Source organism: Sphaerodactylus townsendi, linkage group LG08 (genome assembly GCF_021028975.2).
Source record: "Sphaerodactylus townsendi isolate TG3544 linkage group LG08, MPM_Stown_v2.3, whole genome shotgun sequence".
In the NCBI taxonomy this organism is placed as follows: domain Eukaryota; kingdom Metazoa; phylum Chordata; class Lepidosauria; order Squamata; family Sphaerodactylidae; genus Sphaerodactylus; species Sphaerodactylus townsendi.
Window position 1 is genome coordinate 60,925,124 of NC_059432.1, and position 102,174 is coordinate 61,027,297.

The window sequence follows — 102,174 nt, forward strand, 5'->3', positions numbered from 1 at the left end:
CAGGTTTGAATCTCCACTCTGCCGTGGAAGCTTGCTGAGTGATCTTGGTGCTCTCTAAGCTATCTAATACACCCAGTGGTGGGATCCAAAAATTTTAGTAACAGGTTCCCATGGTGGTGGGATTCAAACTGTGGCGTAGCGCCAATGGGGCTGGGTGGGGCACGACGGGGGTGTGGGCGGGCATTCCTGGGTGGGGCATTCCTGGGCGGGGCTGTGGCAAGGACGCAGCCGCTGCGCTGGTCCTTAGGTGGAAAACAAATGCACGCAGGCACAGGCTGCCACGCACACCGGTGCACCTCCTGCTAGACTGCTTCAAGTTCTGCGCACTACTGCTGAGAGGAAGGGCGTAACTAAGGCAAAAATCACGTGGCAAAATCACCAATTAGTAACCCCCTCTCGGCACACACAAATAATTAGTAACCTACTCTCGCGAACCTGGGAGAACCTGCTGGATCCCACCTCTGAATACACCTCATGTGATTGTTGTGGGGATAAAATTGAGAAGAGAATGATGTAAGCTTCTTTGGGAGTATGATCCATTCTACTTCCCCAGAGGGATACACATTGATGTTTAAAACCACATTTGTGTATATTTCACAAAATTCATTTGGTAAAGGAAAACAATAAGTTAATATTGATATTTCTCAAAGTAGATTGATATATTGACAGGGCTAGCGACTGGCCAGAAATAGCTCATTCTGACTTAGTTGCATATACTTTTGCTGTAACTGCCCAACATTTGACTTGGTTGCCAAAATGGTTTAACTAACTAACTTTGTGAGTATTATTTATTTATTTAGGATATTTCTATACTGTCTCTTCAGACTCCTGCTTGAGGTGACTTACAAGTAAAACATTGCAATATTAAAAATATGCTACTAAAAACAGGCTTTTGGACAACATAAACCATCCATAAAACAGAGGCAGACCATTATAAAGCTGATAAGATAAAAGGTATACTTAAAAGCCTGGATGAAAAGATCTGTTTTGGCCCGGTACCTAAAAGAAAATAGAGCACGAGCCTGGCAAGCCTCACAGTGGAGGGCGTTTCAGAGGCAATGCGCCACTACAGAAAATTGCATCTCGAGTCACCACCTGCCTTGCCTCTGAAGGCAGGGGTACCGAGATAGGGGCTTGAGAAGCAGATCTTAACTGACAGGCTGCGTAGTATTGGACAATACAGTCCTTCAGGTACTTTGGCCCCAGACTGCTTAGGGACTTAAAGGTAGTAGCCATCACTATGAACTGTGTTTGGAAAAGACAGGTAGCCAGTGTACCTGTTCAAGATTACCTCTGCAAGCTGAAGCAGGAAAATTGTTGGGCAGCTGGGCAGGCAATACACTAACAAAATCCACATTCTGTCCTGGATCCTCAGTGTCAGGTATATACTCTTAAAATCAGAGTCCTGGCTAACAGGTTTTTTTTAACTTAGTGTACATATTTAAATCATTGGGTGCTAAGCCCCTCCAATTGAATACATTACTGCATATGACGGGGCAGGGTTTTTGCGTATGGTTTCTCCCATAGCTCTTCCCCACAGACTCTGTTGAGCCAAAGGTGTTAAGAGGGATGGTGGCAGCAGCTGTTGGGCTTGCTCACACCCACATTCCTGAGTGTCTCCTGACTTGCTATATGCTCCACCTCCTGTTCATACATATACACCACAATTTTGAGATGAAAAACTGGAAACCTGTGCTGTCTAAGATTTTTTTGCCTGGTATAGGAAAAATAAAACATTCCATGGATGTTATAACAGGTAATCACACTATCACATGTAGCTTAGCCTAGCATGAGGCTAAGCATGGGTCTGGGTCTGGTCATACGGGTGACGTGCGACAGCTCAGCCGAGAGGATGCCCCGTCCCGAGCTTCGTTCTATTGCGGGGCTCTGCCGGGCAGACGCTCCTGGCCAGAGATGTTCCCCTTCGGCCCAGTTCAAAAGGGGCAGTCGCCTCTTGTCGCTGTTGCAGTTCCCAAGGGAAAGACGTAGCTCCCTAGCTCCCTTCCCCTTCCCTTCCAGAACCATACCCATGCGCCAAACCGCCACTCATCAGGGCTATGACAAAATAAGCATGCATTAACATAACAAATTTAGGAGAGGTGGGTGGGCAAATCGTAAGCCGACAAGCACATGGCCCAGGACAAAGGAGGGCAAGCCGCTTTAAAGTCTAGTTCGCCCCTCCTTTCTTCCGGTGACGCTAGCCCTTCTCTAGCATGGCTCCTTCTCCCCTTCCGCCCCTCCCTTAATGGGGGGGCATCACTGGCATCACTCCTCCCCACTCTAGCAGCAACCGTGCCTCGTGGTGATTTCACAGGCATCTTTACTGGAAGGAATTATCCTATGGACACCACTGGTCTTGACTCTAATGTAGATAGCATCTGCCAGACAATGTGCTAGAGGTGCAAAGGTCTGGACTTGATGACCCTCATATTTAGTCAGTCTTCAGTTAACATTCCTGTAATGTCAAGATATTGTGGCTTCTTTCTCTGGGAGGGGAATATATTCCATATATAACCTCAAAGGTCCCTTGCAACTCTGTTATCTCTGTGATGGCATGCCTCCATACCGTTAATCTCTGTGAGCTGGTAGGCTAATGCTTTGTTCTCAGCAGTTAAATTTGATTCCTGGAGGCAGATTTTTTTTCTTGCTGTGTCAGATAATTGATAGGGTGGAGTAAGGCAGGAAATTATGACACACCTTTGTCTGGACTTGTTTGAAAAGTTTTTGGGAAAGAAAACATGCGTGTTCTGGGAGGCGGGCATAAAATAGATTAAATAGAAGACAAATTTAGCATTCTCTGGGGATCACTTAGAAACAACATATTACTGAAGGGGTGCTGCACAAAGGATCTTGGAACAAGAACTAGAGTTTAAGGGGAAACCAACCAAAAAGAAGAAATACTCACAGAACTCTTCGGGTATGTAATGCAGGATAAGGGGGATGCAAGAAGAAAACTACTTACTAATATCAGTTGTGCAAATAAATGATAGTCCGAGACAAAGTATGGTCACTGATTTTGAGCTCCAGAACAAAATATCATTCTGTGATTAATACTGGGCCAGTTTGATTTTCCAGAACAGAATAACGTAGGCAGGTGGGGGAAAGTGGCAATACCTATACTCTGAAAAATGCAACAAAGCCAGATAAATATTTTACTTCTGAATGCATGCAGTCTCATTGTCCGGTTATTTTCTTGGAAATAATCTCTAGTATATTTAATTTAGGATATGAGCATAGAATACAAAGGCACCCAGATAATGAGAGTAAATGTCAGGAATAGCTGTCCTGTGTTAGAATCCAGGATAAAATATTGCTAATTGTATTGTCGAAGGCTTTCACGTCCGGAATCACTGGGGTGCTGTGTGGTTTCCGGGCTGCATGGCCGTATTCTAGCAGCATTCTCTCCTGACGTTTCGCCTGCATCTGCGGCTGGCATCTTCAGAGGATCGACTCCGCTGCCGCTTCTTGCTCGTCCACCGCCAGGGCCCAGGAGTCCTCCCCCACGAAGTATGGTGATGGACTCCTGGGCCCTGGCAGTGGACGAGCAAGAAGCAGCAGCGGAGTCGATCCTCTGAAGATGCCAGCCACAGATGCAGGTGAAACGTCAGGAGAGAATGCTGCTAGAACACCGCCATACAGCCCGGAAACCACACAGCAACCACACAGCACCCCATAGTGCTAACTGCATTGCAGACAGAATGAATTACATAAGAGAACAATGAACCATTATTCCAAAAACAGAAATATGGCAAGCAGGCTCTGTGGACAGTGGATATAGGTTCTTCCTCTGTGTAGAATCATGATATTCCTGCAAATTTTGCAACTCTTTTGCAGCAAAGGAATTTCTGGATGACTTTTAAAGACAGAATAGGAGGCAGTATTACTTGTTTCAATCAGAAGACAGTAATTTATCAAGAATTGCTGCCTCTCCCTCTCCTCCCTCCCTCCCCTCCCCTGTATACTGTTAAGAACTAATATCATTTAAAAATTGCTTCATGTAAACACAGCAAGGATTATTTGAAAGTCATCATTAATTCTCAGTGTAGGGTTATTTTGTAAATCAAGTTTCCAGTGGTCTCTGCACCTAACTTTGTTCATGCCTTTACATAAGCTTCTCATTCATCCTTTCCATCTGTGAAATGGTGAAAATAATATTGAAATAGTTGTTGTGGGTTTTCCAGGCTGTGTGGCTGTGGTCTGGTAGATCTTGTTCCTAACATTTCGCCTGCATCTGTGGCTGGCATCTTCAGAGGTGTATCACAGAGGGAAGTCTGTTACAGTGAATCCGGCAGTGAAAGCCTTCAACAATACAATATTTAAATACTTTGATAAACACTGCCAGATAATATTATGTAAGAATACATTTAGAAGAACATTTCTGACAGTTCTAGAAGTAAAGTACAGAACTAACCACCCATAATATGTCAGGGCAAAGGACCCAAGGATTTATAACTGAGTTGGATTGATCTAAGAAGGATATTGTATGTTAAAGATAAGTTTTCTGAGCTGGCCATATGCAGCATAGAGAACATATTCCTTGCCCTAGGGACATCTCTGGCATAACACATCTGGCATGCTCTTGTTCCTTACTTATGGCATGTTTCAGCATGAGCAACGTGGAATAATAGGTAAAGGCTCATTCCGCACACGCAAAATAATGCACTTTCAAGCTGCTTTCACAACTGTTTTTGCCATTCCGCACAGCTTCAAAGAGCCCTGAAAGCAGCTTGAAAGTGCATTATTCTGCGTGTGCGGAATGAGCCTAAGAGAGTTGGTTGTTGAGGATCCTGTGTTCAGAATGGTGGTGTGAAGTTGCAGCCAACGTATGGAAACATAGTATTTTTAAGAGATGTACAGAGATGATTTGCCAATGCCTGCATAGCAACCCTGGACTTCCCTGAAGGTCTTCCATCTAAGTATTAAACAGGGCCATCCCTGCCTAGATTCCAAGATCTGATGAGATCAGGCTAATCTGGGCTATTTGGTCAGGACTTACAAATACACTGCTTCCTCCCAACTCTGGAGATTGTGTCGATTTAGTGTATGTGAACCTTGAAGTTCAGGAACTCAAATGACATTGAAGACTGTATTCCATACCCCTTGGAGTTTTATGCTGTATTCTAACACCTTGCCCAAGTGATGTTTTTGGCAATCCTAACCACATGCAAAACATCAGAAGAAGGAAGCGCCCCAGAAAAAGCTCAGCACCTCTTCTTTAGGGCAGCCCGTGATGATCACGGAAAGCAGCTGCTTCTCTGCCAGCCCACTGGCAGCAATACTTTCTCAGAGCAGCACTTGGGCCAAACAGCCTTTAAGCAAGAGTTGTACCAGCCAGCCTTCCTAGATGGAAAATATGGAGCCGTCTTTTTTAAAGGAGAGAAAAGAATGGAGAATGAACTATTTACTCCTACTCAACAGAACCACCAATCCCTTTCTTGCCAACCTTAAATCTATGTACTGAATAAGAACAGTTCTTTTCAATGCATGAATTTCATCCATTCACAAGGAATACTTTTCATAAATGAATGAATTACTTCCTCAAGGTACCTGCTATCCAGTTTAAGCACCTGGCTATGCATATAATCAAAGTTTATTCATGGTCCAAGACTAGCTCAGGATGAAGCAAGATAAAATATGAACAAGAGCAATTCAGTAAAATAAGGTACACAATAAAAAAAATAATGACCATTTTAGATATCAAATAGAATCAAGTAGGGACCTTCTAATTCCACTTGCAATCAGACCAAATTTTGTAACTTGGTGTAAAATGTCAGGATTTTTATCATAGAGCATCAGTGAAAGATAATAACAATCTATGTCTCCCAGAGTAGTCTGTGACTACTGAAGTGATATAAACATAACTGATCTGGTTGTAATTAACACAGTCAAATATAACATGTTCTATCATTTCTACACTTCCATCTCCACTAGGACATAATGCGTTTTTTAAAAATACCTCCTTTCTGCTAGTGCTGAATGAAGAGCATCACAACGTCACAAGTGAAGGCTCTTCTGTGTTCTGCATAATCTAGTGTCTAAGCCACATTAGATGGAACAAATGTTTCTGAACTGTACATTTATTCTACTGAATTCCTTGACAGCATTGCCACATTGAACTGTACATTTATTCTTCTGAATTCCTTGTCACACAGCATACACAAAGGATAGAAAAACAGCACCAGAGGACGCCCGTGCATTTCTTAATACAATATATAAAAATTCCATACCATGACAGTACACTACTGGTCTTTAGTTTTTGTGCTGTGGATGTTGTTGATGCAACATAAATTGAAAGAGGCCATTTTAAAATGTGGTTCTTTCATGCTGTTCACAGAGGCAAGAAATGAAAGTTCTATTTTTAGCATCTCTTGAGCAAGCACCACAAGAATAGAAGCAGCTTGAGAATGTCACTTTCTCTGGATGGTGAAAAAGTAGTAATCGGTCTTCTGTTGGAGGGAGCTAAGTTGTGTGCACAATTTCTTGCAGCAAATTAAAGGGATCAAAGTCAGAGCACTATAGTACCCTCACCCTTGAAGCTATGGCCTTCCATTGCTGATGACATGTGCTGCAATGTCCGGTCATCATGAGCGAGGAAGGTCTTCCTACACCTCCCTTTGAATTGATTGCTTTGAATTGGCTATTGCAACAAAGTTGTTCTAAACAATCCAGTACAAAAGCAGTTACCCGTGTCTATGCTATGTATTGCGTTCAAACACTTCTGTCTTGAAACTTATTTTACATCACCTACTTATTAATCACTATTTCTATGCAAAGAAAGTAACATATTCCTTGCTTCTCATAGGCATAGGCTCTAAAATAGTTCATTGAGCTGAATAGTCTATTTTTACTTATTAATTCACTTAGGGGAAAACCACTGCTTTCTTAAAAGAACAGTACTGTGTCCTATGCTAGCTATAAATAGGGACACCAAGAATGGATAAAAGTAATTCCAGACTTTAATTCCATTTAATTTTTTCTTAAGTGATTTTTTAAAAAGAAAACATAGGATTTACAGATATTACACCCATTATTAGCACCTGCATCGGAACTTTGCCACCACAGGAACCATTTTTGACCTTGGTAAGAGTCACAGAGGATCACAGTATATTTATATGTGCATCATTCTATACTACTACTTGCATACGAAGCAAGAAGCATTAGGACTAAGCCTGCATGCAACAACCTCTTGCATAGCTTATCTTGTTTAATTTCAGTAACAGTTATTTTCTAGAAAGCCAGTTGCTAGATGTCAAGCAGGCCTGGATATTATGTCCTCTGATCTAAAATATTACCTAAATATTACCTAAAACTGTGGAAAGTTGGAAACTGGCTGTAGTGCCTGGTTGGTAATGGAATTCTGCAGACTTTTTTTGTGGGCATGTTAATTTCCTATTTTCCAGATCTGGAAACAGGCTCTGAAAAGCCTGGATCCTGGTAAGCCCAAAATAAAATCTTGCTGTCAATATAGCATGGAAATAAGGAGCTTTTACACAAGATACTTTGATTTAAATTGGTTCTATGCAAACGAAAAGCCTACATTGACAGCTGATTTTTTGTTTAAAATTTTTCCTACATTAACAGCATTCTTGTGTGACATAAAAAGTAAGTGAAAAGTTTAAATGTGGTTTGGGTATCCCATATGAAATGTCTTAAGAGTTCCCATGTAAAGTGTTTTTATCACTTTAGTCAGCTGAAACAGTGTGTTAGCTATGATAATCCCCAGTATTCCAGATGACTCTAACATAACCTGCCAACAACTGCTTCTCTAACTGCAAGGAATTCTTGCTTAGGTACCAGCTATATGAAGGGATGTCTTGTAGGCTGCAAGGGTAGAGAAGACTGACCATACAGGCACAGTAGCTTAGTTGTGAGAATGATTTTGATTTATGAACTTGGTGATATTGAAAAGGTGCTAAAGTTGACTGTGGTGGGGTAGATAATCCACAATAAGTGCTTGGTGGACTGATTAGTTCATGAAATCCATTTTGAATTAGTGGAACATTCGAAGTAATAATTCTAAAGAGTAACCTCTGAGCATGTGTAATATATTTACCGTCCTTATCACAGGCAGTCACATACCTGCAGTTATTGTATAAGGTTTCTAGGCAACAGAACATAATTATGAGGCAGATTCAAGTCCTATTCTTTCCATTAACCATGCAGTCCTTAGCAGAGTTATGCACGTCTGCATCCATGTGCTTAAAAGAGTGTAACTCTGCTTATTATACCACTGTAATTTGTTTTAAAATGAACACCTGGATTCAACCCTTCAAAACACTTGGCAGGGTTGGCCTTGGTAGGGTGGAGAGAAAGAATCTTCCAGCTCATCATAGCATGTGCAGCCAGGTACCATTTGAAATCCTGAACGCTCACATCAAGCAAATAAAAGGATGTATATAATAAGTTTAAGCAAGACAAGACAGAAGCTGAAATAGCAAGGCTGGGATGCCAAGTCACAGCCAAAATCTTTCCAAAGACAGGGCTGGGTTTGGCTCCAGGGTTTTATTGTTCTGCCCTTCTGGCTGCATCTTTCAAACATCCTCCATCAATGCCAGTGCTTGTTTGGTGTGAATTCTTGTTATGACTCTGCTGGTGATTCATACTTTAAGAAGCTGTGGGTTTGTCAAAGCTTCAGGTATCTTACTCAGAGGAAGAGAGCACAACTATGAGCTAGAGGAGCTTTACATAATTTCAGAGAAGCAACATGGGTAGATTTATTCTGCAAGTCACTTCACAATCATTACCTAGGAAAATATATACATACCATCCCATATGAAAAATAATGAGAGGTCTGGTTTTTGCACAATCATATGGATGTGGCAGCTGTTGTGGGCATCTTTTAGCCAAAAAGTATTATTCCCTGAAAAATTAGTTGAAGTAACAATAGCAGCCCAATCCAGACAGGGGTGTGGGGCTCAGCAGTGGCCGGGGATGGGGCAACAAAGGTGGTGCTGTGCTGCCTCCAAAGTGGTTTCAGGCAGCACAGGAAGGAGAGAAATCCCAAAACCCTCCTGCCACCCAAATAGCTCCATTGGCCAAACAGGCTTATGCCATGATTTCCTTTAGTGTAAGCCTGTGGCCAGAGAGGGGTGGAATCCTTAGCTGAAAGCCTGGTGGAAGCCAATTAAAGTTGGCTCTATCCCCAGAAATGTCTCTAGCTCTCCCCCAGTCATGCCAGGGTCCTCAGGTATGCCAGTGCAACTTTCAAGGAGACAGTCTCTTCTGGACTGAGTACCACAGAGTTGTGTATTGCCTGCCCAGCCCCCTGTTTTCCCCTACTGCTGGTATAGGTGCCACTTATGCTGGCAGGATGGGCAAATTAGTCAGTGGAGGCCCACGCTGTCCAGGTCACACTTTGCCTCCCCCAGTCTCTGGATTGGGCTATAAGTCCAATAGCAAGCACCAAGAACTGCCATTGCAGTTACTGGATAAGCGCAATGAACTCTCTGCACTATTCCACCTCAACAGCTTGCAAAAGATGAGCTTGTCCCCTTTTATTTTTTAAATTTAAAAAGTTTTTAAAATAAATGTTTAAACAAAAAGCCACCACCCAAATAAACAACAACAAAACCTTTAAAAATACAAACATAGAAACAATATAACAAAAAACATAAAGTTGAATCAGATTATTGATAGAGGGCTGAGTATATTCAACACATTCTTCAATTTATGTTACAATTACAGATAAGAGAGGAATTAATTAATGGAATTAATAGTAATTCTTTATATATTTTCCACTTAATTCCTTTTCCCTAATCTGAGAAAGAGTTTATATAGATATTGAATACCTTTCCGATTTGTGTATGAAATAAAATCATGCCACAATTCACAGAAATCTGATATTTTAGCTTTACCATCAACTACTCTAAACTGTGTGTCAATTTTTCTGCCATGGCTATTTGCCACAGTTTGGAATACCAAGAATGTAATCCTAAAAGTTCTGTGATTTTCCAACAATTTGCTATTTCCCTATGGGCTGTCCTGTTTCTAGCTGGACCTACTATTAATCAAACTAGTGTGGGCCTACCTACACATTATACAGGCCTTGTGATGTGTCCTGGTCTGCCACAAGGATTTTCTATCCTACATGTGCTGCAAGTTCCCACTGTGGTTGCCATTCCAGGTTGGGGAATTCCTAGACAGCTGTGGGTGGTTCCTGGGAAGGGACCTCAGCAGAGTGTAATGCCATAGAGTCTACCCCGCAAAGCAGCCATTTTCTCCAAGAGAACTGATCTCTGTAATCTGGAAATCAGATGTAATTCTGGAAGATCTCTAACCCCCTCTGAAGATTGGAAGCCCTAGATCCCATGTGTATATACAGTTGCCAGCTTTTGGGTTGGGTAGTGTTTCTTTTTAAATTGTTTTAATTTTTGAATAGTTTTATATAAATGTTCTATTTTTGTTTATTGTAAGTTTCTCTGGGTGCTTTTTAATTAGAAGGGCAGAGTATACATCTTATAAATGGGAAAATTTGCTTGGCTTTAATGTAAACAATTCATATAAACATCAGAACTGCTTTGGTTTTATGTTATTGAAACAATGCGAAGAGTAAATCATAAAATAGTAGCCCAGCTAAATATTTACTACCAGATGACACTTTTGCTTCATGATTTATGAAACTGTGATTTCTAAACTTTGTAGACTTTCTCTGTGTGTTTCCAAACCCTGGTCTAGAACCTTGATTACAAGGGCTGATATCTTTTAATTTCAAAAATTCTGACTCCTGGGCAGAACATCCCTAAGCCTTTTAAAGGACAAGGAAAGGACCTAAAGAAGCAATGCCTTTGCATATATACTGAGTGCTGAGTTCCAGATTATTTTTCCTATCTCTGCATGCAAGCAAGTGACAACTACTAATGTAGTTACATTCGCCTTCAGAAGGGGAAATTTCTCAAAGATGAGGGGATAGTGTGCAGGAAGCTGAAAGGGAAAATCAAGAGAGTCAAAACTGTCCAAGATGCTTGGAGGTTATTTAAAAACACAGTAATAAAAGCTCAGCTGGAATGTGTTCTGCAGGTTAAGAAAGGCAGCGCCCAGTCCAAAAGAAAGCCACCATGGTTAACAAGGGAGGTTGAGGAAACTATCAGAAAAAAGAAGATGTCTTTTATAAAATGGAAGTCCAGCTTGACTAATGAAGAACACGAGAAGGAACACAAATGGTGGCAAAAGAGAAACAAGTTAGCTGCAAGGGAGGCAAAAAAGGATTATGAGGAACACATGGCTGCTAACATCATGACCAGCAACAAACAGTTCTTCAAGTACATCAAAAGTAGGAAGTGGTAGGCCTGTTAGATGACAAAGGAACAAAAGGTGTGCTAAGGGATGAAAGGGAGATTGCAGAGAAGTTGAATGAATAATGGGGATAATTAGGAAAGGAATTGATAATAAAACTGCAAAGATTGTCATGCCCTTATATAAAGCAGTGGTATGACCACACTTGGAGAACTGTATTCAGTTCTGGTCGCCACATCTCAAAAAAGATATTGAAGAGATAGAAAAAGTGCAGAGAAGGGCAATGAGGATGATTAAGGGACTGGAACACCTTCCTTATGAGGAGAGGCTGCAGCGTTTGAGATTCTTTAGTTTGGAAGAGAGATCTCTGAGTGGGGATATGATTGAAGTCTATAAAATTATGTATGGGGTAGAAAATTTCGACAGAGAGAAATTTTTCTCTCTTTCTCACAATACTAAAACCAGGGGGTATACATTGAAAATGCTGGGGAGAAGAATTAGGACTAATAAAAGGAAACATTTCTTGGTGTTTGGAATATGCTGCCACAGGAAGTGGTGATGGCCACTCATCTGGACAGCTTTACAAGGGGCTTGGACAGATTTGTGGAGGAGAAGTCGATCTATGGCTACCAATCTTGATCCTCCTTGATCTGAGATTGCAAATGCTTTACCATACCAGGTGCTCGGGAGCAGCAGCAGAAGGCCATTGCTTTCACATTCTGCATATGAGTTCCCTAAGGCATCTGGGGGGCCACTGCGAGTAGCAGAGTGCTGGACTAGATGGACTCTGGTCTGATCCAGCAGGTTCTTTCTTATGTTCTTATACGCGTTTTTAATTTTCAGTAAAATATCTTTTTACAGTTGATGAGTTCTCATGAAATCCTATGAAATGTGCCTTCAGAGAATGCAAACAATCTGCAATTTCAAGATATGCTGTTGCTTCGTATTCTACCCTCTTGCTTTTGGCTGACAAGGGAGGAAGAACTATGATCTTTCTAGCCGCTATTGCATAGCAGCAATCGGGGAGTCAGGAATATGCTAACCTTTGTCTTCATCTTCAGGTAGCAATGATATGGATCCTGTAAAGAAAAATAAGCGGGATGGAACAGAAGTCACAGAGAGACGTAAGTGAAGTGCTTTCTTGACATTCCTAGATCTTTAAACTAGTTCCCTTAGCTCACATAAAAATAAATGGTAGCGCATGGTCATTTTCCCCTTTAATGCTCATGTGCTTTAATAGTCTACTGAACATATCCTCTATCCATTACAGAAACTTAAATGTGCTTGTTGCCCCATGTTTTTCATCATGTAGGAACGCCCCATTTTATCACCTACTGAGCTTTTAATAAAACCAGTTTACCACCTGAATGTAATAAAATGAAGAGGAGTGTTGTTTTATCCTGACATTTCTATTGCAAAATCCGTTTCACAGTACCTGTTCAATATGTCCCATGCAAAAGAATTACTGCACCTTATGTCCTTATATGATGAAACCTCGTTGTATTCTTTTTGCAGTTATCACAGAAACAGTTACCACCAGACTGACATCTCTTCCTCCAAGTAAGTGGCAGGTGTTCAGAATTTAGTATGTGTGTTTGTTGCATCCACCTTGTTTTCATCTCTCTTTTTACAAGTGCCTCATGCATCTATATCCCCAGGATCATAGATCCAAGCATGAAATAACATAGTATTTATTTTTTATTGATGAGATTTTTACACCACTCTTCCCTTTCAGGCTTAGAAGTGGTTTGTGATAAAACAATGTAATACAGCATGAATAGATTAAAATGTACAACTGAAAATGTAAATGTAAATTTAAAATAATGTTAGAATTCTGCAAGGCAATTTACCACATCTGTCCTTCCTATAGCATTTAATATTATTACTTAATATATAGTATTTAATATTTAATATTGCTTTTAAATGCTCTTTTCAAATGCAATCTGGTTATTGATAAAGATAATAGACATGTATGTCTAGTCCCATTGCGTGTATACTTCACTTGGCTCATAGAAGTTGATATGGCTCAAAATAATGTGTGGAATGTGATGCTGAAGGGGCAATGTCAGAATGATAAACTGACCTCCATCTTCCAACATTCTTCAAATGTGTAGACCACATGTTACTTCAAACAGTTGGTAGAAGTGGTAGTGTCCTTAGTTTGGGGAAATTTAACCTTCCCCTCGCCAGCTTGAAAGGATCAGATGTTACAATTATGTATGACATTTGTGCCCAGTGTTTCCAACTACCCATCATGACCTGTGATTGGCTGGTTTAATGAGGCTTGATACAGATGCCTTTGTAAATCCTTTGCTCTGAACAGATCTCTATTAAGGATGCTTGGACATCACCTGGTTCAGTTTGCCAGTATCAGTTAGCAGAGGCAGAGTGACAGGAAACTGCACCCATTCGCCCTGTGCCCCTGCTGCAGCACCCCTCACCCCACCCCGCCCCGGAACACCCCCTCCACGGCCCGGCCACACCTCCACCACGGGTCCATCCAGGGCGTCGTGCCCTCCCCCCTTCTTGTTGGCATTATGCCACTGTCAGTTAGGGAGCCAATGTATCTTTAAAAAATAATATAAAAGAATTAACAAAACAAAGAAAAAATGGAATCAAATCATAGTTACAATCAGTTCTGGAGACTGGTCACTTACAAAACTTGTTAATTTTGCCATTGCTGCATAGTCCACTGGGGAGCCAATGTATCAAAAGACTGCTTGGTTGTTCATGCATGTTTGGCATGAACAGGAAACGTCTCACTGCATCCCATCCTTGTAGGGATTCCCTGACAAGGCAACTTCATAATATCCCAGCAGGGATGTTGCAAAATTTTCCCAGGGTACAGGGAAATTCAGCTGAGAATCAGCTTCCAAAGTTATCAAGTTCTCAGAATCTTTTTCTCTATGTAGTAACCCCACACCTCAAATGACAAATTAGCATGGTGGCAACAGGAGCACAGATTCTGAGATGGTGGTGTGTGAAAACTGTACTATGGTAATAATTGGTTGTGGTGGGTTTTCCGGGCTGTGTGGCCGTGGTCTGGTAGATCTTGCTCCTAATGTTTCACCTGCATCTGTGGCTGGCATCTTCAGAGGTGTACCACAGAGACTAGACACAGAGGTATACTAATAATTGTTTTCCACTGCTAGCTAGTAATAGTTGCTTTGGAGAGACTAGGGCTGTTTTCATTGTTGCGTATTAATGTATACAACTGATACTCATTTTCTCATTTTCATTTTTTTAAATCTAAAAACAAAAACAGCAGAGAATCTTCTAACCTTTTAAAAACTGATGAAGCAGCAGTAGCATCCCTGACAATGCTGTGCTATTTCTCTTGAAACATCTTCCAATAATCACATGTGTGTGAGTCCTGGCTAAGTTGTAGGGCCACATTAAAGACCTCTGTGCTCTCAGCTGCAGTGTTTTTTCAGACTTTCCTTATGCATAGTGCTTTATTTTGCATTTGTCTGGCAGAAGGTGGTGGTAGCAGTGGGCACAAAACAACAGCCTACAGTGGAGGAAGCGGAGTGGAAAAGAGGACATACACCCATGGCAGCAGTTACGTCACATCCAGTAAGTGGCCTTTAAACTAACAGCATGTGTGAACATGAATGAAAACATAAATGGGAATGAGTATAATGAAGAGTGAATCATAGATGAGGTAAATGAACAGAACACATGTCACATGGAGTCTCTTACTGGAATATTGACTAGAGAATGCAGATCTCAAGTCGTATTGAGATCCAGTTGCCAAATTTTAGGACTGATTTTTTAATGGTGGGAGTTCATATAATACGTCATTATAGGAAAAATTACCACAAGATTATATCATAATGTGTGCACAGTTAATCAGTTCTCACTGGTGTATCTTAATTTCAGCATCAAAGTAGCAGAGAAGAACTAGATGTATACATGTACACCTTTATATGGTTTGTGGTGGAACTCACTAAAAGCATGTAGGGAAACAACTATCTTTCAATCATTCCCTCTTGGCATTATGAAGATAATAATACCGACTTCCTGTCAGGGCTGTTGTAAGAATTACTGATAGTTAAAAGATGAGAGAAGTTCCAAAATTCATCATTGTGTGTCAATGGGTTATGGCTGCATTTTTGTAGCTGTTAAATTACAGCAGCTGAAGGGGATATTCCCAGGCTGTACACCTTCAGCTCTGCCCCCTGGAATGCCCCTGGAATGCCCCTGGAATGCCCCATTGGTGCCAGTGCAGACTCTTGTGGCAGAGGAACACCGATGCAGAGGCAGCATTTGCACCTGGGCTCTGAGGCTCTGTGTGGCCCCTTGCCACCAGCATTAGTTTCCTCTCGACAGTGTAGATACTACTTACACAGTCTGGACTGGACCGGCATCAGCAGTGGAATTATGCCAGCTTCACAGCCCTCTCCCACTCCATGGTATTTACTTTATTTACAAATATACAGATACCACTCAGGCGGAGGTCCAGGAGCACTCCTACAGGGCCACACATCAGATCCACTACCCCATATTAGATCCTCAGAAAAAGATCTTGTACCCCAGATGCTTCAACCAACTCAAAGCAGAATCTCTCTGATTTACATCGTCTTCAAAAATGATATTCACTCCCTCCCTCCCTCCCTCCCTCCCTCCCTCCCTCTCCATTCATCTGAGTGCTGGGATTACCACTTCCAGTCGGTGATAGCTACTTAGACAGAGGCAACATTACTATGCCTCTTCTCAGGCAGAACAGACTCAGTCTCAATGATGAGAATGCAAGGATCTTACACTATGTTCCACTTCTATCTTACCATTCTTCTGTCACAGAATTCAAAACAACATGAACGGGGCTTCTGTCCAGGCACTGACCATACTACAATGCAACTTAGTTTCAGCAAGCTTGCTGGTTCTCATGGTTTCCAGTCATACTCTGGCACCAATTATAATTAAATAAAGGAATATGGGTGCCCAAGCATAACTTGTATGCATATGCGCACATGTACTATTTTAAACTTTCCTATGATTTGGCCCATGCAGAATGGACCCAACAAAACTATAGAAAACCTTCCAGCTGAATAATTTGATATATGCCAAATGGTCACCTTCTTGTTCCGTAAGGTAGCAGTATCCTGCATTAATGAGCCTAGAATAAAAGAGGTTTTTTTAAAAAAAATCCACCACTTCACTCCAATGAAATTGTCTTATAGAATTTGCATGGTAATCACATATAACTGTATAATATTCACAGTAGTACTAAAAGTGCCAGAGGTGATTCAGCATGGCTGCTCTTATACTTTATGTCCTCATTTGCTGCCTATGCTGAAGGCAGACATGGGGCCATTTCCTGGTTATACAACATCCCTGCAGACAAAGTTTGCTTTGATTGATAAAATCCATACCAAATCCCATTCTTAATGTGGGTGTGCTACTGGCATTGATTCACTATCCCTTACACTAATTTACCTCACAGCTAAGTCCACTCTGGTCAATTTCAAAATTCCGCAATAACTTTAGCAGACTCCAAAATAAGTGACTTCCCTCAAGTTCACAATCCACGCCTGATAACCAGTAAATCAACCAAAATGGAATTCAAAATGGACCGATCTTATGTAGGAGTTTTGAAAAGTAATATCCTACGGAGTTCTCTTGGAAGTACGTTGCAAACTTAATTAGATTTATAAATGAGAACGATGTTTTAGATTTAATATTGATGTCAGCAACATTGTGTGTGTGTCTGTATCAGTGAATTATGACATCCAAATGCTTAAATCTAGACTCATTTTGTTCCACAGCTGGCTCCAGAACAAGAGCAACTTCTTAATTGTTATGTTCCAAAGTCACTTTGAAAGTTGGCCAGAAGTGGTTTCCAATATTTTACTAAAGACTTGCAGAACTTCGTATTGCATTTAGTTCTGTGACAGTTTTAAAGAACAAATACAGCTGCTGAAACTGATTTTTCAAGAGACAGAGTGGTACAAGGAAGATTACAGCCATTCAATGCTATTTTTCCACTGAAAAGTGTAACCCTAATCACATTTACCTAGTAAGGGAAATCTACAGGTAGTTGTATTTGTCCCCAGTAGGGGTAAAAGTGGCACAGGGGTAGCATTTTTTCCACTGGAAAAGAGCAGGGGAGAAAGGGTTAAAAGGCTATCCTATGCTGTTCTCTCCCTCAAAAAAGTCGTCCCAAAACCTGTATGTGGGAAAAAGAAGAAAACTTGTCATTTAAAATAATCACAAACTAAGTGTCATGTAGGATCAGGACCATGAATGGTTACAACAGAGCTGTAAAAAGCTCTGGAGCAATTCAGTAATAGATCTCCATTCAAGTCTCTCCTCTAGCTTAACTATAGAGCAGCAATCCTATTTGCACTTCCTTAGGAGTAAACCAGAGGTGGGATCCAACCAGTTTTCACCACTTCTCTAGAAGTGGTTACTAATTTTTTCTGAGTGCTGAGAAGGCGTTACTAAAGCAACCTCCCTGCCCAATAGGGACTGGGGGTGGCTGTGTGCAGCGGCGCCACTGTTGAATCCCACCACCATCGGAACCTGTTATAAAAAATTTTGGATCCCACCACTGGAGTAAACCCCACTGAAATCAGCAGAGTTAATATGCATTGGGTTGAGCTGCAAATTCATCCCTTCTTGGATATTTTAGGCTTTGTGCACAACTGCAGATATATTTCCATAATGGTACAATCCATTGCACAAGTCTCTCATATATTTGAGGAGCCTTGTTTCATCAGCAGGTGGAAATGCTAGAATGAATGCCTCCTCGTCTTCCTACAAGCAAGCCATCAGTCCTTCCTCTAATCTTCCCAAATCACCTGGATCAACCTTTGAGCGAAAAACTTATACCACCCGCCATGCAACATATGAAGGTATCATAGACTGTGACCAGGAAATATGTGAGGGCCTAGGGATATATTTATTAATGATCTCAAATATTCTAATCTGTTAATTTGCATTTGCCATATACATTAGCTAGACATTACATTCGCTCAGCCATCTGGGACCCATTTATTCCTTCCTGATGTATTCTGTAGTAAAAGGAGAAGAAAATACCACTGTTGTCTATTCATGACCTTTTCACAATGTCAAGACATATAAAGGTTGAGGTTTATTTATTTCTTTTACAGCATTTGTAGTTCCTCTTTTTCTTTCCACACAGCAATAGCAACAGTTATCCCATTTTCAATGAGCTAGTTTCCCCAGCTGTTTCAGATTAATCCACAGATCTTCTGCATACAAACTCCAGGGGATATTTTTAAATCCAAAACAAAACATTTGATGCTGTATATTAGATATTCAGGGCATGATACAAAACACAACATATTGGACTGCCTTGCACCTGCCCAAAACATCGTTGCTGGATCTGTTCCAATCTCTGTCCAGAGCACTGTCAAGAAGATATGCTTAGGAAGTTAAGTTTTCAAGAGGAATTTCATTCCCATGTGGACCTAAAGAAAGGGAAAAACAACCCTCCCTGCAGCCATCATTGATGGTGAAAATGGTGTACCACAGAAGTACACCCTCACAGTGTAGTAGGGCCTGATGAAGTTTCCCAGTAAGTGAATCTATTTTGTGAAAATTGTTATGTGAGATGGCAAGCCAAGTCAGGCACCCATGACTCAACTTGCGTCACTAGTAGTGTCTAATTTGTGTCTAAGACTTTTCCTGCACCATTTTCTTGGTCTGAAATGGCCTTGCAGAGCCATATACACTGCTTGCATCAGAAAAATGGTGAAGGGGAAAGATTTACAGGGTTGTTGTATGTGAAACAGTTTGAACAGTTGAAAGCCTTATGAAAAGGCAAGTATGAAACACTATCTCTGTTTCCACAGGGAGCTCCAGTGCAAATTCATCTCCAGAGTTTCCAAGAAAAGATTTGGGTATGGTTCTCTATTGTTAATGCTGTGAAAGCCAGCTTGAAAATACATGCATATTAATGTCTTATGGTCAGATAGTTTAAAATTTTGTGTTTGAACCAGAGCCGTAGCAAGGGGGAACTGTGCCCAGGGCACAGTTGTGTCCTGTGTCCCTGCCAAACCCCCACCCACCCCTGCCACGCCCCAGGAATGCCCCGCCAAGCCACCGGACCGGCACACATCTGGGGCAAGATGCCCCCTCTGTCCCCACGGCGCTATGCCACTGGTTTGAACAATCACAATATTGTTCAACTGGAATAAATTATGCAAACTAGATAGATGTGCTTAATTGCTATTCTTAGTTTCATTGCAAAATATTTTACAGAAATATATAAAATTTATTTAAGAACTTAAATTTTAGTGTATTTTTTTAGCATTCTAAAACATATTTCAAACAATGGAATTTAACATTACTTTTGGTTTTCACAGGTTCCTCTGCTACCAGAGGGCGAAGCCAAACCCGAGGTAAACTAGATATCTGTATATTTCACCTGCTGGAATTTTAAGAGCCTGTGTGCATGTGCCCAAGGGGGTGAACATTTTGTTCTTTTACATATTCTACTATGCATAGATTAAAATAGCAAAAAACCCAAAACCTTGAACTGATCACACGATCATTATCAAAAGTATTGTTTGCATTAATTTAATCAATGCACACATATCAAGGAATGCAGTCAGTTTGTAAAAAAACAGACATGGGTTGAAAAATGTAATAGATGTCACATGTGCCAAAACTAAGATTAATTTTAGACCAATTTCCAAGTAAAAACCAGAATGAAGTGCAGTGTGAACAGTCAGAATAGAACACTTAACTGGTGTTAAGAGATGAAGGAACATATGAACACAGGGTAGTAAAACAGACTTTTAAAAATAACATTTCTTGTCACCTTGGCAGCATTAGAGAACAATATGTTAAGCAACTGATAGTATTGTGTGCGTGTGCATGCATGCATGTCTATGCTCATATGCATATGCTAGGGCAAGCTACAATATCAGCCAACAGCAATGGAAATTTGGACGTCTGGAGGCTCACGTACAGCACCTTGAGTTACCATTACATCTCCCAGTTCACAATGAACCTTTCCTTTCCTTTTGTCCTGCATAGAGAGTGAAATCCGAGTGAGGCTGCAGAGCGCTTCTCCATCAACCAGGTGTAAGTGTTACAGCTGTTTTCCTGGGTTTAAACAAAGGTTCTCTTGGTTAATAATTCATGAGTCTAAGCAATGACCTCTTCTTTGGACCATTTGCTAGTCTTCTTATTTTTCCATGATGTCATAAAATATTTCCCTAAGGAGTGGGTTGGTAACAGTTTGAAGGATCACAAAAATATATAAGGCTAGGGAAGAGAGAGTTGTCCAGTCCGGATTTTTTTTTTAAAAAAATCCTCTACTACATTTAAAGAGTTAGGTCCTTTGTATACTCATCCGTTGTATCAGGAGCTAAGTGTAGCATAGATGGTTCTCATTTCTTTTATCATCATAACAAACCTGTGAGGTAGGCTAACTAGAGGGAGATTGTCAAACAAAGGTCACCTTGTAAGAGTTTAATGATTGAGTGGGATTTGGACCTAGTCTTGGTTTTATGCTCTAACCACTACATCATGTTATCTTGGAGAACAAGTGGTCCTGGTTGAGCAAGGGAAATATCCTGGTTTGGCCAAGAAATTCATACAGTCCCTAGTCCTAAAGCAGGTTTGTCCCGCAATATTTCCCTCATTACAGGATTTTTAAAAATCGCCAATTTGGTGATTCTTTTCAAAAATCCCACAGTGAATCCACTACCGTGCGAACACCACAGGAGCAGAAACAGTTTATTTTCCCTGCCCAGCCACCTGATCTCCCCACCCTGCCGCCTGCCTCCTTGATCTCCCCACTTGATGTCATGTCAGTTTTCAACTCTGCTGAGCCGCTGACAGTTGCAGCCCACCCTTCCTGAAATGTTCCCCAAAGCACGTTTTCTGCTCATGGTATCAACCAGGTGCCATTTTGCCTGGATTAATCAGTGGAGTCTAAAAATGTCCCCGTTTTCTTTTCTGTACATGTATTGATTGCTCTGAGTGCATGGCTAGGGAGATGTGCACTTTGGGCTGAATTTTAGTGGGCATATCAAGGGGGAGGGAGTCTCTTGATTTCCGCAAAAATATAACGTGAATGGGAATGTGATGTGATGCTGTGCCCCGTTGTTTTTTGCTGCTGCTTGCTGTATTGAGGCCTGCACCGTCCCTATCCAGAACTGGGGAAAGGGGGGGGACTTCATTTTTCCTTGCTGCTGACCAAAAACAACTGCCATTCAGAATGTGGGACACCGGGGATGTTTGCACATGCGTAGGTACGCTTGCGGTGTAAATAAGAAAGACCCAGGCTCGTGCGAAACAAACTGGAGTATTTCCTCCCGATCTTCACTCGATTCCTTCACAGAAATGGGCAGCCATGTGGAGGGAGAAACCGGGATAAAATGGACCTGGATTGTAAGATATCGATTGTAACCCGGTATTATCGTGCTGTGCAGAAACAGCCCTGGAGTTAAAATAGGACTGCCAGAACATAAACCATCCATCAGTTATTTTTAAGATGTAGATCAATAAAGCATTCCATTCCACCACATTTTTCAGAGGTGAAATAATTCATTGGGACTTCAGCTGTGGGTAACATTTGAAAAACAGTGTTTGAACTGATGCTTCAATATCCCTTGTCTCTTTCAGGGACAGAACTGGATGATGTTAAGCGACTTCTTCGGGGAAGTCGTTCAGCAAGTGCCAGCCCAACACGATCCTCATCAAGCACACTCCCTATACCCAAGAAAGCTGTGGTGGAAACCAAAGTGGTTACAGAAAGCTCCCAGTCAGGTACATCATTAATAGACTATGAATTTGAAGGCCCATGAATTACTGAAGTACTCAAAGGATTCTACCATGTCAAACCACAGTACAATGTAGTGAGAGTATCAGAGGCTACAAAAGTAACCCCAAGGGCGAAACTACGTATTATTCTTGGGCCCTTTACCAGATCTCACAGATCTTTAGCCTGCCAACTAAAGTAACTGCTGAGAGGAGGGGACTCTGGGAAGAATAGGATTAATTTCCCCCCTGTTCCATTTCCCTGATTAGACCATTTCCCAGCAGAGAAAAAGTCAGGTCACTTCTGTGACTGTCTTTTCCCCATACAGTCCTTGAAGAAGCCAGGAAGGGAGGAAAATGGTGCATGGGGGAAGATTTAAATACCCCTGATCCACATCACCATTTCCCCATATAGCTTTTTTTCAGTGAAATTATATATTTGGAAAGTTGAATTTGGATTTCCAACATCCCAGATAGCTTTTACTTTTAGACCATATCAGTGCAAAGAAGGTAAAAATTGGTTACAGGATTGCCCAAAGGCCTCACGTGGAGCTAATCATGGCACTTACAATGAACCCTTTTTACACTGGCTTCTTCAGGAATAGGTCTAGGGAAAAAAATATTATTTTCAGTGCCGGTGAACTGTAGCCACTTCATAATTTCACAAAGTTGGCACAACCTTGGGTTATTATCATCAGTCCTCTTCACTGAAGGTGTCTTCCTGGTGTCAGCTTTTCAAATAGTTCTCCTTGCAACATACTCTCCTGCCAGGTTTCTTGAGGCATGCTGATTGACAGATCAGGGAGTGGAATCAGGGTGGGCCCCAGTGGAGGGATCTGCTGTAGCAAAGATAGATAACAACACCTACTTAGTTGGGAAAGAGTCTGGCTGCAGTGGCATCTTGACACAAAATGGCGCCCAGGGCATGAAATGAGTTTTCTGCCCCCCACACTCCCCCCAGCCAGACGGGGTTAGTGGAAAACTCATTTCTTGTCCCTGGCTCCATGTTGTGTCGAAATACCACTGGGCCAATGCAGCCACATCCCCTCAGAACCATTAGAAGGGGGTTCTGGGAAGCCCAAACTGCCCCATTGGAGGGGAGCACCTCCCCTGCCCCTCCCGACAGCAGCTCTGGTGAGGAGATAATCTGCCTTGACACCACTTTCTGGTGCTGCCCCTCCCTTGCTGGAAGAGCCAAGTGGGCACTCAACCCGCCCCTAGCCCCCACTGCCTGAAGGACTCTACCGCAGCCGTGGCTGGCATCAGTGGCCTGGGAGGCACTGTGGGCAGGAGGGCTCAGATCAGGCCAGCGAAAGAGGAGGCCTGCTCAACCCCCACCCGAGCCCAGCTGGGCTGGGCCTGCACCCCCCATCAGTCGAAGCAAATCACTGCGGCTCTCTTCCTGGCGGTGGTGGGCGGCGCAGGAGTTAGGGGTCACCCTTCGGCCCATGCAGCTTTTGCTGGGTAACCTGCTGGAGGCAGTGTGGCGGTAACCCAGTGTCCTCCAGGGGACAGGTAGACTCCTGGGAGTGCTCCAGGGAAGCGGGGCCCTTGGCCCCCTCCCCCTTGCTCAGTTGGTGTGAGGCAGTGGAGGGCCATGTAGATAGCAGGAGCGCAGACTCCGCCTGGGAAACCCCAGTGCACCTCGGAGCATAGCGTAGGGCCTGGCCAAAACTCCAAGGTCGAGGGGGCCACCGGGGGGGAAGGAGGAGGGGTATGGAAGGCAATTTTATGCCCCCACATAGCCAAATCATTGACCCCACTTGTCCCCATGGGCCCTCTACCCTTGCCTGGCTGTATAGAGAGGGTACTAGGTGGATAGCAAGTAACAAGATCAAGCCAAGTGACATATAGCCAGCACCTTTGAGTTGGCATGAAAATATAGTAACTTCTTTATGGTGTAAATCTAAACACCTGTAGTTTCTGTAAGAGTGCCAGAATTATAAGAATGGTTCCAGTTATGTAGGTATCCCCATCAGATCATCTCCCTCCCTATCTGCTGAATGACAACTGGGCAAAAAAAAGTGCTAGAGACTTACTGCTTTAAAAAATTAAAAACTGGGATTCAGAGAACTAGGTGGATTGGTTAAATAAATTGTTATAATACTTCAGTGATCCAGCAACTGCAGGTTTTTTAAAAGCCCCGCAATGGCAGGAGTTGGCAACATTCATGGGGGACTGAGGCAAAGAAAATGGTGCCAATATAGGTGGAACCTTCAAAATCTGAACCTACCGATCCAAAAAGGTCGTATTAAACCAGGATCATGTCAAAATGGGGGGAAAGCTGGAAATATCGACTAAGGGACACTATGTGCATCTTCTTCCCTCTAAAACACCTGTTCAAAGTTTGGATGACAAATCAGACTCTGTGTGGACTGTGGAAACAATCCCTTAAAATATTTTTAGAATACCTGAATTTAATGTTTTTCATTGTGCAATTCATCTGAGATGCTTAGAGTATACCATCTATCAAATGCTATATCAATCTGATTTTTGATCTCCCTTATTGTTTTTCCTCCAGTATCAGGGACATACGATACAGCTATCTTGAATGCTGCCCTCCCACAATATATGTGGTCCTCCACCCTGCCTGCAGGGTCATCTCTTGGTGGTTACCATAACAATATGACCCAGAACTCATCGCTGATCAACACTGCAGCTCATTCTACTGGATCAGGTACCACGCATTGCAGAACCTTGGGCCTTTCCCCACTCTCGAGGATCCCCCCTATGCCGCACGCTGCTCTCAGCGCGCAGCATCCTGGGCGCGCACGGGGTCATCAAAAGACGCCATTTACAAGAGCGGCAGGCATGCCACACGCTGAGGGGGCACAAGAGGGGCAGCACTTCCCCCTGTCGTGGAAAGTGCCCCGGGACCCTGCGCTACTTGAGGAGAGTAGTGCGGGGCTTAAGGTAAGTGGGGAAAGGCCCCTTGTGGATGTTAGACATGATTTGGTGTCATTTTTTTCAGAATCACTTGTAATGATCTGCAAATTTCCCGTATTTCATCTCATAAGCATTTGCATATAATGCAGTTAGTAGTAAAAGTAATTTAAAAATATTAGGATAAGAAATTATATTACTGTATTCTTCACCTTCCCCTGCAGTGTTTGGAGTCCCAAACAATCTGGCTCCCAACTCCCCAACTCTGAATGCAGGCCTCAGCACCTCTTCAACAGGTATGTTTTTTCAATTGTTCCTCTTTATCTTTTCAAGAAGCTTGGGGCATTAGGAAAGCACGCTATAAGATTATTCTTCCTTCTCCAATCCCTTAAATTAGTGGCACCAGACATCAGATATACCAGGAGTAATCTAGTTTGCTTCAGTAGACTTACTCTGTATTTGGGGCTCTTTAAACAGCATTGTTCATGCTAACTGGATGGCTGGACATCTGGGATTAATATGTAGTTCTAGTTAGGTTAGGTTGTAGTTAAGTTAATTAATCTTTGGCTAACTGATAGTGTAGTGAGGTTAGCTATTATATAGGATTAACTTAGCATTAGGAATTTTTTACATATTATTGTTTAGCTGCTAGGTTAAATCCTTAGATAATTGTTAGCTGGGCTTATGGTATGTTTTTCTAGGTAGCGAGGATGTCTTTTGATTGTGCCCACAGGGAGGCCCAGGGTGGGTCAGGGATCCCGGTTGTTTGGGGACGTGGGAGGTATGGCGGTAGGCCCTGGCCAAATAAGAGACAGAGAGGGAGATATGGATTTGCTCGCTCTCTGTCTGACCTAAGGCCTATCCCCAAGGCTGCAGGTTGTGGGCTGTGGGCTAATTACTCTGCTCCTAGGCTGCTGTTGATAAATGCAAGGTCTATTAACAACAAATATGCTACCCTCCATGATTATCTTAGAGGGGAAGCGGCTGACCTTGTGTGTGTCACGGAAACCTGGGTGAGAGAGGGCGAGACAGTCGCCCTCAATAACCTCACACCGGATGGTTCCGTGGCAGTCCAGCAGTCTCGGACACAGGGCCGGGGGGGTGGCGTGGCGATGCTCATCCGAGATACCATCTCTTTCAGGACGTCCCCTGTCCCAGAGATCATGGGTTTGGAGTGTTTGGGCCTTCATTGGGATCACCCAGAGAGGCTGGCTGTCTTGCTAGTGTACCGGTCGCCTAGCGCACCGGCAAGCAGCCTGTCACGGCTCTTGGAGGTCGTCTCTGAGTGGGCGTTGGAGCACCCGCGCTTGATTGTGCTGGGTGACTTCAACGCTCATGTTGATTCGGCCTCCTCTTCAGTAGCTGCGGATCTAGTGTCATCCATGGCGACGCTAGGCCTCTCTTTGATTAACACCGGTGACCCCACCCATCAAGGAGGCCACACTCTGGACCTGATCTTCGCGGCAGGTGTGCATGTGGCCATATCCTCTACTGAAAGAGTGCCATGGTCTGACCACTACGTCCTGAAGGCTCGGCTTGATGCTCCTATGCCCCCCGTCTAGGCGACGGGCATATTTTAGCCCGCCCGCGGAGACTAATGGACCCGGAGCGGTTTCAGGATGCTCTGCGGGATTCCCCACCCACTGGTGGTACTCTCGATGAGCTGGTAGAGAGCTGGGATTCCAGACTATCTGAAGCCATTGAGGCTATCGCCCCAAGGCGCCCTCTCCGTACCCATGCCAACCCAGCTCCCTGGTATACTGAGGAGCTGAGAAGGATGAAGCGGGATCTGAGACGGCTAGAGCGAGGGTGGCGGCGGCTACTTGACGAGGAGTCTCGACACTTGTATAGATCGTTTATGAGGTCTTACGAGAGTGCAGTGAAGGATGTGAAGCGGACATATTTCGCTTCCACTATTGCTACGGCTAGTTCGCGCCCGGCACAATTGTTCAATGTAATTAGGACACTTACGACCTCATCCATAGGTCCTAAAAGAAATGAATTGGCATTAAGCTGTGAGGCATTTGCGGACTACTTCACACACAAAGTTCTGACTCTCCGCCAATCCCTTCCCGCTACAATTGACACAGTAAGTGAACTGGAGGCCCCTTGGCCGTCTTTGGGTCCTTGTTTGGACCACTTCAGCCACTCGACCCGACGGATGTGGACAGGATACTGGATGCTGTACGATCTACCACTTGTCCTTTTGACCCATGCCCTTCCTGGTTGGTGAAAGCTAGCAGGGAGGAGCTACGGAGCCACCTGTTGGATATTGTCAACAACTCCCTTGAGCAAGGAGTTTTCCCAGGTCGACTTAAAGAGGCAGTGGTCCGCCCGCTCCTGAAAAGACCGCTGTTAGATCCTCGGGATCCGGCCAATTACCACCCAGTTTCAAATCTTCCATTTCTGGGTAAGGTAATTGAGCGAGCAGTGGCGGAGCAGCTCCAGCGGTTCCTGGATGATGCAAACGTATTGGATCCCTTCCAGTCCGGCTTCCGCGCTGGTCATGGGACCGAGACGGTGTTGGTTGCTGTCATGGATGAACTCCGGCTTCACTTGGATAGAGGCGGTTCGGCGCTGCTGGTGTTATTAGATCTCACTGCAGCGTTCGATGTGGTAGATCATGACCTCTTGGTCCACCGCCTCGCTGGTATTGGAGTGCAGGGGTCAGCCTTGGGTTGGCTGGCTTCATTTCTCCAAGGCCGGGGACTGCAGGTGGCGTCGGGGGGAGAGAACTCCAGGCACCATCCCATAATTTGTGGGGTGCCGCAGGGGGCGATCCTCTCCCCGATGCTTTTTAACATCTACATGCACCCCCTGGCAGGTTTAGTCCGGAGTTTTGGGCTGCAGTGCCATCAATATGCAGATGACACGCAGCTCATGTTCATGATGGAGGGCCAACTGTCTTCGGCCCCTGATGCTCTCCAGCGTTGTTTAGACGCTGTTGCTGGTTGGTTGAGTGCGAGTCGGCTGAAGTTAAATCCTACAAAGACGGAGGTCCTGTGGCTGGGTCGGGGAGAGTGTCCGGAGCCCTTTGGCCTGCCTATGCTGCATGGTGAGGCACTTCAGCTTGCCCCATCGGCCAAAAGCCTAGGGGTGATCCTGGATCCGGCTTTGTCGCTGAAGGCCCAGGTCACCCGAGTGGCCCAGACGGCTTTTTACCATCTGCGGCAGGCACGGCAACTGGCCCCGTACCTCTCCCGTTCTGACCTAGCAACGGTGATCCATGCAACGGTCACCTCCAGGTTAGACTACTGCAACTCGCTCTACGCGGGCTTGCCTTTGGCCATGATCCGGAAATTAAAACTCATTCAGAATGCAGCAGCCAGGCTGCTTACTGGCAGTTCGAGCAGGGATCATATTACACCGATCCTATACCATCTGCACTGGCTGCCGATTGAGTTCCGGATTATGTTTAAAGTGTTGGTTCTGACCTTCAAAGCCGTTCGTGGTCTTGGACCTGCATACCTGAGGGACCGCCTCTCCCCATATTGCCCCAGCAGGCCCCTCCGCTCCTCGGAGGAGGACCTACTCGTGATCCCTGGCCCCAAAATGATCAGGCTGGCCTCAACGAGGGGCAGGGCTTTTTCAGCCCTAGCCCCTACCTGGTGGAACAGGCTCCCTAGGGAGATCAGGGCCCTGCGGGACTTACAGAGTTTCCGCAGGGCCTGCAAGACAGACCTGTTCCGCCAGGCGTTTGGCCAGCCTGGTTAAAAAACAAAACATCTACCATGTCATCTGGCCTCCCGTGGGCACAAGGGGGGGAGGGGAGTAGTTATACGCCATCCACATTTTAAAATGGGTTCTGTTTTTATATAATTGATATAAATTATGTTTTAATTTAATGATTGTTTTAATCTGTTGTGAACCGCCCTGAGCCCTCAGGGGGAGGGCGGTATACAAAACTAATAATAAATAAAAAAAATAAAATAAAATAAAGTAATATAAACTTGTATCAGATCAATTAAGCCATCTGGTGTAGTGGTTGAGCTAGAATCTGGGAAATGCAGGTTCAGATACCCACTATACCATGGAAACTTGCTGGGTGACCTTGGGCCAGACACACATTCTCAGCCTTGACCCTGGCAAGTTTCTGGATGGAAGATGTGTAAGGAATAATGAGTATGTGACTTGGAGGCAGTCAATGGCAAACCACCTCTGAACATCTCTTGTCTTGAAAATCCTCCAGTGTCACTCTAAGTCATCTGTGACTTGACAGCAAACAAAAAAAAATCGAAGACACATTGAACCAATCAGTTTGCTGGTACTGTATTTCAAAGCTTTTCAATATATGGAAATGGTGCTCCAAAGGGAGACATTGTGACTGTGTTTGTTGTTTTTATAAATGTGAACCTCATCTTAGGATATTTTCTTTTTAGTATTTGGTGTCCAAAACAACCTGGCTCCAAGCACATTTGCTACAACCAATAGTGGAACCACAACCTCATCAGGTCAGTAACTCCTATTATTAACCTATAAGTAGGGGCCTGTGAGAGAAGTGTGTGTGTTTCATCCTTTCTCTCACCTTGCTGGCCACTTGCAGCTAAACTGCCCACTTTCAGGGCTGCAATCCTCCCCCCACCCCACACATTTGCCTGCAGAGCTGGTGGTGAGGAGGTGGCAGTTTTCACTTCTCCCCAGATAGTACACACAGTGTCAAAGAAATATCACCAGGTGGGGAAAGGGAATGGTAAATGGATGTTCACTGTAGGTGCTTTGGTTTTCTTCTCAGTCCAAATGTCCCATCACCAAGTACCTGCAATCTCCATCCATCCTCTTCTTTCTTTCCTTATGATGGGATGGAGGGAGGGGTGGTCATAGCAGCCGTCGCCTTGACAGTGATGAACCATCCAGTGTCCATGGCCACCACTAGCTTTTCCTCGCAGGAGGTGAGGAAGGCAGAAGGAAGGGCAGCTATGGCAGCCGAAACATCACCAATGCTCAGCAAATGCTTTCCCCAGTGCTCACACTGGACATTGCGATTCTGGAGGCAGTGCTTCTCCAGTTTGGGAAATCATTTAACACCCCCCAGTTGTTTTTAAAATGTTTTAATGTTTAAAAAGTTGTTTTTAAAATTGTGATTTTTCTGCTAACTGAGGGTTCCCTTAGTGTTGGAGAATAATGTCCCCTGTGTGAACGTGGCCCCATTTACCAGGTCTATCAATCTGCACTGGGGTCAGGTTCAGAAATAGGTACTAGGGTCTGGCAAAGATTAATTTTTTAAACAAAGAAGTGCACATATAGGTGAGGAGGCCTAATCTCCATCCTTATTTTGTTGCACTCTGGAGTTAAGCTAATTTTTAATATCAGAGGCATGCTGGGAGAAAAATCCTAAAAACTGTAGGAAGGAGGAACAAGAAAAGGATTTTCTTTCCCTAACTGATTTGCTTTTTTGTATAAAAAAGATAGACATCCCCCAATCACCTGCTTTGCACATGAACCAATTGATACATAAAAACATAAAACATCCCAAATGTATCTGGTTTGACCCTGAAAGTCAAGCAGAACTGTGATGCAGAAGATAACCTGTCTGCAGGTTCAACTAAAACTTTGATAGTTAGAATGTGGTTTGTAAAGGGCCAAATCATGAATGACAAACTTGTGCAACTTACTGATGAAAGTCAGTTTTCAAATAATATTAACATTGGCTTATATTTTGCCATGAAGTACCCCCTTTTTCCTTTTTTATGCCAATCAATCAAAACAGTCATTGTCTCCTCAACAATCAGAACATGCTGATATTGAGGTATTATTATAATTATTAATTAGTACTTCTTCCTATGTTCCTTTATTTCCTATTTGGTGCTACCAGTGCTGGGGGAGGCATCCATACAAAACTCTCCATTTGGTTTCTAGTAATTTGAAGAAATGAGCTGAAGAAGTGTTGTCTCTCTTCCCCCCCCCCCCTCCCTTTTAGCAACATACGGAGTAAAGAAAAATACTACTCAGAGCTCTGGTGTGACTAGTACTGGTGTTTCCACCTCATCTACAACAGGTGAGTCTGCCTCTTGTCTCACACACTGTGGAAAATGCTCTCCACATAATCAGTGGGATTTTTTGCATTGGATAGCCATACACAAGTATGTAATTGTCATGTGTATGGGGAGGGGTAGAATAGAATAGAATCTTTATTGGCCAAGTGTGATTGGACACACAAGGAATTTGTCTCCGGTGCATATGCTCTCAGTGTACATAAAAGAAAATACATTTGTCAAGAATCATAAGGTACAGCACTTAATGATTGTCATATAGGTCTAGTAAGCAATCAGGAAACAATCAATAGTAATAAAAACATAAAATGTAAAATCATAAAATAAAATGAAATGTCAGCACAGGGTTTACCACCTGTCACTAGTGATTTTACAGACCCTTACAATCCTTGCAATCTCCTTACAATCTCCTTACAATCTCAGCCAATATTATTCATGGTGTTAACAGCATTTCTGTGCTCGCTGAAAGGAAGCAGGGAATCACATTTTACCACAGACTGTATTTGACTGTAAAATCAGTATGACAGACTTTTTCTTCGAAGTTTTGATCCCATCTGCAATAAAAATACAACTAAAATAATTCTAAACTTCCACCTACAAAATAATTACTGTGTGGGACAGGGCCAGTTTAGCTGAATGCCGGTGGAATAATGACCAAACTGATTATTAACTGTCATAAGTATGACAGACGTTTTACATACTTCTTTATCATGCAGAATATAATTTCATTTTTGTTTTTTCCCAGTTTATCTAAACTTTCCATTAATTGCTTTGTCATTGAACACCTGATATAATAATTTAAACAACTTTAAAAAGAGAATGTTTATGAAAATGATCAGATTAATCAAAGGCCCACTTAATGCATTGTTTCTGTCAGACATTGGCAGTACAATCCTATGCAGCATTAACTCTGCTAAGCCCAATATCTGTAATTATTAACACATTTTTATTTTAAAGATATCCTCTGAGAAAAAAGGATCTCTGGTGATCCTACAGATCTATTTTGCTGGCATGGGTGTGTGTCACAAAACCAAAAGGAGTCTCTTGAGTCTTAGACCTTTCAAAGTCAAACATGTCTCTGGCCCCCTGTTTTGCACCTAGCATGGCCTAACCTAATTAGAACTGCCTTCAGCTGAAGCAGAGTTCTGAGGACCTGAAGATGCTTGCTCATTACAGTTTAACATTTTAGTTGCTGCCTTAGTTGCATTTGAATTTAGGCTAGAAAGGACGTTTCTCTGGTTGGTGACATTGTTGAGCACCAAGAAACCCCACCATTGGCTATGTTGTTAACCGTATTGTCCACTAGATGCAGCTGTTGCTGTTGGAGGTTTTTTTAAAAAAAGGCATTACATGTTCAGATGGTGGGAGACACAATTTGTCTTCTCCAGGATGAAATTTGTAACAATTTCCCTTGAAGTGGATCAGCGTCTGATTTACACCAGGCTAACTGCAAAACCAAATCTAATGTGTTCAATTTCAACTTTGTGCTAGAAAATTTCCACATGGGGAATAAATCAAAACACAGAGATAATTTCCACTTGCTAGTTGACTGAATGATAGACAGAATTCCTTTATAGCTTCAGAGCATTCCCAGTACTAATAGAAATATTTGACAGAGCAGTATTAGTACTGTGACCATTCGTCCCGTTTTCGGCGGGACGTTCACGCTTTTTAACAATTAGTCCCTCGTCCCGAGGGGTTTTAGAAAAGTCCCGATTTTTGAAGGCTGCAGCAACCATTTGTTGTTACATTTTCTTCAGTTCGGGGAACCGGTTGTTAAAGATTAACTTCAACACCTTTGATGACTCTCCCTTAGTTCTGCAAACTGCCGGTTAATGATTAATTTCACCTTCAACTGACCCAGCATGTCTGTTAATGATTAATCCCCCTCCCCCACCATGGGAGGTAGTGTTGAGAGGCTCTGTTTTAAAAAGTATCTCCAAGGAAGTAGCCGCTTGAGGAAGAGCGCCCACCTGCGCCAACCAGCGAGGCGGGCAGGAAGGCAAAAAGCCAGCGGCACGGCCTGGCGAACTGGCGAGGGATGCATACACCCTGCTGCTTACAGGGCGGGCGAAGATGGGTCCGCCATCTCAGCCCTGGCCGGCCACCCGAGAGGCGCCCGCCTCGCCAACCAGCGAAGCGGGCAGGAGGCTAGGGCCAGCCGCACGACCTGGCGAGGCCCAGGCGAGGGATGCATACCCTGCTGCTTACAGGGCGGTAGAAGATGGGTCAGGCGGCTCAGCCTGGCAGAAGCTACCGGGAAAGCGCCCTACGCGCAACCAGCGAGCCGGGCAGGAAATAGACCTCTTGACGCGGCCTGGCCCGGGCCAGGCGAGGGATGCGCCCTGCCTGCTGCTTACAGGGCGGATCTAAGATGGGTCCAGCGGCTCAGCCTGGCCGGCTACCGGAAAAGCGCTTCGCGCCTGGCCAACCAGCGAAAGGCGGGCAGGGAGGCTGGAAGCCCAGGCGAAGAACGCATTCCAGGCCGGCCGCTGGCAGTGGATGCGCCCACCCTGCTGCTTGCATGGTGGACGAAGATGGGTCCAGCGGCCTGGCCGGCCACCGGAATCGTCACCGCATACCAGTGCAGGCGGAGCAGGAGGCTGTGGGCCCAGCTGCACGGCCAGGCCGGCAGCGGGCAGTAGGGATGCGCCCGCCCTGCTGCTCTGTGCAGGCTACGGGCGAAGATGGGGTCCGGCGGCTTTCGATTCCTCGGCCGGCCGCTGGGAAAGCGCCCGCCACCGCAACCAGCGCAAGGCGGGCAGGAGGGCTGGCCTGCAGCACGGCCAGGCCGGCCGCGGGCAAGGGATGCACCCGCCCTGCTGCTTGCAGGGCTGGTTGAACATGGACCCGGCGGCTTCGGCCCGGCAACGGGCCGCTGAAACCACCCGCCAGGGAAACTGCCCTTCGCACCGCCCGGGCAACCGCCATCGCCCCGCAACCAGCCGCAGGCGGGCAGCGAGGCTGGGCCAGCTGCACGGCCAGGCTGGCCGCTGGCAGTGGATGCGCCAGCCTCTGCTACGGTATGCCGGACGTAAGATGGGTCCACGCGGCTCGGCCTGGCCGACCAGCTGGAAAGCGCCTCACCTGGCCAAACTACAGCGAGGCGGGCAGGGAGGAAACCGGCCAGCGGCACGCCAGGCGGCAGCGGGCAAGATCGCCACTTCCCTGCTGTTTGCAGGCCGGGCCAGATCGGCGGCTCGGCCTGGCCAACCGCCAGTTCTCCGCCATCGCCAGCCAATACGGCGGGCGGGAAAAATAATATGGGCCAGCGGCGTAAGGCGACCTCGGGCAAAGGGATAAGCCATACTGCTGTTTGCAGAGTACGGATGAAGAATGAAGTCGTGACTCGGCCTGGCTGACGCCGGGGAAGCCCGCCTGCAGCCAGCGAGGTGGGCAGGAAGAGCCCTTATGCGGCCAGGCCGACGCGAGGGCAAGGGATAGCCCGCCCTGCTGATTTTACAGAGGCGGACGAAGATGGTCGGCTGACCGGCCTGGCGGCCTTGAAGCGCCCGCCCGCTTCGCAACCAGCGAAGGCGGGCAGGGGGGGCTGGAAGCCGATGGCGGCCAAGCTGGCAGCAGCAGACGAGATCGCCCGCCCTGCTGCTGCAGAAGCGGTTGGCGTCGTAATGGGCGGCTCGGCCTGGCCGCCGCAGAAACCGCCAGCCTGCCAACCAGCAAAGAGGCATGGGCAGGAGGCTGGGCCAGCGGCCGCGGCCAGAGCACGGCGCGAAGACGGGATCGCCACGCCCTGCTGCTTACTGGAAGCGGGCCGAAGATGAATACGGCGGCTCGGCCTGGCGGCCGAAACCGCCCGCCTCACAACCAACAGGCGGGCAGGAGGCTGCGAGCCCGCGGCATGATAGCCTGGCCGGCCGCGTGCAAGAGATGCACCAGCCCTGCTGCTTGCAGAGGCCCGGACGAAGTCGGGCTCGGCCTGGCACGGTAGCCGCCAGGAAAGCTTTTCCCACCTTAGTAGGAAAGTGAGAGTGGGTCATGGCAGAAACACCAGGAGATTATTGGAGCTTGTTCCCTCCTGGCTATTAAAAGTAAGTGACTGAGTTTTTGTTAAGCGTTCTGCCCTGATGGCATGGGGATGGAGAGGGCACAGTCGGGTTGCCCATGCCTGGTTTCTGCTGGTAAAACCTTCTGCCTCTGGTACCCATGGGGATGGAGAGGGCACAGTTCTGCCCATGCCACCTGTCATTTCTGCTGGCAAAACTTTCTGCCCTGGTGCCATGGGGATGGGAGGGCAGAGTTTGGCCAGTGCCTGGTTTCTGCTGGCAAAACTTTCTGCCCTGGTGGCATGGGGATGGAGAGGGCACAGTTTGCCCATTCCTGGTTTCTGCTGGCAAAACTTTCTGCACTGGTGCCATGGGGATGGGAGGGCAGAGTTTGGCCAGTGCCTGGTTTCTGCTGGCAAAACTTTCTGCCCTGGTGCCATGGGGATGGGAGGGCACAGTTTGGCCAATGCCTGGTTTCTGCTGGCAAAACTTTCTGCCCTGGTGGCATGGGGACGGAGAGGGCACAGTTTGCCCATGCCCGGTTTCTGCTGGCAAAACTTTCTGCCCTGATGGCATGGGGACGGAGAGGGCACAGTTTGCCCATGCCCGGTTTCTGGTGGCAAAACTTTCTGCCCTGGTGCCATGGGGATGGGAGGGCACAGTTTGGCCAGTGCCTGGTTTCTGCTGGCAAAACTTTCTGCCCTGGTGGCATGGGGACAGAGAGGGCACAGTTTGCCCATGCCCGGTTTCTGCTGGCAAAACTTTCTGCCCTGGTGCCATGGGGATGGGAGGGCAGAGTTTGGCCAGTGCCTGGGTTCTATTGCCAAAACTTTCTATCCTGGTGCCATGGGGAGGGGAGATTTTGCTATAATCTGGCAGAAAAATAAGTGAGGGATCTGTGAATTTGGAACTCCATTTTGTACTGTAGTGGCACCAAAAAGCATAGGATCCCGCTTATTGGGGGGGGGGGGGGTGGGGGGTAGTCTGTGCATATGAACATAATGTGTGATGTGAAGGTGAATTTGGGGTTACCCAGTGCAAAAATCCTGAGAGTCCATGAGGATCTGACTTTGAACCTACCATGAATTGCCATGGAGCAATGGCATGCAGGATTATTATGTTCAGGGACATGTGTCTAGGGTATGAGCTGTGGGATGTTCTGGTGGATTTTGGGGTGACTAAGTGGAAGAATCAAGTGAGGGATCCGTAGTGTTTTTCAAGTAGGTTTTGCACCACTCACGGCACCATGAAGCGTGGACTGTCAATGTGATTGATTGTGTTTATACATGTGGCTAATGACTGGAGTTGTGGGATGTTCTGGTGATTTTTGGGATGATTTTAGTGCAAAAAAATCATGAGGATCCATGATGATGTTTTCAAGCAGGTTTTGTGCCACTGCAGCACCACAGAGCATGGGATGCGTGATTGTTTTGGTGCTTCCTGCAGAATAAGACATGTTCTATAATTTTATGGTGATTTCATTTCATTCCAGTGTAAAAATCATATGAATTCATGATGATCTGTTTAAAATCATCTGCATCTGGTTTTTACCCAGATTTGTGAGTTTGGGCATGTTCTATAATGTGATGGCCACTTTGAGATGACCTGCTGCAAAAAAACTTTTTTTGTCATGGTGGAGGAGGGCGGTTGCCGGGGGGCGGGGACACTTATATTTTGGCCCCAGGCTCAATTTTCCCCCTATGCCACGCCTCTGGCAGTCGCGGCAGCCTCCTCTTTCCTGCGCCAAGTGCACACTGCCTTCTGGGGCACTCCCTGTTTCCCGCCCTGTGCTCTTTCGCCAACACCGGTCAATGGCGTCCCACTTTACCAATGTTAAAATCTGGTCACCTTAGTATTAGGGAAAATATTCCTTCTCGGGATTTGTAACTCTTTCACTCCTGCATAACTTCCTGTTGTAACCCTTTTATCTGCTTCTGCATTACTGATGTTGACATTGGCAATAACTTCTATTATTTCTGATTAAAAGATATCAGACTCTCTACAGTTAATATAGGAGAAAAATTACCACCAAATGTTGAAGTGAATATATTAGACTGAGATGAGTTGTTGGAGGAAAAGGCTAAATGACTTCAGCAGTTCTGATTTGGGATGCCGTCTCCTCACCAGTTTTGGACCAGGTTGCCCTTTCAATCTTCAGTAAAGATCTTGTACCTTTAGCAAGGACAAGAGGCATGAATTCAATAGGTGGGCTTTTCCAAGCATGGAGATACATTGGAAATATTTATGAAAACTGCCATCAACCTTTCAAACTTCTTTTTAGGTGATATGAATCATGCCAGAGAACAGTCCATTTTTATTTTTTTCAATCCAGAATGTTAGGAGTTGTAAAGCACTTTCTGGGAATTAAATGCCAATGTTCAGGTCCCAAATACATAATTCCACTCTACTGAGGTAATAGTGGTGTGTTCATTTGGTACAAGAAGCCTTCCTCCCATATAAGAGGCTCATCTTGAAGCTGAAAAATAATGAGATTTCTTTTTGCCACATATATGACAGGCTGATGCACATCAGCCCCCCATGATCATTTCTCTTGTATTAGCTTCTGCTTTTGGCTTGCCTTCCAGCCACGGGTACGGTTTCCCAGAATGATGACATCCTACGCAAGGACTGTAAATTTGTGCTCCTTGAGAAAGAGAATGTGGTTCCTAAGAAAGAAGTGGAGCTGCTGATCATGTCAAAAGACAGTGGGAAAGTGTTTAGTGCATCCAGCACTGGTCTCAACGGAGGTCTGTTTTCACATTTCACATGCTGTCACAGAACACTCTCTCACATGACCATACTGGTGACTTACGCTCAGTTCACATTACATCACAGTAGTATCAGAACCACTTCCCTTAGCTTAGTCACATGGCATTTCAGGAAGGTTTGAAAGAAGGTAGCATTGGTAGATTCTGCACAGCATAAATATAACATCTTTAGAACGTTATAAAAAGATCCGTTTTGGGATTTTGTGTTCCCCCAGCATGGGAGAACACAAGAGTTGCCAGTCAAAATGGATCTTTCTTCCTGCCTGCTACATTGAACTCTTGTTATTTTCACAGGGGCACTCACCATTTTGTGTGCTGCAACAGATTTCCCCCTCAAAGGTTTCTTCTGCTTGCAGCTTATCCATTTGCAATTTCGCGCTATAAAATGTAGATGAATAAAGTTTATTTAGCTTAGCGATCCTGTGCACATGTTGTTTTTCCTTTTTTGTTTTGAGGGGGCCATCTGTGAAGCTACAGCGACACAACTGGAGAAACTGCAATATGTATATATTTGTGTTGCTGTAGCTTCACAGACGGCCCCCTCTAAACAAAAAGAAAAAACAACAACAACACGTGCATGGGATCTCTATGCTAAACAAACTTTATTCATCTACTTTTTACAGTGAAATAGCAAACGGATGAGCTGCAAGCAGAGGAGACCTCCGGGGGGCGGGGGATCTGTATTGATAATCTAATGCAACACACAAAATGGTGGGCACAAGCAGCAGAAACAAAAGTGAGAGGTTTGGGAGGGTGAAATAAAGTGTTTCTTGCCTGCTTTTGTTTGCTCAGCAGGCTGGAAGCATCCTCAACCTGGGTTGCGGGAGAAAGATTGCTAGTTTAGCGATTTCTGAAAAAAACGTGTTGAGAGAAATAAAATGGGCTGAACTTGATTTGGAGAAGAGAACTGTGTGACATTCTTCTGCAAAACACTATTTATAATGTCCTAAAGACATTATGTTTGTGCTGTGCAGAATACACCATTGTTTACTTTTCATTGTAAGATATCTTACCTGCAGTCTAAAAAGTTCTCCAGGCATCTCATCATCAGTTACAAGAAATACAATAAAACCAATAAAATGAAACTCAGGGGGGTGAGATCCAATGACTCCCTTCCACTTAGTGAAGAGTCTTTCTTTCCCTCCTCCAGATCAAGGCTCCTTAATTAGTTCAAAAGTGTTATTATATCCAATACATTAATTATAAAATGAAAATCAGTAACATTAGAATTCCAATATTAATTTTTTCAGCCAAATAAGAGCAGGAACAGCCGATAAGGAGGACAACAGAAACATAATCCAGAGTTTAAGTATCACTGCATACCTGTGAAAATTTTAAAAAGCCATCACCTGGCACCTAATACACAGATGGGTAAATAGCCATTGAATGTTTGTAGGGAGGAACTTTCACAGATGATGTGCAATTCCTCACTCTAGTAATGATGTTTCCCAGTTGATTCCTTCCTAAGCACATCTTGCCCCCTCTGCCGCATTCCTGCACTAATGTGAGTTGGTGCTATTGTAAATTTGAATGAGCAACTTTTCAATGTTTGGCTATGCTCACTTAGCCTCATTTAGTTTCAGGGCATGGAGATTCCCACCAAAGTATTTATAGAGTCTGTGTGGACACACTGTGGGGATCAAACAAAATATTCTCCTATGCCACTTCTGGTTTACTACCCTGATATGAAGACCCTGATCTGAAACCTCTCATTGAAATATGTTCTCAGGGCTTATTCACCTGATCCTGCTACTTATATCGTTTAATACATTTGCAAGTTCTGATTCACAGTCTGTGAACAACCATTTGTGCCTATCTTTTGTTGTGTGCAAAAACTACCGGACCACGGTTACACAATCTGGAAAACCCACAATAGTCAGTTATCCATCTATGAATTGTGCATTGTAAACGGGTAACATCAGTACTCTTCTCATTGCCTCCCAAAAATACATTCAGCCTGATCAAGTCTCTCAAGATATTGGTAATGGAAAGTGCTGTCAAGTTGCAACTTATGGTGACCCCATGGTCAGGGCCTCCACAGATAAGACTTTGTTAATTTCATGCAAATTACCGAATGAGATATATGTACTGATCAACATGGTAAGTAGTGGCTTAACATTTCTAGTAATGTGATTCTAGAAGACCTAGAATAAGAAAATAAATAAGAGAGACGTTTGTTTTACTGTTCATGGAACTAGGGCAATTTATACAAGCTGAAAATGATGTCTATTTAGTATCAAAAAGTGTTTTTGACTCTACAGGTTATTGTACTGAGGACACCCTGAAGAAAGAAAAGCAGGCTATTTCTTCCTCTTATGCTGGAGATTCCTTCCTCAAATCAGACACAAATGGTAAATCTTTTATTCTCTGCCTGATGTGAAAAATTAGGGGCCTTTCATATGTAACATTTTTTTTATATTGGTAGAAATACATGTATGCATCTGAGTAAGCAATCATTCCCAAGAAGAGTGCATCTGTTTTGTCTGTTCTGCAAACTCTCTGATAACTGTTTCCAAACACACATTCACACAGAGGCTCATTCCGCACATGCAGAATAATGCACTTTCAAACTGCTTTCAGTGCTCTTTGAAGCTGTGCAGAATGGCAAAATCCACTTGCAAACAGTTGTGGAAGTGGTTTGAAAACACATTATTCTGCGTGTGCGGAAGGGGCCAGAGAGAGTCTTTTTCCTCTACACTGAAGGATACCTGTGCAAGAATAGGGCTTTGTCAAGTGCGTACCAGAATGCATTTTAGGGACAAAAAAACCTTCCCACTTGATCCCATCAAACCTTGAAATAACTATATCTTTCTCATGTCTATACTCTGTGTGGCTGCTTTTGCACCATTTTAGGACTTCTTTTCCCCCTCTTGAAGTGTCCTAACCAATCATAGATCAGGTTGTGAATGTGAAGACATCACAGTGCTATGTAGTCTGTCAGATCTGGTTATGTGTTGATATTATTGACAGCAAATAAATCCAATCTAGAGTGAAGGCAGTGCATTTTGTTGAATCACCCTTATTCTAAGTGTGTAATTTGATTTTTGTAATCACTTTGTAACTACCATAACATTTGCAAAAGGAAAAGGCAGTTTTCACCATTGCTAGAAGCAACCCCAATTTTTTAAAGAAAATTTTATTTTTTTTGAAGCAACCCCACTTTCACACTGACTTAGAAAACCTTCACTACATATACATATGTACATGTCTACATGTGCAGTTGTTTTCCTATATTCTGCTGGTCCTATGCAGCAAAAACTCAGCTGTGAAGTGGTACTCCACACAGTGAAAATAGAACATTTTGAGGCAGGAAATAAAATGTTCCCTCTGTGGAGTTCAACATGGGTTTTTCTTCAAATTGTTTTATGTAGTCGACCCACGTGGTCAGCGCAAGAACGAGACGAGACGCGGAGATAACATCTGGTGGAGATCGCCAGCAGCGGGAGCGCGGAGGTCCGTGTTCCTAGCGAGTCTCCCGCGTGCTGGTTCCTGGCACCTTTTATTGTGATCCTATCGGGGGCGTGTAGAAGGGAGGAACGGGGGGAGTTCCGGGAGAGCGGGAGGTCGGGAGATCATCATGTGATGCATGATCTCACCTGGCTACGTGCGGAGAGGAGCGTAAGCGTCTGAGCCTAATCCTCACCTGGGGGCAAGACCATTGTCCCTGCGCCCGGTGACTGAGCCAGACAGTTCATGACCCGTGACTCATAGGGGAATGAGAAGTGGGGGTGCGATGCGACCAGAAGGCCGTAGGAGCGTAGGTGTTCCAGCGCTCGACCACGGTGCTGCTGGGTCAGCGGTGCACTACTACATTTTATTTCCAGCCTGAAAATTTTTTACATGAATCTTCTTCTTTAGTGATTCTTTTCTGGAAATGGTTTTCTGGAAGCAATTCTTTTGTGGAAGTATTTTCACTTGCTGTGTGGATCTCTTTAAAATGTTTCACACGCTGCTCTGTAGTCCCCAGACTTCCTCATTGGTGCCATATTCTGAGCTTGCACCGACTGTCCCATACTGTATTTATGCCCTTTTTTAAATTGGGGTTTGGGACTCATGTCTCTGTAGTTTTGAAGACATGACCAGAGGCGTTCCTCCCATTGGGAAAAGTGGGCAGCTGCCCAGGGCACCACCTTGTGGTGGGCGACAAAATTGCAGGTTCGTTTGTGGGGGATTTTGTATTTTCAGTGTTTTTTCCGTTTTTGGCCTGCAGGGGGTGCAGATTTTAGGTTAGCAGCACCAAAATTTCAGGGATTTTTTGGGAGACTCTCCTGATGATATGACACGGGTTTGGTGAGTTTTGGTTTAGGGAGTTTATGGACTCCCAAAGGGAGTGCCCCCATCCCTCATTGTTTCCAATGGGAGCTAATAGGAGATGGGGGCTACACCTTTGAGGGTCCATAACTTTGGACCCCCTGAACCAAACTTCACCAAACCTGGGTGGTATCATCAGTAGGATCTCACGGAGATACTCTGAAATTTTGGTGCTGCTATATTAATAATTGCACCCCTGACAACTGGCACCCCCTAAATTTCCCCAGATTCTCTTTTTAAATCCACTCCCTTCCTGCCAATGCTTGTTTTCTTTCTTTCTTTTATTCTCTCAATGCCTAATAAAGGTTGTTGTTGTTGTTGTTGTTGTTATTATTATTATTATTATTATTATTATTATTATTATTATTATTATTTAGGTTCCACCGTCGTCGGCGCCCGGAGATGCGGCGCAGGTGTTGGACTTCGTGATTAACGACAGTCTTGGTGATAAGGCGAGGCGCCGGCGGAAGGAGGGTTTGGGCAGCCGGGTCCCCAGTCAGCGCTCATAAGTTACTTGATGGATGAAACGCATTCATAAAAGGGGCTTAAGCCAGACTCATGCGAGGAAGATACCAGGGGCTTTAAGCGAGGAGCAGAGCAGGAGCTTAGCAAACTCCAGAAGCTCTGTTGCCTTGCAGGCAGAAAGATAGAGAGGCGTTAGCAGCGGCAGCAAACTGCTCCCAGATGTTGGTCTGAGTGAAAGCTTCGTCAGAATTGGCGATTGCCATACGGCAGAGGCAGCAAAGCAGGCTGAAACAAAGGATGGTAACGCCGGAGTTGGCGTGATGACTACAAAGAAGGCGGCTGACAAAGTTTTACCGGCGTCACCGGGGAATTGCTTGGCCTTACTGGCGGCGCCCAGCAACTCTTGAAGCTTAGCTGTACTTTGACCAGGTCATCCGGGTCTTTGGACGTCTGGTATTTCGGCGTTCCACGTTGAGGCGGCTGGGCGGGATCCTTCAGAGATGTGTTCCATCTCTGGGATGGGGGTTGGTTTCCTCCGCAAGCGCCATTCCATGGGCTGGCCGATCATAAGCGAGAGTCCCGAATCCATGCGGGAGGCTGTGAGAATAAGGAGTTGAAGCACACCCCTTCCCAGGTTATAGGAGGGCGAGTCCCGCCAGGCTGGAGTTCGTGAGGTGGCGGGAGATAAGGATCAGTTTTTTATTCCGAGTTAGAGTTTAATGTGTGAGGCTATTTGCAGACTGCGTGTAGTTGAAGGTTGCTTTAATCTGAATTCTACTGGGGCCGCCTATCCCTCTTTCTTAAAATTATTATTATTTGACGAGGAGGGCAGATTTAGGCGGACCCTATAGAGAGTAATGGAGTATCTATCTTAATCAATGAGAATGCGAAAGGGGCTTTTAGAGCTCTTTGGGGTTGTGGAGTATAGCGTCAAGGGAACAAGGCATTCAAGGCGGTTGAAGGCAGAGGACTCACACACATATGCAGAGGGAGGTTTTCCTTGTAAAAAGGAAATGTACTACCGTGACCTTGGTAGCCCAACGCCAGAAGGCTGAATGGACACTAAAATTTTTGTGATGAGATTATCTTGGGGAGATACTTGAAACTTTCCCACTCCTTAAAGAGGCGGTTTCGGCCAAAGCGTCTTAGAAGTGATGATAGTGCTATAATACCATATGACCACTGGAAGCTAAACTGGTTTATTAGTGAATTTGGAGGCAGCCTGGCACTGCAGAGCTGGAAGGATGCCAATGTCACCAGCGGTGCCTGCGGAATCAGGGGCCGGGCCCAGATTTTTAATCCGGGGAGGAGCCAGTCAGCCGGTGGCCCTCCGCTCTCTGCTGGTTGAAGATGGAGGGAAAAGAGAGAATTAGATTTCCCTCTTGCGGAAGTTGAAGGCAATTCGGATTGTCGGGATTAGTGATCTGCGTGATGGATTTGCTTATCCATCCCAAGACTAAGATGCGTTTGACCCGGAGCTCATGAGGAATCTACCCAGAGATTAACATGGATGTCCAAGGCGATGGGAAGTACCGTGAAGACTGTAGAAACAGTCTAAGGCTCAATGGACCGTGTGGATGCTCCGTCTGGCAGCGGTTTGTTTCCCCACCCCCCCCCAGATGTGCGGGCAAGCCTACGGTCGTGCTGGTCAGGCCACTCGGCAATGCAGATGACCAGTCACATCAGCGCCCGGTGTCTACCAGGCCAGCCCTTAAACATGCATCCCTCTATAGCAAGCTCAGGTGCGAGTGGGAGCTTTCCGATGGTGTGTTTCCATTTCCTTTGATAATTGGTGCTAGCTCGCCATGTTGGCTGCAGGGCTTATGCGCCTTTATTGGAGTGCGAAACGGGCAGCGCATGGGGGCAGAAGGATCAACTGTGCTTGGCCTTCCGATGGGCAACTCCTGCCGAGGATATTCGGTCCAAAGATCTGGAGGTGGATGGGTCCTAGTGTGATGGAGTGGAATTACTTTCGAGAATGATGAACACTCCCTGCTCAGCTGGAGGAGGCCGCAGGCAGCACCTGTATTATGTCCGGTAGGGATAGGGTGCGCCATATACTGGGTTAGGCTACAAGGACCTCGATAAAGAGCAGAAGGGAATGGGCTGCAAGATTACTTACGCATTGGCGAGATGCCGCGAGTGAAGCTGATTTGAAGTGGGCCTTGGCGTCTGGGTCTGTTCACAATATTTCTCCTCCGTGGTCTGGGCTGGGAGGCAGCCGAGGCGAAGTTTCCCTGGCGAACGTCGCTTCTCCAATGGGAAGCCTCTCTCTGGCATCGTGGGCACGAGATTAGCAGGCGGCCTTCTCTCTTGGGGAGGACCCTCCTCCATGTGAGTACTTCCGGGCTACCTACATTCCTTGAAGTGTCGGGTCTGCGCAGTTAAAGTAATCATCCTGAGAACATCCCTGGCGGTGAAGAGTGGCGAGCAGCGAGGTAGCTTGATGGGCGGAAGATCCGATGTCATAGCAGAAGCCTTAAAGCATGTCGGCCTTACAGTTCAGGTCTTTGCTTGAGCCCGTGATTGCTCTCTCGGCACTCCCGTGAAGTTCTCCTTAAGCGAGGCATGAGGCGTTTGAGCCTCTTAAGCTCCATCTACCTGCCTCTTGAAACTCCTGGAGCCGTGTTCACAAGCTTCAGTAGGGCTCTTGGGGCTTTACCGTATGGCCCGGAGGGCTCTGTGTGAGCTGGCAGCCAGGAGTGGGGACCTTGATAAGCGCCCATGCAAAGCGCCTCATAGGACCATGGGGTGACTCGAGGGCACGAGGACAAATCGGGCCGTTGGGGTTGCTGCAGAGAAAAATGAGCCGTAGAGGCATGGCCCGGTGTAGCGCAGCCCGGAAGCTGCCAAAGAAATTGCTGGCGGAGCATAAACTTTCCCGTCCTGGGGCTGAAAACACGAGGGCATCGCCGGTTACTTCCAGTGCGTCCGGAACCGTTATGGGAGGATTTGATTGTACGGTCAAGTGGGTGCCTCTAGCACTGGGTACTTTCACGCGGGGCTAGTGATTATACGATCCCGCGTAAACTTTCTTGGCGAACTCGGTGAGGATATTATAACTTAAAGAGGCGGTACTTTCGACAACCCGCCCGAACAATGCCATCCTCCCCTCGGTATCTGTGAAATGGGCCGAGGGCACAATCACGGCGAGAATATCGGCATAAGTCTTCCGTCAGGGTTTCTTTCTTTACCCAGATAGAGTAGCTATCACGGCTCTGCGAGGATTCCAGCGCCATGAAGTAACCAGCATTGGCAGGAGATCTCGGTGGCAGGAGAAAATGAAAGTGAACAAGGGGAGAAGCGGCGCTGGTACCAGCGGGAGAATTTGAAATAGTGGGGAGGAGCAAAGAGGCAGAAGGACAGTCCAATTTTAGCCCGGATAGAAAATTCGGGGTTGAAGTTGAAGGTGAAAGATGAAAGGAGGCGGCCTACAGCAGGGAGCCATAGGTCTGCAAGGCTGATAGCGACATAACATTGTCTGCGTCAGTAGCAGTGACATGTTGTGGCGAGCTCTGTCTGCGAAGAAGTAAGCCCGATGTTTTCCCAATCGCATAAGATTCCAATATCCCCTACTGGTTACCATGGACATTGAGCTTCAATCTCCTCAACCAATTTGCGCAGCTCCCTCTCTTTATGGAGACCACTGCGCATTTCGCTAGCGGCTTTGGTTAGTTAACGTGCTAGTCATTGAGAGTGTCTAAGGACGCCGAGTCTCTGGATCGCCCGATCCAGAAGGACGAAGCGATAATCACGAAACGGTTGGTCCCTGAATCGCCCGATCCAGCGGACTTACCGATACCATGACCCCTTTCCCGGCGGCGGTGAGCAGGGTGGAAGGGATTCGAGGATTCAGGTTTGGCACCAGCATGCGAAACCGACCCGCGTGGTCAGCGCAGAAGGGAAGACGAGGCAGCAGTTGAGAATAACATCTATTGGTGGAAGTGCGCCAGCAGCGGGAATGTGAAAGGAGGAGTCCGATGTTCCTAATGAGTCTGTTGCGTACTGTTTCCCTGGCACCTTTATTGTGGTCCTCCGGTGTAGAAGAGGGAGGAGCGAGGGAGTTCGGGCGGGAGAGCCGGGGAAGTCGGAGATCATCATATGATGCATGATCTCACCTGGCGCTAAATCTGGAGGAGGAAGGGCGATAGCGTCTGGAAGCCCTGAAAATCACCTGGGGGCAAGACCATTGTCCCTGCGCCCGGTGACTGAGCCAGACAGTTCATGACAACTCATAGGGGAATGGAGTGGGGAGTGGATCAAACGAGACCAGAAACTTTGGTGCGTAGGTGTTCAGCCTTCATTTTGATTGCTGCTAGTCCAGCGATGCACCACATTTATTTCCAACCTGAAAATTTTTACATGAATCTCTTCTTCTTTTAGTGATTCTTTTTCTGGAAATGGTTTTCTGGAAACAATTCTTTTTTATTGAAGTATTTTCACTTGCTGTGTGGATCTCTTTAAAATGTTTCACACACTGCTCTGCAGTGCAGGGCTTTCCTCATTGGTGCCATATTGAGCTTGCACCGACACATCCCACATGCTGTATTTATGCCCTTTTAGAATTCGGGGTTTGGGACTCATGTCTCGCTAGTTGCGAGAACGCTGACCGAGGCGTTCCTCCCATTGGGAAAAGTGGAGCGCTGCCCACGGGAGAGCACCACCTTGTGGTGGGCGACAAAATTGCAGGTTCGTTTGTGGGGATTTTGTATTTTCAGTGTTTTCCGTTTTGGCCTGCAAGGTGCAGATTTTAGGTTAGCAGCACCAGAAATTTCTGAAGTTTAGGGCTTCTCCTACTGATGATATGACACGGGTTTGTGATGAGTTTTGGGACAGGGAGTTTATATGTGGACTCCCAAAGGGAGTACCCCCATCCCTCATTGTTTCCAATAGGAGCTAATAGGAGTTTGCACGCTTTGCAGGACAGTCCATAACTTTGAACCCTAGACAAAACTTCACCAAGCCTGGAGTGGTAAGATAAGTAGGATCTCACGGAGATACTCTGAAATTTTGGTGCTGCTATATTAATAATTGCACCCCTGACAACTGGCACCCCCTAAATTTCCCCAGATTCTCTTTTTAAATCCACTCCCTTCCTGCCAATGCTTGTTTTCTTTCTTTCTTTTATTCTCTCAATGCCTAATAAAGGTTGTTGTTGTTGTTGTTGTTGTTGTTATTATTATTATTATTATTATTATTATTATTATTATTATTATTATTATTAAATCCACCCCTTTAGCATGGATTTAAAGGGAGAATCTGAGGTCCCCAGTTTTAACATTGAAAGGGATGCTGTTTCAGGGTGTGGGAGAATCCACCCCAAAATAGCATCACTTTCAACGTTGTTTAAATTGGGCACCCCAGATTCTCCCTTTAAGGTGGATTTAAAAGGAGAATCTGGGCTCCCTAGTTTAAACACCATTGAAAATGATGCTGTTTGGGAGTGGATTCCAGCATCACTTGTTTAAACTAGGGAGCCCATATTTTCCTTTTAAATCCACCTTAAAGGGAGAATCTGAGGTTCCAAGTTTAAATAACATTGAAAGTGATGCTGTTCCCCCCAATTGGGAGGACTGGATACAACACCATAAAATGTTTTCATAGCAATAATAAAACATTTTGAAAGCATTTTGAAAATGTTTTCCAAAAATTATTTCTGCTGTGTGGCATGGCCTATTGCTGTGTTCAGATTTGTGAGTTGGGGGATGTTCTATAACAGTGATGGCGAACCTTTTTGAGACTGAGTGCCCAAACTGCAACCCAAAACCCACTTATTTATCGCAAAGTGCCAACACAGCAATTTAACCTGAATACTGAAGTTTTAGTTTAGAAAAAATGGTTGGCTCTGAGGCGTGCGTTGCTCGGGAGTAAGTGGTGGTAGTTGTTGGCTTTGCTTTGAAGCAGCCATGCAACTCTTCGAACTAGTGAATCACGACCCTAGGAGGGTTTACTCAGAAGCAAGCCCCATTGCCAGCAACCGAGCTTACTCCCAGGTAAAGGATCACGCTTTAGTTCTTTGCATGAAAATCAGTGGGGTTTAATAGCGCTTAACAGGGTTACCTATACTGCTTCCCCAAAACTAGGTCTTAGGTTTAATGCTAATTAGCGAGCCCAGCGACCCAGGCCAGGCTAGATGTGTGTGTGTGTGTGTGGGCGATTTTCACCCACATGACAAACTCTGTTTGCACGTGCCCACAGAGAGGGCTCTGAGTGCCACCTCTGGCACCCGTGCCATAGGTTCGCCATCACTGTTCTATAATGTGATGGTGACTTTGAAACGACCTGGTGGAAAAAATCATTGTTTGGTTATGGTGGGAAGGGTGGCCAACCATGGGGGGGATCAAACTCAGGTTTTGCCCATGGCTCCAGTTTGCCTAAGTACGCCTTTGGACATGACCCCTAGAGAATTGCAGCATGAGACTTTGAAGTTTCGTAGCATCAGATCTACAGATCTGTAACCACAAACAGACCCAAAGGGACCACAAAATGATAGCCAGGAATTATTTCTCGGGGGTGAGTGCAGACAATTGACACTATAAAATGTCTTGTCATCTATGCTGACCAGACTTACACATTTGCCCCTTTTTCTTTTGCAACTTCCCAGCCACATTCTACAAGGCTGTGCCTCTCATAAGAGCTCATTGGAGTTTTGAGCATATAACAGGTTTTTAAATTTTCCCTTGCCTTGCTTTACAATGGAAATTGCAAAGCTTTTTCCCTATTCTTGGACCAATGAAACCAGACTGAGGTTATTTTCTCAATGTCCTTATTTGGACTAGGAGCTATTGCATCAGTTGAAAATTCATTTAGAGGCAATGAGTGGCTTTGTGTGGGAATATACAAACTCCTATGTTCTTCTAATTGTTATAACAGGAGGACTACAGTCTGTTTCAACAAAGGACAAAGCCACTTATGCAGGTGAGTACACATTCCTTTAGCAAGGAGGCATACCTTTTTGAGCAAATAAACTTGTTAGGTCTTTTAAAATCTTTTAATGAAAGGTTATTCATAAAAGATAGTGGCCTTTAAGAAAAGTGCCCAGATGCCTGTTTCATATTGGTGCACTAACAGCTAGTGTGCAGAGCTGGGGTACATCCCAAATCTCATTCTTTGTAATAGAATTATTAGTGTATGATATGCACATTATATGCCATCAAGTCATAAACAACTTATGGTGACCCCCCAGCAACAGATTTTCAAGGCAAGTGAGAAGCAGAGGTAGTTTGCCATTAGCTTCTTCTGCAGATCCTTTCTTGATAGTCTCCCATTCAAGTACTGACTCTGCTTAGCTTCTGAGATCTTATGAGATCAGAGTATACCATGCATTATGTTTCTAGACATCAGAAAATGGATAGCAGAAATTCCATATTAGTCTGCTGGAGCATAGAAATACCCTTTTGAAGAGAGGCCAGGGTAGAGTTGGGAAGATCCTCTTTTAAACACTGAAAATACTTAGAAAGATATTGGAAGCCTTAACTATTTGGAACATTAAAAATGAACTTTGTGCGTTGCTGAATAACATAGAGCCTAATCATTCCTGTGTATTTAATACTTTGGACAAAATAGAAACTTAGCATCCATTTTGTCAATAATACTCATGTGCAGAATTCATCATAGTGTTTCTCCTAGGTGTTTTGCAGGGCAATCCAGAAAAGAGTTATGACAATCTAGGCCCACTAACTTCAGTCAGCTTAGACTGGTGTAACTCTGCTTTGGATTGCACTGTAAAACTCTTCTCATACATTTCTTAGTAAACCTTATCAGAATCCTGTATGTTGGATTTGACTTCTTCATCAGACCTATTGGGCAATTAATAGTTGATTGGGGAAGTTGTAGAATTGCAATTTCTAGAAGTTGTTAAAAACCGGATTCCAAATTGCATTATTCAAATGTGATAGGAATACAATTGGACAGATGTTTGATCATTTCTGTTGTGTATTATTTAAAAAAAATAAATTTGTAAACATTTTTCAAGGTTGCATGATCATCTCTCCAGAGCATCTGAGATTTCCACACAGCCCAATACAGCATGCTAGGGATAATAAAAACACCGTCCCTGGGGTGCTGTTCGCACAGCTGTGTTCGTGCCGGCCAAGCGATGCGAAAACACTGCTCTTGAACCTCACTCAACAAGCAAGGTTTTTCAAAAGTGGCATCTTCCACCCGCTGCCGTGGGAATGGGTGGCGTTTTCCCCCCGTCTTCCCCAAACGGCTCTTACCTCCTGTCCCCTTCCATCACGTTGTGGAGGCCAGGGGACAAGCCTTCTGGCCTCCAACCCCAGAGCCGTCACTCTGGCCATGGGGCGTGTCCCCTAGCCTCCACAATGTGATGGAACGGGACAAGAGGTAAGAGCTGTTTGGGGACAACACAGCCTGTGCAAAGGCTGTGCTGCTGGCTGCGCACCATGGGAACAGTCCCAGGGGTGCATCGGCATAAACTATGCTGGTGCACCCCCGTTCATCTGGCTGTGTGGAAATGGCCTTAGTTTTTGTAAATCACATAACTTAACAAATACTTCTGCTGTTCTTATTGGTTTCCACTATAGAAATCCAGCGGGACAATGGGTGTGGAGGGGCAGGTGCTGCTCCAGCCTGGTGCCCTTGTGCCTCCTGTTGCAGCTGGTGGAAGTGGCTCCTTGGCTTGCTTCTGGCCTGGCTCTTTCTACTTGGACTGCTTTTTGGGCTTATTGCCCTAGGTAAGTGGTTACAAATTGTCAAGTGTAGGATAAGCTACAATTTAGAAAGAGTGAGAGATCAAAGCAAATGAAAATAGTGGGATAATGAACACAATCCAATTTTAATCCTCTCTTTTTTTAGTACTTAGGATTTTTCATGACTGGGCAAAAATTTTGGACAACCAGTGCTAGCGTGTTTTTTCCTAGTGAATAATGCTAGAAGTATATCCGCCCCTGAATGAATGAATTATGCAATTTTACTTTAATGTGCTGACCCTCACATTGGTGAGACACACAAGTTACTTGAGTCTGTTGATGTAAACAGCCAACTCTGTAATTTTCTGTTGTACCTTTTCTCTGAAGGTATTTTGCATCCAATAGAATTCAGTTCTGATTTGAACAGTGTGGAGGCACAGTGGGATAAAAGCAATATGTTTAGTCTGAAAATGGAGAGGGTGGATTTGACCAAGGACCATTTAAGCCTTTTTAAAAATCTAAACTTTCAGCGGATGAAGTGAGGAAGCTGAGATCCCGTGTGGAGAGCCTTGAGTCCCGGGCTGGCAATTGGCAGGTTAATTCTGATACTGTGGAAAGTGTGCATGTCAGCAAGGTTGGACATTTTGCCAAGCATTCATCAACTCTGGAAGATATGAATGAAGACCAGCTATGGCTATTAATGAAGAGGAGGCTGGATGCCGAGAGAAATCAAGGTGAAGAACCCTTTAAATTCTGAGAGGCTAGGGAGTGAAAAATGTATTTATCTGGAGCTATGCTGATTCTTGAAACACGCTACTAGATTTTCAGAGAATGTAATGTGTATGGAAAGAGATAGAGGTGGAACAATGTAGGCTTTGAGCTTAGTCCAAACTTAACCTATCTATCTGTTGCACAAAAGGAGGAAGGGGTGAGGGTGTCTCAAAACAAGAGAGATCCAACTGCCACAACCCTTCCCAACAAGAACTGTGTGGAAAAGAAAAATGGAATTTTCACCACATTTTAATATAAACTCTTCTTTCTGAAGAAGGTGTTTGTACAATTCATCCCAACATGGTTTTTCAAAACTTTCTCTTTCTGTATTTGTCAAGGCAATAGATCTGTGCAACTCATTTTAAAAATAACAACTGAGAATGACTGGGGGGGGAAGTTTCTGCCCTCATTACACTGAGGAATATCTGGGAATCCTCTTTCCAATGATTGGTTAATTGGATGTATATGTACCAGATTCAGGGGGGAGTACAAAGTAAAATGGAGGATTCATCTCAAAGAAATAAAAAAGACCACTTTCATCTTCATTTCCTTTCCCCCTCACAGTGCCTTGTGGGTTATGATGTTTTCCCTCATAATTCTTCATTCTTGATTTAGCCACTGCCTCATCTTATACTCTTTATCTTTGCTTTTGCTCGAAGACATCCTCTGCACAATGAGTTTCCTGCAGCCTCCTATTTATTTTTCCATAAATTGTATGGAAAGCAGTGTGAGTGCTAACCACCCTGCTGGCAAAGACCAATACGGCTTCTCTTCTGCAGACTACAAAGCTGTCTGTTTCCCCAAAAATGATTTATTTGAAAAGAATCTTCTTCTTAATACACTGCTGTACTGAGGGACATGATTCTGGAAAAATTAGGAGCAAATGTGGCTATCACACACCTGTGCTAGGATGCCATCTTGATTCATGTATCTTGTTTTTAAACATTATGGATAATGATTGAGAAGTACATGATTTTGTGATTTGGGAAAGTAGCATAAATATGGTACAAATGTATCTGCTTCCAAAACTACTTATTTTCCATTTAATTGCTTTTTTGCTATCATATTGTGCTAGGAATAGCTTTGCCTCATTAGGGAGTTCATGTAGTACAGTGGCTAAGAGAATGAACTGCAGTCCCTGATTCCAATCTCATTAGATAGCAAGCCTCTTTCTCTCTTTCTGACACCACCCACATCACCTGTATGGGCACAATAATACTAGCCTAATTTATAGGGCTGTTGCAAGGATTACAACAAGCTAATCTGTGTGAAGTGCTTGGAATATTGGAAGTGTTATGAAAAGCTTTGTTGTAATCTAAGTAGTATTGTGTTTTTCTTTGCAGGTTATTTCCGAGGCGAGCCTGGACCAAAAGGTACCGGTTAGCCACATCTATGTTTGATGTAGGTCTCTGTTCATGTTCAGCAGAAGGCCATTGCTTTCACATCCTGCATGTGAGATCCCAAAGGCACCTGGTGGGCCACTGCGAGTAGCAGAGTGCTGGACTAGATGGGCTCTGGTCTGATCCAGCAGGCTTGTTCTTATGTTCTTTCTTATGTTCTTAATTACTTTTTGTCAAGGAGCTGAGTTAAATTTTGCAACTACTTCCTTATCAGGCTAAGTCTACATGTTTAAATCAGTTTTGTATTAATAATGTACAATAACTTTCAATTAGGGATCTGTAGTTCTGTGGGGAGTTTCAAAATTAACTTTTTTGGTGGAAATCTGTAAAAGTCAGTACAGTTTCAAAAACAGTTCCAAATAACCTTATATTTCTAAATTAGATGTAATATTTGTTTAAAATTAAGAGAAATCACTAGCAATGGCATAGCTAGGGCGCATGGGAGGCTGGAGTCTCAGGCACCACTTCCTGGGGGGCACAGCAGGGTAGCATCCCTCCTTGCAACTGTACCCTGTCCCAAACTTTGGTGAATTTGGGATGGAGCACAATTGCACGCTGGCAAGCGGGACTCACCCCACCGCCAATCTTCATGTGGAGATCGGGAGTGGGGCCAGATAGGTACTCCCCATCTCCATGTAGAAGTTGGGAGGAGTGGGGCAAACCGGCTCCACTTCCAGGCAAGTGAAGCTTGGGGGGCAGAGACAAGCTAGAGACTCCAGAGCACCCATAGTCAGTCTGAGCCTGGCCTCAGCTATGCTCAAACAGGGCCTTGAAGCCTGTGACCTCCACATGGATATGAGGGTGGGGTGAAACTGGTTTGCCCTGCCACTGATCTCCACCTGGTTATTGGGGGTGGGGCAAGCCCCACTCACTGGAGCAAAGCAGGGGTGGTGGCATTTTACACACCTGATCACTGGGAAATTTTCTCCATGTAAACAACAGAGAGGATTACTATAGATAACAAACTAGTTTGTTTTAGACAGCAATATGGCTCTGCTTCCTGTGAGCACCCTCTACATGAGAGGAATGAGAAGGAAGATAGAATGAGCAAAGGCTCACAAACTTTATTCATGTTTTTACTTTTTGTTCTGCTTTAGGTGATATGGGCATCGAAGGGCCAAAAGGTGAGTTCAGTATCCTCCAGCCCCTGTATCCTGTAACAGTGGATATGAAATAACTTTTTAATAGTTTGTGTGTGTTCAAAACTACTGTAGCTATTAGTATTGTATTGTTGTAATGAACTTTTAGCAATATAACTGATTGTATGAATGTGTGGATGTATGTGTAGAACAAAGATCAACTAATCTGAATGGCAAAATGTCTCATGTTTTTGTTGCTGTGAGGGGAAAAAATCAGCATGGTGACCCCTCCCTGTACAATCTGCCAGATCTAATTTGGGCAGAATGCTAAGAGCTCAGTAATGTACAGTAGTGCATTTGAAGATCTGTATAATATACCAACAGTTCAGGAGCTACATAACTTCCCTCTCCCATCAGATATTGGAAGGTGTGGTAGCAAAAAGTTTAATTTGTAAAATGGCAGTTTATAAACATCAAAAATACAAATGAGAAGATGCAGAAGGTAACTGTGTCCTATATGGCTTTCTTGTGAGACTGTAATCACATACAAGGTTGATATGGACACAACAAAGAGATTCATCATGAGATTCATCACTATCTTCATTTCTTTGTTTCTATAGGAGACCGAGGACTTCCTGGCTCAGCAGGTAGGCAAAGCTCAGAAGTGGTCAACTGGCCAATCTTTGTGGCCTCTCTAAGTATCTGGGACACAATCGGGCCAATGACAATTTTTTTATTGTGCCACTCTCCCCTACCTCAAAAAGTATGTTTGTGCAAAAAACCCACAAATTTGTTACTTGACTTGGCCTTAAGCAAGTGCTGCATCTGTCCTGTTGACATTAGATATAACATACATATAACTCACTTCCAATGGCCCTCTGTCACCAGCATTTTGAAGGAGGGAAAATATGAAGCCAGAGACGCAGCTAGGGAAAAAGGAGCCCAGTGCAAAATCTGAGTTTTGCGGGGGGCGGGCCATGTTTGTGTTTTTTTGTATTTTTAGTGTTTTTTCAGTTTTTGCCCTCAAAGGTGTAGCCCCCATCTCCTATTAGTTCCCATTGGAAACAATGGCGGATGGGGCACCCCCTTTGGGAGTCCATAACTTTGGACCCCCTGAATCAAATCTCACCAAACCTGGGTGATATCATCAGAAGAGTCTCCTAAAGATACTCTGAAATTTTGGTGCTGCTATCCTAAAAACTGCAGGCCAAAAACTGAAAAAACATTTTAAAAAATACAAAAAACACAAACCTGAATTTTTGCGCCCCCCAGGTACATGCCCGGTGCAACACGCACCCCCTGGCCCCCTTATAGCTTTGCCTCTATATGAAGCAGAGAATTAGAACAGTAGATGATGGAGTCTGTCTGCACACGTACTGATGAGCTTTATATTATAGTTTAGGTCTTTTGACTCCTTTCCCTAAAATTGGATCTCATGACTTATTTCTGCTAAGTATTTCTTCAAGGGAGAAAGACTTCCTTCGATGAAGAATGACTTTTTCTATGAGTAATAGTCTTATTATTGGAGGAAGAAACAGAATCTAATCTTGTTTTTCTGCAACAGAACAAGTAGAAGCTTCCTGGGCTGGGTCTGTTTGAAAAATGATGTAGGTAGACATCTCATTCATTTTTTCCAGGCACCATATTCCCAATCAAAATTAGTTGTAAAAGTGCCTGGGAAGCACAGAACTTCAGAACATGACTCTCTCCCCACCCCAGGGATGTCCCTGGGGAAATATAATGTGTAGTTAGGCTCCATAAAACTAAATTATTGATTGGTGCACTGGACTTCTGTTTCACTGAAATGTATGAGATATTTAAAATCTACACAATAACATGTAGAGCTTAAATATTTAAAAAATCAGATATATGGTACTGGAGTTGAAATAATAAAACCATTTTGGTTTGGTTAAATTATTCAAAATCAGATAACAATTTTCATAAACTTGACATTGAATCCAGTCAAGATCCCACTACGACATCGCTGTGCTTTCTTCACTGAAGAGCTGGAGTCTGAAGTATGATTCCATCTATGAAATTTGAAATCCAAATTATTTTTACAAATGTTAAACATTGCTTTAAATTTCATTAAGTGGCCAAGCAGCAGTACATAGGAAACAGCTATTTTCAAAGATGCTGTTTTATCTTAAAAGGTGTTCCAGGTGTGATAGGTCATCCTGGGCCGGAAGGACCTAAAGGACAGAAAGGCAACATAGGTAAGTGGACAGCACAACTATTATAACTACCCTGGGCTCTTCACACAATTCAGATTGTTCATCAGTGTGTGACTTGACTGGGAGAGTAGACCAGTTCGTATGTTAGAATTTGGATCCTCAGCTTCTTATTCTGTACAGGTGACACTGGTATAGAAGGACCCATGGGACAAAGAGGAAGAGAGGGACCTTCAGGTCCTCGTGGAGAACCTGGTCCACCTGGGTTTGGAGAAAAAGGTGACAAAGGTAAAAGATTATTGCAGGACACTTTTCTTAGTCCTTAAGGATTGCAGAATAATTGAAGTCTTTCTTCTGAATAAGATTTTTTTTTAGGTTTCGGGAAGTCTTATGTCAGTGTTTTTCAGTTTAATATATTCAGGGACACTTTCCATTTTATGTTGTCTGCCAAGGAATACTAAATGTCTGCCAAAAACTCTCTGAGCATTTCAAGGGAGTATGGGGCAAATTGTCAGAAACTGCCTGACCTTTTGGAGCTCCTTATTGTTCCACATGCACTGAGAGCTTATTCCAGGTCACATCTGGCTCTCTCATGCATCTAAACATTATCATTATCAGTGGGCAAGCTAATTTTCAAAGAAGTCTTTCCCATCGTTAGCAGTCTTCTGGGAAGGAAACCTTTATACTCGTCCAGGGAATCTCAGGGTTTTCAAAATCATGGTTTGAAAAAAATGCCTTATAGAAGGCAGGAATATAATCACTGTGGTGCAAGTGTTAGGATCTCTTTAGTTTCAACAAATAAAAAAGATGATTGAGATATTGTTGCCACAAAGACAGTAAGAGCCTGTGTCATGTGTCTCTGTCTGACATCATGTTAGAAAGTCTGGAACTTATGGCCAAAAGAGTTGAATTTATTTCCCACTAATGCTTTCCCTGTTACTCTTTAATTATTCATTACAGAAATGAACAGAGTTGGGAATCAAAACTGTATCCTATTCCGAATGCTAATAAATGGGCTTCCAACTCTCAGTCACTCAGATGAGTAATGGGTTAAAGTAAGACAAAAACATCTGGTGGTTTGTTTTGTGGAAGGGAAAACAATGCCTTATCTGTTCATAGAGTTCTGGTTGCTATCAGATATATCCCCTTCACATAGAACTATTCAGTCACTGTTCCACAATGCTTCTAAACTGTAACTTAGCCAAGGCCCAATATCCTTAAGTGGGGTCAGTTGACTGCATCCTGGACTGCATGACCTCCAGTTGGCCTCCATATTAACTAAAAATTTCCAGTGGTTTGATGGCAATGCATCATCATGGCAATGTTTTATGGAATGATAACAGTATTGTAGCTGATATTCAGTGTGCAGGGACATAAACACAAAGCCAGAAGGAAGCAACCTTGAGTAGGTTTTCTAATGGATTGGTCTCATTTGTTCTAGGCTCTGCTGGAGATCCAGGACCTCAAGGTCCAACTGGTCCTGCAGGTCCATTTGGTCCCAAAGGTAAATTTGTAATTTAGCATAAAAAGTAGCATAAGCATAAACTGGGAATGCTGGGCTGGAGGGATGAATAGGGGTTTTCTTTATTTAAAAACGTCCTAGTGTTATAAAGGAAATTGTTGGGCAGCATTCAAAATGAAATTGACTTGTCTCAAGACCAATACATTCTTAGGCCCTTTCCACATGGGCCAAATATGGCGCCCTGGGGACAGCAAAAATGCCGTCCTCAGGGAGCCGTTTGCACAGGGGGCGCAGCTGCTTCGCAGCCGCGCCGCCCGAGCGGAGCGGAGCTGCCGTTTTCCTACCTCGCTTTTCAAGCAAGGTTTATGGAAAACGGTGGCTTGGAGCCGCTGCCGTGCGAACGGCAGCAGCTCCAATGCGCCTTCCCTCCCCCCGTCTCCGGTCCACCTACCTGCTCTGCGGCCCTCCGGCGCATCGCCGAGGCCTGGGGACACGCCTCCTCTGCCCTGCGACTCCGGAGCGATCGCGCAGGGCAGGGGGGCGTGTCCCCTGGCCTCGGCTACGTGCCGGAGGGCCGCAGAGCAGGTAGGTCAACCTGACGATGGCGCAGCGCAGCGCCATCGTCCCGGGAGGTTCTGGGACCACTCATGTGAACGGTCCCAGAGGGGTTGGGTCGGCGTCATGTACGCCGACTCAACCCTTACCGTGGCCATGCGGAAACTGCCTTAGATTGTATGTGGCCTTGAAAATAATAAGGAAACCCTACTGTCTCCTTCATTGAGGCTGAAATTCTAAAAACACTTTCTTGGGAGGACGGCGTTTTTGCTGTCCCCAGGGCGCCATATTTGGCCCATGTGGAAAGGGCCTAAGAATGTATTGGTCTTGAGACAAGTCAATAAAAGGAGGAGCCAATAAAATGGAACTTAGAATTTCACTCTGAATTGTAGAAATGTATGATCAGGTATTACTGTATGGGGAAGTGGTATCCTCCCTTGTGTTATAGTTGGCTTTCTGCTGGTTGAAACCCTTTCAAAATTAATTTTGATCCATCATTTCTTAAATACCTGAAAGTTTTGTGATAGTAATTTTGTGGTGGTGGCAGGGGAGATCATGTTTCAGTGCTAAAACTTTAGTCATGCCTCCCAATACTTGTTTTTCCGTATCCATTTTTTGAGAGGGACAGACAAACAAATTAGGTTGTTATCAAAACTTTGGTTCTGCATTATTTTGAAATCTCAGAGTTGCAAATCTCAGAGGGATATCAGAGAATAATTTCAGCTATAAAAATACTATCTTTCACAGCTTTCTGATTGTGACTGTGTCTGACTAAGAAAATCAGTAGCCCTAACTCTCTTTGTGCCTGACTGTAGTTTTGGTTTTTTTAAATAAAGCAAATGTGCTTACCCTGAACCACTGAGGGTACTGACTCATGGGAAAAAAGACCTCCCCCTAAAAAATTCAATAATTGCTGAGTAGGTCTTCCTAAAATGACCAGAGTGCAAGTTATTTGTTTTATGTAGCTATATGAACCCTAATGTCTGTAGATTCCAAGAATCTTGTTTCAACTTAAAAAAAACCATCATTAACTACAAAATGTGAAGTTATATATAACTTACAAGGATATTTATATAACCTGATGTGTTGGCAGACCCATGATGATGTTTGTTGACTTTTCAACACCATAATTTCTAAACAATGGGAACCTGTTTTTCTCCAGGTATGATAGGTGCACCTGGCCTCCATGGTCCCCCTGGTAAGTATCATGTTCTCAGTAAGTGGTGTAATGTAAAGTACAGCAAACCACTTTTTTGATTTTGGTGTGTTACATTCCCTCGTCAATGGCAACATAATGAATCAGGACAGGGTGATAAAAAATAAAGCATCATCTGATCAGAGTTTCTGTCTTTTGAACGTTGTTCAAGATTTCTTCTGATTTTGCTTTTTCCTTAGGCCCACCTGGGAGTCAAGGATTCAGAGGTGAACTAGGTGCTCCAGGTATTAAAGGTATATCTTTCCAGCACTTCATATAATCCTGTTATTGTTGCTGTTGAAGAAGTTATTGAGTTTTTCTAACATTGAAAGTATAAGTGGGTTGCTGGAGCAATAAACAAAGATTAGGAAATATTTTCCCAAGAATAAAGCAATTATATAAGTAACTATATAGTGAAAGTGACTATTTTAAAACTGGGGTTATACATTTATGGAATGATATAGTTTCTATGTATTTATTTGATTTCAAAAAATCCTATCCTTCTTGAAGGCCAGAGTGACTTATATAGTCGACTCCCATCCTTTCATCCTCACTAAGGTCCTATAAAGCAGGGCAAAAGAGCATGACAAGGCCAAAGTCACCCAGTGAGTTTCATACCAGAGAGGGTATTTGAACCTGAATTTCCCTGACCATAATTTGGTTCTTGCATAAAGCAAAGGGATGTAATTCCCAACTGCAACCTTGAAGTATATTAGAAAAGACCTTATATGAGGTACATGATTTCTCCAGTTTGTGACAAACTCCAGTGCGATAACTGGGTTAGATTAAGCCTGGCCTAGATGTATGGAATTCTCCCTTGGATAAGAAATTTCAATTATATATTTCATTTAGGTGAGAAAGGTGCCATGGGAGCATCTGGGTCCAAAGGTATGTTCGTTAATTAGATATGTTTTCTCAACACTTGACTCAATTGTCATTTGAATATAATATTTTGCTTCCCTCAGTTTGTGTGTGGGTCTTTGTACTGTTATTGAGGATTTTTTTTTGCTCAAGCATTAAAGTTTTTATATATTTTATTTATTTAAAACATTTCTATGTTGTCTGTTCAGCCATTTCAGGGTCTTCAAGGTGACAATAGTTACAACTTAAAATATTAAAATGTCAGAACATTTAAAAGAATTTAAAATTTAAATTTAAAATTCAAATACATATAACATTTTTAAAACAATTAAACACATACAAATATGAACACATAAAAGCATACAATGGAAGGGGGAAGGGCTAATAAGAGTTGATGAGGGATTGCCAAACAAAACAAAAAAGCCATACAGCCCAGAAACCACACAGCACCCCAGTGATTCCGGCCATGAAAACCTTCGACAATCTATAAAACAAAAAAGTATTCACATACTGGCAGAAAACAATGATACAGAGAGATAGATAACTCTCCCCAGAGTTCCAAAGTTTTGGTGGTACAACTGAAAAGATGCTTTCTTAGCAGGGCCACCAAAGATGACCAAAGTGGTGGGGTGGGTTCATGTGGGATCAGGTGGTTCTTCAGGTATGCTGGCCCCATTAAAATGAAAATGTTTTGCATCTTTGTGCTTTCATTTTTAGGTGATCAAGGCGAGAAAGGACCTCGTGGTCTTACAGGTCTGTATATTTTATTTTCTATGCTGCCTTTCCATCCAGATAGGGACCCCAAGGAAGGAAACATCAAACCATTAAATATTTTAACATTAAAAAGAGCATTTATAGTAAAGTATATATAAAATCATTATTTTATTTATTCGACTTTTTATTTGACATTATTTTATTTATTCGACATTAAACAATGCAATGAAACTTGCAAACACCAATACACATAAAACAACTAGAGAAGAAGGCCAGTAACAGTTATGGAGGGAATGCTAAACAAACCAAAACAAATCTTCACCTGCTGGCAGAAGGATGCAATAGAGGGAGACAGACAAATCTTCCTTGGGAGAGCTAAAGTTTTGGTACCATGACCAACAGTGAGTACCCTTTCTTGAGTTGTGGTCTCAGAAGGTGGAGGCTGAAGTAAGACCTCCGAAGATGGGTAGGTTCATATAGGCAGTCCTTCAGATCTGTTGGCCCCAAACTGTATAGGGCTTTATATGTCAGTACTACCATGGATGTTGGGAGCCAATGTAGATGGAACAAGATGGGATTCCTATGACCCATTCCAGTCAACCCTCTGTTTACAGTGTTCTGTACCAGCTGTAGCGTCCAGGTAATCTTCAAGGGGAGCCTTCAAGGTACTGCCAAGGTCTACAGCATATATCTTATATACATATAATTCTGTGCACAACCAAAACTGACGGAGCACATAGTTGGTCAATCAGGTGCATAGATAGGCACATAATTTCACTCTCTTGTTCTTATATATTACACAGGCAGAACTGAATACCTTGTTGAAAGCAACTCTTCTTGTTCATTTGCAGGTGAACCTGGTTCCAGAGGGCCCGCTGGACCTATGGGTGAACCTGGAGCTAAAGGATCAGCAGGTGAGTGCTGGTATAACAGAATGACATTGTATAAAATATTTGCAACATACCATGCAACTCCTAGGGCCCCGGAGCACAATTCTCTGAATAAAGGACAGTCTGGCAGAGTAAAATTTACAGTTCAATCCACAGCGGAGATAGACAGGGATGGCGCTCTTGAGCATCGCTCTGCCTTCTCCACAGGGCTTTTCCAAGGCATGGGTAGCCCAAAAAAGTTGAAAAAAAACCATTCAACTCTCCTACAGGGGAGAGAAGAGATACATTTGCCCTTCCACCGACTAAGTGCCCAGGGCATTTACGTCAGCAGAAGCTTGCACTGCATCTGGAGGGGGATTCCCCTCCCCAGATTGTACTGGCCAGAGCGTTCAAAGCTTTCAGAACTGAGCTTAATGTAAGATGTTTCTCACAGTATGAGTGGTTGATTAAGAGCAGCACTTTACATATATCTGCATATTTTGAGTCATTGGAAAATGACCTGTTTCTATAATTCGGTGAAGGCTAGTAAGGACATGAATCTTAATTGTGACCTTATTTTCTTCATATCACTCAAAGCATTCTTTTGTGTAAAGGATAATAATATAATTTTGCCACAGTTGTGTACACCCTAGTGATCGCCACATGAGATTACTGCAATGTACTCTAAACAAGCTACCTCTGAATAGAGTTTGGGAGTTACAACTGATCAGGTTACTAACAAGGGCAATCCACTGCAAGCACTTTGCTCCATGTCTGAAATAAGTATATTGATTCCTAACAGGTTTGGTACTCAGTTCAAGGTTGTGATCGTCGTTGATAATGGCATGCAAGGAATGCTTCCTACCACACAACTCTCTCCAGAAATTTAGGTCATTATCTGAAATCCTGCTCCTTAAATCCCTCCTCCCTCCAAGTTTGATGGGAGGTAACCCAATGCGGACTTTTGATGGTTATTGTATTAATGTTGTGAAATGTGCTCCTGATGCAAGTCTTTTGGCCGCTCCGCTAATGCTGTATATGGAACAAATGAAAACTCTATTGTTTCTGTGGGATCAGTTTGGTTTAAGTTTATTTCTGCCTGGGCCATGGCTGCATTCTTTTTAGTAGGCTTCAAATTAAATCAATCAGTGGTTTATTGTTATTTTAAAGATGTTGTATTGCACAAGTTTGTTACAATATGATCCATCTTGAAGACTTTTTAGGCACATCCTAAGTATTTTAAATAAAATAAATATATGTAGTTCTTTTATTTAAGCTTTAGGTAAAAGCGCCTGAGCTCTAATCAAGCCCATGATATCATTTTTAAAGCATTTTTGTTTTTATTGGTGGCTTTGCATTAAACAAAGAACTGGAAATTCTATGGAACAATTCCAGTAACAATGAATAAACTCCTGTTTCCATAGGTCCACCTGGGCCAGATGGACACCAAGGTTCTAGAGGTAAGTTACTATTACTTTAGTATTTCTTCTCATGAGGGACAAATCCCTGAGAAACATAACATCAGACAGATTTGAACATGGCTACACAAGGAATATTGAGAACATAACAAATACTTATTTACATTGGATTGGATCCTGACAACTTTTTGCCCGTAGAAGAGGATCACTCCTTTCCTCTCCCCAGCATCTGCTCCCCAAAAACACTATGTTAGGGACCAGACAAAAAGCCATGCAAAATAAAGGGAATACAAGTTGCAAATGGGAACTGAATGATACTGCCCCTCATGTTCAGTAGAAGGTTGTTCGAGTGGAATTGTCTGTAAGTCACTTTCATCTCTACCCAATGTGATTAGGGGTTCCAGTGATGTTGCTATGTGATGCTGCACAAGATCATAGATGCAGTTATGGATTTGAATATTCTCAGTGTTATTTTCTATCAGAGTAACTCCCACAAATAACAAATATAAACAGTTTGACTAAGATTTATGTTGAAAACTCTTTAAATTATTTTGATGACAATAACAAGGAATTTCGGGAAATGGATTGAAGAATAATGGAGGTATAGTGTTTTCATGTAAACATTTGAACTTTTTGTCCTAAGAATGCTGCTCACTTCATAGCAACCATTTCTGTAATTCCAGTGAATGTTTTACTATTACTTAAAGTAACAATGCTAGCTATTTCCATCCCTTGACTGTTTTCTAGGAGAGCAAGGTCTCATGGGAATTCCAGGCCAACGAGGTCCAGCTGGGCCTCCTGGAGATGCAGGACAACCAGGTAATCCAAAATGAAGTGAAACCAGCTTTTTTTAATGATGTCTTTGCAGTTGTGGGTCAACACACTGGGCAGATGAAACGCTGGATTTGTGTACTGGCCCTGCAGGCACAGAGTGGCATACCTTCCAAGAATGACACCTGGGGCAAGCCCTTGAATGGCACCCCCCCTGCTCTGAGTCTAGCACCCCCTCTTCTGCAAGTGGGACAGAGAAAAAGAAGCATCAGTGTTTATTAACCTGTTTGCCTGTTGTCTTAGAAGAAAATTGCTAACAGGTTTCAATGTTTTCCTAGGTCTCACAGGACCTCAGGGATCACCAGGTAAGACACTGGACCAAATGACCTAAACAGCTACCATTCAGTGACTAATATTCCATTCTTGATTGAGATGTTTAAGTGGGTGGTTCCTACACAGCTTCAGGCAATCTCAGGCCATTTCTGCACAACGGCAGAAGCAGCTGTCCACTGGCATAATTAATGCCGGTGGAGGCACGAGACCATTCGCACAGTCTCGTGCAGGTGGTGCTGAAGCTGCCTCGAGCGCATATTTTGTTTATCTTGTCTTCCCTCCAAGGCTCCAGAGAAAGGAAGTGACACGCCCATGCTTCTCTTTGACTCACGGGAGTTGGAGGGCAGCGTGGGCATGTCCCTTCTCCTTCCGGACTCTTAGAGGGAAGGTAAGCTGAAAGCTGCGCCCTCACGCCAATGCACTTTGCACAGCGCCGGCGGGAAGACACTGCTTTCCAAAAAACATGCTCATGGAGTGTGTTTTGAAAGCAGCATTTTCACGTGGGGGCACTCACGTGAGCACGGCACTGCTGCAGCAGTTGTGCGAATAGCGTCCCAGGGACGGTGTTTTTACCGTCCCTTTGGCGCTGTTTTTGGGCTGTGCAGAAGCAGCCTTAGAGAAGATGGATTATCTAGACTCATTTCGGTCTGGACTGAGGCTTGGTTTTAAGATGGCAACAGCCTTGGATGCCCTGACTGATAACCTTTGCTGAAAGAGTGACAGGGAGAGTGCATCCCTGTTGATTCTTGTGAAACTCCCAGAGGCTTTCGATACCATTGGCAATAATATTCTTCTGGAAAGGTTGGCTGGGAGTAGGAGGCACTGTGCTTCAGTGGTTTCACTCCCCACAGTGGTGCCAGGGGATGTCCGCTTGGTCCCATGGCATTTATACTGTTGGATCTTGCAGGGTTCTATCGTATTCCACATTCTATTGAACTACTTGAAACCTCTGGGAGAGGTTTGGAGTGAGGTACCACTAATATGTGGATGACACTCAGGTCTATTTTTTGCTTAAACAGCCTGGGACCACACTACTTGTAAGAGCGCCTTCTTCCATACAGACTGACTTGAGTGCTAAGGTCATGGGAGTAGGGGAGCTGTTGGCAGTCCCTTCCTCCTCTGAGATGAAGAGGTGGGGGCTGCATGGAGGACCTTCTCTGTAATAGCCCTCAATTTGTGGAATGCCCTTCTACTGGAGGTCTGATAGGCACCAACACTATATACACATTTCGGCAACTGTTTAAGACCAAACATTAGAATGACTGATGCCATTTACCTCCAGTCCACTAGGCTTTTCTGGAACTTGTCCTTGTCCTATACCTGGGGGGGTTAGGGAGGAGGTGGGTATGTTTTAAGTATGTTTTTTAGATATGTTTTTTGTCTTAGGTATGTTTTATTTAAATATATTTTAGGTATGTTTTAGTTTTAAGTATGTTTTTAGGAATGTTTATCTGTATATGATGCTGTTTTTATTGGAACATGGAAAGCATTTTTAGATTGTTGTAAACCCCCTGATATCTATTTGATGGGCAAGATAGTATTCAACTAAACTAATTACTTAATTAACAGCAAAGCGAGGTGGGTTTGTGGAAATCTTGAATAGGTGCATATATGATGCCAATCATTCTCCCTCCCTTCCCCTGGCCTTCTTCCACTTACCAACTAGCTGAGAGTCAGCAGGCAGTAGAAGCAATTGGTGGGCAATAACCAGGCAGCCGCAGTTGGGAATCCTAGTTGTTGGTCCTTTCCAGAAGACCAAAGCAAGAGGTAACGGATGGTGGAATGCATAACCCTCTGCCATCCAGCTCTATAACACTATGATGAACATTACTTACTATGATCTACAGCATTATGGTAATTCCAAACTACCATTTTCATTCTTTCTAGGGCTCCCAGGCAGTCCAGGCCGTCCAGGGTCTAAAGGTGTGTGTCAATAATGTTTATAGCATTTTCAAAGTATTTTGGTTTTGGTTTGTAGATGGTTCATAGATAAAATATATAAATAAATTAGGTTCAATCTGGTGGATTCATCACCAAAAAAAAGTGGAGGAGAGCATGTGAATGGACTATTATGAGATTTATGCAGAGGGCTTCTGCTATCTGCATCATTGTATGCATCCTGTTGTATACAGAAGTCAGAAATCTCTCAATGTTGCCATCTCCAGTTATGCTATCATAACAATCATTAAAACAAAGAAACTGAATGGCACAGATGTCCAATGAAAGGACAAACATTGTCCACAATTGACCCATCTGTTAACTGAAGCTCTGGTAACCTCCACTTTTCCCTTTTTACCTGTTTTCACAGGTGAACCTGGAGCTCCAGGCCGGGTTACTAGCACAGGTATGTATCAAACCAGGAGCAGAAAGAGTCTCATTAATGGTGGCTTTCATATTGCCTGATACAATAATTTCAGCTTCTCTGGTTTAATTTCTCATGGTTTGTGTTTTCAGATGGAGCGTCAACTGTTGCTCTTCCAGGACCTCCAGGCCCATCAGGGGGTGTTGGGCCTCCAGGTCCACCTGGTGTCCCAGGTACAACCTCATTATATTAAGTGCCACTGAGTTTTTTTCTCTAATATTCAATGATGGTGTTTTAAAATTGCAATAATTGCCTTCACCCTGTGTTCTTAGCTCTTTGAGTCAAGACCGTACTTTCCGATATGCTATGGAACAAAATGTATGCTTTGCATGCTCAGTTATAAATCACATAAAATTGGAAGCAGAATGTTTTAGTAGCATTTTCTAAAAGTATTTCAGTAATAATGCTAGGAAGGACTTTGGTCACATTTCTTGCCTATTTATTGTCACTATAAAATAGACATTCAGTTTTCTCATCGGATGACATGCACAAGTGTATAATGCCATGCGTGCAGCAACTAGCTCAGCATTGTGGATGGAAGGAGCCAAGGACATAGATAAAGGGGGGGTTTCCTCAGGTTCAACCCCCCCATTCATGTCCAAAGCTCCGCCCCTCTGTTTGTGGGTTTTAAAAACATTTTTAGTGTTTTTTTGGTTTTTGGCCTGCAGGGGACGCATTGTTTGGGCTAGCAGCACCAAGATTTCAGGGATTGTTTGGGGGACTCTCCTGATGATACTACCCAGGTTTGGTGAGGTTTGGTTCAGGGGGTCCAAAGTTATGGACTCCCAAAGGAGGTGCCCCCAGCCTCCATTGTTTCCAGTGAAAGCTAATAGAAGATGGGGGTTACACCTTTGAGGGTCCATAACTTTGGACACCCTGAACCAAACTTCCCAAAGGGGGTGCCCCCAGCCTCCATTGTTTCCAGTGAAAGCTAATAGAAGATGGGGGTTACACCTTTGAGGGTCCATAACTTTGGACACCCTGAACCAAACTTCACCAAACCTGGGAAGTATCATCAGGAGAGCCTCTTACTCTCCCATCCCCCATTGTTTCCAATGGGAGCTAATAGGAGATGGGGCTACACCTTTGAGGGTCCATAACTTTGGACCCCCTGAACCAAACTTCACCAAACCTGGGTGCTATCATTAGGAGAGACTCCTAAAGATACCCTGAAAGTTTGGTGCTTCTAGCTTAACAATTACACCCCTGACAGCAGGCACCCCCCAAATTTCCCCAGATTCTCCTTTTAAATCCACCCCCTTCGGCATGGATTTAAAGGGAGAATCTGAAGTCCTCAGTTTAGAAGAAGAAGAAGAGTTTGGATTTATATCCCCCCTTTCTCTCCTGTAGGAGACTCAAAGGAGCTTACAATCTCCTTGCCCTTCCTCCCTCACAACAAACACCCTGTGAGGTGGGTGGAGCTGAGAGAGCTCCAAAAAGCTGTGACTAGCCCAAGATCACCCAGCTGGCATGTGTGAGAGTGCACAGGCTAATCTGAATTCCACAGATAAGCCTCCACACCTCAAGTGGCAGAGCAGGGAATCAAACCCGGTTCCTCCAGATTAGAATGCACCTGCTCTTAACCACTTCGCCACATTGAAAGTGATGCTGTTTCAGGGTGGGGGATAATCCACCCCAAGACAGCATCACTTTCAATGTTGTTTAACTAGGGACCCCAGATTCTCCCTTTAAGGTGGATTTAAAAGGAGAATTTGGGCTCTCTAGTTTAAACACCATTGAAAGTGATGCTGTTTGGGGGTGGGTTCCAGCATCACAGCGGCTGCCCGGGGGCGGGGACATTCAGATTTTGCACCGGGCTCCAGTTTCCCTCTATGCCTCTGCCCAGAGGGGAGGGCAGAAGGAACTGCCGGCTGCTGGCTGGGAGCCCAGCTGGTGGGGGGCAAGGCAGGGCGGGACGGGGCAGGGCAGGGCATGGGAGTCTGCCATCCCCGGCCTCAGAGAGCTGCTTTTATAAGTGCTAGGCCAGGGGAGGGGCTTGGGGAGGTGCGGCCATGCCCTAGGGGTGGGTGGGGGTGTGGCCCCCCCAACCCCCCCCCATAAAAAATCTATACCTACGTCCCTGGAAGGAGCTCTTTCTAGAAAAGAATTAAATGAACACTTTGCCCTCTTATCCTATATTTTTCAGTTATGTAAATGTTCCTGAACTATCTGCACATACCAGCACCTTTTTCATTTAGATTCTTCAAGGTTTCTCTTCTTGTTAATGGGGATTATGGGACTATTAGTATATAAAAGGGGGGTTAATCTATCAAAACAGAGACTTGGGAAAGCCTGGTCAGGCAAAAGAAGGACAAAGAGAACAGTGAAAAGTAGAGAGCACAAATTCTTCACTTGCATCCTGAGGGCAGTGAAGCATCATGTCAATAGCTATTGGTATGCGCTGAAGTGTCATTCATCCTTGCAGACAAGCACATTTTCTAGTATGTTCAGCTTTTTTTCTTGAGACCTGGAGAAAATTATGATCCAATTATTTATTACTTTATCATTTAAATTCAGGTCCTGTAGGTCCAGCTGGTCTTCCTGGAGCTCAAGGTAATGTACATAATCTTAGCCTTCTGCTTCATTTTTCATCCCTGCCTCCCTCTTCATTACCTGACATCTCCTTCCATTATTGTTTGTTCCCTTGGCTCTGTATTAGCCAATCTAATCCTAATTTTTCAGCCCCACCATATTTCTTAGGATGGATGGAAGATCACCAGTGTAGCATGAGAGATATGGACTGGGGACCAATTCAGATCCTATATAGTTTATCCTGATTGTGATAAGAAGTAATTCTTGGCCTTATATTATTTCATTTCATTTTACATTATTTATTTGTTTGTTTGTTTGTTTATGCCCTTTACTACAGTCTCAGAGCAGGTTACAATAAAAATCATAATAAAATCTCATATAATAAAAAAATTCTAAACTCTGAAACTCCCACCCCAACCCCCCAGAAAGAGGGGCAAGTGTGACCTGTCCTATCTTTGTGACCTGCCCTATCCCAGGGGGGAGGGACCAGCAAAATGCCCTGGTGAAGAGGTTGTTGTCACCAGGTGCTGGAACTCCAGGAGAGTAGATGTCTGGCAGGCTTCTGGTGAAAGAGCATTCTACAGTGCAGGGGCCACTATTGAGAAGGTCCTCCAAGCTGCCCTCCCCCTTAGACCTCTGTGCCTGAGCAGGAATATCTGGGCTGATGCTCTCTCTCAAGTACCCAGGACAGAAGCCATTTACAGAATTTGTATATCAGCTTTCTGCCCTTACAAGCATCACCAAGGAAGCTAACAATGTAAAACACATGTTGTAAAATTATGTTTTAAAATTATTAAAATCAACAGCCCTCCCAAACACGTATCAATTAAACAATTAAAAAGAGTTTTAAAGCATACAAAATAGAACTAAAATGCATACAAAACATAAAAACGTTGATTAGGAAGGTGAGATAATTGAGGGAATGTCAAATGAATGAAAAACATTTTTACCTTCTGGTATAAGACAGCAACAGAAGGGGACAGCTGGATCTCCCTTGGGAGAAAGTTCTGGAAGTTTGGTGCCATGACCAGTTCTGGTATTACATGGAAACTAGAGCCCAACATCTATAGTTTCTACTAATTCCATAACTAATTCCATAAGATTTCTCCAGAGTGTTGTATTTGTGGCCATGATAGTTAGTCGGGCAATCTTGTCTTCCCAAACAGGCCCTCGTGGTGAGAGAGGACCACCAGGTGAAAGCACTGTTGTGGAAATGAGACGTGAAGCTGTTTCTTCAGCTGCTCAAGGTAGGATGGACATTTGTCTATGTTTGTGATTACAACTATAATACTCTTGGCAGTGACCAAGTAGGCCTTTGAAATATTAAACATGGTTCACAGAATGCTTTAACAGCTGATAGCCAGATTTTTCCACTGTTATCATTATCCAATTCTCAGCGCCCAATTGATAACTGTACCTCTATAACTGTGTGGTTTGGTTCTGCAACCCAACAAGATCGACACAGACTTCAGAGAATAATCAGAACTGCAGAAAAAACAATTGCTGCTAACCTGCCTTCCATTGAGGACCTGTATACTGCACGGGTCAAAAAAAGGGCTGTGAAAATATTTACTGACCCCTCGCATCCTGGACATAAACTGTTTCAACTCTTACCCTCTAAACGTCGCTACAGAGCACTGCACACCAAGACAACTAGACATAAGAACAGTTTTTTCCCGAATGCCATCACTCTGTTAAACAAATAATTCCCTCGATAATGTCAAACTATTTATTATATATTTATTATATAATTACTGCACTACTTTTTTCATCATTCCTATTACCCATCTCCTCCCAATTATGACTGTATGACTATAGCCTGTGCTGACATTTCATTTTATTTTATGATTTTACATTTTATGTTTTTATTACTATTGATTGTTTCCTGATTGCTTACTAGACCTATATGACAATCATTAAGTGCTGTACCTTATGATTCTTGACAAATGTATTTTCTTTTATGTACACTGAGAGCATATGCACCGGAGACAAATTCCTTGTGTGTCCAATCACACTTGGCCAATAAAGATTCTATTCTATTCTATTCTAATTGAAAAAAATTCAGATATTGAACAGTGTAATTTGTTTATCCTGGGTACTACCCAACATTCACGGGTCATCCTTCTGAGACCTCTGAAGAGATATCAGCAGGCTGACTGTGACAACAGCTCTGTCTTTGGAGATTCCCTCCCTTCCAATTTGGAGAAATTCTGGGCTCTAAATTAAGAAATATTTTAGGATCATCAACACTTTCACTTTTAGCTTTCTAACTCTAACTTTCTAACTTTAAAATATGGGCACAACAGTCATACCAGGACTGGTAGATATAGATTAAGAGAGCAGTTCTAAACTTGTTTACTCAAGAATCCAATTCAGGTCTATTCAGTTGAGCTTATGCCCAGGAAAGCGCTCTTGGGATTACACTGTAAGTTTCCAGTCATATATCTTTAAAATGCAGCTAGAATTGAATTAAACTGTGATTCTTTTTTAGCACTTATTTGTACTTCTTTCATAGTCTCTTACATTCTTCCAACTCACTATCCTACCAAAGTTTTTCCTCCTTGCTTCCTGCATTTTCCCATTCTCCACCATTCTCTTCCTGTGGCAAGCTTTACTTCAGCATTTCAGATTAATTTCTCCAGGTGTTTTCATGTGATGCTACAATATTGTAGATTGCACCACTTGTGACTGTTAATATGGTGTACACATAAAGAAAGAACAAAAGTGCACTTTCTTGTTGCTTTTTCCTTTGGTTTAGAGGTACAGGAAATTATTTAAGCATTACTTCTGAAAACGGTCTTTACCTGGGCTCCCTTTAACCCATGAGTTTTCTATAAACCATCCCTTGCTCCAGTTATGCCCCATAAATTTCAAATAACAATATTTCAATTTCTACTCTCTGTTTATCTTTGCCAGAGATGCCACAAAGACCTGGACCACCTGGACCTCCTGGACCCCCAGGCCCACCAGGTAGAACTTAACATACAAAATCATATAAATCAAAAATATTAGATGTGAGAAATATATACTGTAAGCAGTCTGTAGAATGCTTTAAGTCTTCCTGTATTTTGCCTTGTAAAATGATGATGAGAGCTGCATTGGGCTGTTAGGAAAGGGAGCATATAAAACTGCTTCTCATATTGGGTATCAAAGGTAAACACCTGCTAGCTTGATGTTTTTGGCAAAATAAAAACAATAGTTTTCTGACTAGTTACCTCTCTATTGCTTTTCAGTTTAATCTAGATTTTGTAGCTCTTCGGAGATCAGTTTTACTATAAAGGCAATATTCGTTTAGGAATGTGATCTAATCAAGTAGAAACATTTTTAAACCATGCAAATACATTGGTTGTATGGGATCAGCTAAATAAGTATAACTTAATGGGGCAGAGACCTTTTTGGAAAGGAAGAGCAAGGGTCTACTCAGTCAGGTAATATCATTCTTTCAATTTTCAGGAATTTCTATTCCGGGACCCCCTGGTCCATCAGGTAAAGCTTTTATGTCACTTCAGAGCTCACTTTTTAGGAGAGTTGTCTAAACTGCTCTATTGTTTTAGAGAAATATGACCCAGTATGTTTTCCCAAGTCTCTGGTGTAGATGTGTGCCCGACATTTTCCACAATGAAAAGCAATGCAAAGAATTCATTGCTATCTTCCCTTTTTATTTAAACAATCGTTTTATTTCTTTATCTTCCTTCCTTTTCCTTTCTTCTAGTCAACTAGGGTTGCCAATTACAGATTGGGAAATTCCTGGAGATTTGGGAGGGTAGCCTGGGGAAGGCAGGGTTTAAGAAGTGAAAGGACCTCAGTAGGGTTTAATGCTATGGAATCCGCCCTCCCAAGCTGCCATTTTCTCTAGCAGGAGGTTGGCTATCCTACTGTCAATTTACAGTCCCAATACCAGTCCTTGAGAACCCCACTTAAGGACTATAGCAAGTTGCTGATTTTATTGTCGCCTCTTTTGTCATTAAAAAAAATGGGGGGGGGGGGCTGTTGTAATGTCCTGTTGCCCTTGTGGTAGAACATTAGTGCCAGGGGAAAAAATAAAGGAGTCCTATTGTTCCCCAAAAGTGCCTGCCTGGGAGTGGGTGAAATTGCTTCTGTGTGGGTGGGGGAAGGCAGGGAGGAGCAGAAAACCCAACACTAGATTCGTTCATTCTCCCTGTGCACGCAGGGAGATATTTACAGTTTCCCTACTCTTGGAAACTATGGGCATAATTGGATCTGTGGCATGGTGATTGCAGGAGGAGGGGGAAAGGGGTCTGTAAGGAAATCTCTGCCCTGAAGGGAATGTATGCTCGCTGCAGGGCAGACCATGAATGCATAACAGGCCTGAGTCTCCATATATCATAATTCCTTCAAAAGAATGTTATGTGCCTGGGATGGATCACCAGTTCTTTATTCTAACCTGTTAATGGCCCTTAGGAGAACCAGGACCTCGAGGCCCACCAGGATCCTTTGTGCCCACAAATGGTAGGTGCTCTATTTAGCTTGCTAAGTTTGTGTTCCAATTTTGCACTAGCATTTGAAAATATGAGGAGATAATAATCAAATAGCTGAAGCAAATACTTCAAGCAAAGCTAAATGTGTTGATAAGGAGCCAGGATATTGTTCCTGTATGTATAATTTTATCTGATTAGCTCTCTTTTTCAAACTAGAAAATTTCTTTGCTGGCCCACCAGGTCCACCTGGCCCCCCAGGGCCAAAAGGAGAACAAGGTGAGTATCTTGGAATCCCTTCTGCTTAATTGTCTGGGAGCACCTGAAGCTAAGAATCTGATCAGTTGACAAGGCAGTTGTAATCCCAAAGTAGAAGAAAAGTACAATAAATAATTATTTCAGAATCAAAAGCATAATTAAAAAAAATAAAAACAAAACCCTATCACTTTGTGCAGGAGGCTTTAGAAAGAGGCAGGTGACAGGATTTGCTGTGTTCTGAATAATAATACAGAAGGGGAAACAAGTGTTCTCTTTAACCTGATTTTGTAGCAACCTGTTCTTTACAAAGTGATGGCCAGAATGGCAGTTCTCAGGATGATTTTACATGTCTCTTTTTGGAACCCATTTCAATTTTGGGAATGTATTCGATAGGTGGCTAAATAAATCCTGCTTTTTGATCATTACTCTGTGGGCCTGACATAGTTTGCAGAATGCGAAGGAGTTCATTCACTCTTCTGCTGGAATGGAGGCTTTGTTCTTTCCTTCCTTCTGACCAAAAAACTGGAGCCTGTCTCTTGCTGCTAAGACTGGAGAGGCTATAGTTGATCAAACAAGATAATTTAATGGGCTGGCCCTGAATGTGCTTATGCAATGCTAATGTAAAATACTGTTTAATCACAGTGGATGTTGAACTGACTGCATGCAGTAGAAGAAGTTTCCATCCCATTGTATTTATCTGGTACCTATGTGGAAAAGGTTGGGGACAACAATTGATAGGATATCTGCTCATACTGTTGTTGATTGTAGCACATTCTGATAGGCCAATTCCAACAACCACCTGAGATTTAACTGACTCACTGTTTGCAGGGTTGCCAGGCCTACAAGGATTTACAGGTAACCATTACCGTTTTTTCTTTCAATGAGGATCAGAGATTTACTGTGGGAATCAGCCAGGTTGTTCAACTTGTTGTCTTCCTCACAGGTGAACCAGGGCAGCCTGGTCTTCCAGGAGCTTCTTCATATGGTGAGTCTACACACACTTACTTAGGGCTTTAGTTCCACTTCTTACAATGTGCGTTGGCAAATCCAAGATTGTAACCAGAAGTCCATTTGTCAGGAAGAACTAGCCCTTCCAAGCTCACTGATGCCTGTATGATGTGTTTGTTTTCAAATGTGTTTGTTAGTATACATTTTACATGTTTTAAACCTTATAATAAAATATCTTAGATACGCATTGATACACTCATGTATGGGAAAGTTTTATTTCCCTCCCCATGATTCCTTTTCTTTGTGTTCTCTGTCAGCAGGTGCTGGAGTTGCCATCCAAGGACCTCCTGGCCCACCTGGCCCCAAAGGTTTGTGAGGAATAGTTCCTTCTCCCACAGAGCACCATTTTGTGACTTGGACTGCTGAGCAAGGTTGTGTGTGGTGTGAGGTATTCTGTGCTGTGCTGGAACTTGCCACTCTGCTTTCTTATGTATCTAACAGTAGTTCTCCTCAATAGATGGGAATTAAATAATTTTAAAGCAATATACATAATTAAGATCGGTCCTTTCAGAAAATGATTTTACTCCCTTTATCATACCCAACAAGAGTAAAATAGGTCTTACTGTCTTGCGAAACACCTGTGTGGATTTTCATCTTCCACAAGACCCTAATTAGAAAGATGGTCTTAGATGTCCAACAGGATTTAGTAAAACATTTTTCTTCTTTCCTTTAGGTGATGCAGGAGTTCCAGGAGCCCCTGGCATCCCTGGAGGAGGTAAGGGAATCTGTATAAAAGGATGCTTATTTAGAACACTGGATTTACATAATGTATAAGTTTGTATAATATGCAACCATCAGAGCTTCTCAAATATTAAAACCACACTGCAATATTATGAGACCCCTTCATGAGAAAGTAGCATAAGAGCTTTTTGCTTAAGGAGCAGACGGTCAGTGATGTAGTGGTTACAGAGTTGGGCTAGGATCTGGGAGACCAAGATTGAGTGGGGTGGGCAAACTAGTAGCAACTGGGATAGACAAGCAGGGCTAGTGCATGAGTATGGTGAGTGAGTGAGTGAGTGAGTGAGTGAGTGAGTGAGTGAGTGAGTGAGTGAGTGAGTGAGTGAGTGAGTGAGTGAGTGAGTGAGTGAGTGAGTGAGTGAGTGAGTGAGTGAGTGAGTGAGTGAGTGAGTGAGTGAGTGAGTGAGTGAGTGGCATGTTGGGCAGGCAAGAGGGGTGTGGAAGAGAGTGATGAACAGGGTAGGCAGGCAAGTGAGTGGGGTAGGTGAACAAGCGTCAAGCACAGTGGGCAAGCGGAGACAGGCAGACAGTGAGTGGCACTAATAGGTGGACAATGGTACCTCCACGTGACCCAGGTGAGTGGTGCCTGGGTCTCGTGCCTCCTCGTGCCTCCTCTTGGTACAGGACTTTAGTACTGACTTTAGTATTGTACTCCATGGGACTATATTCCCTGAGACTCTATCCCCAGATCTCCAGGAAATTCTTGGCAAGAGATGGTAATATAGTTGGAGTGCAGATGTCATCAGATGCTATTTGCTTTATTGGAATCTATTAAATCATAATGCCAAAAAGCTAAAAATGAAAGCGTAGGGCCGTTAAGGATGCTCACTTCTCTGTCTTTCATACCTTTCAACATTTGTGTCTGCGGATGCATAAAATACTGATGCTAAACATGCTAGGACTTAACTACAGTTATTAGTATAGCTGTAATAGCCTTTACATTTGTAGTATATCCTTGTAGTCTCTGTTCTTATCTTTGAAAATAAAATGGTCAGAAAATTTGGTGCAGTGCTGCTTTGGACTATATGCTTGGTGAGGGCCTCAATTAATCTAACACCAATCATGCAACATCAAAGCTTAGATCACTGTGTGGATGACAAATAAACAACCATCTGTGGACATAGCTATACATCATTATACTAACATGTGCTTCCCAGACATGTTGTCTGTCTGTTAACATGAATTGCAGAGGTGGGGAAGCATTTGCAGATGGAGTCAATAGGTGGACAGGAATGTTTAACCATTCTTGTGGAACTGATTCTACCCCACAAATCTGCAGTGGCTGCCCCACACCCAGTCATTTTCCTCCACAATGAGGGTTCTTCTGACCTCTGAACATGGCTGGGGGTGGGGAAAGCAGTGAAACAAAGAATGCCAGAATGACAGTGAAAGGGAAGAATTGGCAGATTCAGGAAAAATTACATATTCTTCCTCTCATCAGTACAAACCCTCATACACATACACTCATGACTCTAACAAGGCAAACACGGGGTATGGAAGTATATTTTGTTTGCACTGGGCAGCTTTGCCATAAGAGTCCACAGGATGGGCTTTCAATGCACAGGTCAGAATCTGTTACTGATTTTTAAAATTACTCCTGTAGCTGGATCAAGAGTTTCTCAGGGTCCTCCAGGTCCACCAGGCCCTCCTGGACAACCTGGCCTAGGAGTTGGTTCAGTGCGTGAAATCCAACAGTACGTTGCTGAGTACTTACAAAGTAAGTAACCACAAGATTTTTATCTAACTTTCACAAGGCCATGTTGTTTTGTGCCTTTTCTGCTGATGCTACTATTATGGGCTGTTCACTGCAAATGCCTCTTGAGGTAACCAAGAGAATATAGGTCAGTCTGGAGCTTATGTGCCATGGGAGTGCTTAAGAGCTGATCTTAAGAGTGCTTAAGAGCTGGTTGAATTCTGGGGTGTGTGTGCAGGAAAGGGTGTTTGTATGTCACATAACTTCCTCTACGGAAAAAGTATCCAGTATGTGGTAAATTGTCACTTCAGGAAGAAGCTGTACTAAATTTTTCTCAATGGTCTGCTAATTTTTTACATGCAAAAAGTTTTTTTAATGGAGAGGTATATTTTTAAAAATGACCATCACCTCTGACTGAAATGGCATAGATAAAAATCCCACTACCTTCTTCTACATTCTTATTCTGTATCATACAGATGCTGGCTCTTGGCTTACCTTTCACATGTTCCAGACCACAGCTCACTCCTGAGCCCTCTTAGTAGCAAGCAAAGGCATAGCAAGGGGGAAAAGCATCCTCCACCCCCACCCCAAAACACCCCTGCCACACCCACACAGGGCGTGCACCTGGTTCGTCGTGCACCCCCATCCTGCCTCCTTGGAGCTATGCCTCTGGTAGCAAGGAGGCTATAGAGTAGCTGGAGGTCCACTAGTTGGAGAGGCTGGAGGACATCTGAAATGCAGGCAATTGCTCTCCAGTTTCTCTTTGAAGATATGTTGATTTCTTGTCACAGTTTGTGTGTAACAGAATATTTTATTGTTATAAGTATGTGATTCTTCTTTAGGAAATGAGGAGACCTGAGTTTGTTATCAAGATAAAATCAATGAAATCAAACAAAGGCATCAATTTTTTAAATTGTTTAGAGTCTGGATGTCAAAATATTCTGTCCATGCCTTGCTCTGAGACCAGTTGACACCTTTTTCTTGGAGGATGAAAGGATGTTTGAAATTAACAAGAATGTGTGTGGTTTCTCAGTATTATTCCAGTTGAGCAACCAAAGAATCAAGAAAATGTTATAACACTTACCCATTTCTGTAATGATTTAACTTGGTGTTTCTACTTAATTAGGTGATGGACGTTATCTGGTTGCACCTCAAGGTCCACCAGGTTCTCCAGGTCTTCCAGGAGTTGTTACCATTGATGAAGAATCTTTGGACTATGGGAAGTTGGCCCGTCATGTTATGAACCACATGTCCGGTAAGCATTCTCTCTTCATGGACCAAGTTTCTGTTTCTCCATTAGGTCTTCATCTTCATCCATAAGAGAAAACTAAATTTATTGTTTATTCTCCAGTTCATAAGAGATATCACTTTTTAAAGAACAGCCTCCATCAGCTTTTACCTCTGGTTTTATCATGATCTTCTGTCCTTTTATTTGAGATTTGGGCCATTAGCAACATCTTAACATTTCCAGAATATATACCAGGCTCTGTACCAAACATAGACTTTTGCTGTTAGTGAACCTTCTCTGTGATGATTCCTTGACGTTGTATCAGGCTCCATTAGATCTTCTCACTCTGCCATATTCCCCCATTCTCTTGAAATCCATGTCATTTCTGTACTGCTTTTCCATAAAATATGGTCTGTACTTGCTTTTTTATAAAATTAAAGTAAAACACATGTTCAATATAAACAGGCTTCTTTTTGTATGAAAAGCTCTGAGTACTCTGTAGCTCACAATTTCATTGGAGCCATTCCATGTGGCTAAGGTTTGGCAAAACCAGGTGCAACATACATTGGACCCAACTAATAACACTAAGACTAAATTTTGTTGAGTATTTATTCAGAAGTTCCTCAGAAATCATAAAATTTTGTCCTAAGGAAATGTGAATAACACAGCAGTTTCAATAATTCAAAGGTGAACTTCAGTTCTGCTAATAACAAAGGAACCTGACTGAAACTTCCTTTTCTGGAGTATGATCTTGGATCCCTTTTCTAGATGCAGTGGCCAAATGTACCGAAGGCTTTGAAGCACAAGTTTCTAGTAGATAATCTACAGTACTGAATGGAAGATATGGGCCAATGCTGTCCACTGGGGAATCATATTGTTGGATTGAACTCCAGTTGGTCACATAGGCCCATCACTGTTTACAAAGCAGACATTTCAGTATCACAGGCAAGATATCAATCCACTCAAAAAAACCATGGTAGAGCTGTGATATTCTTCTGACATGCTGGAGCAGAATTCTGGACTTAAACACTTTCCACGGCTCACATTATTTTTGGCCTGTTGCTTCTTTTGTCATGTTTGACATTTCTCTACCAGTCATCCTTTTAATTGCGCCCTTGTGTGTCATGACTGAGTATATCTCTTCCTCTAGCTTTAGGCGTCTCTTGGTCATCTTCCCATTCATCCTCATCAACAACAGTTTATGATGATCTTCTTGCCCTGCTACAGAGTAAGTGGATAGTTTAAAGACTGCAAGGATTTAGCATCATGCAAGATTCTTTATGCTTAAAGAAATACAAGGGAAATGTGTATTTATACAATTATAGGTTGACAGAGTCATTTACTAAAGTATTTCTAAGTAAGAAGGATGCCTGGTCCCACCTTCCAGGGTTCTAGTCAGTGAAGGAGGAAATGCTAGGATGATTGACAGCCACAGAAAGCAATTTTGATTACCTTCACTATCCCAGCACTGCATTTACCAGCCAATGATGGAGAAATGTTAGAAATTGTTTGCTCCAGTTGCTTGGTTAAACCCATTTACCAGGCTAGCGATGTTTATTTGTCACAGTTTGATAGATTGATACATCCGTGGCACATGGATCATTTTTCCAGCATAAGCATACTTAGCACATGGGGATACTTGGCACTTGTATCTTATTATACTGTATTATGTTGTGTTTTTAATTTATTATAACAAAAACTTATGTGCTTGAAATTACTTAGTGAAAACTGGGCCAATGCTGGTCCATTATGCATAGGACAATTACCTAAGGACTCTTCAGGGACTCTTCAGTGCACAGTGGGCTTGCAGAGGGGTCTCCTTGTGGTTTTTTTTGTTTACATGTCAGGAGCCATTCTCTGCCTGCCCTAAAGCTAGCTTTCTGATCTCAATGGGCCTCTGCAGCTTTTCCTAGTTTTCTTAACTCCACCCATCAACTCCTTTTAAAGGCACAGCTTTTATCACACTCATAGTTGCAAGATATAGGGTTTGTTAAAGCCCTTTACATTGTATTTATATCAATACTGTAGCCCCTTTCTCATCATCATCCCCCCCCCCCCAAAAAAAAAAAGAAAGAGGCAAAGCCACATGCTGCTGAAATCTCTCTTTTTCTGGCTACCTGCCACTGCTGCAGGAAAATTGTTTTAAAATAGTCTTGTTTGAAATAAAGTTGTAAAAAGCCCTCCCCATTCATTGGGAAGGGCAGAAGCAAAGCAGGGCAGGTCAGCTGGAGCCAGAAAAAGACCCTGGTTGTGTTCCTTTGCAAAAAAGAGAGGTTTGTTTTTTAAAATAGAAGCTTGTCTGAAAGAAAGTTTTTAAAATGCCTTCCTGAATCATCAGAGAAGGTAGAAGCAGAGTGGGGGAAGTGGGCTGGAACCAGAAAGAGACCCTGCTAGTATTGTTTCTATCAGTGTATTGACATAAGCATTTCAAGAGGTGGGAAGGAGTTGGCAACAGGGAGGAGGGCGAGGGGGATGTGTGCAAACCAGTGGAAAGAGTGGGGAGTGAAACTAGGCGGGCTGGCTGTGGGTGGAGGAAAGAGGTCTGGGTGCTCACTGTGCTCACTGGCAAATTTGCCTGCTCTGACTGCAAAGCAAAATTAAATTTGTGCTAGGAGTGGTCTCGCTTGCCACAGGGAGACTAGAAAGTGAAAGCAGGCCTTGAGGAAATATGTCTGTACAAGAAATCTTGCGGCGGTGCACATTTGCCCCATCACGCAGCAGATGCCTTGTGCATAATCAGCCACTAGGTAATTTCATGCAGAAATAATTTCCGCTATCATGGAATCATAGACTTGGAAGAAACCACAAGAGCTATCAAGTCCAACCCCCTGCTATGCATGAATACACAATCAAAGCACTCCTGACAGATGGCCATCCAGTCTCTGTTTAAAAACCCTTCAAAGAAGGAGACTCCAACACACTCTGAGGCTGTGTATTCCACTGTCAAACAGCCCTTACTGTTAGGAAGTTCCTCCTAATGTTTAGGTGGAATCTCTTTTCCTGTTCCTTGAACCTATTACTCCTTGTCCTAGTTTCTGGAGCGGCAGAAAACAAGCTTGTTCCATCTTCAACATGACATCCCTTCAAATATTTAAACATGGCTATAATGTCACCCCTTGACCCCCACAGCGGTGCCCCATATACCCATATGCCCATCACCACAACATTTCTGACTATGAGCTGGCTTCTAGAAAGTGGTTCACGATTTCCTATTCCAGTACTCCCAGATAGATAAAAAGCTGCTTGATGCAATGGAGATTTTCTCTGAAATAATTTCCTTGATGCTACCATGACAGTCAATATAAGTGAGCCTTGCTAGAAGTTAAACACATGTAAAAGCATGTAAAAAGTTGATTGATTGGGTTAGAACAGGATCCTTGCATTTTAGAAAAGCTTCCTGTTTCTGCTAATTAATTCTGATTAGAACCAGCAAACAGGAAATGTGAAAGTTTGATTTTTCTAATATTTTTAAGGACAGGATGTTCGTCAGCTATTAATTGGACCTCCAGGTCCACCTGGGCCACCTGGAATGGGAGGAAATGGCGTATCTGTGTCACTGGACTATGATGAACTAACCAGACGGGTAGTCAGCTACATGACTAGTAAGAACTCTTAAAATCATCCCTATAAATATGCCAACCTATTGTTCTGTGATTTATGCGAAAATGTCTGCTAGCATCCTGTGTGTGGCTTGACCATTTTGCTAAACTATCCATCCACTTCATTCCTATCATAAAAGTTTACTACCTGATATTGTGTGAACTGTTGCATTGATGTAACTGGCTTCTTGGTGCAGAAATGCTCAGAATACTGAAATGTAAGGGACTTGCACTCATGCCAGGATTATACTACACCCATCTGATTCTGCCCAGTGTTTTTACTTGCCACAGTTTTGCTATATCTGGCTATAGTGTTCTCTGACAGGCCCTTGTTGCGTTGAAAATCCGCCTTCAGCATCAGCATAAATCTACTGGTTGTGATGCAGTATTGCAGCAATGTGAGAAATTCTAAGGGTTGTATTCTGCTATGTGTGAGCATGAGAATCATAGGATACTCTTTGTCCTTCTGTCTTCCAGGAACCCTTTTCAATCCCAGGAAAGTTTATTCCTGAAGTGGAGGGATTTGCATGTACTAATAGTTTTGTGGGTTGGGTGGCTGCAATAGGAAGGGAAGGGACAAAATTGCTCCTTTATATCTCTTTCATGGGCAAAGCTGCCCTCATGAATGAGGCCGAAAATATTTTATCTTGTCTCCTCCCTGCTCCTCACTGCAGCCGCTCATCCTGTAGCTGTTAGAGCACACTAGCCATTTAATCCCAAGGATAAATTTATTACTTCAGATCACTAATTAAATCTATTCCCAGAATAAGGGAGATCATTCAGTAGATCATCTTGTCAGTAGTCAGTAGACCATCTTGGCTTATAGCCTGAAAGTAACCAAACAAAATATGCCGTAAAAGAATGATAGACCTGGCTTTCATTGGCTAAAAATTCATAATGGATTTGTCATTTTTTAATGTGGTTCAATTCTTTACATAAAGAAAAGATGTGAAAATATTCTTCCTACAGAGTAGGAAGTAGACCAGAGTTTGCAGGCAGAGAATCCTTCACCTGATTCAAGGAGAATTAAAATTTCCAAAATTGTTATTTTGTTAACATTCCATCTAGAATGTGATCCCTCACTCTCTGAATTATGGGCAGCATATAACCTTCTTTTCCATGTTTCTTATTCAAATCTATAAATCATTTCATTTTCCAGTTTTCTTACACTCTTTTGTTTATCAATATTCTAGGTTCAGGAATTGGTATTGGGCTTCCTGGCCCTGCAGGGCCTCCTGGTCTGCCTGGAACATCATATGGAGACATCTTAGCTTTGCTCCAAGGTATGCCTTGCAATCCTATCAGGCTATCTTTGTGTGTCATACATACGGACAAGCAACATAAGATGAGGATGTCTGAAACAGACGCTGCCAGCAAGAACTAATGGCTCATTGTCTCATTCTTCACCTCTCTCTCACCCCAGTAAAGATGCATGTACTTAGGTCTTCATGTAATTCAGGTTCACCTAGCCTATTAGAAGCAGATGGCTATGGACAGTGGAATCCCTGCCCAGGAGAAAACATTATCTCTGCTTGCGAGGTCGTTTGTGCCTTGTTGCTGCTTTAAGCCACCTACAAACAGCCATAGTTTAATCCAGGCCGGGCCCACAAGGTGGACTATCCTAACTATTTTTGCAGTTTCTTTCATTTGTCTGATCTTCACGTCCATAATCTCAAATAACCAAGCGAGCCTTTTGTGTAAAGGATGGTGATTATGTCATGGAGATTAGCAGGCATTGGCAGCGGGAGAGAGAAGCACTTTGCTTAGCTGGCACTGAGGAAAGTGGCAAGTGTTTCAAGCACTCATTCATTTTCTTTGCTCTTTCAGCCTCAGAGTTCAATGGCATTGTAGGACCACCAGGTCCCCCAGGCCCACCGGGACTTTCCACCCTCACTGCATCGGATATCTTCGCATACTTGCAAAGTAAGCAGTAATAGAGTCTGCCATATTTAGTGTGTCAAATAGTAGCCTAAGCCAACCCAGAGGAAAAATCTGTATAGGAATGAATAAGAAAATGTAGCCGCATGCTTTTCCTTACATGACATTCCAGTGTTCCCCAGTATTATGGCGTCCAGATGGGAAAGGAAGATAGGAGCAATGAAGCATGATGGATCACCTGCCCAAAATTCTGTTGGGCTAGTGAAACTATCAGTGCCCTAATCCCATTTTAGAGCATATGAAGGAGCGTTGTTTTATAATTTTGGTTTTCCCTGTCCAACTATTTTGCAAGTACAAAATAATATACTATCTTTCAATTCCAGGGAAATCATATTAAGAAAGAATGATGGCTTAAAACAGAGCAGGCTATGTTTTAATTAAAATTATCATTGAGAGATCCTTGCTGAACATACGGCTATCTTTACACTAAGACAGACCCTATTATCTTTACACTAAGACAGACCCTATACACTATTGGCCCATCCAGCTCAGTGCTGTTTACTCTGACTGGGAGCAACTCTCCAAGGTCTGGGGCAGAGAGGAGCCTTTATCAATGCCACTTACCCAAGATAATTTAGCTGCATATGCTAAGCTTGGACCTGCTCTGTCTGCATAGAAAGTATAGCCCCAATTTCAAAGGTTAATTTTTTTACCTTTAAAATTTTTCTTCTTTTTGCTGTCAGGTGGAGGATACTCTACAATTCCTGGACCCCCTGGGCCACCAGGACCCCCAGGACCCCCAGGCTTTTCAGGAACTGGCCTTGGGACCTATGATAACAAGATCTGGACTGACGAGTTCAGGAGTGAATTGATCCAGTACCTCACTAGTAAGACCCTTTTCACTTGGTTTGTTATAGCCAGCTGTTGCTTTTCCCAAAATGCCAAGTCTGGGCCTCATCCAGGCTCTCTGCCCAGGAATGATCTCATGCTGCTTTGTAGCAGCTGAGAAATAAATACTCCAGCTGTTATCCCAGTCCCCTGAAAAACTGAAATTGTTCGTTATAGTTTTATTTTAAGGAGGAATCATAAGGTTTCTTTCCTCTGGAAGTCACATTAAGGAAGAGCTGTTTTCTTCAATTTGTGCTTCTTTAATTGGGGGGGGGGGGAGCAAAAGACCAGAAAAACTGAGCATTCACCACCAATTAAAAATGCCCCCCATCCAAATATTTCCAAAAAACCCTGACTCTTCTATGGGAAATATCTTGCACATGACCATGAATTGCTGTTGCTACAGGGCCAACATTGTTACACTCATAGTACACTGTATGGGATGATGTGTTTAATGTTTGGCTCTGTTAAACCTGGTTGTTTTTTGCACAATGATATACATACCAGAGGTATCTAACAGACCACTCTTTTTTTCTTCTTTTTTTGATAAATCCCTGTTTGCTGTTTGCCTCCAAGGAGAATCCTGGGAAATTATTTCAATCTTCCTTGCATTATCAGTCTTCTGTAACAGTGTTTTCCAGCCTCTGGATTGAGACCCCAAAGTGGGTTGTAAAGCATCTGAACAGGGGTCATGGGCCAGCCTTCTCTAATGGCTGCTCCTGCCCTTTGCATCATTCTTTCTGTCCTCACCCTCCTTGTCCACATCTCACATTCTCTCTTTCCACATCCCTTTGCAATAATGAGTGGGATATGATAGTAGCTGGAAGGAGGGGAAAATAGAATGCCAATTGCTTGGGGGAGCTGCACCCTTTATGCCATGCTTGTGGTTTTCTTAACAATATATGTTTGGGCACTGTAGAAAATGCAGTGCTGGTCTAAATGGGTGACAAAGTCACATTTTGCCTTGGGTGCCAAAAAAAAACCTCAGTAAGTAAATTTGTGCTTAAGGGTCACCATGTGAAAAAGGGTGGAAACTACTGTTCTGGAAGACCTCGATACTTAAGAGTAAGTGTAATGTAGTGATTAGAGCATCAGACTAGGATTTAAGAGACCAACGTTTAAATCCCCACTCTGCCCTGAAGCTCACTGGGCAACTTTGGCTAGTTACTGTCAGCCTATTTTACAGCATTGTTGTGAGTATAAAATGCAGATAGAAAAATGCTGTCCTGAGCTCCTTGGAGGAAAGATAAAAGATATGCTAGATAGATACATACATATGCAGACTGTTTGTCCTGGCTGACTACAGTAAATAGGAGGAGACTGAGAGAGACAAAGCCAAGAGCAAGCCAACCATCCTCCTCTTCCTACATGTTCCCAGGCTCAATTCACATGATAGAAAGTCCTCATGATCAAGACATACGCCAAAAGTTCCATGCCTTCCAGGTTTGCAGGGGATGTATTCCAATTACAACAGTAGTGCATGTGGAAAAGGGGCTTAAGTCTTTCCCCTTGCACAGTTTTCACAAACTGAAATGGCTCTGGGAGCTACTATTTGCTCTGTTGGGACACTTACTTGTAACAAAGCCATGTTCACCATCAGAGCAAACAGCAGCTCCTTGGGGCTATTTCAGTTTGTGAAAATGGCTGGAGGAGAACTAAAGCTCCTTCTCCAGCATGCCAGTTAAGACTGGAATACAGAGCTCTATATCCCTGCACAGAGCACGCACATACATACTTGCCAAAATGACTTTGTATCATGTAAATTGGCCCCTGCTAAATATCTCTCTTCTGAAGTTCTTAATGTTGGTGCAGATTTTCACAAGTATGCAACCTTTAGGGTTTGTATCTTTTGCAGCACATCTAGAAGGTGTTAAGACAACTAGTTATCTAGCCCACTACTGTCTAGTCCAGGGGTCTACAACCTGCGGCTCTCCAGATGTTCATGGACTGCAATTCCCATCAGCCCCTGCCAGCATGGCGAAATGCAAAGTACATACTCTGCCAATAAGCTCTGGGGTCAGAGACTGAACTGACAATTACTAAGTTGTATTGATCATTGTAAAATTACTAAGTTGTATTGATCATATGTGTTGTTGAAGGCTTTCACGGCCGGAATCACTTGGGTGCTGTGTGGTTTCCGGGCTGTATGGCCGTGTTCTAGCAGCATTCCCTCCTGACGTTTCGCCTGCATCTGTGGCTGGCATGTTCAGAGGATCTGAAGAGATCCTCTGAACATGCCAGCCACAGATGTAGGGGAAATGTCAGGAGAGAATGCTGCTAGAACACGGCCATACAGCCCGGAAACCACACAGCACCCAAATGTATTGATCATAGTTCAGTGTTTCTAAGTAATCCACAATACCCAAGTTGGAACAGGATAAAACCTCAGTGAGTGCACTATGGCCAACACTTAGAACTTAGTTCTGCTGATCCATCCTTGCTGCAATTGGATATTATTACAGATTTTCACCTATAACCTATCCATTCCTGCTGCCATTAATGACTGTTCACTTTCCCACAGAGTTACCAGTCTTTGTTGCTAGAGTCCTTCATGAGTAATGCAGTGCTATTAACACCCACTTTTTATTGCAGGTGATGACATACGTGGTTTTATCAGAGGTCCTCCTGGGCCACCAGGGCCACCTGGACCACATGGAGATGGAAGCATTATGTCTGGATATTACAGAGGGTCTCTAAATTCAGAAGGATCATATGGCAGATCCGTGAGTTCAGATGTATCCTATGATGCCACAGGGACATACGGTGGTTCAGTGGGAAGTAATGGAGCAATCAGTGGTGCACTTGGAGCAGGTGGATCTTATGGTGAATCACTGAATGGAGATGAATCACAGATGAGATCAACAGGGACAGGAAGATCGTATGGTGGATCATTGGACTACAATGAGTTGGCAGTTCGAGTTTATGAAAACATTCAGAGTAAGTTTATTCTTATGCTATTTAAAATATTCAAGGTTATATTTTCAATGGAAAAATAAATACCTAAATAATAATCATACTCAGAAACCTACATGTTTTACCTATTTTATTAAGAACTGGACACTTCTAGAAAAAATATTCAGACTTTGATGGTATAGAGTAATTACTGAAGGTAATGGAGAAGTGACCAACAATTCTGTTTTTGATTAGTTTGTTCTACGAGCTTGATGCTCATCTTATGCTTTAATCAGCCTTTGCAATCTCTGGCAATAGTGATTGATTTGGGACGTGAACCCTGAAGAACAACAACAAAGCTGTGTTTCAGCTGAAGTCAATGTAAATAAAGACTTCAACGAGTTCTCATAGCGTGCAGAGCGATAGATTAAATGTGGAAGAAGTGCTTGGAAAGTTTGCACATCTTGAGCTGTTGCCAGTGGAGTGGGCAATAACTATGTTCATACCTATGTCTAGAGTTCAGGTTTTAGTAGTCCATATCAAACATATTTTGACAAGTTTGCCAAAACCTGCTGAAAGCTAAATTCCTGTACGTAGCAGCAGATTCACATAATTTCTTAGGATTGCACTGCATGCTTAGTAAATATGGAAGGGTAAGTCCCAGCACCACTGGGACTTACAATGAAGAGCTGTGGTTCTTGAGTTTCAGCAGTTGGACTAAACCTGTAGGCCAGCCATAGACCAAACAAGAATCAGGGGGATGTTATACTACCTAAAATAGGAGTCAGAGCACAATAGTTCTTGGATTGTATAGTGCCATCTTCAAAAGGTTATAGAGGAGTGGGTCTTATACTTGCATCATCAGCACCAGCATTCCACAGAGTTTCAGAGACAGGCTGCCGCTGCAGATGGCTGGATACAACACTATAGCAATCATTTTTCAACTGGACTGTCTAGGCCACAGGATCGTCCAGTTGCAAAAGATTTCTATAGCCCAACATTTAAGTTGAATATTTGCAATACACACTTTTGGGCCCATATAAAGGGCTAAACTACGGCTCATTCCGCACACGCAAAATAATGCACTTTCAAGCTGCTTTCACAACTGTTTTTGCCATTCCGCACAGCTTCAAAGAGCCCTGAAAGCAGCTTGAAAGTGCATTATTCTGCGTGTGCGGAATGAGCCTTAATTTTATGATTTCTTCTGCATTTGTTTTAAATGTCATTTTGCACATTTAACTTTAGGACTGCTCTAATAGGGAGAACATTTATGTGCCCAAATAGATTACTTCAAAAAATCATATTATAAATGCCAAACATTACATCAGATTTAGCTGTGAATTAGTGCCCTTGCTAAATGCAATGTATCGTCTATGAACTGTACCTTCTTCCAGAATGTTGGGGATGCTCTGAACTTGTGCTTACAGGAGAAAACTGCAGTTGCTAAGAAGAAAAACTTTCTATACTGACCCTTCTAGAAAATGAAAATTTCCCAGTTGTAGAGCACATTCTATAAAGAATCAGAATGGAATCTTGCTTTCAAATTGGGGGGGGGGGGGATCGGGATCACCTATGCTTGTATTTATGGTGCTCCATTCAACCTTGTGTTCAAATGTTCCAGACAGAGGGCTCTTCCAGGATATGATGACTTATGCTACGCAAGGACCACCTGGGCCTCCAGGGCCTCCTGGCATCAGCAGGGTGTTTGCATCCTATGGAAATGTCACTGAAGATCTCATGAGTTTCTTCAGAAGTAAGTGGTATCCCGGTTGTCATTTACTATAGGACAGTATTGCTTATGTCCACTTGAGGCTGTGCTTTTTTGGGTAGAAAGGAACCTAGCTGTGAATAAACTAACAAAGCTTTTTAGCCCTCTGAGAGATGCTGATGCAGTTGCTTAGATGCCATGTTCATTCTTTGAAATAGTTCAGTCTGGGTCCTGGGCCTTCCTAGTTTGCAGAACTAAATGCAATAAATAACTTTGTTTAAAAGATCTAGAGAACAGAACTAATCACAGGGGTATTGACCAGGATCCTTGTTTGAAGTTACAACATTATAATAGCTGCAGTAAGTAGTAAATCTCATAAACATGCTATTTTGTTTGTTTTCTGTAGCTTATGGAACTATTCCTGGACAGAAAGGAGAGATGGGATTCCCAGGACCCAAAGGTGAGAATTTGGTTGTCACACCTGCTAAGATTAGAGAATCCAAGACACAGACACTGGATATGCTAAATGACTGTGGCTTAGAGCAGATGGTTGTAGAACCAACCAGGGGAGAGGTGATCCTAGATCTAATTCTATGTGGGACCCAGGACCTGGTGCGGGAAGTCAGTGTTGTTGAGCTGATAGGGAACAGCGACCACAATGCTGTCAGATTCAGTATCTCTGCATGCGAACAAGTGACAACTACTAATGTAGTTACATTCGCCTTCAGAAAGGGAAATTTCTCAAAGATGAGGGGGATAGTGCGCAGGAAGCTGAAAGGGAAAATCAAGAGAGTCAAAAATGTCCAAGGTGCTTGGAGGTTATTTAAAAACACAGTCTTAAAAGCTCAGCTGGAATGTGTTCCCAGAGTTAGGAAAGGCAGCCCAGTCCAAAAGAAAGCCACCATAGTTAAAAAAGGAGGTTGAGTAAAATATTAAGAAAAAAAAAGGTGTCTTTTAGAAAATGGAAGTCCAACTTAACTGATGAAGAATACCAGAGGAACACAAATGGTGGCAAAAGAGAAGCAAGTTAGCTGTAAGGGAGGCAAAAAGGATTATGAGGAACGCATGGCTGCAGAACATCAAGACTAGCAACAAACAGTTCTTCAAGTACATCAAAAGCAGGAAGCCAGCTAGGGAAGCGGTAGGCCCGTTAGATGATGAAGGAACAAAAGGTGGGCTAAAAGATGGCAGGGAGATTGCAGAGAAGCTGAATGAATTCTTTGCATATGTCTTCACCCAAGAGGAGGTGAGGAAAATTCCTGCACCTGAACCAAGCTTCTTAGGAGGTGAATCCAGGAACTAGCGAAGATAGTGGTAGACAAGGAAAGAAGTTCTGGCAGCCATTGATAAACTAAATGCTACCAAATCCTGGCCCAGATTGCATTCATCCAAAGAGTTCTTAAAGAGCTCAAGCATGAAATTGCTGATGTTCTCACATTAATATGCAACTTATCCTGAAATCAGGCTCCATCCCTGAAGACTGGAAGATGGCCAATGTCACACCAATCTTTAAGAAAGGGTCTAGGGGGGGACCCAGGAAATTACAGGCCAGTCAGTTTGACATCTGTTCCTGGTAAATTAGTAGAATCTATCATTAAAGATAAAATTATTAAACATGTAGAAAAGCAAGACCTGCTGAGGAAGAGTCAGCATGGCTTTTGTAGAGGCAAGTCCTGTCTTACAAACTTACTAGAGTTCTTTGAGGGTGTAAACAGACATGTGGATAAGGGGGGAACCAGTGGACATTGTCTACTTGGATTTCCAAAAGGCTTTTGACAAAGTTCCTCACCAGAGACTGTTGAGAAAACTGAGCAATGAAGGAATAAGAGGGGAAGTCCTCCTATGGATTAAAAACTGGTTGAGGAACAGGAAACAAAGGGTGGGTATAAATGGGAAGTTCTCACAATGGAGAGATGTAAGGAGTGTGTCCCCCAAGGATCCGTTTTGGGACCAGTGCTCTTTAACTTATTCATAAATGACCTGGAAGTAGGGGTGGGTAGTGTGGTGGCCAAGTTTGCAGATGATACCAAATTATGTAAGGTGGTAAGAACCACAAAGGATTGCGAAGAGCTCCAAGTGGACCTTAATAAATTAGGTGAGTGGGCTAAGAAATGGCAAATGCAGTTCAATGTAGCTAAATGTAAAGTGATGCACATAGGGGCAAAAAAATCCAAACTTCACATACACGCTACAGGGGTCAGTGCTATCAGTCACAGACCAGGAAAGGGATTTGGGCGTCTTAGTTGATAGTTCCATGGGAATGTCAACTCAATGCATGGCAGCTGTGAAAAAGGCAAACTCTATGCTGGGGATAATTAGGAAAGGAGTTGATAATAAAACTGCAAGGATTGTCATGCCCTTATATAAAGCAGTGGTGCGACCGCACTTGGAGTACTGTGTTCAGTTCTGGTCACCACATCTCAAAAAGGATATCGAAGAGATAGAAAAAGTGCAGAGAAGGGCAACGAGGATGATTGAAGGATTGGAGCACCTTCCTTATGAGGAGAGGCTGCAGCGTTTGGGACTCTTTAGTTTGGAGAGGAGATGTCTGAGGGGGATATGATTGAAGTCTATAAAATTATGCATGGGGTAGAAAATGTTGACAGAGAGAAATTTTTCTCTCTTTCTCACAATACTAGAACCAGGGGGCATTCATTGAAAATGCTGGGGGGAAGAATTAGGACTAATAAAAAGGAAACACTTCTTCACGCAACGTGTGATTGGTGTTTGGAATATGCTGCCACAGGAGGTGGTGATGGCCACTAACCTGGATAGCTTTAAAAGGGGCTTGGACAGATTTATGGAGGAGAAGTCGATTTATGGCTACCAATCTTGATCCTCTTTGATCTGAGATTGCAAATGCCTTAACAGTCCAGGTGCTCGGGAGCAACAGCCGCAGAAGGCCACTGCTTTCACATCCTACATGTGAACTCCCAAAGGCACTTGGTGGGCCACTGCGAGTAGCAGAATGCTGGACTAGATGGACTCTGGTCTGATCCAGCAGGCTAGTTCTTATGTTCTTATGTTCTAGAAATGAATACCCAACAATCCTTCCCTCCTGACCTAAACTGAATGAAAAGCTAAAAAAGTTGATGTGGTAGACTATAAAGTGGAGGCTGGGGATTTAATCTTTTGAAGAAAATTGGTAAAACTAGTTTCTTATGGACTGATAACATTCAAAGATATTGCTACCTGGGGCTGGTCCAATTGGCACAAATTCCTCAAGCTGCTAAACGTGATTGCGATATTTTTAGCAGTTCCATTAAGTGGTGTGTTATGTGAAAATTGCCCGCAGCCTTCTTCAGTTGTCACAAGGAATCCCAGGGGACGCTGCTTTCTTTTGAATCAGGACATGGTGTTTGAGATGGAATCATTATTTGGACCAACCTGGCTCCCTCCCCTTTGCAGGACAAAGGCATGATTTTTCAGGCAGCTGTTATTCCTTCTACAAGCAATTTCAAGTTACTGGCTAGGCAGTCATGATAAAATTATCTTCTTTGCTTTGCAGGTGATATTGGACGAGTTGGGCCACCAGGTCGTCAAGGCCCAAGAGGTCCAAAAGGTGAAAAAGGCGAGAAAGGTATTTGTCATTTCCAATTTAAGTGAATGCTTTCATATAGTTTAAGTCAGGGAAGCATAGTACACCCAACAACATAAGAGTGCTGGTTTTTGTCATGTCTACAACATGTCTTTCTGTAATGTTAGCCTTGAGGAAATCATTCTTTTCCTGCCTTTCTTGTGGAGATCCTTCATATTATAGGCAATAGTTAGGATAAAGTAAAGAAGCAGTTATATTCCTTAGGTCAGAGTACAAGGTGTTTTACATAGTATAAAATTCCTGCATTTACTTTGCTTCAACATAGTAAATATGCAGTTGCATGTAAAGACTTGGTTTAAACCAGGGGTCTGCAACCTGCGGCTCTCCAGATGTTCATGGACTACACATCCCATCAGCCCCTGCCAGCATGGCCAATTGGGCATGATGGCAGGGGCTGATGGGAATTGTAGTCAATGAACATCTGGAGAGCTGCAGGTTGCAGACCTCTGTTTTAGACATAATTTGGACATGTTTGAGGGATCCTCATGATTAAATGCTTATTCACCCTCTCTCACAGATTGACAATCAAATTACAGGGCAAACAGGAATCTGAAGTTATGTCCAAACCATAAACTATTATTTGCTCTTTTCTTTACAAACCATAGCATTTCATTCAACAACAACAATATACTAGTTTTCTGGGGAAAGTATCCAGATCTAACTAGGCAGCAGCACACAAAGGGAAGGGGAGGTGGGTTGCAGAAGCGTATCAAGGGGAAATAGTGCCCTGCCCCCTGCACTTGTGGGTGGGGCTTGGGTGGGTTTCAGTCCGAGCCCCGCCCCCACCTCTCTGCAGGCCAGGGAGGGCAAAAGCCAGCCTGTATGGAGACTGAGGGCGGGGCTCAGTGGTTGTGTGCAGGCTGTGGACACCCACCACTAAGCCCTTTTGGTCATGTGGGCATGCGCCCAGGGACATGGGTGACCCCGTACATCTCTGGGGGGTTGTGTTTGATAACATCAAGCCTTGGCTGATCACTGCATCTGAACCATGTCAATGGCATATGGGAGACTTTCAGTTTCTTTACAAAAGATGCAGTACACCACTTATTCCTGGCAATGATAGTTTCACCTTGCTGTGTTTTAATAAAATAATTCTTTCTTCATCTTCTCCTTTTCTTAGGTGATCATGCATATGGACGAAGAAAAAGAAGAAGCATTGGGGTCTAACCTAAGAATGTAGCTTAACGTATTAACTTCCAAAATTGTTTGACTGATTTTTTTTTTGCTCTCAGTGGTGACAAAGCCTTAATTTCTAGTGACTTCCAGCTATCAATTTGCCTTTAAGACTTGGCGTTTGAAAAATGATACTCATGGTTTTACTTCACTGATATTTAAACTTGAACCTGAAAAAACATTTCTTTGTTAATGCATGTAGATTTGTGATGGTTTAGAACTGGATCTAAATACAACCAGTATCTAAGCCTGAGGATTTGATAGTATTGCATTTTAATGTAGCCTTCAGGATACATTTGCACTTACGGTAATTTCTCCCAATGAAAATTTTTCAGAAGAAACTAAAAATCAGATTACTAGATTGCATAAATTAGTTTGATGAGATGGAATGTAGACAATGCACATCCAAAATGAGAAATACTATAGATTTAAACAGATATGGCTATACTCCAATAGATGTCAGTAAAGAGTGTAACCAATTCCCCATTTAATACCAATTGATAATTGCATTGCAAAAATGTGAAGGGCCTTGGGCTTGTTAGTATTTAAACATGTTCTGCTAGAATCTTTCTATTGTATTAAGTTAAAAAAGTCCATTTTAATGTACAGCTTCCCAGTTAAAGCTTTGTTCACTCTCTTTAGTGGAAACTAGATGCTAAATATTACGACCGACAGATTTGAATGCAGAGATGGGCAAACAGGCACAATCAAATGTGTACTCTGGGGCAGTAAGCACTGCATACACGGCAGGCAGCTCTATCCAAACCCTGAAACTTCTCTGCTGCCAAAACTCCCCACAGGGCTGACAGGACATATGCTGCTGTAAAGCAGGTCTAAATCCAAGAGCCAGTGTGCCACGCTACTGACCCTCAATCCTGGGGAATGCCCCATCCTGCCCATCCCATGCTGGCGTCTGAGCAGGACACCAACACAGCCCCGTCTCAGCCCAGACTTCCAGGGTCTGCAGCAACAGAGCTGTGTGACAGGGGGCCAGTGGTACAAATCCCCCTCCGCCAGGGTAAGTGACCCAGGGAGGACAAATGTGCCAGTGTGAGGGTGCATAGCTCCCCAGGACCTTTTGCCCCTCCTTTGAATGAGGCTCTTAATCTTTCATACTGAGCTCAGTCATTCCCCATCAAAGCAAGCAGGTTTACCTGGGACAACTCTGCCTTCTTTTGCCTGTTTATGAGCTCATCTTTTAAGATGCTGTCTCTTTGGTGGGCATGTGCAATGCAGTTAGCATGGGCCAATATGCACTTAGGGGACTATAGGCAACAGGCCTCAACCATTGTTGTGAGGTCTCCAACAAGGCAGGTAAAGCAAGCTTTCATACAGGGAACTTTGCATGCTGTGGTTTCCATAGCCACATAATATAAATGCAACATGGCAGCAGTTGGGTGGTGATCAAGTATGGTCAATTGCTTTTGACAAATCTGCACTGATGACACACTGAATGATCTTCTGACTTTGGACCATAGTAAAAGGACAACAATCTGCAGAGAACTAAAGTATTTTTTTACAAAGCCAGTTCTGAACAAGACTTTCTACAGTTTTCAACTGTAATAAATGGAACCTGTGAGACTCATAATATTTAACTTTGATGAAACTTTAATGAAACTTTAAAACTTTAAATCCCAAATCACTGATATGTATCTGAAAGCTGTCAAATTGATACATCTAAGAACCATGGCTGTGCTTTAAGATTTAGTCTTGATATTTTGCTACTAAGGGTAGATAACTTGACAGCTATTGGGAAATGGGGAAAAGACATTCATTAGGGAAACAGGAATAATGTGGATAGCTCATTTGGGGCAGGCTGGCAACCTAGCCATCATCTTCTTCATCAGATTGTTTACAAATATTATTCTGAATTTTTCCTATTCAGATTGCTGTCTGAGTAGAACTTCGTTGCAGTGGTTTTTGGGTGGCAAGCTAGCACCATATACTCTGCAGGGCTTTGATCAAGCATTTCTCCACATGCTCCCATAATACACCACAAGCTACTTCTGACACTCAGGGGAGTTTCAAAGTTATGTTTAATATGACAGTAGTGGTTCATTTTCAAATGTACCTCCTTAACCCCCCCTTCCCCCCAGCCAGGAGCTCAATGGATCAATGCAAGGCCGTAAGTGACTTTCTGGCTTATGGCCATTGGGATGATGATCCATGGTAAAAAGGTTCTTGTCTTTTATTTAGTGAATACAAATAGGACATGATTAATATCTTGTAACTGACATTTTGTTGTTTATGAGAACAGAGTGTTCAATATATAAAGAGCTTGGTGTGTATTCAAACTCTGTTAATGTTAATGAGACTTTGCATTTTTTAAAAATAAAAACTCTTAAAAAGTTGGTGGTTTTTCTAATGCATTCCTATCATACAGTCATCTTTTGAAATAGCTGAAGAGGTGTTTTTAAAAACCCAAAAATGGTAAAAGAAGTGTCTATACCTTTAAGAGAGGGATTCTTTCTGTGGATGTTGCTGGACAACTGTAGTGTTCCAAGGCTTGGTTCTGAGTAAAGGGCAGGGGAGGTTTGGTTTAGAATTCTTCTACGTTCCAATGTACATTTTTAAAGGGGTATTTTGTTAGTTATTCTTTCATGACCTCCTCTTCCATAAATTTGAGAAAAGTTATTATCGCTCTTGCTCTTCAAACATAATTTGATTTCCTTTCTTAATCCCTGGCATCATCCCTTTTTTTCCTCTTTCCTTACTTTAAGAATATGCTAAATATCTTCCAGATCTGTTAGCATGTTCAAAATGTCTTTGTTTTAACATTTTCAATTTTCTGGTGTTTCTTCTGCCTCTAACAGGCACAATTGATTTTTTAGTTATTTAACTTCCTCAATTTGTCTTCATTCAAATTAGTTTTATGTTCCTCTTCTAACACTGTCATTTTGTCTGTTATTCTCTGTATTAGTTCTTGTTTTTTGCAGCTATTTCCAACAGGGTCCCTCTTCTAAAAGCCTTTGAGGTATTCAGCCAGATCTTTCTTGCATTTCTGTATGACTTAATCTTGTAGTAATATGGTATCTTTCATCCTCCACCTTCTTTCTTTTTTCCTGTTTTCCAACTTTTCCAATTGAATTATGGTCTGCTAAAGTCCTTGGTTGAATTTCTACTTTTTCTAGTCCTAGGCAGCCCAATTCAAAACGGAGGAGTGGCTACACCATGGCTGGGGACAGTGCAGAGTGGTGGTGCAGCCATGCCACCTCCAAAGAGGACTGCAGTCCCAAAACAGGCAATCCAAAAATGACCCCCCCTCCCAGCCTACCTGAAAGTGTCCAATGGGTTGTGCCACCAATTTTGCATGCACAAAGTATCACTGGCGTATGGGAGTACTTCTGGACTCAAAGGGCTTAGGAAGCTGACTAAAGCCAATGCTGCCCTTGGGAATATCCCTAGAACATCCCCACCCATACTGGTGTAGCTGCTTATGACAGAGGTCCAGTGTCACAGTGGCAAACTGTCACATATGGCTGATGTGAAATTGCACAGCACTCCGCCACACACATTATCGTCCTTGCATTGGCATCCATGCCCATTTGGGTGGTGCAAGCAACAGTGATGCTGGTGTAGGGATCATATTGCTTCCAACGCAGCATCATTCCCTCTCCCCTTTGGATTGTACAGAAAGTTAATGCTTTTGAAATCCAGCACATATTATTGAATAAGACTGATGTCTGCCTGAAAAGTACATCCAGACGTAATGTTCTCTAGGCATCTTTCAGTTCTAACATTTCCACACCCGGAAATACATTTTGGGAGAGTTACCCCTTCCGGCATTTTTAGTTCTGTTCTTTTTTGGATCTAAAACTCCGTATCTCCAAAAATCAAAACCTCTCCTTCCTGGAACGCTAGTAATACATGTCTTCTGGTCTTTTAAGAAGAGAAGAAGAGTAGTTGGATTTATATCCTCCCTTTCTCTCCTGTAGGAGACTCAAAGGGGCTTAGAAACTCCTTTCCCTTCCCACCTCACAACAAACACCCTGTGAGGTAGGTGGGGCTGAGAGAGCTTTGAAGAACTGTGACTAGCCCCAGGTCACCCAGCTGGCATGTGTTGGGAGTGTACAGGCAGTGGTGGGATTCAAATAATTTAACAACCAGTTCCGGTGGTGGGATTCAAATAATTTAACAACTGGATGTTTACAAGCACCATTTTAGCAACCGGTTCTACCGAAGTGGTGCGAACCTGCTGAATCCCACAACTGGTACAGACTAATCTGAATTCCCCAGATAAGCCTCCACAGCTCAAATGGCAGAGTGGGGAATCAAACCTGGTTCCTCCAAATTAGAGTACACTTGTTCTTAACTACTACGCCACTGCTGCTCCTAGTACTTTAATTCTCCAAGTACTTCCAAGATCAAATTATTGGTATATATTGCAACTCCTTTTTAAAATTTTGAGCTGAAGGCAGCTATATATACTTTACTTTTTACATGTTAGTATATGTTCATGTCTTTTTAATGGATGTCTTGTACATATGTCTCTTTTTTTGCTTCTTTAAATGATTAAAAATTACGCTCTTACAGGGTGATTTTAGGCTTTAGTGTAGAATTTGGTTTACACTAGCCAAGGGACAAAGAATATGGCCACAAAACAAAGAGAAAAAGAGCTTCATTTCCGAGAAGCATTAAATGGACATCCTTCTGCAAGAATCTAGAGGTAGCAAGTCACAGAAGAACATTGTTTCTCTTAAGAATATCTGGAGAGATGAGTACATGGGTAAATCCAATGCCTTTGATCTAGAAAGGGAGGCTGCAGTGTCTGTTTTGCTCCCAACTGTACAGTACATATCACATGCACTTAGTAATATTTAAAGAAAGACTGAACAGCTCATTTGCCATTTCTCTTTGAGTTCAGGGGTGATGAAGTAAATAAGAAATATATTACATCCAAGTTTCAGAAAAGTATTCCAAGTTACAGTGAACTTGGACCCATTTGGCGAGATACAGAAACTACATTTTACCATACATTTGCTTATAAATGCAGGCTCTTTCTTCTGATACACTGGTGAAACTTACAAGAAATAAGATATACATTCCAACAAGACAGGAAAGGGAATGAGATTCTTATTTCATATTGAAGTAACAAGTCTTTGTGAGAAATTACCAGATATGATGCAGCCTTTGAAATGAAAATTAATTTTCAAAGCTTGCTAGGAGCCAGGTGGGGGAAAGATACCATTTCCTCAACTTAAAGACTAAACAAAAATATGCTCCTTTCTACATCAAAGGCTGCAAGCACAGCACTGAACTAAAATTCTGCTTACTGAAGCTTTAAAACATTTCTCTATAGAGATTAAAGAACCCAACTTCCACGTTTAAAAAAACCTACAGAACATTAAAGTGACACTTTCTATAAAGCAGAACTAATGTTTTACGTAAAGCCTTTCTAGACAAAATCCTCTCTCCTAGGGAAGATACATTGGAATGTGTTTTTTAATCAATGAGGCCAACTTTTTCTAGAAGTAGCAGAACTTTGACATACTCTTCACTGATTTTAAATTGACAGGATTAGGAATCAAACTAAAAACGGATTTAATGGCATGATCTGAGCTGCAAAGATCAAAAGTCAAGCATAAATTGAAGGAAAGTTTTGCCCCTTTGAGCTCCGATTGAGGCATTTTTGTTTAGTTTATAGCCGTAGCATTGGGGTAAAAAGGAAATAATTGAATAGAGTCAGTGTTATGGTTTGTAAAATTACCTATGAGTGAAGCTATTCATAACGTGACATAACAAAAGGCATAACCATGGCAACCCTATTCATTTACAAGGTACCCTACTTGCCTGCACTGCATTTTGCGACTGAATCAACTCATGTCTAAGATTCTCAAAGATTTAAGTGCCAAAGCTATACAAACCTATTCAGACAGCAACACTGGAGCAACACTGGAGCAACAAGCTGATTAACAGCAGCCAATGACTGTGAACATGCAAAATGAAGAACTAACCTTACATATTTTGATGTCTGGTAGTGAAATGATGATGGCAAGATGAATTAAGTATGCTAATTTTCAAAACTGGAAACCATCAATTTATTTGTTGCCAGAGGACAACCAGCATGGTGTAGTCAGTGGTTAAGAGCAGTGGACTCTGACCCTTTCCGCACGGGCGATATACAGCAGCCCAGGGACGGCAAAAATGCCGTCCCTGGGCTGCTGTTCACACAGGAGGCGCTGCTGCATCACAGCAGTGCCGTCCTGGCTGCCTGAAAGCGGCATGAAACAGCCGCTTTTAACCTCATTAAACAAGTGAGGTTTTTGCAAAGCAGCGTCTTCCCATCGGCGCAGTGCGAAACCCACCGCTGGGAAGACGCTGCTTTCCCCATCGCCTCCACTCACCGTCATGTCCAGTGTCGCCCTGGAGGGCTACAGGGACCTGCCCACGCTGCCCTCTGAACCCTGCCGTCCGACCCGCCAGAGCGATGCTGGACATGACAGTGAGTGGAGGGGGCTGACCAAGAGGCGGCTCCATGTGGAACCGCCTCTCCAGCTGGGGGTGGGGGGTGGGGAAGGGGGCTGCTCGCACGCTAGCGTGCAAACGGTCCCCGAGCCTCCACCGGAATAAATTATGCCAGTGGAGGCTCGTTTCCGCCCGTGTGCAGAAAGGGCCTAATATAGAGAATTAGGTTTGATTCCCCACTCCTCCAAATAATCTCAACAAGCCAACTCCCAACTGATACGGGTTTTTTTTAAGCTTTTTTGGAATATCAGAAGAAAAATTCTGATCTATTAAATCTATGGGAAATCTTTGCAGGGCTCTGGGGTGTGGCTTTTTGAGGCATAAGAACAAGCCTGCAGGATCAGACCAGAGTCCATCTAGTCCAGCACTCTGCTACTCGCAGTGGCCCACCAGGTGCCTTTGGAGCTCACATGCAGGATGTGAAAGCAATGGCCTTCTGCTGCTCCTGAGCACCTGGTCTGCTAAGGCAGATCCACCAATTCACAGTATAGCTGCAAGTGACTCTCATTACAAGAACTCCCAAGTCTGAAGACAATTTGGTCAGGGGTCCAATTTTATGGGCTCCATTGGAAATAATGAAGGAAAATTGGAGTCCCGACCCAATCTTCACCAAGCTCTTGTAAGGAAAGGCACCGGCAGCTGCTCTGCAAATTTGGTGCCTCTACCTTAAAACAATAGCCCCACCAGAGCCCTGAAAAATTTTCTCATTAACTAGCATACAAGCGAATCTCTTTAACTTTGAAAAGGAATGGCTCCACGTTACCCTATGACAAATCTTTCCTTGAGTCTGTGGAGGCTGTTTTTCAAAGTAGAGGCACCAAATTTTCATTGGAGCTGCAGATTCCACTCCTTACAAGAACCCTCAAATTTGGTGAAGCTTGGGTCAGGGTGGTGGTGTCCAATTTTATGGGTATCCACTTTTTCTTCCATTGCTTTCTTTGGGGGCTCATATTCTGTGGATGTAATTTTTGGTTCTTGATTTTGAAATAGTCGGGAGGTAGAATTCCAGGCTAGGTTAAGTTAGTCATAAAGATGCTCCAACCAGATCATAAAGGAAACTACACTGAAAAATCAT

The 102,174-nt window shown here is 43.3% G+C and overlaps 1 protein-coding gene across 5 annotated transcripts; it reads left to right on the forward strand.

Annotated features, from left to right (window-relative positions):
- Nucleotides 1–2,778: 2,778 nt before the first annotated feature.
- COL17A1 (collagen type XVII alpha 1 chain) lies at nucleotides 2,779–96,985 on the forward strand. 5 transcript variants are annotated; one of them, XM_048505954.1, is made up of 57 exons: nucleotides 2,779–2,917; nucleotides 12,294–12,356; nucleotides 12,748–12,792; nucleotides 14,710–14,808; nucleotides 17,955–18,089; nucleotides 19,053–19,100; nucleotides 19,566–19,601; nucleotides 20,242–20,289; nucleotides 21,838–21,981; nucleotides 24,494–24,649; nucleotides 25,080–25,151; nucleotides 29,235–29,306; nucleotides 30,773–30,850; nucleotides 37,435–37,596; nucleotides 39,879–39,968; nucleotides 49,267–49,311; nucleotides 50,940–51,089; nucleotides 51,575–51,778; nucleotides 53,159–53,188; nucleotides 54,313–54,339; nucleotides 54,915–54,941; nucleotides 56,448–56,510; nucleotides 56,649–56,753; nucleotides 57,907–57,969; nucleotides 59,645–59,680; nucleotides 59,878–59,931; nucleotides 60,530–60,565; nucleotides 61,256–61,291; nucleotides 62,104–62,166; nucleotides 63,546–63,581; nucleotides 64,287–64,358; nucleotides 64,649–64,675; nucleotides 66,531–66,566; nucleotides 66,952–66,987; nucleotides 67,098–67,178; nucleotides 69,523–69,558; nucleotides 70,704–70,784; nucleotides 72,454–72,507; nucleotides 72,991–73,023; nucleotides 73,960–74,007; nucleotides 74,193–74,252; nucleotides 75,060–75,086; nucleotides 75,175–75,216; nucleotides 75,497–75,547; nucleotides 75,913–75,954; nucleotides 77,581–77,694; nucleotides 78,797–78,925; nucleotides 80,049–80,126; nucleotides 82,372–82,500; nucleotides 83,691–83,780; nucleotides 84,325–84,420; nucleotides 85,119–85,262; nucleotides 87,856–88,200; nucleotides 89,777–89,908; nucleotides 90,270–90,323; nucleotides 93,372–93,443; nucleotides 94,582–96,985. In XM_048505954.1, exons 2-57 carry the CDS (start codon nucleotides 12,305–12,307, stop codon nucleotides 94,626–94,628), a joined length of 4,368 nt encoding a protein of 1,455 aa, XP_048361911.1. In that variant the 5' UTR covers nucleotides 2,779–2,917; nucleotides 12,294–12,304; the 3' UTR covers nucleotides 94,629–96,985. The 5 variants fall into 5 exon arrangements, with proteins under 5 accessions (XP_048361911.1, XP_048361914.1, XP_048361913.1 ...); XM_048505957.1 differs by having other exon boundaries at nucleotides 75,500–75,547; XM_048505956.1 differs by having other exon boundaries at nucleotides 17,958–18,089.
- The last annotated feature ends 5,189 nt before the right edge of the window (nucleotides 96,986–102,174 follow it).

What these genes read in the sequence shown, in the direction of transcription:
- COL17A1 (XM_048505954.1), top strand. Translation starts at nt 12,305, where the DNA reads ATGGATCCTGTAAAGAAAAATAAGCGGGATGGAACAGAAGTCACAGAG. An exon ending in TGGACCCCCAGGCCCACCAG is followed by an intron (nt 72,508 to 72,990) that starts GTAGAACTTAAC and finishes TTCAATTTTCAG; the next exon opens with GAATTTCTATTCCGGGACCC. An exon ending in TCTTCTTGCCCTGCTACAGA is followed by an intron (nt 80,127 to 82,371) that starts GTAAGTGGATAG and finishes AATATTTTTAAG; the next exon opens with GACAGGATGTTCGTCAGCTA.